At 46.4% G+C, this 143,545-nt stretch overlaps 6 protein-coding genes across 17 annotated transcripts in view; 4 read left to right on the plus strand and 2 right to left on the minus strand.

Moving 5' to 3' along the window:
• Nucleotides 1–1,845: 1,845 nt before the first annotated feature.
• Nucleotides 1,846–20,198, minus strand: kbtbd4 (kelch repeat and BTB (POZ) domain containing 4). Of its 3 annotated transcripts, XM_038808252.1 has the most exons (5): nucleotides 20,041–20,198; nucleotides 15,522–15,569; nucleotides 14,807–15,433; nucleotides 13,062–13,168; nucleotides 1,846–4,983 (listed from the first exon to the last, which is right to left on the minus strand). In XM_038808252.1, exons 3-5 carry the CDS (start codon nucleotides 15,408–15,410, stop codon nucleotides 4,126–4,128), a joined length of 1,569 nt encoding a protein of 522 aa, XP_038664180.1. In that variant the 5' UTR covers nucleotides 15,411–15,433; nucleotides 15,522–15,569; nucleotides 20,041–20,198; the 3' UTR covers nucleotides 1,846–4,125. The 3 variants fall into 3 exon arrangements, with proteins under 3 accessions (XP_038664180.1, XP_038664179.1, XP_038664181.1); XM_038808251.1 differs by lacking the exon at nucleotides 15,522–15,569; XM_038808253.1 differs by lacking the exons at nucleotides 15,522–15,569; nucleotides 20,041–20,198 and adding an exon at nucleotides 19,557–20,025.
• Nucleotides 20,199–20,489: 291 nt separating this feature from the next.
• On the plus strand, nucleotides 20,490–36,112 carry ndufs3 (NADH:ubiquinone oxidoreductase core subunit S3). The gene is made up of 7 exons (XM_038808255.1): nucleotides 20,490–20,624; nucleotides 25,488–25,550; nucleotides 33,112–33,209; nucleotides 33,745–33,894; nucleotides 34,375–34,500; nucleotides 35,287–35,406; nucleotides 35,818–36,112. Exons 1-7 carry the CDS (start codon nucleotides 20,564–20,566, stop codon nucleotides 35,983–35,985), a joined length of 786 nt encoding a protein of 261 aa, XP_038664183.1. The 5' UTR covers nucleotides 20,490–20,563; the 3' UTR covers nucleotides 35,986–36,112.
• Nucleotides 36,113–41,245: 5,133 nt separating this feature from the next.
• rag1 (recombination activating 1) lies at nucleotides 41,246–51,334 on the plus strand. Of its 2 annotated transcripts, XM_038808256.1 has the most exons (3): nucleotides 41,246–41,509; nucleotides 44,587–49,872; nucleotides 50,860–51,334. In XM_038808256.1, exon 2 carries the CDS (start codon nucleotides 44,600–44,602, stop codon nucleotides 47,810–47,812), a length of 3,213 nt encoding a protein of 1,070 aa, XP_038664184.1. In that variant the 5' UTR covers nucleotides 41,246–41,509; nucleotides 44,587–44,599; the 3' UTR covers nucleotides 47,813–49,872; nucleotides 50,860–51,334. The 2 variants fall into 2 exon arrangements, with proteins under 2 accessions (XP_038664184.1, XP_038664185.1); XM_038808257.1 differs by lacking the exon at nucleotides 41,246–41,509 and having other exon boundaries at nucleotides 44,477–49,872.
• A 21,666-nt stretch (nucleotides 51,335–73,000) lies between these two features.
• On the minus strand, nucleotides 73,001–95,275 carry rag2 (recombination activating gene 2). 4 transcript variants are annotated; one of them, XM_038808260.1, is made up of 2 exons: nucleotides 95,104–95,275; nucleotides 73,001–76,198 (listed from the first exon to the last, which is right to left on the minus strand). In XM_038808260.1, the coding sequence occupies exon 2, from the start codon at nucleotides 76,172–76,174 to the stop codon at nucleotides 74,612–74,614; it is 1,563 nt and encodes a 520-aa protein (XP_038664188.1). In that variant the 5' UTR covers nucleotides 76,175–76,198; nucleotides 95,104–95,275; the 3' UTR covers nucleotides 73,001–74,611. The 4 variants fall into 4 exon arrangements, with proteins under 4 accessions (XP_038664188.1, XP_038664187.1, XP_038664186.1 ...); XM_038808259.1 differs by lacking the exon at nucleotides 95,104–95,275 and adding an exon at nucleotides 94,693–94,785; XM_038808258.1 differs by lacking the exon at nucleotides 95,104–95,275 and adding an exon at nucleotides 94,604–94,778.
• LOC119971926 (intraflagellar transport associated protein) lies at nucleotides 80,785–117,269 on the plus strand. 6 transcript variants are annotated; one of them, XM_038808266.1, is made up of 7 exons: nucleotides 93,414–93,914; nucleotides 95,009–95,219; nucleotides 97,475–97,626; nucleotides 102,779–102,915; nucleotides 108,126–108,192; nucleotides 115,645–115,778; nucleotides 116,841–117,194. In XM_038808266.1, the coding sequence occupies exons 3-7, from the start codon at nucleotides 97,497–97,499 to the stop codon at nucleotides 117,015–117,017; spliced, it is 645 nt and encodes a 214-aa protein (XP_038664194.1). In that variant the 5' UTR covers nucleotides 93,414–93,914; nucleotides 95,009–95,219; nucleotides 97,475–97,496; the 3' UTR covers nucleotides 117,018–117,194. The 6 variants fall into 6 exon arrangements, with proteins under 6 accessions (XP_038664193.1, XP_038664196.1, XP_038664190.1 ...); XM_038808265.1 differs by lacking the exons at nucleotides 93,414–93,914; nucleotides 95,009–95,219 and adding an exon at nucleotides 80,785–80,846; XM_038808268.1 differs by lacking the exons at nucleotides 93,414–93,914; nucleotides 95,009–95,219 and adding an exon at nucleotides 92,230–92,253.
• A 25,239-nt stretch (nucleotides 117,270–142,508) lies between these two features.
• The window catches only part of LOC119971020 (endogenous retrovirus group PABLB member 1 Env polyprotein-like), a 2,299-nt gene continuing 1,262 nt past the window's right edge, over nucleotides 142,509–143,545 (plus strand). Inside the window, exon 1 of the mRNA XM_038806136.1 lies at nucleotides 142,509–143,545. This exon is cut by the window's right edge and continues 284 nt beyond it. Coding sequence (XP_038662064.1) covers nucleotides 142,906–143,545 — 640 coding nt within the window. The 5' untranslated portion in view covers nucleotides 142,509–142,905.

Raw genomic sequence — 143,545 nt, forward strand, 5'->3', positions numbered from 1 at the left:
CATTGGTGAGACCGCACAGGTTTGGTCCCCTTATTTGAGGAAAGATGTAGTGGCATGGGAGGCAGTTCAGAGGAGTTTCACTAGATTGATTGCAGAGATGAGGGGTTTGTCGTATGAGGAGGGATTGAATAGTTTCGGCCTGTACTCTCTAGAGTTTAGAAGAATGAGGGGAGATCAAATCGAGATTATACAAGATGATAAATGGTATGGATAAAGTAGACATAGAGCAGATGCTTCCTCTTGTGGGGCATTCTAAAACGAGAGGTCAGAATCTTAGAATACGAAGTAACAAATTTAATACAGATTTGAGGAGAAACTACTCCCAAAAGGTTGTGAATCTGTGAAATTCGCTACACTAGAATGCAGTGGATGCAGGGACAGTGAGTAAATTTAAAGAGGAGTTTAAAAGATTTTAATTGATTGAAGGGGTATGGAGAACAGGCAGGACAGTGGAGTTGAGGCCAGAATGGGATCAGCCATGATCACATTGAGGGTGTTGGTCTCGGGAGGCTAAATTGCCTACTCTTGCTCCTAGGTCATGTGTTGTAGGGAGGAGATGCTCTGGCTGATTTCGCAATCCAGCTCATGGTCTGTAGCATTGTAGCTAGCAGATGAGGAACATATCAGCCATGATAGAATGGCAGAGCAGATTCGCTGGGCCGAATGGCCTAATTTTGCTCCTATATGTGATGAACTTATGATCCCGGGTGGCCTACGATTGGACCTCTCTCCATAAATTATTTTGGTGATCTGCTCAATACGATGAAGGCTGACCTGGGAGATGGGAAAACCGCACGCTGACCTTGGCGCGGGAAGGGTTCAGTCAGTAAATATGAATATCCTCCCAAGGTTTTTATTTTTGTTTCAGTGCCTTCCAATTTATATGGGCGGCACGGTAGCACTGTGGTTAGCACTGTCGCTTCACAGGTTTGATTCCTGGCTTGGGTCACTGTCTGTGTGGAGTCTGCACATTTTCCCCGTGTCTGCATGAGTTTCCTCTGGGTGCTCCGGTTTCCTCCCACAAGTCCCGAAAGACGTGCTGTTAGGTAATTTGGACATTCTGAATTCTCCCTCCATGTACCCGAACAGGCACCGAAATGTGACGACTAGTGGCTTTTCGCAGTAACTTTATTTGCTGCCAATTTGCACAAAACAAGAGTAATGTAATGTGATAAAGTAAATAATTGTTTTTTTTTCCCCCTGATGGTCACTGAGGGATGAATATCGACCAGGACATAGGGAGAACTTATTGAAACTACCAAAATCACGAGTTGAGAATTTCTATCGCTGTAAATTTAGCAACATTTACATATCGCATCTCCCTTCGTCCAAATTCTTTAGCTACTTCTTGTTTTCTTTATCTTGCTGTGCGCTCCTAGTGGTCAGAGGGGAGGGAGGTTACTCGCTTCTGTTAATATCACTAAGTGAAGAGTCTTGGGATTTTCTCTTCCTTCTTGAGAAGTCCCTGGTAGAAACTGGAAACTCAAGTCTTGACTTTAATGTTCCCCCATTGATGGGTTTGAAGTTGGGGTTGTGGGTGGAATGATTAGATCCAATGGCCCACTCACCCCTTCCCCCACTGCAGTTTTACCAGTGACAGGGGTGATTTTTAGCAGCCTCCTCACCTTTTGGCTCGGTGAGTTCCTAAAGTGAATAATTAATGCCACCACCACCATTGGGATTCAACCAGTGTCATGTGCAGTTTTTTTTAATATGTATAGATTATTTCCATTTATCTTAACCCTTAATTCTGCAATTGTCTGACTCAACTTAAACTCAACAAAATCCAATAAATCATTTGCTTCGAACAAGACGTAGCCATAAGGCAAGATGGACTCCGAGTAGTAAATTAAAAGAGAAATTTTATTTTAAAAAGGAAAAAGTTTACTCAACATAAAATAGACTTTACAGCTTCAAACAAGTTATCAGATCTCTGAAAAGTAAGGTTATCATCCTGCTCCTTCACTGACAGCAATCCTTTCAAATTCTGCCTCGGGAGCATCCAGTACCTGACTAGCTGGCAAAGGTGTCTTCAAAGCTTTTCCTTTTAGGCCCTAAACTATTAATACCTCATCTCAGAGCATTTCTGTGAAGTTTCATAATTGGTTAATTTAAATTTTTGGTTTGTTTTAATTGGAGTTTGACAACTCACGTACCATAATCTCTTTAAAGGACAATATTTATTTTGCACTGTTTTATGTTATCTGATTTCACACAGTTGTCGATTGTGCATTTGGTCATGGCGTTTGCTGAGCTTAGCACAACAGATCTGATTGATACTCATCCAAAGCAGACATATCAAAATGGTATTTAAAATTATACGGTCTTAAATCCAGCTTTAATATAACTACTTGATGAATTACTATTTCTTCAATTACAACTTGGAAAAAAAAATTCAAGATGGTGCCGGAGTGAGCCGACTTTTTGCAAGCTGTGCCCATCATATCCTCTAATTCTATCTTTTACTCTCGTTCTATATTCTGCAGTCTCTCCTTCCTTCCCTATGTATGGTATGCATTGTTTGTACAGCATGCAAGAAACAATACTTTTCACTGTATACCAATACATGTGACAATAATAAATCAGATCAACTTAACTGAGCTACACTAGTCAATTAGCAGTTTCTGGCTGGTTCCTAATTATGTAATAACAATTAATACATGCGAGTGATTATAAAATACAGAATACAAAATGGCTTCTGATTTCAACTGTTAGCACTAAATGGCATTTTGACTTTGTTAGCTTATTACAATAAATATAACATGACATTTATTTTAAAATTGTTGAGTTACACTAAAAGCTGGTATCCAGGCATACTTACGCAGGACAGGCCAAGACAAGTGCCCAATCCGACTGTCTCTGCTTGTGGGCTAGTGGTGGGTGGACTGGTGGTGGGGTTCCTCCTTAACTGTTAAATTAGGTTTCCCTCCCCCCCCTGGATTTAACAGACATCACAATACCACCCCCCCCCCCACTGGCTTTTTAGTTGGGCGGGAACTGCATACCTGCACCACCTTGTTAAATCTAGCCGATTGACTGCGTGTCTTACAGATGTAAACTAGCAGACAATTAGTCAATACCATAATGTACTAATATACCACTGCAATGTTCCACAATGCAATATACCTCAATGAAACAATGTGGAATATTTCCTCTCTACTACATATAATAAAACTGGAAACCTATTTACTAAGAACGAGTTTATTATACATAGGCAGGGGCACAGAGGAAACCTTCCCTGATTACATTTAAAACAATAATACATTTGTTAAAGCATCTATTGTACAAGTAAATAATTTCTTTGTGGTTACTCTATTATTTTGTAAAAGGAACTGATGTCATAATTTTACAGGAAAAGTAATGTTGCCGCCTACTTTACTGAAAACATTTTTGGACATAACACCGGGTAGAATTATGTAAGCTTCTCTATTCTTTTTAATTCTTCCCCTTCTGTCTCAATTTCAATATCAAATAGGCTGACATGTTTATCAAATTGTGTTTCGCTCAATTCATGTCATGTTAAATCAAGACACAAGTGCAGGTACAGCGACTTAAAACAGGCAACCACATGACTGAGACCATGCCGAATATAAGATGTTGCCGGATTTCAGGTTGAAGAGTTTGGGCCACAGGCACCAAGCCAGGTCGGGTGGGGTCAGCAGCTGCTCAGAGTGCAGAATAGACCAGCGTGCAAGCGGCAAAGGGAATGGCTAGTCAGATGCCACACTGCACCAAGGCAGTGCCAATGCAGTGCCTGGACAGGTGATGTAGGAAATCTTTTTTTATTTTACGCAATTAAAACTGATGCATGGTACATTCTAAAAACGTCCACTTCTCAGACAACTCTGGGTTTTGAGCAGCCAGATTTGAGACACCATTAAACTTTAGTTTTCTTCTCAACTACAGTATTTTTTTTTTTTAAATTGCCATGGCCATTAACTAAATATATAGAACCTGGCATTAAATCTCACTGTTCTGATCTATGCAATATAACCACTGTTGACTTTTGACCAAATAGATGATACAACTAAGAATTGACAGTGAATTAAATTGTGACAATGAACCTTTACAAACGTTCACAGTGCAAAACTGTCCTCTGAGTTTAATTTCAGGATTGATTTAAAATCATGCCAAAACAAATTGCCAATTGGTCAGTAGGATTTCAATTCCACTTAATACTGAGACCACAGATGTGGCTGGGTTCAGTTTCAATGTATTAGCATCACCCTTTTTACATTTATCTCTGAAAACATAGATACACCCATTGCAACTAGCAATCTTCCAGAGAGATGGTACACGACTCCAAACCTCTGGGAAACGAAGTCTGGTGAAGCTGTCAAGCAATGGATTGTAACAGACCAAAGAATCGCCCTCAGCGACAATAAAAATCAGGTCCTTGTGAATAGCAGCGTGCATACGGCCTGCAAAGGGGAGGAGGTATGACTTTAACTGGCATGTTCTGGACTGTGTGTCATAACACTGGATGAGGCGCGATGGTTTGGTAAAGAAATCCAGGTCATTCTCCTCCCCACCCAGAAGGTAAATCGTTCCATTCAGGTTAACACCAGCAGCACAAGATACCGCAGTGTCCAGCTGATTGGTTTCAACCCACACATTATCACAGACCACATAATAAATGACAGCGCTGGAAAGTGTATCCTGCAGGGTTTTCCCACCCAGTGAATAAATGGCATCCTCACTTGGCACTGATACCAGCGTGTGCTGAAGGCGATCTCTTGGCAATGATGCACACTGTTCCCAGTCCATTGTCCCCATGTTGCACTTCCACATTCGCCGTGGGATGGGGCCACCCACCACATACAGGTCACTGCCATGTTTGCATGCTGCCGTGATCTGCTGACGCAATCGATTTTGTCCGCTGACACTGATGGCATCGTCATCACAATGCAAAGAAACTGCCAATGAGTGGGTCCGTGTATCTTCCTTTCCAATCAGATAAATATGAACAATCTCACCAATTTCCTGTTTGGGACACAAAATAAATGAAAAACCAGATGAACAACGATGGCAGTGTTCCTTTAGATGACAATCCTGAAATGAATACAATAAGCTACAGAGCTGTGACATTATCGGGAGCACTCAAACAGACTATCTTTAGACAAGATGACTGAAGTGCTCGCTACGACTTTCCTTTGCATCATTGGAAGCAGTTTCTATTGCGAGTTGAGTGTAAACCAAAAATGGCTCCCTCCTTTCCGGGCAACACGGTAGCACAAGTGGATAGCACTGTGGCTTCACAGCGCCAGGGTCTCGAGTTTTATTCCCCATTGGGTCACTGTCTGTGCGGAGTCTGCACGTTCACCTCATGTCTGCGTGGGTTTCCTCCGGGTGCTCTGGTTTCCTCCCACAGTCCAAAGACGTGCAGGTTAGGTGGATTGGACATGATAAATTGCCCTTAGTGACCAAAAAGGTTAGGAGGGGTTACGGGGATAGGGTGGGTCGGTGCAGACTCAATGGGCCGAATGGCCTCCTTCTGCACTGAATGTTCTATGTTCTTTTGATAATTTTCTGTACAAACCACTGTATCCGCAATTGAAGCAGCAAAACAACTTTACCGTCCCCTCTAAACAATACGTGAATGAGGTTTCCCCAAAATCCGTGAATTACCTACAATTTCTGTTTTGGTTAGTTAATAAAACAGCCCATCATTAAATCACTGCCGTCAATGTCCAGGTTGCATCTGATCATGATTAAACCTTTTAGGGGAGTAGTGTCTAACTTCTGGGATTGGCAGCTATGCTGGTCTCATCACTTATCCAGACGATACACTCCACTCAATGAAGCTCTATTGTCAGAGATGTTTTGTGCCTCCTCCTGCTTCAGCTTTGCTGTAATTATGGTCGTTCAAGCTTCGGTGCTCCATGATATACTCAGACCATGATCCTTAATTATTTTTCCATCAGTGAACTTGGTAAAAAAGAGATAAATGCGGAGGGGAAAAACAATGTTCTAGCCTGTAAATGTTAAAACTGTGGTTTAGATATTGAGCTTAGAGTTCCTTTTTTGTTTAGGGATAGGTTTGTTCAAAGTAGGTTTTAGTTTGTGAATGCCTTTCTTCTATTTGTATGCGTATTTGGGTGTGGTAGTGTCTGAGGGCGAGGACAAGGGGGTGAGGGTAGTTTGCTGACGGTGCCTTCAATTTTTCTTTCTGATTTGGTTTGGCAGCCATCTTTGGTGAGCCTGGTTGATGTACCTTTTGTGTTTCTGTTGGGAGAGAGCTCTTGGTGGAAATGGCTGATACCGGATTGAGGGGAGGTGGAAGACCCCAATTCATTTGGTCACCCAGAATGTCAGGATGTTCAATGGCCCAGTGAAAAGGTTGAAAGTATTTGCTCACTGTAAGAGTTTAAATTCTGAAGTGGAGTTTTTGCAATGGACTCATTTGTAGATCAGGGACCAGACAAGGCTGCGGATAGAGTGGATGGGATGGCAGGGCTTCGATGGCAGGGCCAGGGGTGCGGCAATATTAATAAAAGGGTTCATTTTTCTGCTGCTAAGGTCTTGGATGAGCTCAATGGCAGGCACGTCATTGTCTGTGGCTCTCTGGCGAGAACTCTGGTTAATATCTATTCCAAACTGGGATGATGCGAATTTTATTAATTATCTGATGGATTTGCATCAACTTATTTTGGGTGGGGACTTAAATTGTGTCCTGAATCCTAGTCTGTACCAAGTCCAAATCTCTGACTCCATCAGGGGTTGCCAGAATGGTTATTGTGGTGTTGTTTTTCATGGAATAGATGGGGGAGGGGGGGGGGGGGGGGGGGGGGGGAGAGCTTTTTGCACCCAGGTGCCAAAGATTTTTGACTTTTCTCACATGTGCAGATCAATTTTTTTGTGGTAGATTGGGTGTCTCCTCCCTTCTGTGGTGGCTGCTGAGTACTCAGAGAATGAGATTCAGACTATGCCCTGCAGTTTGTGGACTTGGCACTGGAATCAGGTCCCTCCCAGCGTCCACCATGGAGGCTGGACACATTAGCAGACAAGAAATTTTATGAAAGCGTTTCCACTGCCATTGGGAATATATAAAATTGAATAAAAGTGAGTTAATCTCACCTTCTATGCTATGGGTAGCCCTCAGGGAGCAGATTATCTCCTATAATGTACAAGTGGTGAAGACAGCGAAGGCAGAGCAGCAGAGGCTGGTGGACTCCATTATTGGGATGGACCACCAATACTTACTTGCCCCCACTCAGAGTTGTTGGCAAGTAGGAATAAACTCCAGACTCAATTTGAGCTATTGTCAATAGACAGAGCAGTGGGCCAGCTGCAACACTCGAGGGATATGTTTTATGAATACGAGGAGAAGGCCTGGCACCTCTTCGCTTACCAGCTGAAGCGACAGGCAGCTTCCCGGGAGATCGTACAGGTAGATAACTTGAGCAGCAGCCTGGTTTCCGCCCCACCTCAGGTTCATACGGCTTTTGAATCGTTCTATCGGGGTCTCTATAGATTAGAACCTCCGGCTGAGGGATCGGTCATAACTGACTTTTGTGGGCAGCACGGTGGCGCAGTGGGTTAGCCCTGCTGCCTCACAGCGCCGAGGTCCCAGGTTCGATCCTGGCTCTGGGTCACTGTCCGTGTGGAGTTTGCACATCTCCCCGTGTTTGCGTGGGTTTCACCCCACAACCCAAAAATGTGCAGGCTAGGTGGATTGGCCACACTAAATTGCCCCTTAATTGAAAAAAATGAATTGAGTACACTAAATTAAATTTAAAAAATAACTGACTTTTGGGCAGCTTATCCATCCCAGCTGTGGAAGGGCAGAGGAGCGATGACGGAATCCCCGTCGGAGCCGGAGGAAATCAAGAAATGCATTAGGTTGATGCAGATTGGTAAAGCCCTTGGCCCAGATGGCTCCCCATCGAATTTTATATGAGGTTTGCAGAGCCTTTAATTCTAGATATATTTAATGATTTCTTATCCCGGGGTTTGTTGCCCTCTACCCTCACACAGGCTTCTATCTCCTTGATTCTCAAGAAAAACAAAGACCCAACAGAGTGTGGGTCGTATCACCATATCTCATGCTTAAATGCGGGTGTTAAGTTACTCGCCAAAGTGCGGCAGGAGGTGATCTTGGAGGATCGGACAGGCTTTGTTAAGGGTGGGCAATTGTTGGCCAATATACGTTGCTTGCTAAACATTGTCCTTTTCCCGTCCTTGGTGCTTGTTTGCCCAGATGCCGAAAGGCATTTGATAGGAGTGCAACGGGAATATCTGTTTGAGATTCTTGGGCAGTTTGGATTTGGACACAAGTTATCTCCTGGATGAGACGACTGCTGAGGGCCCCCAATACTAGTGATTATATGAATGCTCTGAGCTCCGGCTACTTCCCGTTGAATAGGAGCACAAGGCAGAGGTATCCACTGTCTTCGCTCCTGTTTGCTTTGGCAATAGAACCGCTTGCTATAGTGCTGAGGTCCTCTATTAAGTGGAGGAGGATATATCGGAGAGGGGTGGAGCTTCGGGTGTCCCTTTACACGGAGGACATACGTCTCGCTATTACAGGCCCAGTACCCTCTATGGAGAGGTTAATGAAGCTGCTGAGGAGTTTTGACTCCTTCTCTGGGTGCATGTGAACTTGGACAAGAGTGAATGTTCCACGGTCAACCCCCGGGAAGGAGAGCCCACTGGAGGCGCTACCTTTTTGCCTTGCCAAGACTAACTTTCATTATCTGGGGATCCGTGTGGCCCCAGACTTAGATGTAGGGTAACCCCCCCCTGTCCTTGGCAGGCAGGGTTCAGACTATTAAAATGAACGTACTCCCAAGATTTTTTATTTGTTTTTCAATGTTTCTCCATTTTCTCACCAAGTCCTTTTTTGTCAAAGTCAATAAATTAATGTCCTCCTTTATTTGGGCGGTAAGATTCCAAGGATCCATGGGGGTTTGCTCCAAAGAGATAGGCAGTCAGGGGCTTGGCTCTGCCCAATTTGTTTTATTATTGGATAGCCAATATTCAGAAAATATTGATCTGGGTCCCACATGGGGACAAATTCAAGCAAGTTCCTGCACTGTTTCTAGCCTTGGTACAATAGTTACTGCATCATTGCCTTTCACTTCAGTAAAGTTTCCCCCGAATCCAGTTGTGGTGTCCACCCTGAGAATTTGGAAGCAGTTCAGACAGCATTTTCAGCTCTGTTCCCTGCCTTTGCTAGCCTCCATCTGCAACAACCACCTTTTCATGCCAGCGGGTTTGGACTCAACATTTAGGTCATGGGAGGGGAAGGGGTTGCTGAGGTCTGGAGTTGGCAGAGAAATTCCAATTCTCTGGTTCCAGTCTTTTCAGATACTTTCAGATTCACGATTTTCCACACAAAGCTTTTCCCTCCTTTCCCTTGCCACCCTCTTCCCTGTTGAAAAGAATTTTATCTTTGGCCGGGTCTGATGAGGTGTTTATTTCAGACATATATGGCCATATGCTCTCAGTGGAGTTAGCTCCGTTGAGTGAGGTGGGGATGAAATGGGAGGGTGAATTGGGTCCCATTCTGGATGGTGAGGGATGGAGTGAGGCCCTTCACAAGGTCGAATCCACTTCTTCATGTGCTTGGCTAAGTCTGATCCAATTCAAGGTGGTGCACAGGGCACATCTGACTAAAGCGAGGATGAGCGGAATTGTCTCTGGGGTCACTTTCAGCTGTTCGGGGCTTCGTTTAATTTTTGAGGGTTAAGTTAATAGCACTTTTGCTTTTTAGTCTTGTTCGTTTATTGTGTAACTTTGTGTTGTATGATTTTGTTTATTATGGAAAATTTTTAATAAACAGATTTTTTTTAAAAGTGTGATTTCAAAAAAGTATTCTCAAGAAATAAGCAACATGGGTGAGGTTGAATTTATTGCCCATCCCACTTGACTTGAAGTGGTGAGTCCTATCCTGATGGTGAGGGTCCTCCCAAAATGATATTGGATAAAGAATTTGAGGATGTTGCCTCAGAAACGATGTTGGATCAGCAAGATATTTTGGTTTCTGACATGGAGGAGGATTTGGAGGGAAGAGTGTTCTTGTTCTCAGTGGTAGAGAGGGAGGTGTTGTCAAAATAACTTCAGTGAATTACTTTTTCATGTATTCTTTCATGGGACTGTTGCCCATCTCCAATTGCCCCTGAACTGAATGACTTGAGAGGCTGTTTCAGAGGGGCAGTTAAGAATTAACCACATTGCTGTGCGTCTAGAGTCACCATTAGGCCAGACTAGGTAAGATCGGCAGATTTCCGTCCCTAAAAGAAAATTAGTGAACCAGAGGTTTTCTACAACAATCAGCGGTGATCCCCCTCAGAGGATATTGGCAATGGTTGTGATCTTGAAGGCCAAGGGTAAATGTTTGGGCATTCATAATAAGAATCTTATTAGTGTCACAAGTAGGCTTACATTTACACTGCAATGAAGTTACTGTGAAAATTCCCTAATCGCCACATTCCGACGCCTGTTCAGGTACACTTAGGGAGAATTCAGACTGTCCAATTCACCTAACAAGCACTTCTTTCAGGCCTTTTGGGAGGAAACCCACTCAGACGCAGGAAGAAGGTGCAAATTCCACAGACAGTGACGAAGCTGGGAATCGAACCCACGTCCCTGGTGCTGTGAAGCAACAGTGTTGATCACTGTTGTTCAAAATAGCCATTTCTTGCACTTATGTGACGTACATGTTACCTGCCATTTGCTGCCCTGGTATTATCCAGACCTTGCTATGATCATATGAATTTGGGGCAGGAGATGACCATGCAGCTAGCTCTTCCAACCTGCTCTGCCAATTCAGTAAGAACGTGGCTGATCTGACTGTAGCCCAATCACCACTTCCTGGCCTGTCCCCCATAAACCTTGTAAATAGGGATCTTTAAGAAATTGGAGTTTATTTTGAATTGTATAGAATGCTCATGGAACTATGAGGCACAATATTCAATTATCTCCCTCTCTCTTTCTCTGAATAAAACATGAACAATCCTTAGTCAGGGACCAAAACAAGATAGAGATAAAGGCCACACAGATTGTGCTCCCCGCATTGAAGTCACTAGACTCCACAAATATTTCTGAACCAATAACAGGAAGTATCCTGGTGCCATGTGCACTGCCTTTATCTAGCAAATAAAAACTGATCTCAAGCCAGGGTGAAGGTGGACGGGGGAAGTGACCACGCTGGCATCTTGGGTACTCGTTCTGTTGCCATTGGTCAGAATGGTTTGAACAGATGAATGGCACTGGGTGATTTACTAGCCCCCACAAATAGGGTATTTCCAGCGGGTGCTCATAAGGATAGGGTCCAGCCCGAGGTTGGAAGAAGATAAAGAGTTCCCCAATATCCCAGCCAGGTTGAGGGGGAAAAGAACAGAGATAGAGAAGAAGATTGCCTTTGGCAGACAGTGAAAGACTGAGAGAGTCTGAAACTCAAGGGCGGCACAGCAGCACAGTGGTTAGCACTGTTGCTTCACAGTGCCGGGGACCCGCGTTTGATTCCCGGCTTGGGTCACTGTCTGTGCGGAGCCTGCATGTTCTCCCCGTGTCTGCGTGGGTTTCCTCCCACAGGTCCCAAATTGGACATTCTGAATTCTCTCTCAGTGTACCCGAACAGACGGGGAGTGTGGCGACGAGGGGATTTTCACAGTAACTTCATTGTAGTATTAATATAAGCCTACTTATGACACTAATAAGTATTATTATTATTTTGGGTTTCAGAAATCAGCAGGATCCATTTGTTCATCTTCTGAGAGCAAAATGATGTTATCACAAGCTATGGAGAACAGACACCAACCATTCAGCCTCTCCACTGTCATGGGTTTATAATTTTCTTGTCTATTTAGTTAATGCATTACATCTAAACTGTTATCTCTTCAATAAACTACCTTATAATTACTTACAAATACTCGATTGCCTATCTTAGGAATCTGTGGATCCTGAACCTGAAATCTTAAACCTTGTCGATCAAATATCTGCCTAATTATCTTTTTACCTCTCTCCTTTAGGCATCACAGTTGTCTTTGCCTCAGTGAATTTCTATAATAATCTTTATTGGCACAAGTAGGCTTACATTAACACTGCAGTGAAGTTACCGTGCTCTACATTCTCCCAAAAATTTACATGGGAAGAGTATTTCTGTACTCCAGCTGGATTGGTTTGAATATTAAGATTATGTCCCCTCGTTCTGATTTCTTTACCAGAGGAATGCTTTATTCTCCTATCTTCTCCATTAGTTCTGGATAATATTACTCGTTTTAGATCTGTTCTGACTTTATAAAAGTTGAGGCCTAAAAATTGTGCTTTAAGTGCACAACCCACCAAGGAGTTAAAGCATAATACATGGCCCTGGACCTCTCCTAAGCAATGATTACATCCACTGTTTTTGAAGTCTGCACGGGTAATAGAAAGATGAAAGATTGGCATTTGTGTAGTGTCTTACACAACCTCACAATGTCAAAAAGCACATTGCAGCAAATTAAGTACTTTTGAAATCTAGTCACTGTAATGTAGGAAACACAGCAGCCAATTTATACACAGCAAGATCCCAAGATAAATGACAAAATTATCTGTTTTAGGAATGTTGTATGAGGAATATATTGCAGGCTACGTCTTGGCCACCACAGCTAGAAGACACAAGCTTAGTTCCTTTCCCCATCATATTCGAGAAGTTTTCTGGGCAGTTCTATTATTGGACAGGTTGCTGCAGAGACTGAACACTGTGGAATTGTTCGCAAACAGTCCTGATCATTATGATGGATGGAAGGATCACTTGATGAAGCAGTGGGAGATGGTTGGGCTGAGGACACTTCCCAGAGGAATTCCTGCCACGATGATCTGAAGCTCAAAATGTGATTTCTCCATGTGGGAATGTTGTAATATTTAGAATTCTGCAATTCTACTGACCCAACATTAAATCATCTGATTAACGATTCTCAATGTTTGGAACAATTTGGAATAAAATTTGAATTTTTGTTCGGGATAACAGCTAAAACTCTACAAAACTCTTCCATTTCACACCCACAGGGCACTTTAGTTTCAGAGGATGATGTATTGGTGGAACATGTACACTGGCTAATTTTGAGGTAACGTACCTTTAAACTGGATGTCAGGTTCTCAGAGTATTGTGCTCGCTCTTCCTTGTCATGGTCTATCCAAGTTTCTATGGCTTTGACGGGTTTCTGAGAGCTGGGAACACCATCTACAATATCATGAAAGAAAAGATTATTTTTAGTTCCCTAGCATCATTTTTCTACAATCCAGACTGTGCTGATTTTTGCTTATTTGGCGGCAGTATGTTACAGTTGACTTTGGGTCCTGTAGACACACTTTTACAGGCGTGTTGTCGTCTGGAGCTATGAACAGCGATGGTAGAGACTCCAATCTATTGGCTGGCAAGGAATCTCTCCCGCTGTTACCACCTGCCATTGGGGTGTGTTGGACGGATTTGCAGGTTGACAATCAATCCGTTTGATCACATTACAAATGCACAAATCTTTGACCACCAGGTCCTGGGTGGGACTCGAATCTGGAGCTTTTGGCTCAAAGGCAGGGACGCACCACATGCCTCCTCACTACCCCGTTTGTGTGTGTAAATAGTACAAACAACAAAGGAGGTTTGCTCGTTCCAACATTTGTGTCGGTATTGATTTAGGTTAAGACCTCAACATCATTTCATGTCAATCGGGGTATCACCGCGACCCCCTCAGTCTACAAACTTAACCATGGGCAGCATATCAGGCAGTGACCACTTTCAGTACTGCTCAAAGGGATCATTAGCTGCAGTAAGAGAATACTTGAAACAGGTCTCGTACTCATTTTTTTCTTCCTTACTTTCAGAGTTTTGAGCGTTAGGTACATCAATCCCACTGATGTTTGCAGCTCTCTATTTCAGAGTACTGCCACTAGCCCATAATCACTGCCACCTAGAAGCAGTGTGATTCTGGCTGGCAGCTTGTCTATTCAATGCGGATGAGGCCTGACTATTAAAATCCAGTGGGTCTACTTCCGGTTTTCCTGCCCATCACTTGTCATAATCTGATGGGAAAGTAAATCATCCTCATTGTCTCATTTATGCACCCCGTTGCTGGTCTAAGTCCAAGGAAAAAAGTCATGGCTCTTGTCTTTATGTAAAAGACCTGTGCTCTCTTTAACCAACATTTTGAACTGATTACTTCATTATATTAATGTTGATTAATCTCTTACCAAGTGGCGTATTCTCTTGTTGAGAAATTAATCTAAAACAGTGCAATAAAATAATCACCAATTCAAAATATTAGTTATGGGAAGGACTGGTTTAAATTTGGAGGTGGGGAAGCTTCTAGAAATAATTCGAACGGGCTACACATCCACTTCTGCTCACTGGCTCAGGGTTCACCCCGAACTCTAAAATTCAGGCCAACATTTCCTAATATAACAAAGATTGTTTCTTCTTTGAGAAAGTCTACACAATTATCTGTCAAGGCAAAGAATGTTCCCTCCAAAGCAAACGTTATCTTGGCTGAGAGCTTAGATACTACAAAGGGACCTTGTACAATTTACTGACAAGTAATAACAGAAAATGCAGTAAATACTCAGCAGGTCAGGCTGCGTCTGTGGAGAAAGAAATAGAGTTAATGTTTCAGGTCTATGACTTTTCATCTGAAACATTAACTCTGTTTCTCTCTCCACAGATGCTGCCTAACCTGCTATTTCCAGCATTTGCAGTTTTTATTTCACATTTCCAGTGTCCACAGTGTCTTGCTTTTCATTTGCAAGTAATGATCTTTCCAGAAGTTCCCCTGCTAGAAAGAATTAAAAAGGTTTCTCAAGTAAAATCAAGCAGAAAAAAACAGTATACCTTTAATGATGTCGGTGAACAATCTTACAGGTAGTTTCACAAAATCTTCTGTCTTGTGAAGCTGCGACAGGTGCGTTTTTGCACATTGTTTTGCTGCTGTGTAAAGTTTCTGGTCACTGTGCTGATCGGCTAACCACATGACCTGTAAACAGTTCCTGATGTCAACTGTCCGAGCCAGGAACCGAGAGCATTCTTCAAAAAGTGAGGTCAACTGGTACATGTCTGCCACCTCATACGTCTCCTGGAGATCTTCCACTCTCAATTTGACAGTGCCCCGGTAAATATAGTCCACGAGGAGCTGGAAAACACTTGCATTCACATCTTTCAGTTCTATAACATTATTATGAGCCTCCTTCAAATTCGAGGTGAACATGGAACGGAAGAAACAGCTCTGAGCAGAGAGCACAAGCCGATGGAGCTGAAATTCTTTCCCTTCCACAGAGATGGTAACGTCGGCAAACAGCCTGTCTTCAAGGCACAGATCCATAATACTCTGAGCAACCCGTGCAGAATGGAATCTGTCTGTGAAGGTATAGCTCATGAAGTAACTCTCGTCTGTTGTACCTGCAATGGTGGCACCTCCTGCTTCACCACTTGGCTCCATTTCACGATTGGTAAAACCAGGACCTAAGGGAACAATTTCATTTTAAAAGTTTATGTCACTTTCAATCTTCTTTGTATTTTTATTATATATTGAGAAACTTCACCATCTTACTGGATCAGTACACACGTAAAGTTAGTAATCCCTTTTCCCAATATGCACCTGTCAAGAGATAAAATAAAATCATGAATATTGCACGTCGCCAAAAATACAAAGTTGCAATGCCTTGCCTGGATGTAAATACTTACAACCGGGATTAAATCTGTGGACAAACATTTCAGCTAATCATAGTGGTATTAGGCGGCAGGAACACATGTAGCAATGGCACTCATACTATCCCTCAGTCTCTCTCTTCAGCAGCAGTGACTATCTCAATCTCAAAGCTGGATGTCTGCAGCACCATTTCAGCCAAGGTATCACTTAGTGCTTTAACAAAAAACATTTCTTCCTTTCAGGTGTCAGGGATCACAAGCTTCAACAACTCTTAGATTCCTGGGAATGCTCTGCTTTCCTCTGACTCCATCTCTTCACTCCGCAGTGTACTTCCTATTTTCAGAAGTCTCCCTCCACCTGGCCCCTTACTCTCTCTTGATCTTTACATGGGGAACTGCCGGTGTGACATCAGCTATCTCAATTTTTCTCCTTTGCTCACTCATCCTAACTCACCTTTATCTGAATTCACAGCACTCTGGTTTGCTCAGGCCCAAGCTGCTGCTACTGTTTGAGATATTACCCCAACCTTAGGAAGGAATTTCAACTCAGTAACACATCTTCCTGAACTATAACCTCACATTTAACATCAAGCCAATCTTTTGCATCCTGTCACTGACCTCATCTCCTCTCTAAACGTTCTCTCCAGTCTTCAACCTCCCAGTTCCCCAAACACACGCAACCCACTTCTAGCTTCTTCACAAGATCCACAAATAGGGCTGCCCCGGTACATCTAAAATGTCAGCCTGTTCCTGCATGACTGAACACATTTCCTCCTCCCTTGACTTCTCCCTTTGTCCAGTCTCTTCCCACCTACACTGTGACTCTTCTGATACCCCACGTCATACTTCAACATCTTCTAGTTTCCTCATCCGAACAGCCTCTTCTTTGGTTTGGACCTCCGATCCCTCCACACCTCCGTCCCTCACGAGGACAGTCAGAGAGCTTGCTGTTTGTTCCAAAGACAGAGTCTCAATCAATTCCCATCCACAATTATCCTCCTCCTTCCGGCTGAGCTTGTACTCAATCTGAACAACTTCTCCTTCAACTCCATGCCCATCCTCCAAATAAAAGATGTTGCTATGGGAACCTATATGGGTTCCGGTCCTCTTGTGGAAGATTCCTTGTTCCAGTCCTTCTCAGGTTCCCTCCCGTATCTCTTTTCCTGGTACATTGATGACTCTGCTCTTGGCCTGACTTGGAAACTTCCAATTTCCACCCTTCCCTCACATGGTTCCTCTCCGACAATTCCCTTTCACAATTTTTCTGTCTCCATTTCTGGGAATAGGCTATGTAAAATATTAATTATAATCCCACTGACTCCCATAGTTACCTTGACTAACCTTCCTCACACACTGCTTCCTGTAAGGACTCAATTCTATTCTCCTAGTTTCTCCATCCTTGTTGCATTTGTTCTCACAATACCAATATCCATACCAGTGCTTCCAAAGTCTTTCTTTTTCCTTGACCGAGGATTCCCTCCACACTGTGGCTGACAGGATTCTCAACCCTATCCACCCCATTTCACCGTTTTCTCTCCCTCTCAGAATGATAAGGTTCCCCTTCCATCCCACCAGCCTTCAAATTCGACAAATCAATCTCTGCTATTACTGCCACCTCCAATATGAAGCCACCATCAAACTCATTATTCCCTCTCTTTTCAACCTTTACAATGGACTGTTCCCTCTGTGCTACTCTCGTCCACTCCTCAGTCACCCTCACCCATCACACGTTGCACTTAGAATCAGAGAATCCCTACAGTGCAGAGGGAGGCCATTCGGCCCATCAAGTCTGCACCGGTCCTTCGAAAGACCACCCTACTGCGGCCCAATCCCCCACCCTATTCTTACAACCTCACTCAAAGGGGCAATTTATCATGGGCCTAACCTAACCTGCACATCTTTGGACTGTGGGAGGAAACGGGAGCACCCGGAGGAAACCCAGCAGGCACAGGGAGAATGTGCAAACTCCACAGTCACCCGAAGTCGGAATTGAACCCGGGTCTCAGGCGCTGTGAGTCAGCAGTGCTGACCACTGCGCCACTCCAAATTTGGCAAGCACAACAATTTCATAAGCTAGTCACTGCCCCTGCTTTTCAGACAGCTATTGATGATGATTCTGCTCTTGCTGTTTACTCTCTCATTTGTTTCTTTCCCATGACCATCGCCCTAGGTCTTGCAGCATCATCCCTTCTGCCATTTCATCACTCCTGTTTTCCATCCAATCACACACCTCTCTGTTCTTTCCTTCCTTTGCCTCCTTCTCTGCCTTTGCATTTTTAGATCTATGACTTTTTTCGAGTTCTGATGAAACGTTAACTTTGTATTTCTCTCCACAGATGCTGCCTGAGCTGCTGAATATCTGCAGCATTTTGTGTTTCTACTTCCGATTTCTAGGAGCAGCAGTATTTTGATTTTGGAATCAAATCATGATTTGTTCACCAAACACACTGAGGTTTTAAAAGGAAAGGATAATTTGATAAATAGGATGAACTTCAGGCAAATTTGACATTTGGCAAAAGGACATCAAATTGAACGGCAGATAACAGGTAATATTGTTATGCAGAATAGTGGGAAAATAGTAATTTAAAGAATCTTTATCACATGATCATTTCATGATGACAGTCAAAAAGAACAGAAACTTTGCATTTCAATCTTTTAGGAGTGACATGAAAACAATCAGCCCCTTCAACATGTAGTTTTGTTATAGAGTCATAGACGTCGACAGCAGCCTGGGTGTCACATAAATTATGGTGCCAAAGTTGAACAATTATTTATTTTATGCGGACTTCTAAATTTGTCAAGTTGGACAGACTGTCAATCCCCTGAAACCCATCATTACCCATGGCTCTGTAAATCTTTCATATTTTCCATTAGGTTAAGATATGAATTAATTATTTTGTGTTGAAAAATTAGTTTTAAAAATCAATAGTTGTTCTCAGTTGAGTCATATTACTGTGATTGCCTTTCCTCTCAGATCCATGATAGGGTCCCCCTTGTTCTCACCATCCACCCCAACAGCCTCCATATTCCTCTGCCATTTCTGACATGGTGTCACAACCAAATACACCTTCCCTGCTATGCCCTCAAAGGTACCATTCCTTCAATGACACGCTGGCCCACTCCTCAATCATCTTCCACCTACCTTCCCATGCAATCGTAGCTGTACTACATGTCCCTTTAACCCCTCCATGCCTCACTGTCCCAGGCCTCAAGACACTCCTTAAAGCAAAGCAGTGACGGACTTGTACTTCTTTCAATTTAGTTTACTGTATTCACGGCTCACAACGTGGTCTCCTCTATACTGGGGAGATTACTTTGCGTAACTCCTCCCCTCAATCTGTAAAGGTGACTCTGAGCTTTTGCTCGCTTCACATTTTAATTTTCCACCTTGCTGCCACCGAGGGGAGGGGTATCTTTGAACTCTCAAGCGGCTATTGGATAGGCATATGAAGTGCACTAGAATGATTTGGAGTAGGTTGATTTGATCTTAGTTTCAGACTAGTTCGACACAACATCATGGGCCGAAGAGCCTGTACTGTGCTGTATAGTTCTATATGTTTCTAATAGAGTTGAATTGAAACTTGAGGAAGAGCACCTCATCTTTCAGTTAGGAACTTCACCATCTTCTGGTCTCAACATTGACTGCATTCACTGTGAAAGTTCCCTAGTTGAAGATCATGGATGGAAATCTGACCTTGTACCAACATTGAATTTAATGATTTCAGATTAGGAACATAAGAAATAGAAACAGAAGGAGGCCATTCAGCCCCTTGTGTCTGCTCCCGCATTCAATTAGATCACAGCTGATCTTCTACCTCAATACCATTCCTCACCGACCCCCGCCATCGCCTTGATATCTTTAATATGTTGAAATCTAGCGATTTATGTCTCAATAATCCAGTCTTTCCCTCTGGGACAGAGAATTCCTAACATTCACCATCCTCTAAGTGGAGAAACTCCTCTTTGCCTCTGTTTTGTTCCTATTCGGTGTCGCCTGGTTTAAATTGTGATCTCTGCCCACATTCTCTTTCCTGGTTTTATTTTGTTTTCTCTGTGTTTTGACGGCAGATGTTCATGGTTCTGTTATTAATCTGTCCAATCTTGTTTTTCTGCCTGGGCCACAGATCTGGAACCTCGACTCTCTTTCTCTGACTGACCGACTGAGTGTTTCACTGTTTTGTGGAATACTTTCTGCTCTTTCCTCGGGTTTTCAACATTTGAACCTTCTCTTTCCGCCCTTATTAAAATGTCAGATTTTAACTTCAGCTCTTTTCGATCCAGGGGAGGGGCTGCAACAGTAAAGCGATTCGATCCCGGAGTTAAAACTAAAGGCGCGATGCTCCGGCTGAGGGAGGAAACCCCGCAACAACCGGGGGAGATTCTCATCGTCCAAACCTCCCCTCAAACCCGCCACAGCTCACCTTCAAATCGCAGCCCGACACCGGGGGAGGAGATAGGGGCGGACACGGGGGGGAAGGATTTGGGGGGGCGGACACCGGGAAGGGATGGGGATGGGGGCGAACACCGGACACAGGGAAGGGGATGGGGGCGAACATCGGACACAGGGAAGGAGCGGACACCGGGGGGGAAGGATTTGAGGGGCGGACCCGGAAGGAGGGGGGAAGGATTTGGGGGGCGGACCAAGGGGGAAGGATTTGGGGGCGGACCAAGGGTGGAAGGATTTGGGGGGCGGACCAAGGGGGGGGGGAAGGATTTGGGGGGCGGACCAAGGGGGGGAAGGATTTGGGGGGCGGACCAAGGGGGGGGAAGGATTTGGGGGGCGGACCAAGAGGGGGGGGGGAAGGATGTGGGGGGCGGACCAAGGGGGGGAAGGATGTGGGGGGCGGACCAAGGGGAAGAAGGATTTGGGGGGCGGACCAAGGGAGGGAAGGATTTGGGAGCGGACACCCTGGAGACGGGGCCGCTGTTTCCGGTTCCGTTACCATGGCGGCCAGACTTCTCGGTCTGGCTCGGGCCGGCTTCCAGAGAACTTTCCGGAGCGCGGGTGAGGAAGGGAGGCAAGGGGAAGGGTAGGCGGGCCTGATCGGACCGGACCCCCCCTGTCCCGCGGGTTGACCTTTCCGCCGTGTCCGGGCGGCGGGCGGCTCACCGCGACAAGGTCAGAGTTTGGGTTGAAGGAGCTGGGGAGAGAGTCTGTGTTGTCGTGTCCTTGTGCACGGACAATACACTGGATTGGGGGAAGATCCCTAATGAATTACTGCCGTGCATCTTGCCCACGGCTGTCACTGTTCCTCGGTGGTGGAGGGATTGAATATTTGTGGAATGGGTAGAAATCAAGCCGGCTTCTTTGTCCTGGATGGTGCTGAGCTGCACTCATCTAGGCAAGTGGAGAGTACTCCATCACACTCCTGACTTGCAGATGGTGGTCAGGCTTTGGGGGGTCAGGAGGTGAGTTACCCGCCCTATGATTCCTAGCCTTTGATCGGCCCTGGTAGCCGCACTATTAATATAACAATAATCTTTATTAGGGTCACAAATAGGCTTCTATCAACAAAAGACAAAGAAAAGTACAGCACAGGAACAGGCTTTTCGGCCCTCCAAGCCTGTGCCGACCATGCTGCCTGTCTAAACTAAAATCCTCTTCACTTCCTGGGTCCGTATCCCAATATTCCCATCCTATTCATGTATTTGCCAAGATGCCCCTTAAACGTCACCATCATCCCTGCTTCCACCACCTCCTCCGGCAGCGAGTTCCAGGCACCCACTACCGTCTGTGTAAAAAAAACTTGCCTCGTACATCTCCTCTAAACCTTGCCCCTCGCACATTAAACCTATGCCCCCTAGTAATTGACCCCTCTACCCTGGGAAAAAGCCTCTGACTATCCACTCTGTCTATGCCCCTCACAATTTTGTACATCTCTGTCAGGTCGTCCCTCAACCTCCGTCGTTCCAGTGAGAACAAACCAAGTTTATTTAACCGCTCCTCATAGCTAATGCCCTCCATGCCAGGCAACATCCTGGTAAATCTCTTCTGCACCCTCTCTAAAGCCTCCACATCCTTCTGGTAGTGTGGCGACCAGAATTGAACACAATACTCCAAGTGTGGCCTAACTAAGGTTCTATACAGATGCAACATGACTTGCCAATTCTTATACTCAATGTCCCGGCCACTGCAATGAAGTTACTGTGAAAAGCCCTAAGTCGCTACACTCCGATGGCTGGTTTGGGTACACAGAGGGATAATTCAGAATGCCCAATTCACCCAACATGCACATCTTTTGGGACTTGGGGGAGGAAACCGGGGCGCCCGGAGGAAACCCACGCAGACACGGTGAGAAGGAGCGGACCCCGTACAGACAATGACCCAAGCCAGGAAGCAAACCCGGGTCAAGCGACAGTGCTAACCAGGATGGAGTATGTGGTAATCAGGAGGTTTCCTTTTAGATTTTGTGAGTGTGACTATGTCAGGCTGTTGTTTGTCTAGTCTGTGAGACAATTCTCCCAATTTTGGCACAAGCCCACTGTTGATAGTGTAAAGGACTTTGCAGGGTCATAGAATCATAGAATTTACAGTGCAAAAGGAGGCCATTCGGCCCATCGAGTCTGCACCGGCTCTTGGAAAGAGCACCCTACCCAAATCCACCCTATCCCCATAACCCAGTAACCCCACCCAACACTAAAGGCAATGTTGGATACTAAGGGCAATTTAGCATGGCCAATCCACCTAACATGCACATCTTTGGACTGTGGGAGGAAACCGGAGCACCCGGAGAAAGCCCATGCACACACGGGGAGAACATGCAGACTCTGCACAGACAGTTACCCAAGCCGGGATTCGAACCTGGGACCCTGGAACTGTGAAGCAATTGTGCTAACCACTATGCTACCGGGTCAACTGGGCTGGGTGTGTTGTCATTTCCAGTGGCTGTCCAGACTTGGCAGATTTCCTTTGGGATTTTACAACTAGCTTTTAATTCCAAATATTTTTTATGATTTTTGCTCCATTTGAAAAAATGCCAGTGATTAACTTAAAGACATCTAGGAATAACATTGGGAAAGATGTGATATTGGACGGCACAATGGTTAGCGCTAGGGACCTGCATTCAATTCCATCCTTAGGTGGCTGTGTGGAGTTTGCATGCTGAAGCAGGGATTCGAACCTGGGACCCTGGAACTGTGAAGCAATTGTGCTAACCACTATGCTACCGGGGCAACAGGGCTGGGTGTGTTGTCATTTCCAGTGGCTGTCCAGACCGGAGAAGCATAGCAGTTTCCTTTGGGATTTTACAACTAGCTTTTAATTCCAAATATTTTTTATGATTTTTGCTCCATTTGAAAAAATGCCAGTGATTAACTTAAAGACATCTAGGAATAACATTGGGAAAGATGGCACAGTGGTTAGCGCTAGGGACCTGCATTCAATTCCATCCTTAGGTGGCTGTGTGGAGTTTTAATGCTCTCCCCATGCCCGCGTGGGTTTCTTGCGAGTGCTCCGGTTTCCTCACATAGTAAAAAGATGTGCAGGTTAGGTGGATTGACCATGCTAAAATTGCCCTTTCATATCCAATGATTCAAATCACTAGCAAATGGAGGTCTGTAACTAGTGGTGTTCCGCAGGGATCAGTACTGGGACCTCTGCTCTTTGTAATATATAGATAGGCTGCAAAATTGGCAGAGAATGGCAGATGGAATTTAACACGGACAAATGCAAGGTGATGCATTTTGGTAGATCCAATTCAGGTGGGAGCTATAAAATAAATGGCAGAACCATTAGGAGCATAGAGACACAGAGATCTGGGCGTGCAGGTCCACAGATCCTTAAAAGTGGCAGTACAGGTACAAATGGTGGGAAAGAAAGCATATGGCATGCTTGCCTACATAGGACGGAGTATCGAGTATAAAAGCTCGAAGTTGATGTTACAGTTATGTAGAACGTTGATTAGACCACATTTGGAATACTGTGTTCAATTCTCACCGCACTACCAGAAGGACGTGGAGGCTTCGGAGAGAGTGCAGAAAAGGTTTACCAGGATATTGTCTGGTATGGAGGGTATTAGCTATGAGGAGAGATTGAATAAACTGGGATTGCTCTCCCTAGAGAGACGGAGGCTGAAGGGTGACCTAATAGAAGTTTATAAAATTATTAGGGGTATAGATAGGGTCAACAGTTGGAGGCTTTTTCCCAGAGTGGAAATGACAATTACAAGGGGGCATAAGTTCAAGGTGAGGGGGGGAAAGGTTCAGTGAAGATGTGCGGGGAAGTTTTTTCACAGAGGGTGGTGATGGCCTGGAATGCACGGCCAAGTGAGGTAGTTGAGGCAGATACGTTAGTGACCTTTAAGAGTTATCTAGATAGACACATGATCAGATGGGGTATAGAAGGATACAGGCGATTGGTCTAGATAGGACACATGATCGGCGCAGGCTTGGAGGGCCGAAGGGCCTGTTCCTGTGCTGTAATGTTCTTTGCTCTTTGATAAAGATTATTGTTAAGATGACTATTATATACAGGATTGGGTAAGGAAAACTAGAGACTCATGGCAGATCCTGGGGGCTCAAAATAGAGAATGCACTAGAGGAGTATAGAGTGTGCAAGGGGGTACTTAAAAAAGAAATTAGGAGAGTGAAGAAGGGGCATGAAAAAACACTGGTGGGAAAAATAGAGGAAAATCCCAAGGTGTTTTATATTATATTCCCGTACCAGCCTCCCCGAACAGGCGCCGGAATGTGGCGACTAGGGGCTTTTCACAGTAACTTCATTGAAGCCTACTCGTGACAATAAGCGATTTTCATTTCATTTCATATTAAGGGCAAGAGGGTAACCAGGGATAGAAATCAGGGAGGGGCTGGTTTAGCACACTGGGCTAAATCGCTAGCTTTTAAAGCAGGCCAGCAGCATGGTTCAATTCCCGTACCAGCCTCCCCGAACAGGCGCCGGAATGTGGCGACTAGGGGCTTTTCACAGTAACTTCATTTGAAGCCTACTTGCGACAATAAGCGATTTTCATTTTTTATTCATTGATGTAATTGAACAGATTAGCATTAGGAGGGAGGATGCATTAGTTTTAATGTGCTTAAAAATGGATAAATCCCCAGGCCCAGACGAGATGTATCCCAGGCTGCTGTGGGAGGCATGGGAGATCATCTCAGGAGTTCTGACGCAAATTTACGAATCCTCTTGCTACACGAGGGGTAATAGAGGACTGGAGGACAGCTAATAAACCATTATTCAAGAAGGGAAGTAGGGATAAACCAGCTCATTACAGGCCAATGAGTTTAACATCAGTGGCAGGGACATTATTTTTAAAATTCCTGAGAAACTGAATTGACCTCAACTTGGAGAGGCATGGATTAATCAGGGATAGTCAGCATGGCTTTGACAAAGAGGAGATCGTGTCTAACAAATTTGATTGAATTTTACAAGGAGGTGACGAGGTTGCAAGGTGACGACGATGAGGGCAATGCAGTTGTTGTAGTCTACATGGACCTCATTAAGGCTTTTCACAAGACTCTGCATGGGAGACGGATCAAGAAGAGAAGAGTCCTTGGGATCCAGGGCAATATTGCAAATTATGATCCAAATTGATTTAGTGGCAGGAGGCAGAGTGTGATCCTCAAACGTGCATCCTCAAAACATTAATATGCCTCTTAGATGATGGACTTACTTTTTTTTAGGTTTTCAGATTATAATTCAGATTCCATGAACTAGAATTTTAACCTTTCCGAATTACCATAGTTTTTCTTTATCAAACCATTATTAATTTAAGTCATGATATCTCCATAATATCTTGAAATTTAATCTATAATATATCAGGTTATAGACAAAAATAGTTCACTGTTCTGAATAGTTTTTGCTGTATTTGTACATTAAGTTGTAAAACATAATGCTCTTGTGATTTCATTATAGCTCCTGGCCGCAGTGTTTTAGCATCACAGACTAGGTTTGAGGGAACTGTTTCTGAGACTCGACGTAAGTAATGTCAAGCTTTATTTTAGTTTGATGTTGATTTAAAAATATGCATTTATGATGCTTTTTTCCATCTCCCTACATTAATACTTTGAAAATGAAGCTATTGATTATTTTTCTGTAATTGAAAGAGACAAAGACAGAAATTAGTAATGAACAGTGTGTCCGACAGGGAAGCGTGATGTGCTTAGTGTGTGGGTGAACAGCCTCAGCATGCTTCTCGCTTTTATGTGCAACTTAAAAGCTTCTCGCTTTTAGCTTTTATGAAGCTAATGCGCTTCAGTGTCACCCCAACCGCTCACTGGCAGCAATGCAAGAAGAGAGCCAAATGTGCAAGTATCTCCCTGTAAGTGCACAACCTCTCCATCAGCAAGTCCTCAGCTGTGCTTCTTCGTGGTGACACATGCAAACTCAGTCCCTCCTGGCCCCAGGCTGAAGCTTCTGAGGAGCTCTTGGGAGGTTTGGCCTCAGAAATATGGTGTTCAGGCCCACAGACACGTGGATACACCCTGGTGCTTACGAACCAAACTCCTAGCTGTGGGCAAACAACCCCAATGTGTGAATACCTCAGGAGAGTTGAAGCCAAGAGAGAAAACTTTGATGAAAAAAATATTGTTTGGAGCCCAATGGCAGACTAATGCCTAACTCTTGCTCCAATCTGGCAACTCTCTTTTTAAAAAATATTTTTATTAGGGTATTTGCAAGTTTTAATAATAATAACAATAATGACATAAACATGGTACAATAAACATTTTCACCCCCATCACAATCTTCACACACCCCAACCATAAAACAACAATCCGGCCCCCTCTCCACCCCCCCGCTTTGGAATTCTGCATTTGCTGACATTTTAATTTTCCTCGAGGAAGTTGACGAATGGCTGTCACCTCCAGTTGAACCCTACCATTGACCCTCTTACGGCGAACTTTATTTTCTCAAGATTGAGAAACCCAGCCATGTCACTAATCCAGGTCTCTACCCTCGGGGGCTTCGAGTCCCTCCACATTAATAAGATCCGTCTCCGGGCTACTAGGGAGGCAAAGGCCAAGACGTCGGCCTCTTTCGCCCCCTGCACTCCCGGCTCTTCCGACACGCCAAAGATCGTCACCTGTGGACTCGGCACCACCCATGTTTTGAGTACCATGGACATTGCCTTAGCGAAACCCTGCCAGAATCCCCTCAGCTTCGGGCATGCCCAAAACATGTGGACGTGATTTGCCGGGCTTCCCGCGCACCTCGCACACCTGTCCTCTACCCCAGAAAACTTGCTCATCCGGGCCACTGCCATGTGTGCCCGGTGAACTACCTTGAATTGTATCAGGCTAAGCCTGGCACATGATGAGGATGAATTAACCCGGCTAAGGGCGTCCGCCCACAGACCCGCCTCTATCTCTCCTCCGAGCCCGTCCTCCCACTTGCCCTTAAGCTCCTCCACCGGAGTTTCCTCCGCCTCCGAAAGCTCTTGGTAAATATCTGATACCTTCCCCTCTCCCACTCAGGTACTGGAGACTACTCTGTCCTGTATCGCCCGTGGCGGCAGCAGCAGGAAGGCAGGCACCTGCTTTCTCAAGAGGTCTTGTACCTGCAAATACCTAAACCCATTCCCTGCTGGCAATTCAAATTTATCCTCCAAGGCTTTCCAGCTGGGGAAGCTCCCATCTATAAATAGATCACCCATCCTCGCAATTCCTGCCCTTTGCCATCTCCGAAACCCACCATCCAGTCTACCTGGTACAAACCGATGATTATTATAAATCGGGGACCAAACCGATGCTCCCTCCACTCTCTTATATCTTAGAACATAGAACAGTACATAGAACGGTACAGCACAGAACAGGCCCTTCGGCCCTCAATGTTGTGCCGAGCCATGATCACCCTACTCAAACCCACGTATCCACCCTATACCCGTAACCCAACAACCCCCCCCCCTTAACCTTACTTTTTATTAGGACACTACGGGCAATTTAGCATGGCCAATCCACCTAACCCGCACATCTTTGGACTGTGGGAGGAAACCGGAGCACCCGGAGGAAACCCACATCTCCTCCACTGCCCCCAGATTCTTAGAGCCGCCACCACCACTGGACTTATGGAGTATCAGGGCCGGCGAGAACGGAAGAGGTGCCGATATCAGTGCTCCCAAACTTGTGTCTTTACATGACGCTGCCTCCATCCGCTCCAACACCGACCCTTCCCCCACTACTCACTTCCTAATCATGGCTATATTAGCCGCCCAGTAGTAATTGCAAAAGTTCGGCAGCGCCAACCCACCCTCCCCCTGACTGCGCTCCTGCAACCCTTTCTTCACTCGTGGGGTTTTACCCGCCCACACAAAGCCTGCAATAACCTTATTCATCCGCTTGAAAAAGGCCCTTGGGATGAAGATGGGGAGGCACCGAAAGACGAACAGAAATCTAGTGAGGACCGTCGTTTTCATAGTCTGTACCCTCCCCACCAGTGATAGTGGGAGCGTGTCCCATCTCTTAAAGTCCTCTTTCATTTGATCTATGAGACGGGATAGGTTTAACTTGTGCAATGCCTCCTATTCCCGGGCCACCTGGATTCCCAGATACCAAAAGCTCCTTCCTACCATTCTAAACGGCAGCTCTCCGAGTCTCTTCTGCTGCCCTCTTACCTGGATCACGAATATCTCACTTTTCCTCATGACCAATTTACACCTCAAAAAATTACCAAATTCCCCGAGGATCCTCATAATTTGCCCGATCCAAGGGCAGCACGGTGGCGCAGTGGGTTAGCACTGTGGCCTCACGGCGCTGAGATCCCAGGTTCGATCCCGCCTCTGGGTCACTGTCCGTGTGGAGTTTGCACGTTCTCCCCGTGTTTGCGTGGGTTTTGCCCCCACAACCCAAAAATGTGCAAGTAGGTGGATTGGCCACGCTAAATTGCTCCTTAAATTGAAAAAATGAATTGGGTACTCTAAATTTAAAAAAAAACTTTCCCGACCCCCTCCAGCGGGTCTGAAATATACAAGAGTGGGTCATCTGCGTAAAGCGCGAAACCCGGTGCTCTCCCCCTCTCACCCCCAAAGCCGGTTCGTACGCACCCTAGCAACTGGTGCCTGATAGAGCAACTGCACCCAGTCAATGAAGCCCTCGCCAAACTCAAACCTTCCCAGCGCCTCCCACAGGTAATCCCACTCCACCCGATCAAAAGCCTTCTCTGCATCCATCGCTACCACAACCTCTGTCTCCCATCCTTTTGAGGGCATCATAATAACATTTAAAAGCCTTCGAACATTGACCTTGAGTTGCCTACCCGTTACAAATCCCATCTGGTCTTCCCCTCCCATCCCCAGGACACGGTCCTCTATCCTTGTGGCCAGTGTCTTAGCCAGCAGTTTGGCGTCCACATTCAGTAGCGAAATTAGCCTGTATCACCCGCATTGCTCCGGATCCTTTTCCCGTTTCAGGATCAATGAAATCGAGGCCTGCGACATTGTTGGTGGGGGAGGACTCCCTTCTCTCTTGCTTCATTAAATGTCCTCACCAGCAGTGAGCTCAATATCTCTGAAAACTTCTTATAGAATTCCACCGGGTAGCAACTGGCCCCGGGGCCTTGCCCGACTGCATGCCATCCAGCCCCTCAATTCTTTCCTTAATTTCAATTGGGGCTCCCAGCCCTTCCACCATATCCTCATCCACCCTTGGGAACCTCAACTGACCCAAAAACCGTCTCATCCCTCCACCCCTGCCAGGGGTTCCGACTCATATAATTTGCTGTAAAAGTCCTCAAACACCTCATTCACCCCCACTGGGTCCAGGACCATATTACTACTTCTACTCTTTACTCTCCCTATCTCCCTGGCCGCCTCCCTTTTTCTGAGCTGATGCGCTAACATTCTGCTTACCCTTTCCCCATACTCATAGATCATCCCCCTTGTCTTCCTCAGCTGTTCCACCGCTTTCCCTGTAGTCAACAGCCCAAACTCCGCCTGTAACCTACGCCGCTCGCTCAGCAGCCCCATGTTCGGGGCCTCCGAGTATCTCCTGTCCACCTGGAGTATCTCCTCAACTACCTATCCCTCTCAGCTCGATCCGCCTTTTCCCTGTGGGCCCGTATCAAGATTAATTCCCCTCTGACCACTGCCTGCAAAGCTTCCCAAACCGTTGCTGCAGAAACCTCCCCTCTATCATTTATTACCAGGTAGTTCTGGATGGACTTGTTCATTCGCCCACAAATCGCTTCGTCCGCTAACAACCCCACACCCAGTCTCCATAGCGGGCATTGTCGTCTCTCCAAACTAACCCGTAGATCCACCCAATGTGGAGCATGATCCGACACTGCAATTGCCGAATACTCAGTACTAACAGCACTAGAAACCCAACCCCCCATATCAAGCTCCAGCTTAACACCTGCTCGCCCCCCACTGTACTTCCGTGAGTCAGCTAACTAGGCTGACTTGATAGCTCCCACTCATGGTACCAAACAGTCTGTCTCCCCATTGTTCTCTCACCTCTTCCCCCCCACCCCCAACTTGGACAAACATATTTAAAGCATCACATTCCCCAGTAAACAAACATCAGAAAAAACAGTGAAAAAACAGCCACAGAACAAAACAACCCCAGGAACCCCCCCCCACCTTCAACCAGCTCCCAGTAAGACAAAGTTAACTTTAGCCATCGACACAGCCCCTTATTGCACATAACACTACTTATTCAAACCAGCACAAAAGTGATTTTCAACAAATCACCACTACAGTACTCTCCAAGGATTCAATGTCTTTTAGTTCATTTCTTTCCTTTTTTTCTTAGTCTTTTTTCCTTGATGAAAGTCCATACATCGTCTGGTGTTTCAAAGTAAAAATCCGGTTCTTCATGTGTGACCCACAGACGGGCTGGGTACAACATCCCGAACTTCACCCCCTTCTTAAAGAGGGCCGTTTTTGCCCGATTAAACCCAGCCCGCCTCTTGGCCAAATCAGCTCCCAGGTCCTGATAAATGCGCAGCTCACAATTCTCCCACTTGCTGCTCCGTCCTTTCTTGGCCCACCGCAGAACATGTTCCTTGTCCATGAATCGGTGTAAACGTACCACCATCGCCCTCAGCGGCTCGTTTGCTCGTGGCTCCTTCGCGAGGGCTCTGTGCGCTCCATCCACTTCCAGGGGCCGAGGGAGCCACCATCAGCTTCTCCAGCATGTTCAGCACATAGGCCCTCGCATGCGATCCCTCACTGCCTTCAGGGAGGCCGACGATTCTCAGGTTCTGCCTCCTGGACCTGTTCTCCAGGTCCTCCAGCTTTCTTGCATTCTTTTCTGGCGGTCATTCATCATCTTACCTTGGTCTCCAGCCCGGTTATGTATTCCTCGTGCTCAGGCACCTTTTTCTCCACCTCCTGGATTGCATGTCCGTGGGTTTCTTAATTCTGCACCACCTGATCAATCGAAGCCTTGATGGGGACCAGCGTGTCCTGCTTAACCTTGACCAAGCAATCTTCAAAAAACTTCACCAGCTGCTCCGTTGACCACTGTGCCGTCTCCCCGCGGCCCTGTTGCTCCGCCATGCTTTCCCGCGTTGCCAACTCTGCTCATGTCTTCCTTGTTGAGCTTTGTCTTCTCACACGGCCACTTCTGGTCCAATTCTCCATACACTGGAGGGGGATTTCTCCTCACTGTCATTCTTCACCGATTTATCCAATAAAATCCGGGGAAAAAATGGGGGGAAAAGGTCCAAAAGTCCGTCACAGGCGGGAGCTATCAAATGTGCGACCTACTCCTCCATGACCGCCACCGGAAGCCCAATCTGGCAACTCTTGTACCAAGCTTTTGCCACATTTGGTGTTGGGGATTGTTTTGGACCCAAGTATGTGTTGATGGGATAGAAGCTGGGTGGTGAAGCAGAAACTAAAGCACAGAGCTTTTGTTAATTGAAAGAGTTCATTGACTTGTTCAGTTTCACAGCTCTCCACCCACTCAACCCACTGTCCCACCTGTCCCCTATTTATCTTCTCCTTTAATAAAAATCTAAAAACAGTCAATTGAACTAATAAGAGGGGTGACAGCCCATGATTGAGCACTGTAACAAAAATCAAAACCTCAAAAAAACTTAACTCCGTCAAGATATCATTCCAGGGTGTGACGATGCACTCATCCCCGGCGACACCCACCTGTTATGGAAGGCCTTGGGCATCCCGGTTGACAACGCATGCTTCACCTCCTGAGCCACCCAGACGCGAACGTAGCTGCGAAAGAGGGGCAGACAGCCGGTCAGATGTCTCGCTTGATTGCCTGCTGCCTGGACCTATTAATGGCCACCTTGACCAGGTCCAGGAGTTTAATCTCCCACACACCCAGTACCTCAGCTATTCTGTATTTATGCTCTTTCAATAATAAAACAAAAATCGATAAACATAGATGACAGACAGTGACCGTGTCTCGTGGGGCATTGTAACTAAAAGCAAGACATGAAAAGAAATGTCTCTAATCAAGCCAAGATGTTGTTCCTGGGATTTTTATGTACCCCAGACTCTGCAAGCCCCATTGGTCATTGAAGGTCTGCAGCATGCCGGAGGGCACCGCATGCTCCCTCACCAAGGTCACTTGGCTGTGAACATAGCTGTGGTAGAGAGGCACTGTGGGTTGGATGACCTCCTCAACCACCTGCTACCTGGAACTGTCAATGACCAATTTGGCCAGGCCCAGGTGGTGGCCTATAATGAGTTCCAATCCATTTGCACCAAAAAGCAATAAATAAAACCAAAACGAGAAGGGATTATAGCCCCTGGTGAGGCGCTGTAACAAAAATCAAAATGTTAAAGGAAACGTTTATCAAACCAAAATGTTGTTCTCCGCGGTATGATGCATTCCAGCATCCCCCGAGTCCCCTATTTTTGCTCTTTTAATAAAACAGTACTCAATAAATTAAACAAAAATTGCAAGGGTGACAGCCCCTAATAGGGCACTGCAGCTAAAATGGGACGCCAAAAGGCAACTTAACCAATTAAATGTGGTGCTCATTGGTAACGCAAGGCCTGAAGCGTGCCTGGTTCCCTCTCCAAGGCCACCCAGCCGCAAATGTGGATGAGGGGGGGGGGAAGAAGAAGAAGAAGAACCCTTGGGAGGTGAGGACCAGCCCTGCTTGCAGTTCCAGTCCTGTCCACTGCAGAGTCTAAAGAGGTGCTGGTCAATCAGACTGACCTGAATGTCTTCCTAACAGAGGGGCTAAAACCCTCCCTCCAGCCAATTTACACTTGGTGGAGGTTAAATGGCTGCCGGCCAGGCAGGCAGTATTGGTGTGGATGTGTTCCCCACTTACTCTTCAGATGTTGGGAAGGGAAACCCTGCCATCCTCGTCCTGATCATTGTCTTGTAGATGATGGACAGGATTTGGGGAGCCAGGAGGTGAATGAAGCACTGCAGAATACTCTCCCCCTGACTTTTTCAAGTAGTTACACCATTTATTAATGCGTAGATCATTTATAAAACTTTCAAATCTGTTTATATTAACATTCTCTGCAAAATGCACCATAAGCTTTCTGAACAGGGGATAATATGGTCGAAAATGGATAAATGAAATTTGCTTTGAAATGCTGCATTTTACCTTGCAGCTACTGTCCCACCAAGGAATGAACTACAGCACAACCAGCTATCTGCATTTGGTGAATATGTTGCTGAGATTCTTCCCAAATACATCCAGCAGGTGCAGGTAAGGATGTCAGCAATTTGGCTGATACTTTGACTTAAGTTGGGTTGCTGAGTTTGATACATTAGTCAAATATCTATATTTGGGTGGCCAGGTATTGGGTTGGTGAATCTGAAATTAGGCTTTTCATTGGCTATCTCTTCCCTTGTCACTTGGCCTAATAAATGGTTTTCTGGAACCTGCATTAGGATTTAGTACTGTGCCATTCATAAAATGATTATTAAATAGGGGGAAACCATCACCTAAAATAACAGGCGGGGTGCTTCATCCAAGCAACTTTTTTTAAGATATCAAATGTGGAAATCCGCACAATAGTTTGTTTTTAATTCCTTTTTAGTTTCCTGCGATGTCAGCATAAATAATGGTAAAAGTAACAGTGGTAAAATGAAACAGAAACAGAAAAAGAATTTTGACCATAAAATTGTTCTGCTTCCATTAGTATATTCTAAACTGCTGTGATTATTTTGATCAACATCTGTGTCAATACATCAATACATCACGTGTGTTTGATCATCTTTGCCTTATTTCTGTTAAACAGGTGACATGTTTCAATGAGTTGGAAATTTTTATCCACCCAGATGGCATAATCCCAGTACTGACATTTCTGCGGGATCACACCAACGCCCAATTCAAATCCCTTGCAGATGAGACTGCAGTAGATATCCCTTCCCGTCAGTTTCGATTTGAGGTAATAGAGGAAGTGGCCAGGAAGAGTGAAATAGTGCAATTTTATAATTGTTATAAAGTATTACATTTATCGCAGCTTTAAAATCTACGAATCTTTAGTAACAATTTCAAATTTGTTGCAAATACTAAATGTTATGTTATGGGGAAGAGTTATTTCCTGGTTTGGAGCACAATTTTGATGCAGCAAAATATATTTGTTAAAAGATAATGATGGCAAAGGAATCAAGCTTCTAAGTCTTAAAATCTCTCACCCCCATTTCAGATAAGAGGGTGAAAGCTCAATTTGGCACAATGATTTTTCCATGTACATGTACAGTCTCTTCCTGTTTGTGCTGGAAGACAAAGTGGAAGATTATTGGATCGCTAACCAGAATGATGATAGAATGCTTGGTGGTACAGAACTTGATAATTCATCAGGACAGATGCAAGAATGTCAAGCAGATTTAATTTTATGATCTTTTTTTCTTACCTTTCCAAACAGATTGTATATAACTTGCTTTCACTGCAGTTTAACTCTCGTATTCGCGTGAAGACTTACACTGATGAGTTGACACCACTGGATTCCTTGGTACCTGTATTTAAGGCTGCAAACTGGTATGAGAGAGAGGTGAGTTGAAGCAATTGGGTGGAATGTTACGACAAGTCTATTATTACCAGTTAGTCTCCAAGGAATCCAAGACCAAATGTGGTCTTCAGGGTTGGAGAGCTGAACATCATTAAACTAAGGGCCACGGAGTATTCAGTGAGGTAGGCCAGAGATTGTAGATAGAATGGGATGGACAGGGAATTACAAAGTACACTTGTGCATATACAACTAAATGTTAGCAAAAGCAGTTTATGTTCGATAAATTTAACTCTATTTTAAAAGCAGACATTGAGTCTGCTTATGAGCCGGATTCAAGGTGGAAGGGAAAATTGCAATGAACGAGATAGCTGGGGTGAGTCCAAGATTGAGTTGACGTATGTTGTCTGTAGAGGGGGGAGGCTTGATGAGGCAAGTCACCTCATTCGTCTTTCCTGAGCTTTCCCTATTGAAATCAAGAATGTGGGACTTCCACAAATAGTCACACTCTGATTATTGAACAGTAATGTGATTTGAAACTATTGTACTTTGCCTTATAATCACATGAAATCTAGGATGTTATGTATCATTTCACAAACAGTTCCATTTATTTCTGTCTCGGCACTTATAAGACTAGATTTTTCTTACCCCTCTTACAATTGATCGTTCAATAATTTATTTAAAATTTAAAACAAAAATGATAAAATCTTACACAATCACCCGTTGTCACCATTTTGGTGATTTTTACTTAAACCTTAGAGATGTCAACCTTTTCAATTTTGAGTTCTCGAGGAAGGCTGGGATGTTACTTTGTATTTCTGTTTCTTCCAGATTTGGGATATGTTTGGTGTATTTTTTTCTGACCATCCAGATCTAAGACGAATCCTCACAGACTATGGGTTTGAAGGCCATCCTTTTCGCAAAGACTTTCCACTCTCTGGCTATGTAGAGGTAAAAAAAAAAAAATCTTCTCAATGCTGTGTATCAATTTATTTTCCTAATTAGAGCACCCAATTCATTTTTTCCAATTAAGGGGCAATTTAGCGTGGCCAATCCACCTACTCTGCACATCTTTGGATTGTGGGGTGAAACCCACGTAAACACGGGGAGAATGTGCAAACTCCACACGGATAGTGACCCAGAGCCGGATTGAACCTGGGACCTTGGCGCTGTGAGGCAGCCCGCTGCCAAGCCTCCCAAACATACAGTCAATTTTGGAGTGGCAGCCCCTTCTAACGAAAGGGCATCAGCTATTGGCACATTTGCTTGAAATAATTGTAAATATAATCCTGGAGTTGAATGTCTCACACCATGAGGTATTATATCCATGGCCACATCTTTGACTATTTCTTATCCTTCCAGGTACGTTATGATGATGAGGTCAAACGTGTTGTAGCTGAGCCTGTCGAACTCGCCCAAGAATTCCGCAAATTTGACCTCAACAGTCCATGGGAAACTTTCCCAGCACACCGTGAGCCAACTGAACTGCCCAAACTTCAGGAAGGAGAGAAAAAGCCCGAGACTAAATGAAGAGGCAGCTGAATCTTTTGGGAAAATCTGACTAATGTCAATTTTGATGCGGACCTAAAGTAGCTGTTTCATTGTAATCAAATGTCTTGTGTGAAACGTATGTAAATAAATTACAGTTATAAGATTATTTTTTGCAATTTTAATTGTGTTGACTGCCTCGCCCGAGGTTAAATTACCACCAGCCAGCAACCTACGGTCATCTGGGACTTTATCTTTAATTGTTGGCGAGGTATTGAGAGAACCCTCCTGCCTCTCTGCATGCTGCCATGGAGTTGCGTTTTTCCATATCTTTACTCTAGATATTCTTGAGTACAGCATCTCAGGCTACTGTCATCAAGCAAGCTCTCGTTCCCTATAAGCTGATGTGTATTGAACTGTCGATAGGGGAATTGGATAAATATTTGGAAGGCAAAAATTAAAACATAGGGAGAAATGGCTAGATAAATGGAACTAGATGGCCAACTGTTTGTTTTGGAGAGTCAGCACTGACATAATGAGCAAAATGGCTTCCCATGAATGCAGTGAAACAAGTTGCCAGTTGGCGATTGCCCGTTCTATGTTACTGCCCAATTTTACCACCAGATCTTGCTCGCTCACAGATGGCTTCAGATGTACTGCCCAATATATATGAAACAAACCAACCAATGAAATCCAACTTTGTATGTCTCACACAAAGAATATTGACAAAACAAACATAAAACCACCAAGATACTTGTATTTAATTGAATTATTTAGCCTCTGCTTTGGGCATTTGGACAGACGCAAGCCCTTCACCCTAATTGTTGTTGTTTTGACAAGCCATGCTACCTTTGACTTTTCAGGTCACATATTCAACTTGTAGTCTTTAGTGTAAAACTGAGCTGTGGACTGAAGCCTGCAGACCGTACCATCTAATACTTATTTTCATGTGTCCGATGGAACTGAAAATGGATTGGTTTTTATAACTAGCAGCCAGTTTCAGCTCTGACTGCCAAATAGAAAATTAACCCCTTAACTTCCTCACAAAACAGGCTAATGTAATGTTGCATAATGCATAAAAATGCTTTATTTTTGTTAACGGTTGCTGTGGGTCTGAAGTCTCTGCACAAAGTTGCACAGGAACGTAGGTTGGCATGGGAGGTTAGCACTGCTGCCTCACATTACCAGGGACCCGGGTTCAATTCAGGCCTTGGGTGATTGTGTGGAGTTTGAATGTTCTCCCCGTGTCTGTGTGGGTTTCCTCCAGGTGTTCCGGTTTCCTCCCACAGTCCAAAAATGTGCAGGTGAGGTGGATTAACCATGCTAAATTGCCCCTAACTATCCAGTTTTGGTGGGGAGAGGGAATGCAGAAGGAAGCTATGTAGCTCATGGAGTGCACCAACCCTCTGAAAGAGCACTCTACAAAAGCCCTATCCCCATAACCCCTCCTAGGGGCAATTTAGCATAGCCAATCTAACTAACCTGCACATCTTTGTTCTGTGGGAGAAAACTGGTGCACCCCGACGAAACCCATGCAGACATGGGAAGAATGTGCAAACTGCGTGTGTTTGTTTCCTCCCACAGTCCAAAGATGTGCAGGTTAGGTGGATTGGCCATGATAAATTGCCCTTAGTGACCAAGAAGGTTAGGAGGGTTACAGGGATAGGGTGGACGTGAGGGCTTAAGTGGGTCGGTGCAGACTCGATGGGCTGAATGGCCTCCTTCTGCACTGTCAGTTCTATCTATGTTCCACACAAACAGTCACAAGAGATTGGAATCTAACCCGGGTCATTGGCATTATGAGGTAGCAGAGCTAACCATTGTGTCACCATGCTGCCCCGATGATTCATTTGGTAATTACACATGAGAATAGAAAAATTAATTCTTCTGACTACATTGTTCAGATGGCCGCAGCATACATACCCTTGAACTACTCTGACTCCTGGAAAATGCACTGCTGTAGACACACAACAATGTTTTTAAATACAAGTTCTAAGCACCAGAGGGCAGCCTTGGGTTAATTTAGCTATGCGGTGATGATCAGGTGGCTCTGATGAAGGTTCAAAGTTGCAGTTTTTATTCAGCAATGTTCTTATAGTGAGGTTTACTAGTGCTGTTGGGGAGAGTTCAGCTGAATTAGGTATGGGGTGGAAATTAGCATCGATGAACAGAAATTGGGTAAGATTTGAAATATCCTAGAAATTGTAGGAATCAGACCCACGCAGACATGGGGAGAATGTGCAAACTCCTCCACACAGACAGTGACCCGGGGCCAGGATTGAACCCCGGTCCGTGGTGCTGTGAGGCAGCAGTGCTAACCACTACACCGATGCGTCCTGCCTTCTCTCGGAGTGCCATCCACCGAGCCAGTTGTGCTGGTAAAGCTCGCTCTGCACACTCCTGGTCACATCAGGAGCCCCTAGACCTGAGACCCCTGCCGGGAACAGGTGCCCTCCCCTGATGCACACACTTAATCTTTGGTCACGAGAAGATCCACAGTGCTGGAGACCAGCTCTTTAGTGTTTGACAGTTGTCAGCTGCCTCTATGTTTCTGACCCTTCTAGATTACAGGAAAAGTGTTCCAGCTTCAAACATAAATAGAAATGCGATGCAATAATTATCATCTGAGAAATAGTATTTGCACCCATGAGAAGACACTTGAGTAATATTTTATTAGCAATAACGGTCAACATTATCAAAGATTTGAGTGGTGGCATGGTGGTTAGCACTGCTGCTTCACGCGCTGAGGACCCAGGTTCGATCCCAACCCCAGGTCACTGTCCGTGTGGAGTTTGCACATTCTCCCTGTGTGCATTGGTCTCCTCCCAACAGCCCAAAGATGTGCAGCACAGGTGGATTGGTCACGCTAAATTGCCTCTTAATTGGAAAAAAAATGGAATTGGGTACTTAACAAAGATTTAAAAAACATACATAACATTCCACATATCACACTAACCATAAATCAACAAGGAACAGGCATGTTGCCATGCACACACAAGTAGCTTTCCGCGAAAGAATATTGGTACAAACAGTTCATTTCCATAAAGAGAACCAAACACCTGATTGTATCCACACACACACACACACAGGTTGTCAACAGAATGGAGGATCCTTTCTGTGCGGTCATTTTACGTATCAGTCTCTGCCCATGAGCTTCCATTGTACCGGCCTTCTTATACGGCCTAACTACATTGGAACCAAAGCTCGGTGCCCGCATGTTCCACTGACGTTCAAGGTGCAGTAAAACAGCCCCGACGTCCAGCATGTTTGACTCATGACAAAGTGTTAGTCGACATGTAGTACTAACTACACTCACAATACAATTATCAGCAATCTGCAAAAAGTAACACCTTCATCAAGTTGCTCATTCGGATCAATTCGCCCCTATCTCTTCCTCCAGCAGCTCCCAGCAGTGGAAACTCGCACCGAACCAGAGCACACCAGAAGAGAGAAACACCTCCCCGTTCCCATTCTCCAGCCCAGCAGGAGGTCATCTTACCATCCTTCCTTTCCTTACTCCAGGCCACAAAAGCAAAGAGGCGGCAGCAAATAAACACACAGCCTCCAGGCACCTGCAGCTGCAAGCAGCAAACACCACTCATTCGGATCAGTCTGCCCCTCTCTCCCCCTCGTGCAGCTCCCAGCAGGAGCCTTATCAGCAATGTAAAGTCGCAGCAACCCAGAGCACGCCAGAAGAAAGAAAGAGCTCCTATTCTCCTTCTCCAACCCAAGCAATAGGTCAGCTTCAATCTTTGGCATGCCCAGATCAGTGCCGGGCATAACGGTGTGGTTAAATCACACCCATTGTCTAAGTTGCAAAGTGGAATGTGCCAACAAAGATTTGTTAAAAATATTTAACGGCCAAGTTATTCAGTTAAATCTTTGCAAATTTAAATACCCAGAGGATTATCTGCAGGTCCTTTTTCATGGACTCCCTACACTTCACAAGCAGGCCATTCGGCTCAGTGAGTCTGCAACCCACCTGGGCCCAATCCCCTATCCCCATAACCCCACCCATGGGCAATTTATCATGGCCAACCCACCTAACCTGCACATCTTTGGACTGTGGGAGGAAACCTGAGCACCCGGAGGAAACCCACGCGGACACGGAGGGAAAGTGCAAATTCCACACACAGTCACCTAAGGTCGGAATTGAACGCGGGTCCCTGGAGTTATGAGGCAGCAGTGCTAATCACTGTGCCACCGTGTTGCCCGTACTGCTGTGATGTGTGAGTTTTGGACTGCAGTCTTTGCCAATAATATTAAAAATAAGACTAATATAAAAGGCACTTTTTTTTAACAAATGCACAACTAGAACAAGTCAGGAATTGGTTTAAAAATCTTCATCCTTATCTGTTCAATCGAAATGGGCATTCATCGTTTAAATGGGATTTATTGTAAATACACCTCTCCGTATTGAGAAACACTGCGAAGCTAAAGCAACCCACAAGATGGCAGTATCTTACATGTCTACAACCAAAGGACAGTAAGAGGTATGACAACACCAGGTTAAAGTCCAACAGGTTTATTTGGAATCACTAGCTTTCGGAGCGAGTGAGGTGAGTGATGAAGGAGCTACGCTCTGAAAGCTCATGATTCCCAATAAACCTGTTGGACTTTAACCTGGTGTTGTAAGACTTCTTACTGAGCCCACCCAGTCCAACGCCGGCATCTCCACATCATTACAACCAAAGGAGATAGAGAACCCTGGTAAATGAAAAGAAGGTTTACTGGTGGTGGAGGGTAATTCATTCAAAAGTTAGCACTGCTGCCTCACAGTGCCAGGGACCTGGATTCAATTCCAGCCTCGGGTGACTGTCTGTGTGGAGTTTGGACTTTTTCCCTGTGTCTGCATGGATTTCCTCCAGCTGCTCCGGTTTCCTCCCACAGTCCAGAGAAGCGGTTGATTGGCCATGGTAAATTGTCCCTTAGTGTCCAAAAGATTTGGTGAGGTTTACTGAGTTATGGAGATAGGGTTGGGGCGTGGGCCTAGGTAGGGTACTCTTTCCAAGGATCAGTGCAGACTCGATGGACCGAATGGCCTCCTTCTGCACTATGGAGATTCTATTAAAGCAATGGGTGATAAATATCAATGATAAAATCTAACAGTCAAGATATATTCATCAATTAGATTAGACACATAATAGAAGAAAGTAATGAAAAAGAAAAAAATGAAGAACTTAAATAAGATTAAATTGTAAAATGACAATCAAGATTGCGAAAGCTACATGAAGCATCGCTAATTGAATAACGGAGAGAATGCCGCACAGAGTAACATTCCTGTCGAGGAGTTGTGGTTCAGTGTGATTCTTGATTTCGGGGTGATCTGTGACAGCGGCAGGCCACCGCACCAGCTGCTGCAGGGGTAGCAACAGAAGAGGTAGAGAGAGTTCCTGTTATTTTGCAGTCAACCTCATGGTTTGGAACAGATGGGAGCCTCTCTGAAAAAACACATTCTGTGAGAGAGGGGGGTCAAACATAGAGACTGCCACTGCTGTCAATGCTTGTTGTACAATGACTGGTTTAAAGTGTGGAGCTACTTTCGGAGCTTTGTAACATTGGTCCTGTAAGTTTATCAATCCTGTATAGTCGAATGCGCCTGTAGATCTTGCGTTTGTTATATGAGATAAGCATAATGTATGCGATTAAATGGAGAAATAATAAGTTGAGCAAGAAACATCGCGTTGTTTTAATTGATTTTATATTTTAAAGTTTTTTTAATTTAAATGTTTTGAGGTAAGTGATGGTAGATAAATATGCATCATAAAGGTTATTTTCAAGTCCTTTAATTGGCAGCAGCTTTTTTACCTGTTGTGCTGGACATAAAGTGATATTGTGGTTTTATTAGATTTTACATTTGAAGGAGCACTAAGTTAGATTATGGAGAGATGGTGTGAAACACCTCATAGAAGCTGCAAAATTGATCATTTTTATGGAACAGTGGGGATTAATTTGCTTAGAATTTACCTCAGATTATTATTTTGTGGAGAAAACAATCAGTTTGTTCTCCACTCAATTTGTTTTTTAAATTTTTTTCATGAGATGTGGGCACCACCAGTGTTTATTGCCCATCCCTAAATACCCGTGCACTCGATACCTTGATGGGCCATTTTAAAAGGCATTTAATAGTCAGTCACATTGCCGCGGGTCTGGAGTCACGTGTTGGTCAGACCGGGTATGGATGGCAGATTTCCTTCCCCAAAGGACATTAGTGAACCAGATGGGATTTTGTTTTCATTTTATAACAGTCAGTGATAGTTTGAGACTGGCTTTATATTCCAGATTTCTGAATTGAATTTAAATTCCATCAGCTGCCGTGGTGGGATTTGAACCCATGTCCTCAGAGCTTAGTTTGGACTGCTGGATTTTGGGTCCAAGCAACATTGCGGCTACATCCCCGCCTTCCCCAACACTCACTTCTACTGAGATTTCTTATGCGATAGTATGAATGTACTTTAGTATTAACATTAGTGAGATATGTTTGTTTTTGGTGTATTAAGTTTTTAACAAGCCCATCCCCATTAACCTCTAAACAAGTGATTGGATTTGGTTGTGAAAGTTTTGAATGTGAGTAATTTTAAAAAAACAGGAAAAATTGTAATAACCGACATTATCTGTTACCGGGCCTGGAAAATGCCAAATATGTGTTCAAAAATGATCACTGCAGGACCTTTGTTCTTTGGTTTCATTAGGTCAAGTGTTATGAAGAGCATTAAAAAAATTAAGCTGTGCTCTACTGGTTCTGTCAGCCCAGGTTGTTCAACTGTATCATCTGAAAGCTTTTAGAACATAGAACATACAGTGCAGGAGGAGGCCATTTGGCCCATCGAGTCTGCACCGACCCACTTAAGCCCTCACTTCCACCCTATCCCCGCAACCCAATAACCCCTCCTAATAACCTTTCTCGTTCAGTAAGCTGGTTAATATCTGAGCAGAATCTGCTGTTTTATCAATGACTCTTATTAATCTCAAGCAACGTTTCCTTGAGTGTGAGACCATAAGACCATAGGAGCGTGAAAGTAGACCATTCGGCCCATCGAGTCTACTCTGCCATTCAATCATGGTGGCATCATTTGTCTACTTTCACAAGATATAAATTCACATGAAAAAATTGACACATTGCAGACAACATAAGACTCGTATAGGCACGGAATAGGAATCAAAATATACATAAATGAAGTGTATTAGTTAGAATCCTAGAGTGCAGAAGAAGGCCATTGGGCCCATTGAGTCTGCACCAACCCTTTGAAAGACTCCCTTACCTAGGCCCAATCTCCCCCCCCATATTCCTGCAACCCCACCCTAATGGGCAATTTAGCATGGCCAATCCACCTAACCTGCACATCTTTAGATTGTGGGAGGAAATCTGAGCACCTGGAGGAACCCCACACAGACACGGGGAGAACGTACGAACTCCACATAGACAGTCACCCGAGGTTCCCTGGCACTGCGAGGCAGCAGTGCTAACCGCTGTGCCTTGGTGCCGCCCACATTATTATTACTAAAGAATAAGATTCTGTGTCTTTAATCATGAAAAGATCTCAGGGATAATGGGAGAGACTTCAAATTGATATTGTTCTTCCAAATTTGAAGTCACCCTAACCTGAGGGGAAATATTTTACCTCAGTCTGACAACTGACATTTTGTGTCAATTTAAGATTAATTTCCACAAACCTTTGGTTTTCGTACTTTTGTTGAACATTCAAGTCAGCAGGAGCCTCTTTTGTGTAACATATCATTTATATTGTCCGCATATACCACTGATAAAAGATCATTGATTAAAATAGGCGGTAGTGATGTCTGTTCCGTTTGCGCTAAGTGATTGCAGCCAGTTCTGCTTTGTATTCTCAGATACTGAAATTGGTTGAAACTATTTGGTCATGTGAAAATAAATACAGATTGGTTAGGTCTGTTGTCGTGTTGTAACTTTTATCTATTTCTATGTATTTATAAATAAGTGGTGTGGCGCAGTGGTGCAGTGGTTAGCACTGCTCCCTTGTGAGCCAAGGACCCGGGTTCGATCCCAGCCCCGGGTCGCAGTCCGTGTGGAGTTTGCATAGTCTCCCCGCCCCCACAACCCAAAAAGATGTGCAGGGTAGGTGGATTGGCCCCGCTAAATTGCCCCTTAATTGAAAAAAATATTTTAATAAACAAATAAAAAGTATTTCTGAATAAGAAAACGTGAACTGTGGAATCATGAGAATCTTAAATAATAACCTGATATTAATTGGCAATATTCTTCTATTTTTTTCTGCCTTGGTTAAAATATATGCTTTTCATCATCAAAGATGGTCGGCTTAACTTTAATCTAACCCACCCAGTGGGTAAAGGGGTTGGTTGTCTGTCTTATTCCCTGCCCAAATTCATTCTTTATTTAGTGTGAAGTAAGTAGCTTACTCGACCCTGCCAGATTCCCACCAGACAGGTCAGTTTAACTTTAGCCCATTGATATTGGATGTAATGGACTTTTATTGAACGGAATCAAAATCTCAACATTTGTGTTGCAAAATGGAGCTCTCTGAATAATGAATGATTAGAATTTGGCAGTTGTACATTGACATTGAATATAAAGCTATGTCACTCACGGAGGTACTGAATTGTAATCATGTTTTAATCAATAATCACTTTTTATATCTCTGCTAGGTGCCAACCTTCAATGGAAATGGAGATGCCTCTGCAAATGATACCTGGCAGTTTTCGCCATGCAGAAATCACGTCTTTCAGAAATTTCAAAAAGGAAACCATACTTTCAATGGAAAAACTTTATGAGGCAGAGACTGTTGCACCAGCCAATGGCCACTTGCGGCAGTCCTCAATCTCTCAAACCAAACCAGTGGGAGCTGTGTCTTTGGAAACACTGCCTCTGGATAAGAAGACTTTGGAAGAAAAGTTCCTGGAACACATGCCTTTAGAGGCCAACCCACCAAAAAACAAGTTCTGTGAATTTACCCAAACGGAGGCAAAATCTTTGGAGGAACATATATTACGGTTACAAAACCTTTGTCGTATATGTGGCGCTTCTTTCAACACCACCAGCTATGACATGAAATACCCAGTTAGTGGCCCTGTGGATGGTGTCACACAAGAGGTGCTGAGGAAAATGGGACATGGTGACTGTTTTTGGCCGGAGCTCATTCGTAACGCTTTTAGAATTGACGTCAAGACAGATACAGAAGCCAGACAGCCCACCCACTTTTGCTACAACTGCTGGCGGGTTGTCATTCAGACTATCAACAACACGACAAATGAAGATGCCTTCTTTCCCATCACCACAATCGTGGAGTGGAAGCCACATTCCAATCTTTGCAGCATTTGCAATTTTTCAAGGAGGACTTGCAAACGAAAAGGCTTCAGGCGAAATCCACCAGTCACAAAGAAGCCCAAAGTAGCAATTGACCCTCCAATCAGACCAAGGGTCATTAAAAGGAAAGATCAAATAAATAGCACAAGTATTTTGTTGGCTAAAAAGATTGTCAACTGCAAGAAGATCCACCTAAATTCCAAACTCCTCGTACTTGATTATCCCAACAATTTCATCCAGTCAGTGTCCTGTCAGGTTTGTGAGCACTTACTTGCTGACCCTGTACAAACACCCTGCAGGCACCTTTTCTGTCGAACATGTATCCTCAAATGTACCGCCGTCCTGGGCAAGTATTGCCCGGTTTGTAGGTTTCCTTGTGGCCCTGCAGATTTCCGAAGCCCAATTAAATCCTTTATAAATGTCCTGAATTCCCTGGTTTTAAGATGTCCAGTGACAGACTGCGAAGTAGAGGTGAGGCTCGGTGAATATTCTACCCATGCCCTGGACCACAAAGAAAGAAGAGTGAAGCACGCTTACTCGCCGGTGAACAAGGGTGGTCGACCAAGACAGCATTTGCTCTCTTTAACCCGACGAGCGCAAAAACACCGTCTGCGAGATCTCAAACTTCAGGTGAAGTCCTTTGCAGACCAAGAGGAAGGCGGCGATGTGAAGTCGGTATGCCTCACTCTATTGTTGCTGGCACTTAGAGCTGGGAACGAGCACAGGCAAGCAGATGAGCTTGAAGCTGTCATGCAGGGTCGGGGATCAGAACTGAAGCCAGCAGTCTGCCTTGCCATTAGAATTAATACATTTCTCAGTTGCAGTCAGTATCATAAAATGTATAAGACAGTCAAAGCTATCACTGGGAAGCAAATCTTCCAGCCATTGCACGCACTCCGAAATGCAGAGAAGATGTTATTGCCGGGTTATTATTCATTTGAATGGCAACCTCCTCTAACAAATGTCTCCACGAACACAGAAGTGGGAATAATAGATGGCCTGAGTGGCTGGGCCCCGTGCGTTGATGATTACCCAATGGACGTCATTTCGAGACGGTTTAGGTATGATGTGGCGCTGGCTTCAGCTGTGAAGGAGATGGAGGACGATATTTTGGAAGGTTTAAAATGCCAAAATGTCGATGAGTTTGTGAGTGGACCATTTACTGTTGTCATCAAGGAATCTTGCGACGGAATGGGGGATGTCAGTGAAAAACACGGATGCGGTCCAGCAGTTCCGGAGAAGGCCGTGAGGTATTCCTTTACCATCATGAGTATAAGTGTGATGAATGAAAACGATGAAAAAGTGAAGGTCTTTGAAGAGCTAAAGCCAAATTCGGAGTTGTGCTGCAAACCACTTTGCCTGATGTTGGCGGATGAATCTGACCATGAAACGCTGACAGCCATACTGGGCCCAGTAATTGCGGAAAGAGAAGCAATGAAGACCAGCGATTTAATACTGGAAATTGGAGATTTGCACCGATCTTTCCAGTTTATCTTTCGAGGCACGGGATACGATGAGAAGCTTGTACGGGAGGTGGAGGGCCTTGAAGCCTCAGGTTCCATCTATGTCTGCACGCTTTGTGATTCCACGCGAAGTGCGGCCTCAGAGAACATGGTTCTTCATTCCGTAACAAGGAACCATGAAGAGAACTTGGAACGCTATGAAATCTGGCGTTCAAATCCATATAACGAGACAGCCGATGAGTTACGTGATAGGGTGAAAGGGATTTCAGCAAAACCCTTCATAGAAACTCAGCCCTCCATAGATGCCTTGCATTGTGACATTGGAAATGCGACAGAATTCTACAAACTTTTCCAAGGTGAGATTGGGGAGCTATACAAAAATCCCAAATTGCCTAAAGAGGAAAGAAAAAGGTGGCAAGTAATGCTCGATAAACAGTTAAGACAAAAGATGAACTTGAAACCCATCATGAGATTAAATGGAAACTTTGCAAGAAAACTAATGACAAAAGAGACGGTAGAAGCCGTGTGTGAATTGATTCCATCTGAAGAAAGGAGAGAGATTCTCAGAGAGTTAATGCACCTTTATCTACTCATGAAACCAGTGTGGCGCTGCACATTTCCAGCAAGGGAATGCCCAGATCTTCTTTGTCAGTACAGCTTTAATTCCCAGCGATTTGCAGAACTGCTTCGTACAGAGTTCAAGTACAGGTATGAACGGAAGATCACCAACTACCTGCACAAGACTTTGGCTCACGTCCCTGAGCTCATTGAGAGAGATGGTTCCATAGGCGCATGGGCGAGTGAAGGCAATGAATCAGGCAACAAACTTTTTCGGCGTTTTAGGAAGATGAACGCAAGGCAGTCCAAAAGTTATGAACTGGAAGATATCCTGAAGCATCATTGGCTGTACACGTCAAAATATTTACAGAGATTCATGGATGTGAGCAATATGTTAAAGTTTAGAAATGCACCTGTTCCAGATGCAATGATCAGCCAGGGTAATACAATAGCACAAAGTAATACAATACCTGATGGTCCAATACCTGAAGATGATACAATAGCTGAAGATGATACAATAGCTCAAGATGATTCCTTTAATTTTTAAGCTGAATTTATTGGATCTGAAATTGGGTTCTAAGTATCTTTGACCTACTGGAGACTGTGAACAGTCTGTACAATGTGGGTAGTTGAGCTAATCATCGTCAAACTTGGTATGCAAAGTTGATGTTGGTGAAAAGGTTCCAACACTGTTGTTGAAAGACTATGGTCAGTGCGGTGTTGGGCGGCTCAGTGACAAATATATGTGTTGACAATAGCCCGAATAAAAAGTGTTCACAAGTAAGTGAACCTTTCTATAATATTAGGAACATGTTAGATATTCACAAAAATCAGAAATGTTGGTTAGATTTGGCACTTAAACACGAAAGAAACGTGGGTAAGATAGTAATATTAACATTTTACCAAATGAAGGAGTGGTTAATATTTTCTGAGTTCAAACTTTTTAAAAGCGGGTTTAATATGGAAAGGGGAATGTTGATGATGCTCAGTTCCAATTGATGCACATCACTCAATCTTTGCACTGATTTTCTATATTCCCATCCAGCTATCTATTGATTTATTTTGGCAAATACTGCAGTAATGCCGAAGATTAAATATAAAATTATTTTTAAAATTAGACTGGTAGGTAAACAGAAGCAAGTGATTCCAATGCTACTTCACAGAAGTCTTTTTTTTTTACAGTGAGGTTTGGAATAAGTTACTCCGCTCCTATATGGTATCAATTAATTTGATTTGATTCATTGATAATTACGACTGGGTTGTCTATGTCGCTCGTTTAGCCAGGCCAGAAGATTGACTGTTTTGTGAGGATAGGAGCATCGTTAATCCTGCTCCACACCACATCCAGCTGTAAGAAGGCAGCTTTGCACAGTCATTAAGCTGAAGAGGCATAGTTGCTGCGCTTTCCTTAACTAGAAGTTAATTGTTCTTAGAGAGATCCTCAGCTCAAATGCTGGTTTTTTTTGGATTTTATATTTTTAGAAACTTATTTGTGAAATCAGTTGGAAGATATTTTCTGTTTTGGCAGGAAACATTTTTTGTACATTGGGAATTATTAGCTTGCCTTCGTTTTATATGATTTATCCTCTTACTGTACATACAGTAGCCTCCCAATGGTTAGGCATTTTTACTTGGTAGCAATAAATACATCAAGAAATTGTGCAAATGCTTCTTAAAGCAAATTAACATTTATTGGAAGAATAAACTATATGTAAAACATTTCAAATTGGTATGTGTTGCATTAGTTATTTGGGCATTAAACAGGCATAAAGTTTGCATTTGTACAGGCACTGATCTGACTGCTAACTTCATGGAGACCATTTTCTTTTAGGAATCCTGCTCGATTGTGCAAGTTAGGGACCTAATGCCTCTAAAGGACCCCTTTGAAAAATGAATGGTTAATGTCTGCCTTATTCAAGACTTTTCAGCCACCACTACATCCTCCAAAGGTATTTAAAATGTTGTTTTTAAAAAGACATCCTGGGGATCCAGCTGGAGCAGTAATATTCCTACAACTCCACTGGAGACCTTTTCCCTGTAGTTTAACCTTTCTCCCGGGACTTAGCTTTGCAATTGATCCCTCTAATTGTGCGAGATGTGGAAGCATGAACAACACTGACAGCTTCCCATCGTGAATCAGATGAGACCTGGGAGCTAATTTCATTTCCTTGCTTTCCTTGAAATGGGCTTAAACATATTAATTCCCATTTGTTTCGATAAATTACTTTTTTTTACAATTTATCATTTATTTCTTGTATGAATCACACTTCATTCTGATCATAGTTCCCGTATCCAAGTCAGATGTCACAATTTAAAGGTCAGATGGTAATGTAAAAGCAACCTTATGGGAGAGCTGCGAGGATTATTGATATACAGGGTATATATATCGCTGGTGGAACCCATGTATTAAATGTGAACATTTTGTCACATTTTACGTGTCTATTACATTGTAACCATGGGGCCATTGTCATTTAAAAAAAAACAATTAATACTTTTCTTTTGGTGACAAAGTTTCTAGTTATTGAAGCTTGAGATGACCTTTTATCGGTTTTCTGCAGAGACACAATGAAAGCTTGGCGATATATATAATAATCTTTATTGTCACAAGTAGGCTTACATTAATACTGCAATGAAGTTACTGTGAAAAGTCCCTATTCGCCACATTCCGGCGCCTGTGCGGGTATACGGAGGGAGAATTCAGAATGTCCAAATTACCTAACAGCACGTCTTTCGGGACTTGTGGGAGGAAACCGGAGCACCCGGAGGACACCCACGCAGTCACAGGGAGAACGTGCAGACTCCGCACAGACAGTGATCCAAGCCTGGAATCGAACCTGGACCCTGGAGCAGTGACGAAATAGTGCTAATTGCTTCATGGATGAAGGAGTAAGGAGCTTTTAAAACTTTGGCTGTTATTTATTTTCCAACTTTGAAATATAAAGTAATAAAATTGAAAAGTCGCAGTGTCACTGGACTGGCGTTATTCCAAGATCTGATTATTCATCAGAATACTGGGGAAACACACTCTAATGCATCATATTCATTTTTCCGCATGAGGTTAATGTTGTACTTGGTTTTGTTCTGTCCAGAGCTAAGTGTTAATACACAAGGTTCCAATGAATGGGCAGCACCTTGTCCATTACCAAGTCGGTTGGAAACCACTTTTGCAAGGTAGCTTTCTCTTTAACAAGAAACAACTCTAACTCCTGCTGCCATTGTGCGTTTACCAGTAGTGGCAAAACCAAATAGGGATGGATGTTTAGAAGCAATATGATACACGCTGTTGGCAAACAAATGAAAGTATAATTAATGGTGTGTCAAATTTCTATTCATCCAGCTTTGAATTGTGATTGAGGATTATCTAGTATAGGATGGTCAAATGCTTGATTTTTCTTCACCGGATATGGGTGTCACTGGCAAGGGCAGCATTTATTGTCCATCCCTAATTGTCCTTGAACCGAGTGGCCGACTGGACCTGTTCAGAGGGAGGGTTAAGAATCAACCACATTGGTCTGGGTGTTGTGGGTATGGAGTCACATCTAGCCGACTTACCCGAACAGTTGCCAGAATGTGACGATTAGGGGCTTTTCACAGTAACTTCATTCATGTGACAATAAAAGATTATTATTAGATAATAGATCGATAGGAGAATGGTTTGCATTTTATAGCAGACTTAATCTTTAGTTTTGTTCAAGTAAATGATTCTTATGCTTCAGTGATTTTTTTTTTTATTGATCACATGTGGAACTCAAATCAGGGTTGCAGAATTGTCTATTTGCAAGCTAGTTGCTTATCGTATTGTAATATCAAATTTTTACTGTAATCTGATGCATTTTCAAGGGGTTTTCTGCACATGAAGTAAATTTTGATGTTGAAAAAAATTGTGCTTTCAGTGAACCAGGACTAAACCAGTTTGCAATATTGATTGATTCAATTGGTATTTAATGAATTCTGTTCATTTAAAAGCTGTCCCTTAATGTTAAGCATCAGGATATACTCTGACAATACTGATTGTTTCATTGTCTACTTTTGTGTAGTTTAAAAAAAATAAAGATCTATAACTTCAAAACATTTTGTTGCACATAATTTGTAATTTACAGAGTTTTCTACTTATGTTCATTCCGTTCAATTATAGTTTACCCTGGTGAGGTAATGCTCTACATTTGTTTTAATTTTGGCTGAGAAATTTGACTTTCACCAAAAACTGGTGTGAAGCCTGTGGACAATCATTCTGCAGGATGGTTCCAAATGCAGTTCAAACCATTTCATCTCTGCTCCTCACTTGGTGCCATTGCTGAGTTGCAAACACTGCACAGGCGCCTTGGGGCAATTCGCGGGATCTGGGAGGCAAGGAAAACATTCGGGCCCTAAGCTGAGGCAGCAACGGCTTGGGAAAGGAGGAAGAGGATCAGGAAATTGTGAATGGATCACTGTTTTCCTGTGGCTCTACAAAAAGCAATCCTACTCCCAAAACACAAAAACTCAAAATTGCCTTGCCCAGTTTTTGAGGAACTGATTTAAGAACCTTGGGCTATTCTGCACAATAACTATATAGGGTGTACATGACCCATGCTCCACCCAATTGGTGCTGAATTGTACATTTAGTGTCCTGGCACCAGTAGAGGACCCTTATTTACACATTTAAGTGGCCCACAATTATCTCACTTATTGCTGCTCTTATCTCACCTCCTAGTGCTTCTGGTCCAGTGAAATGAATGTCAACATCTCTCTCCTCTTCCAGCTCAATCATTTGAGCCTTTACATTTTTATGCACAAAGCTCTTCAATATTCTCCTTCCATCTTTTCCTTATTTCATCCAGGGTTTATTAATGAAACACCTCCTTCATTCTCTATTGCGGTTGTTTTCAGTCCTTTATGCTGAGCATCACTAACCTCTCTTGTTTGTGCGCACATTGGGTGAGGTTTTCCATGCCCGCCCGCCCGCAGTGTGATTTGTGGCAGCAGAGGTGGCTTGCCATTGACTGGCGGTGGGATCTGCCAGTCCCGCCGCTGTCAATGGGATTTCCCGTTGTTTGCACTCTCTGCAAATTGCCCCAAGGTGCCTGTGTGGTGTTTGCAGCGGGGGTTGGGTGGATGGGGGGATAACTATAGGCGGGGCCGGAAGATCCGGCCAGTCCAATTCTTCCAACATATCACACTGCTCTTATAACCATTGTTTTTGTGTCTTCCTTGACTGTCTTCTTTACTCATTATTCTAGTGTCTGCATTTCAGTATTGATTTTCTTCCATTTTCTCCTTTTTTTCATCTTTTCCTATGCTGCCCTTGGAAATTGAACGCGGAGAAGTGTGGAGTGACTCATTTTGGTAGGAAGAATTGACAGAGAAATAATATAAAACAAAAGGTACAATTCAAAAGTGGGTGCAGGAACAGGAGGACCTCTGTGTGTATAGTGCATAAGTGATTGAAGGTGGTCGGTTAGGTTGAGAGTGTGGTTAAATAAAGTATGCATTGTCCTGGGCTTTATTAATAGAGGCAGAGAGTACAAGGGCAAGGACGTTATGTTGTATAAAACAGTGGTTCAAGCTCAACTGGAGAATTGTGTTCAGCTCTGGTCGCCATACTTTAGGAAAGATGTGAAGGTATTGGAGAGGGGTCAGAAAAGATTCATGAGAATGTTTCCTGGGATGAGGAACTTCAATTATGAAGACAGATTGGAGAAGCTCGGGCTGTTATCCTTGGAGAAATGAAGTGCAAGATTATTTCGTTACAAACAAGAATACTAATTATTAAAATCTAACTACATTATTAGAAACTAAAATCTAACCTTGTAATTTACTTAGAATTGTCTTTATTAGACCTGATGTGGAAAAACACAGGGTGAGGGCAGAGGGGTCAAGGTAGAAGGGTCAAGGTAGAGGAGTCAAGGTAGAGGGGTCAAGGTAGAAGGGTCAAGGTAGAGGAGTCAAGGTAGAGGGGTCAAGTTAGAGGGGTCAAGGTGGAAGAGTCACAGTAAAGGGGTCAATGTGGCGGGTCACAGTAAATGGATCACAATAAAGAGGTCAAGGTAGCGGGGCCAGGGAAGATAGATTCCGGAAGTTCATGTGAAGTACGTGTCAAGACCTTACTCACAATAAAAATCTACAAGACTCAAAACTATCTTTTGTGTGAGAATGGAATGTGATATATTTCTCTACCAGATAAGGAACCACAGGGTATGAACACATTGAGATACAAAGGCCATTACAAATTAAAAGTGGTTAGCAACAGACACATTAACTATACTTGATTGGCCAAAGAAAGAGTCCTCACATACGAGGTTGAAGATGATTGAGGTGAGGAAGGGATTAACTGGATACCAGCCAGGATAAATGATGCCCTGAGTTCGGTGTCGTCACAGTGGAGTGATGGACCATCCAGAGACAAGAACAAAACAAGACAAGAGACAAGGAGAGAGAAACAGGCAGAAACCATTAGTGTGCTCTACCACCCAGATCTTGACATGGACGTATAACACATTAAACTGTAAATCACCGCCCAAGATTGTTGACATGGTTCATCTGAGAACTTTTTAAAAAAAAATAATTTTTATTGGAATTTTTTACAGAAAATATAAAAATATAACAACAAGTATAGCAAAAAGCAGTAATATGCAACCAACAGCCCCATAACACCCACAATTCCCCCCATACCGTAACATCACATGTATCACACTCCCCCCACCACCCCCCCCCCAACAAGAGAACTTAACCATAAATTAAAATTAAATAAATCAAATTTAAATAAAATAAGCCAACATAATCAACGCCCCCCCCCCCCCCCCCCCCCCCCGGGTTGCTGCTGCTACTGTCCCAGTACCTTATCGTTGAGCCAGAAAGTCGAGGAAAGGTTGCCACCGTTTAAAGAACCCTTGCACCGATCCTCTCAGGGCGAATTTAACCTTCTCAAGCTTAATGAAGCCCGCCATGTCATTGATCCAGGTCTCCACGCTTGGGGGCCTCGCGTCCTTCCACTGTAGCAAAATCCTTCGCCGGGCTACTAGGGACGCAAAGGCCAGCACACCGGCCTCTTTCGCCTCCTGCACTCCCGGCTCTACCCCAACCCCAAAGATCGCGAGTCCCCATCCTGGCTTGACCCTGGATCCCACCACCCTTGACACCGTCCTCGCCACCCCCTATTGATCTGAGAACTTAATAAACTTGTCCTGACTTTGTCTCAATGAAGCCGATTCACAACAAAGCTTTGCTGCTGATTCTGTTCCTGTCTTAAAGAGGTACAAAGGTCCCCAAATCTGTACTTAAGACTGAGAGGAGATTTGATAGAATGTCAAAATCATGAGGGGTCTGGATAGGGTGGACAGGGAGAAACATCCCAATGGTGGAAGGATCGAAAACCAGAAGGTACAGATTTAAGGTAATTGGTAAAAGAAACAATGACAATGTGAGGAAAGTAAGAAGTCTTACAACACCAGGTTAAAATCCAACAGGTTTGTTTCAAACACTAGCTTTCAGAGCACTGCTCCTTCCTCAGGTAAATGAAGAGGTATGTTACAGAAACATATATATAGACAAAGTCAAAGATGCCAGACAATGCTTTGAATGCGAGCATTTGCAGGTAATTAAGTCTTTACAGATCCAGAAATAGGGGTAACCCCAGGTTAAAGAGGTGTGAATTGTCTCAAGCCAGGATAGTTGGTAGGATTTTGCAAGCCCAGGCCAGATGCTGGGGGATGAATGTAATACGACATGAATCCAAGGTCCCAGTTGAGGCCGTACTCATGTGTGCAGAACTTGGCTATAAGTTTCTGCTCAGCGATTCTGCGTTGTCGCGTGTCCTGAAGGCCGTCTTGGAGAACGCTTACCTGGAGATCAGAGGCTGAATGCCCTTGACTGCTGAAGTGTTCCCCAACTGGAAGGGAACATTCCTGCCTGGTGATTGTCACGCAATGTCCGTTCATTCGTTGTCGCAGCGTCTGCATGGTCTCGCCAATGTACCACGTTTCGGGACATCCTTTCCTGCAGTGCATGACGTAGACAAAGTTGGCCAATGTGAGGAAAATCCTTTTTATACAGCGAGTGGTTAGGATCTGGAATGCACTGCCTGTGAACGCGGTGGAGGAAGATTCAATCAAGGCGTTCAAAAGGAAATTGATTCAAGAGAGAATCTGAAAAGGAAGAATGTGCAGGGCTGCAGGGAGAAGGCAGGAGAGTGACACTGGGTAAATTGCTCTTCAGAGAGCTTGCACAGATATGATGGGCTGAATAGCCTCTTTCTGTGCTGTAACCATTTTATGATTAATTCTGAGAACATTTTTCTGAAATGCGTGATTAGGATTTGGAATGCACTGAGCGTGGCAGATGCAGATTTAATAGCATCATCCATTACTGGTTAAGGAGAATATTATAGCCATACTGAGGGAGGGCTCATACAATGAGGCAATCTGGGTGGAGCTCAGGAGCAGGAAGGGGGCAATCATAATGTTGGACGTTTATTACAGGTCCCCCAACTGCCAACAAAAGATAGAGGAGCAGATAGGTAGAGAGATTTTGGATAGATACAAAAGTAACAGTGTTGTTGTGGTAGATAATTTTTATTTCCCCTATATTGACTGGGACTCGCTTAGTGCTAGGGGCTTGGATGGGGCAGAGTTTGTAAGGTCTATCCAGGAAGGCTTCTTGATGCAATATGTAGATAGTCCAACTAGGGAAGGGGCAGTACTGGTTCAGGTATTGGGGAAAGAGTCTGGACAGGTGGTTGAGGTTTCAGCAGGGGAACATTTTGGGAGTAGTGACCACAATTCCGTAAGTTTTAGGATACTTTTGGATAGGGATGAGGGAAACCCTCATGTTAACAAAGAACAATGAATAATACAGCATAGGAACAGGCCCTTCAGCCCTCCAAGACTGCGCCGATCACGTGTCCTATCTAGACCAACCGCCTGCATCCTTCTAAACCCCGTCTGTTCATGTGCCTATCCAGATGAGTCTTAAAGGTCGCTGACGTTAAGGTCCTAAACTGGGGAAAGGCAAATTACGATAACATTAGATAGGATTTGAAGAATTTTGATTGGGTGCAGTTGTTGGAGGGTAAATCAATATCGGACATGTGGGAGTCTTTCAAGCGACAGTTGATTAGGATTCAGGAAAGCCATGAACCTGAGAGAACAAAGGATAAGTGTGGGAAATTTAGGGAGCCTTGGATAACGAGGGATATTGCGAACCTCGTCAAAATAAAAAGGAAAACTTTGTGCGGTCTAGAAGGGTGGGGACAGTCAAAGGCCTTCTGGAGTATAAAGAGAGTAGGAAGATACTTAAGCGGGAAATTAGGAGGGCTAGGAGGAGCCATGAAAAGTCCTTGGCAAGTAGGATCAAGGTTAATCCCAAAGCTTTTTATTCATATGTAAAAAGCAATAGGGTGGCCAGGGAAAGGATTGGATGACTTAAGGACAGTGGGTCTATGTGTTGAACAAGAGGAAATGGACGAGGTACTAAATGAGTACTTTGTATCAGTGTTCACCAAAGAAAGGGACTCTGTGGAAGATGATTCCTGGGCATGGTGTGTGGACAGTCTGAATCATGCTAACATCGAAAGGAGGAGGTATTGGGTCTTTTAAAAGATATTAAGGTAGATAAGTCTCCTGGGCCAGATGGGATTTACCCCAGAATACTGAGGGAAGCAAGGGAGGAAGTTGATGGGGCCTTGACTGACATCTTTGTATCCTCATTGGCTACAGGTGAGATCCCAGAGGACTGGAGAATAGCTAATGTGGTACCACTGTTTAAAAAAGGTAGCAGAGATAATCCTGGATATTAGGCCAGTGAGCCTCACGACGATAGCAGGTAAATTATTGGAGAGAATTCTCAGGGACACGATTTATACCCAGGACTCATTAGCAATAGACAGCATGGTTTTGTGAGGGGGAGGTCGTGCCTCATTAACTTGATCGAGGTTTTTGAGGAGGTGACAAAGATGATTGATGAGGGAAGGGTGGTAGATGTTGTTTAAATGGACTTCAGTAAAACCTTTGACAAGGTGTCTTATGGCAGAGTGGTACAAAAGGTGAAGTCACACGGGGTCAGAGGTGAGGTGGTAAGATGTATATAGAACTTGCTTAGTCACAAAAGGCAAAGGGTAGCAGTAGAAGGGAGTTTTTCTGGTAAACCAGCAATATGGGGTGGCTTCAGTGGGGGGCTCGATTCTCCGGTCCCCAGCCGCATGTTTCTCGGTGGCAGGATGCAGGGCACCGTTCGCTGGCGGAGGGATTCTCTGCTCCCGCCAATGACAATGGAAATTCCCATTCAAGCCACCCCATGCCGCCGGGAAACCCACGGGCGGGGGGGTGCATTGCGGGCGGGACCAGAGAAACCTGGCGCCAGCGAATGGCCGGAGATTTCCGGCCGGGAAATCCCATTGACAGCGGCATGAACGGAGAATCCCGTCGGCAGCAAACAACGCCCTCCTTCCAGCGCCAAGAAACACGCGGCTGGGAGGCCAGAGAATCCCAGCCCACGGGCTTTTCGTGTTGACGCTCAGAGTGAATTCCATTCGTAATAGTTTTGATGTGGCTCATTCCCAATTTTAGTCAGAGCATCAGAGGGAGACACCAAGAGGAAACTGGAACATTTTCAACACTGCGCGTGGTGGGGGCAGGGGTTTGGGTGGGTGGATGCGGAGCTGTCATTCTCAGTTCCTGATTGAGTCGCATTGTCCCAGGTAAAGGCCACCTGTGTCCCATTCTCCAGAAGTGGTGCCAGTGATTTGAAAAAGGGAAGGAAACAATCTCTAAAATGGAGCTAAAATAAATTTTATGAAGTAAAGCAGGTCTTAGAATGAAGCAAAATAAATTAAGCGAAAGCAATAAGGGGTGGAATTCTCCGTCCGTTCATGCCGATGGAATTCTCTGGTCCCGCTGCAGTGAATGGAGATTTGGCTGAGCGCCGAATTCCCGCTGGCAGCAGTGGTGAGGCGGATCGAAACAGAGAATCCGACTGAAGAGGGATCAGCGTTCATTTGTGTCAAACCAGATGAATCCATAAATTAAAAGCACTTTGAAAAACAACCACTTTAATTCTCAGGGTTGTTGATCTCGCATTTACATCTCAGCAGTCTAAACTAACACTTAACCTAAACTACAGGTGGCAGTTTGTCGTTATTCTGATGTTCTTCTCTGTGGTATTCGTTCCATATTGTTCGAACCACAAGCACAATGTATTTGTGCAGAGGGCTCCGCACATGTCTCAGGTAGAGTTTTTGGTGTCGATGAGATTCCTAAAGTAGCTTTTTGGACCTGTTGGTGAAGATAACCGTCTTACCCATCAGAATTCCTTCCTTGGCTCGGACATTCGAAAGTCACGGACAGTGTTATGAAAAGTTGGGTTTCTTCGTGCCTGTAGTTTTTGCTGCAATTAATGCCTTTTTGGAATCGAAATGGCATCTGCACCGGCAATGTCTGTCATCTTCATATCTCACTTGCAGGTGTCTTATACCAGAGGTAAGGAAGATGAGGAGTCACCAGTTCACTGCACAGAGAGCTTTTGAGCATACGCACCTTTCCCCGCACCATCCCCTCACCTATTTCCTGTCTCCCTGAAGAATGTTCCCTTTTCAGATCAGGGTCCATTTAGCCTCTTGAAAGTCTCGATTGACAGTGCATTCCAGATCCTAACCATTTGCTGTGCGAAAGGAAACCCTCATGTCTCCATTGCTTTTTTTTTTTGCTAATTAACTGAAATTTCTGCCCTCTGGTTTCTTGATCCTTCCATTAGTGGGAACGGTTTCTCCCTCTCTACTCTGTTCGGAAAGCCGATGATCTTGAATACTTCTATCAAATCTCCTCTCAATCTTCTCTTCTCCAGGGAGAACAGTCCCAACCTCTCCAATCTATCTTCATGATTCAAGTTCATTGTCCCTGGACCCGTTCTCGTGAATCTTTTCTGACTCTCCCCAATGCTTTCACATTCTTCCTAAAGTGCAGCGCTCGGAACATAGAACATAGAACAGTACAGCACAGAACAGGCCCTTCGGCCCTCGATGTTGTGCCGAGCAATGATCACCCTACTCAACCCCACGTATCCACCCTATACCCGTAACCCAACAACCCCCCCCAACCTTACTTTTAAGGACACTACGGGCAATTTAGCATGGCCAATCCACCTAACCCGCACATCTTTGGACTGTGGGAGGAAACCGGAGCACCCGGAGGAAACCGACGCACACACGGGGTGTGTGCAGACTCCGCACAGACAGTGACCCAGCCGGGAACCGAACCTGGGACCCTGGAGCTGTGAAGCATTTATGCTAACCACCATGCTACCGTGCTCCATATTCCATTTGAAGCCCATTTAGTTTGTAATACAAATTCAGCATAACCTCCTGCCTCCTGTACTCTGGGCCCCAATGGATAAAGCCCAGGATTTGATTTGATTTATTGTCACATGTACCGAATTATAGTGAAAAGTATTTTTCTGCGGCCAAGGGAATGTACACAGAACGTACATAGTAGATTAAAAAAAAATAATCGACAGAGAACGTTGAACGGTGATAAGAAACAAAAGAAAAGGGTCTGGGTGAGAGAGCTCGCAGAGAGTCGCCATGCATCGGCGCCATCTTGGATACTGCAGGCTTCAATTCCTGCTCTCTCAACCCATCCTGCCACCTTCAGTGATTTTTGCACATACACACTGATGCGCGATCAATAACTACTGAAACAAAGGAGTAGTCCCAATTGAACGCTTTTATCTACAAGATGTTTCCCCAGCAGCTCGAGTACAGAAAGAAGGATGGCTGCTGGGAAACACGGGTTCTTATACCCCGCCCCAATGGGCGGAGCTACCTTACGTCTCGACCAATGAAAAGGCAAACACTTGGGCCAATGAGCAGCGAGCCTTCTCCACCAATGGTAGCTCACATTCCCAGGTACCGTAGTACCTCTAGTCATACTACCACACACACCCAGGTCTCTCTTCTCCTCCACCTCATTGAGAATGATACGCCTTATTTTATATTGTCTCTTCATTGTTTTCCTACCAAAATCAATCACTTCACACGTCTCTGCATTAAATTACATCTGCCACATGTTCTCCCATTCCAGCAGGGTTAATAGGATGCACTGCGCTACACTGTCCTCTTCACAGTTTGCAATTCTTCCAAGTTTTAAAATTATCTGCAAACTTCCAAATTCTGCCCTGTACACATTCTTCTTTCTTAGTCAGTTCCTCGGAGTTGAGGGTGACTTGCTTCCACACTAAAACTGAGTTCTCAGGTGACCGAGGAGTCCGATGACTGACCTGCAGTCTCTGTAGCAGTGGGGCAGATGGCGGTGGGAGGAGCGGGTGGGTGAGGTTCCCCGGTTGCCACGTGCTCCGTTTCCTGTTGATGCTTGGCTCCAGCTTTCTCTCACGGATGGAACCTGAGGTCTTCAGCTCCTTCCCACATACTGTTCCTTCAATTCGGGTGGTCTTGGGGCAGGGATTCCCAGGTGTCAGTGGGGACGGTGCACGTTTCCCATGAGACTTTGAGAGTGACCTCGAAGCCTTTCCTCTACCCTCCTGGGGCTCGCTTGTCGTGTCGAATCTCCAAGTAGAGGGCATGTTGTAGTAGTCTCGGGTCGGTGGACATTACGGCCCGCCCAGTGGAGCTGAATGTTGCTTGGTCAATGCTCGATGCTGGGAATGTTGGCCTGAGTGTAAACACTGATATTGGATTTCCAGGACCTTGTACACCAAGCTCTAGGTCATTAACATAGTCCATGAAAAGTTCAGCCCAACACCGACTCCTCATGAACTACATCACAAACCTTCCTGCAGCGCAAGAACTCTTTGTTTCCTGCCACTCAGCCAATTTCATATCCATGCTGCTCCAAAGCTTGAAAAGTCTTGTGAAGCCTTGTCCCATGATGACTGGCATGTTGGGTGACCGATAGCAATATTCTGGGGGAGGATCAGGTAAAGATAGGAAGTCATAGAGTTATAGAGGTCTATCGTGTCACCCATCGTGTCTGTGCCGGGCAAAAACAACCACCTAAATATTCGATTCCCAGTTTCCAGCACTGGCCCATATCCTTGTATGCCTTGGCATCGCAAGTGCATATCTAGATAGTTCTAAAATGTTATGAGGGTCTCTGCCTCCACCATCTTTTAAGACAGTGAGTCCCAGACTCCCACTCCCTCTCTGGCTGAAAAGGCTTTTTTCCTTACATCCCCTCTAAACCTCCCGCCCCTTACCTTAAATCTATGCCCCCGGTCATTGATCGCAATACCAAGGGGAAAAGTTTCTACCAGTCTACTCTATCTATGCCCCGCATAATTTTATACATCTCAAGCATGTTCCCCCTCAGTCTCCTCTGCTCCAAGGAACACAATCCCAGTATACCCAATCTCTCTTCATAGCTAAATCTCGTAGCCCAGACAACATCTCCTGATAAATCTCCTCTGCTCCCTTCCCCATCCTATCACATCCCTCCTATAACATGGATTCCAGAACTGCACACAATACTCTCTCTCTGGCATACCCATCATTTTATCCAGTTCCAGCTTAACCTCCCTGCTCTGAAACTCGATGGTTGCGGTTTACATAGAATTACATAGAATTTACAGTGCAGAAGGAGGCCATTCGGCCCATCGAGTCTGCATCAGCTCCTGGAAAGAGCACCCTACCCAAGGTTAACACCTCCACCCTATCCCCATAACCCAGTAACCCCACCCAACACCAAGGGCAATTTTGGACACCAAGGGCAATTTAGCATGGCCAATCCGCCTAACCTGCACGTCTTTGGACTGTGGGAGGAAACCGGAGCACCCGGAGGAAACCCACGGCACACACGGGGAGGATGTGCAGACTCCGCACAGACAGTGACCCAAGCCGGGTATCGAACCTGGGACCCTGGAGCTGTGAAGCGATTGCGCTATCCACAATGCTACCGTGCTGCCCAAGTTTAATGGGGAAAAAAGAATCCTGTTCTGGGCGAGTAGGGAAGCGTGATTCCTGGCACTTACAGCTGAAAACCTTCCCGTTATTAAACGGAACTCTGCTTCTTTTTCAGGCCCCTGTGAGGAATGCCACACCGAGGTCGCACTCAGACCCATTTCCTGCACCGATATCTTGAGTCCCCCCAACCCGTGGCTTCCGGACCTCTCCAATTACAACCTACCAATTAGGGAGTCCTCGCTCGACACCACCACATCCCACCTCATAGGAGCACAGCACCCCCTGGCCCAATCCCCAGCATGGGCAAGATGCCATTTGGGGTCTTTGGCATTGCCAGGGTGGCACCTGGGTGGCAGTGCCACGATGCCCGGGTGGCCACGGGGGTGCCAGTGTATCACTCCGCTCAGAGCCCGACCACCCAGGGCCCCACAAATTGCCGTTATGCTTGGTACACGTTTGTAGGGACCAGTGCTAAACAGCGGCAGGTGTCGGTCTCTGAGGTGAGGCCATTCGATTCCGCACTTTGGGTAAATCCAGCACCAACATTTTTAATGGATCACATCAATACATTCATGCCCGGTTCATCGTGCATTCCCTTGCCTTCTTTGTCCTGCCCAAATGCATCACCTCACACTTATCCAAGATTGAATTCCATTTGTCACTGAGTAGCCCATCTGACCAGCTATATCCTTCTGCAATCTCAGGCTGTCCTCACTATATACCACCCACCAATTTTCATATCGTCCACGAACTTACTGATTAACCCTCCGACCTCCATGTCAAATAATTTATATAAACCACAAACAGCAAGGGTCCCAACACTGATCCCTGCTCGACTCCATTCGACACAGGCTTCCAGTCAGAAAAATACCCCATTACCATCATCCTCTGCTTCCTGCCACTCAACCAATTTTAGATCCAATTTGCCAAATTTCCTTGGATCCCCTGGGGCTTTACCTTCGCTATGAGTCTCCCATGTGGGACCTTATCAAAAGCCTTGCTGAAGTCCAAGTATCAAATGCACTGCCCTCATCTACACACCAGGGGTGGGATTCTCTGACCCTCCGCCGGGTCGGAGAATCGCCGGGGGGGGGGGGGGGGGGGGGGCAGCGGGAGTCCCGCCCCCGCCGGCTGCCGAATTCTCCAGCGCCGGAGAATTGGCTGGGGCGGGAATCGCGCTGCGCCGGTCGGTGGCCGCTCGCAGCCCCCCCCCCCCCCCCCCCGGCGGTTCTCCGACCCCGCGATGGGCCAAAGTCCTGCCCGCTCTATGCAGGTCCCGCCAGTGTAAATTAGAGTTGGTCCCTTACCGGCGGGACCTGGCGGCGTGGGCAGGCTCCGGGGTCCTGGGGGGGCACAGGGCGATCTGGCCCCGGGGGGTGCCCCCACGGTGGCCTGGCCTGCGATCGGGGCCACCGATCCGCGGGCGGGCCTGTGCCGTGGGGGCACTCTTCCTATGCGCCGGCCGTGTAAGCCTCCGCGATGGCTGACGCAAAGGTGAACACCCCCTGCGCATGCCGCTGACTCTCCTGCACATGCGCGGACCTGTGCTGGCCGGCGGATTCCCTTGGGCCCCGGGCTGGCGCAGCACCAAAGGCCTTCCACGCCGGCTGGCGCGGCGCAAATCACTCTGGTGCCGGCGTAGCCCCTGACGGTGCGGAGGATTCCGCACCTTTGGGGCGGCCCGACGCCGGAGTGGTCCAGGCCACTCCGTCCCGGCGGGACCCCCCGCCTCGCCGGGTACGGGAGAATCCCGCCCGTGGTCACCTCTTCATAAAATTCAATCAAGTTGGTCAGACACGACTTCCCCTCAATAAAACCAAGCTGTCTGTTCTTGATTAATCCCTGCCTCTCCAAATACACATGAATTCTGTCTCTCAGAATTGCTTCCAATAGTTCCTCCGCTGCTGAGGTTAGACTGACTGGCCAGTAGTTTCCTGATTTATGCCTTCCCCCTTCAGGCCATGTGATGACACTTCAAATTGCATAAACAGTTATGTAATAATCAAGAGAATGAAAGTATTGTGACCAATTAACTGCTGCTTGGACTCCTCTTTGCTGATTTTGGGTAATGTCATTTTAGGTGTTGCTGTATTGTGAGATTGGATTTAATGTATTGTGTAGGTAGCAGAGGGAAATGAGGGAATGGCAGTGTAAAGAGGGTATGAGGAAAGCGAGTGTGAAGTAGGGTCGAGGCGTATGAGGGAAATTTAAGGTATACAAAACCAGTTTGGACCAGTATTCTTATTTCACTATTTTTTACCTTCTGTGTCCTGAGTAGAGGTATCCTGTTCACCTGCTCCCACAGCGAGAACTTTCTCCGTGTATCAGTGCGTGTTTTTGCCCAATTGTCTGCCAGTGTTTGTGTGTCTGTTTGGAGTCAGTGGTTTTGTCTCTGTCTACAGCCAGCGTCTCTGTCTACCTGTCTACAGCCAGTGCACATGTCTCTGTCTGCAGCCAGTGTGTGCCTTTGTCTGCAACCAATGTGAATGGCTTTGTTTGCAGCCAGTGTGTGTCTTTGACTACAACCAATGTGTGCTTCTCTGTCGACAGCCAGTGTATGTGTTTACACGTGTCTGCAGCCAGTACCTCTGTCTATCTGTCTGCACGCAGTATGTGTGTCTCTGCAGCAAATGAGTAAGTCTCTGTCTGCAGTCAGTGCGTGTGTGTCTCTGTCTATCTGTCTCCAGTCATTGTGTGTGCGTCTCTGTCTATGATGCGCTATCAATTGTACTAAAGACTCGAATGGGTACCAAAGAGGCTTTATTACAGTTAGATGTTTGTCCTCCGACTGCAGCTGGTAGAATGGCTGCTCAGGAGAACTCATGCATATTTATACGGCTCCTTGTGGGCGGAGCTAGACGGCAGGGGCTACCGGCGAACCTGTAGTATAGGTACTACTGTACATCCCCTAATACAGGCACACGCACAATTACACAGTGGATCACCACATTCACCCCCTGTTAAAAATGAGTCCGGCAGGGGTGGCATGGAACAATATACATGATTGTGAATTATTTACAGAGGGGAGGGAAAAAAATATGTGTCCATCTTGTAACCCGGTGCCCGTCAGAGGTTAAGTCTGTTCGGTGGTCTGACGGTTCGCTGGGAGCGACGTAACAGTGGTGGCGATGTCTGTACAGGCGGCGGCGGCGTCGTCGGCGTCGGTGCTGGCGGTGTTGGTGCTGGCGGTGTTGGTGCTGGCGGTGTTGGTGCTGGCCAGTAGCTGGATGACTCTGGGAGCGTGCCAAAATCTTCCTCGTCCTCTAGCGTGGGCAGGGGAAGGAGGGATGGACCTGGTGGGGCTAATGCTGGGAGCGCTGGGGGAGGGGAGGGTGGCGCGTGGGTGGGGAAGTGTATGGGAGTGGAACCTGAGGGACCAAGGTCCCTGAGCGAGACCGTATCCTGGCGGCCGTCGGGGAACTCCACGTAGGCATACTGGGGGTTAGCGTGGAGCAGGCATACCCTGTCCACCAAGGGGTCCGCCTTGTTGAGGCGGACATGCCTACGCAGTAGAACCGGTCCTGGAGCTGCGAGCCAAGTCGGGAGCGACACCCCGGATGTGGACTTCCTAGGGAAGGTAAAAACACGTTCATGGGGTGTGTTTTTCGTGGCAGTGCACAGTAGCGACTGGATGGAGTGCAGTGCATCCGGGAGGACCTGCTGCCAGCGAGCAACTGGGAGGTTCCTGGACTGTAGGGCCAGCTGGACGGCCCTCCATTGCCCGTTTCCCCAGGGGTTGTATCTGGTCGTCCTGCTGGAGGCGATACCCTGCTGAGCAGGAACTGACGCTGCTCATCGCTCATGAATGAGGATTCCCTGTCGCTGTGGATGTAGTCGGGGAAACCGAACAGAGCGAATATGGAGTCGAGGGCCTTGATGACGGTGGCAGACATCATATCGGGGCATGGGGTGGCGAATGGGAACCTGGAGAATTCATCGACCACACTAAGGTGTTGCGGTCGGTGGAGGGGAGGGGCCCTTTGAAATCCACACTGAGGCGTTCAAAGGGGCGGGATGCTTTTACCAGGCGCGCGCAGTCTGGCCGGTAGAAGTGTGGCTTGCACTCCGCACAGACCTGGCAGTCTCTGGTGACTGTCCGTACTTCCTCGACAGAGGTTGCTGAAGGAAGGGGTCATCGAGGGCAGCAACAGTCCCTGGCGAGCCCAAGTGCTGGTGGTCCGGACTGGGGAGAAAAACCGGATGGTCATCGACTATAGCCAGACCATCAACCGGTTTACGCAACTGGACGCGTATCCTCTCCCCCGTATTTCCGCCATGGTAAACGATATCACGAAATACAAAGTCTTCTCCACTGTGGACCTCAAGTCCGCCTATCACCAGCTCCCCATCCGCGCGAGTGACCGCAAGTACACCGCTTTCGAGGCTGATGGGCGCCTCTACCACTTCCTCAGGGTTCCATTTGGTGTCACAAATGGGGTCTCGGTCTTCCAACGGGAGATGGACCGAATGGTCGATAAGTACGGATTACGAGCTACCTTCCCATACCTCGATAATGTCACCATCTGCGGCCACGACCAGCAGGACCAAGACACCAACCTCCGAAAATTTCTCCAAACCGCAAAACTCCCTAACCTCGCTTACAATAAGGATAAGTGCATGTTTAGCACCGACCGTCTAGCCATCCTCGGCTACGTAGTGCGTAACGGAGTGATAGGCCCCAACCCTGAACGCATGCGCCCCCTGATGGAACTCCCTCTCCCCAATACCCTCAAATCCCTCAAACGCTGCCTGCGGTTCTTCGCTTACTACGCCCAATGGGTTCCCGATTACGCCGACAAGGCCCGTCCCCTCATTCAAACCACGACCTTCCCGCCGTCGTCGGAGGCCTGCCAGGCCTTTAGCCGCATCAAAGCGGACATCGCAAAGGCCACGATGCACGCCATCGACGAGTCCCTCCCCTTCCAGGTCGAGAGCGACGCATCAGAAGTAGCTCTGGCAGACACCCTGAACCAAGGGGGCAGACCCGTGGCCTTCTTCTCCAGAACCCTCCAGGCCTCCGAACTCCGCCAATCCTCAGTGGAAAAGGAAGCCCAGGCCATAGTCGAAGCTGTGCAACATTGGAGGCCCTATTTGGCCGGCAGGACGTTTACCCTCCTCACAGACCAACGGTCAGTAGCCTTCAGGTTCGATAATGCAGAGAGGGGCAAGATTAAGAATGATCTTACGGTGGTGGACCGAGTTGTCCACGTACAACTATGAGATCTGTATCGTCCTGGGAAGCTCAATGAGCCTCCTGATGTCCTGTCCCGCGGTACCTGCGCCAGCGTGCAGATAGACCGCCTCCGCTTCCTCCACGCGGACCTCTGCCATCCAGGGGTGACCCGTTTCTACCATTTCATAAAGGCCCGCAACCTGTCTTTCTCCATCGAGGAACTCAGGACAGTAACCCGTGACTGCCACATCTGCGCAGAGTGCAAACCGCACTTCTACCGCCCCGAGCGCGCGCATCTGATCAAAGCATCGCGCCCCTTCGATCGTCTCAGCATTGACTTCAAGGGGCCCCTTCCCTCTAGCAACCGCAACATTTACTTCCTGACGGTAATCGATGAATACTCCCGCTTCCCCTTCGCCATTCCCTGCCCCAACATGACCACATCGACCGTTAAGGCCCTCCTCTCCATCGTCTCCCTGTTCGGCTACCCCGCATACATACATAGCGATCGGGGGTCCTCATTTATGAGCGATGAGCTGCGTCAATTCCTGCTCAACAGGGGCATTGCCTCTAGCAGGACGACCAGCTATAACCCTCGGGGTAACGGACAGGTCGAGCGGGAGAATGGCACCATCTGGAAGACCATACTACTGGCCCTCCGGTCCAGAGATCTCCCTATTTCCCGATGGCAAGAAGTTATCCCCAATGCCTTACATTCTATCCGCTCACTCCTCTGTACCACAACAAATCAGACACCTCATGAACGTCTTCTTGTTTTCCCCAGGAAGTCGTCCTCCGGCTGGATCCCCTCTCCCGACGTGGCTGGCCGCCCCCGGACCCATCTTGCTCCGGAAGCATGTGTGGGTGCACAAGTCCGACCCGTTGGTGGAACAAGTCCAGTTACTCCACGCTAACCCGCTGTATGCGTACGTGGAGTACCCCGATGGTCGGCAGGACACGGTCTCCCTCCGGGACCTGGCACCTGCCGACGTGCGGCCTTCCCCCCCTTCACCACAGACCCCCCACCTGTTTTTGTTCCCCCAGTGCCCCACCCAGGCCACCCCTCCCCCATCTATGGCGTCTCCGCCACCAGCCCGGGTGACGGAGACAGTTCAAGGACCATCGCTCCCGGAGTCCAGGACATCAGCGGAACCACCACCATTGGCTGAACCAGCATCACGAACTCCACTGCGGCGGTCTGCCAGGACGTCAAGGGCAACGAAAAGGCTGATCGAGTCTATTTAACTTTCAACAACACCATGGGCCTTGTGTGGACAATATGTACTATTGTTAAATGTCTGGGCCAGTGGGAAGCCAAACTTTTTTGTTTCCTTCACTGGCTACTACTCATACCACCAGTCCCCCCCCCCCCCCCAGCTCTCGTTGATAACCCCCCCTCCCCCCCGGCTTCTTTCTCCGCAAGGGGTGAATGTGGTGGTATGATTTTAAAAAATAAATAAATTTAGATTCTCCAATTATTTTTTCCAATTAAGGGGCAATTTAGCGTGGCCAATCCACCTACTCTGCACATTTTTGGGTTGTGGGGGCGAAACCCACGCAGACACGGGGAGAATGTGCAAACTCCACACAGTGACCCAGAGCCGGGATCGAACCTGGCACCTCAGCGCCGTGAGGCGGTTGTGCTAACCACTAGGCCACCGTGCTGCCCTAATGTGGTGGTATGATTAACATAGCTGCCTGCCATTGGTGCAGAACACCGGCTTATCATTGGCCCTGGTCGGTCATGTGCCTCTCGACCGATTGGTTGAGACCAGTCATGTGACGGCGCCCCGATTGGTCGAGAGGCTGAGTTAACCCCGCCTCCAGTGCGGGGTATAAATAACCAGTACGCCCGGCGGTCGTCCATTTACTATAGTCGACCGCAGGGCTAACATCTAGCTTATTAAAGCCTTACTTTTGTACAGCGACTCATCTCGCGTTCAATTGATGGTTCATCAGCCCACAAACGCTGCCTGGGGTTCTTTTCATACAACGCCCAGTGGGACAAGGCACGCCCACTCATTTTCCACCTATTTTCCCCTGACGGCCGAGGCTCAACAGGCCTTCGCCCGTATTAGAGCCGATATCGCCAAGGCCGGTATGCAAGCAGTAGACGAGACGCTGCCCTTTCAAGTGTAAAGTGACGCATCAGACGTCGTCCTACCCGCCACCCTCAATCAGGCAGGCAGACCCGTGGCATTCTTTTCCCGCACCCTTCATGCCTCAGAAATGCAGGACTCATCTGTTGAAAAAGAGGCCCAAGCTATTGTTGAAGCTGTGCGGCATTGGAGGCATTACCTGGCTGGCAGGAGATTCACTCTCCTCACTGACCATCGAGCCGCCGACTACCCGCAACTCAACGCAGTCACGTTGGACCAGTTGCGTCCGAGGCACCTCCAGAGCTCGATGATGTCCGTTAAAATCAATGGATACAGGACACCGTGCCTCTTCTGGGAGCACCGAGAGCTTCGTACATCCTGACCTGGTAAGACGCTGTTCGCTCCCTATCTTCCCTGCACGGCAAACTATCTCCCTCGCCTGGGGATTGCACTCGGTCCACATACAAGGGCGCACCGTCACGACCCTAACGATTCAGGGTGCCAGCTACTCTAATTTCCAGCTGTACGTACTCCCCGACCTCTGCGCCCCACTCTTACTTGGGCTCGATTTCCAATGTAATCTCAAGAGCCTCAAACTCAGCTTCGGTGTACCCCTACCTCCACTTACTATCTGCAGCTTAGCGACTCTCAAAATCGACCCCCCTCCACTCTTCACTAATCTAACGGCTAACTGCAAACCAGTAGCCACTCGCAGCAGGCGGTACAGCCTGCTGGATAGAGTATTCATCAGAGCCGAAGTCCAGCGGCTCCCACGTGAGGGAGTCATAACGGCCAGTAACAGCCCCTGGAGAGCTCAGGTGGTGGTCGTCAAGACCGGGGAAAAGTTCCGGATGGTGGTTGATTATAGCGAAACCATTAACCGGTTCACGCACCTCGATGCGTACCCCCTCCCCAGAATTGCAGACATGGTCAACCAGATCGGCCAGTACCGCATATTCCCCACGGTGGATCTGAAGTCTGCTTATCGCCAGCTCCCAATCCGCCCGGAGGACCGCCACCACACGGCGTTCGAGGCAGATGGCCGCCTCTTCCATGTCCTCCGGGTCCCCTTTGGCGTCACGAATTGGGTCTTGGTGTTCCAATGAACAATGGACCAAATGGTGGACCAGTACGGGCTGCGGGCCACGTTTCCGTACTTGGACAATGTCACCATCTGCGTGCGGCCATGATCAGCAGGACCACGACGCCAACTTCCATCGATTTCTCCAAACCGCCCAGAAACTCAACCTCACCTACAATACGGAGAAATACGTTTTCCGCACTACCAGACTAGCCACCCTCAGCTATGTTGTGGAAAACGGAGTCCTGGGCCCCGACCCGGACCGTTTGCGCCCCGTCTTACAACTCCCTCTCCCTCATTGTCCCAGGGCCCTCAAGAGGTGCCTGGGATTCTTCTCTTATTACGCCCAGTGGGTCCCCCAGTATGCGGACAAAGCCCGCCCACTATTTAAGACCACACTCTTCCCACTGTCAGCTGAGGCCCGCCAGGCCTTCAACTGCATCAAGGAGGACATCACCAAAGCTGCCATGCGGGCGGTGGATGAATCCGTCCCCTTCCAGGTGGAGAGCGACGCCTCAGAAATATTTGCCACTCTGAATCAGGCAGGGAGACCAGTAGCCTTCTTCTCCTGGACCCTCTCCGCTTCGGAACTTCGACACTCCTCAGTCGAGAAAGAAGCTCAAGCCATTGTGGAAGCCGTACGGCACTGGAGGCACTACCTCGCAGGTAGGAGGTTTACCCTCATCACCGACCAAAGATCGGTTGCCTTCATGTTTGACAACTCGCAAAGGGGCAAAATAAAAAACGATAAAATCTTGCGGTGGAGGATCGAACTCTCCACCTATAATTATGATATCATATATCGACCGGGGAAGCTCAACGAGCCCCCAGATGCCCTGTCCCGCGACACATGCGCCAGCGTGCAAGACGACCGCCTGAAGGCTATCCACAACGACCTCTGCCACCCAGGGGTCACCTGGCTTGCCCACTATGTCAAAGCCCAAAATCTGCCTTTCTCCACCGAGGAGGTAAAAGCCATCACCAGGGATTGCCCGATCTGCGCGGAGTGCAAACCGCACTTCTATAGACCAGACAAGGCCCACCTGGTAAAGGCTTCCCGGCTCTTTGAGCGCCTGAGCATCGATTTCAAAGGACCACTCCCCTCGACCAATCGAAATGTGTACTTTCTCAATGTCATTGATGAATTCTCTCACTTCCCTTTTGCCATCCCGTGCCCCGATATGACCTCCCACACAGTCATCAGAGCCCTGCACAGTCTCTTCACCCTGTTCGGTTTCCCCAGCTACGTACACAGTGACAGGGGTTCGTCCTTCATGAGCGACGAGCTGCGTCAGTACCTCCTCGACAAGGGCATTGCCTCGAGCAGGACTACCAGCTAAAACCCCAGGGGGAACGGGCAGGTGGAGAGGGAGAATGCGACGGTCTGGAAGACCGTCCTACTGACCCTCCGGTCCAGGAATCTCCCAACCTCCCACTGGCAGGAGGTCCTCCCCGACGCGCTCCATGCAATTAGGTTCCTCCTATGCACCGCCACCAACCAGACCCCCACGAACGATTAATTTATTTACCTAGGGGCACTATCACGGGGGCTTCGCTCCCATCCTGGTTGAGGACACCGGGCCCGGTTCTCCTCCGGAAGCACGTCCGGGCACACAAAACTGACCCACTAGTAGAGAGGGTGCTACTGCTACACTCGAACCCCCACTACGCCTTTATTGAATACCCCAACGTCCGTCAGGACACCATTTCCCTCCGGGACCTGGCACCTGTAGGATCCACCACCACCACCACCGGCCCCTCACACTACACCCCACCCAACTCCCCACGCCCTGCGCCCCCGCGCCTATAGGTTTCCTGCACCCCTCTTCGACCGTCGCACCGATCAGGAACGAAGCTCGGACGGAAACACCCCCGGAGTCCACCCTCATACCCACACCGACCGTCACTGCCCAACCACCCGAAGAGGCTGCAACCCCGGTGCTCCGCCGATCCCAAAGGATGACTCGGCCACCGGACCGGCTCAACCTGTAGACCTGTCACCCCCGCCGGACTTGATTTTTTACAGGGGGTGAATGTGGTGAATGTAATTCACACTGTATTGTATTGCATTGTATTATGTCCTTGTGGGCTCTGTATGTGAGCCGTTGTGCGGCTCTGCCCATAGGGGGAGATGAGGGGCTTGTACAGGGCTCCACCCTTGGCTCCGCCCATGGCCCCTCCCACTACCAGAAGTATAAAGTGCTGCAGCCGTGTGAGCCTGCCCTCAGTTCTTCTGGTCGCAGGCAGGCTCTGTTGTAAGACTATTAAAACCACATGGGTAAACAAGTGGAAACTTGTTAAAGAATCCACCATTTTGAGGATCTGCAGGATGTATTGAGGGCTAAACAGAGTGCAGCATGGATCCAACTTTTTGGCAATAAGCTCAATCTCTGCAGTTCACATCTCTTCTGCTTGTTTCATGTCCATATGAGGATCATAGTGTGTGTCAGCGTTTGTGTTGATGTTTGCTGCACCAAAGTCAAAGAAAACCCTCAAGATTGTGATTATTATTTTTTATTTCAGTAAATTTATTAGCACCACTGTAAAGTTAGTAACAGATGTTTTAAAAAGCATAGCACCAAAAGTAAACCAGTATTCAAATTCTTCAAAACTTGTTTTGTGCTCCAGATAGTAGGCTCTGGGCAGGAACACCAAAGAAATGTTGCAGCTAAATTTACAAAATAGCAAATGTTCATTGAACAAATCTCTTGCGTTTCTTCACAGCATCATTTAGAAATTAGTCCCTGTCTATAAAATATTGATTATTATTTTATAAACGGTCCCGCTCTGGGACACTATACACTGAGAATTTTGTGCAATTTATAGCAAAGTAGAACTAAAATCAGCGAATAGCGAGGAAAACTGAGTTAATGTTCCAGGTTAATGACAGAATATTTTGATTCTACCTTTCTGAATTTTTGTTCTGATGAAAGATCATCAGCCTCTCCCCGCAGACACTGCCTGACCTGCTGAGTATTTCAGACTTGCAGATGAGTATAGAATAACAGAGCATTTACAGCACAGAAGATCATTCGGCCCATCGTGTCTTTGGTGGATTTCTGAAGGAGCAAAACATCTCCTGTCGCTCTCCTGCTATCACCCCGTAGCCCTGTGCATGCTCCCATTTCAGATCATAATCAAGTTCCCTCTGAAAGCCTCGATTGAATCTGCTTCTACCACAATCTCAGACAGTACATTCCAGATGCAAGCCACTCGTTGAGCAAAAAGGTCTCTCTTCATGTCGTCATTTCTACTTCTGCCAGTTATCACAAATCTGTGCCCTTTGCTTCTTGATCCTCCTGCCAGTCATAGAGCCATAGAATCACGACAGTGCGGAGGGAGGCCATTCGGCCCATTGAGTCTGCACCCACCCTCCAAAACAGCACCCTTCCTAGGCCCATGCCCCAACCTATCCCTGTAACCCCACCTAACCTTTTGGACACTAAGGGACAATTTAGCATGGCCAATCCACCTAACCTGCACATCTTTGGACTGTGGGAGGAAACCGGAGCACCCGGAGGAAACCCACGCAGACACGGGGAGAACGTGCAAACTCCACACAGTCACCCCAAGGCCAGAATTGAACCTGGGTCCCTGGCGCTGTGAAGCAGCAGTGCTAACCACTGTGTCACTGTGCTGCCCCAATAGGTACACTTTCTCCAGATCTGACCCCTCATGATTTTCTAATGCCGCTATCAAATTTCCTCTGAGCCTCATCTTCCCCAAGGAAAACAGACCGAGATTCTCCAATTGACCTACACCCCTGAGACCATTCTCGTCAATCTTTTCTGCATCCTCTCTAACGCCAGCAGTATTTTGCTTTTGTAGAGTATAAAGGTATCAGGTGCCAATTCTATTACATCCTTTGTTAAATAGGAAAATGGACATCGTTTGTGTCTTGGTACATGTCGACTATGCAATGCTCAGACACACTGAGATCATTTTTAGCTCAATATGTGTCTTGTACTGCGTATATAAAGCACACACAGTTATGTTGGGTGTTTGTATATAGGAATAAGTTTAAAATCAGAGTGCACACGTATTGCCATGACCCCAAATGTTAAATTCTATGTTTGCTGCAAATTGTCAATCATTACTAAGCCCAGATTTCAATCAAACAGCCTCTTGAGGAAACTCTTCGTCATGGGTGTCCTCTTCATTGTTGCCGGCGATTTCTTACGCGGCAATTTGATTGGGGTTCGCTTGATCTGTCTTTTCTTTTGTGGGGTTTGAATTCCTCGGTCAATGCGCAGGTGCTCCTTGCAAAAATACTTTGTGTTTTCCTGCGAAAACTGAATGAGCTGGGACTCTGCCAGGTCCATGCACTGGGCGTGTACCCAGTGACCGTCCTCCCTTGCACTGGAACAGAAAATCATGGCAGGTTTGTGGAGCTCTGTGGAGTAATGAGGTGCCCAGATGTTAACGTTCATGTTGCAGTTGGGGCTGCATTTAATCCAGTAGCCTTCCTCGTCGCCGTTATCCAGGTTCTCCGCATCGTCAGAGCCATCAGCCCCCACTTCAAAGTGAAATTCTTCCGAGTCTTCAAATGTGCTGCATTCTTCTGGGTCGGTGAATGATTCCTGGCTGCAAGAAACTTGGCTTTCTTCCTCTAACTGGCCGAAATTGGCGATGTAGAAGAAGTTGGCCTCGGCTGTATCACGTTTGCTATCTCCCGGGATGCCGATTAACACAGCACCATTCCCCATATTGTTCCCAAACCAGGTTTTGCTGGCTTTGATGTCACTGGTCCAATCTGGGGGCTCCCTTTCTAGGATCTGAATGTTGTTACTGTCCAAAATGATGGTGTTACAAAGCATTCTCTTCTGACTCTCGGATTCATAGCCACCCACAATGATGAATTCATCTTTGCTGGCTTGGGCCACTATTGCACTTGACACAGCGATGCCACAGTTGAGTATTGTGCACGTTACACTTGGAGAGGTCGCTAACAGGTCAACTTTCAGACTGAGCAACCTTGCAGGGCGGTGGTTGCTTCCGATGGAGTGACCCCCCAATATGTAGACGGTGTCCATTCTCGCCATGGAGACGTGGAATGAAAAGCCATCTTCTATTTCTGGCGTCAGGTGAGAGGTGCAATGGCCAGTGTTGATATCAATCAGAAAAACCCGGGGGGCGCAGTCGACCACACTGTTCCAGTTTTCTGTGGTTCTTTGCCCCGGAGGCCGATATGATCTTCCCCCAAACAAGACACCCAGGGTCAGCCCGTTGTTCTGAATCACATTGATGGTGTGGCCATATCTCCCCTGAGGGACATCCCCTCCAAGTTTTCTCTCAATGCAGCGGAGCGATGTCCTCTTGTTGCCCGTGCTGCTGTGAACCATCATGCAATAAAGCACACTGGACAAGTCATTATTTGGATCCCTTCCTCCATGAATGAAGTACAAGAGGCTGCTTGAATCTGAGGGGTCTGAGTGATGGGTGATTGCGGGGCATCGCAGTGGAGGGAGGTAGCAGGAATCAGGAGAAAACGACACCGCTTTCAGTTTGAGAACATGCCCCTTGAGCTGCAGGAGGAAAACTCCTGTGCTGCAGGATCTCCTTGGCCAACCTTTCTGACCAAAAAGGAAGATTTCCCCGTGAAAATTGAACAGCGAGAATCCGGTGGCGATGAGCGCAGTGTTGCTGTTATCTGAAACCATTTGCAGGGACATGTTTGCAATGGGAAGCTGACAAACCTTGCAAAGAAAAAGAAACATAAAAGAATATTAGAGCTGAAAGATTTATCGCAACATTGAGTGTGCTGGGTTTTGAGGAAGCTGAACTTCTAATAATGATCTTTATTGTCACAAGTAGGCTCACATTAACACTACAATGAAGTTACTGTGAAAAGCCCCTAGTCGCCACATTCTGGCGCCTGTTCGGGTACACAGAGGGAGAATTCAGAAAGCCCAATTCACCTAACAAGCACATCTTTCGGGACTTGTGGGGGAAAACCGGAGCACCCGGAGGAAACCCACGCAGACACAGGGAGAACGTGGAGATTTCCCACAGACAGTGACCCAGCCGGAAATCAAACCTGGGACCCTGGCGCTGTGAAGCATCAGTGCTAACCACTGTGCTACCGTGCCACGTAACCCCTCTGGAAACTCTTTGGCAGCTGCAATGCAGTTTTCCCCTATAATTTGTCTGATAAATCAACATTTAAAAACAAACTTCACTTTATATTTCAGCATTCAATTACTTTAAGTGGTGAAATTATTTTGTTATGAAACGAAAACATTGTGCATTGATTTTTTTTTTGGTTTTCAAAAAAATCAATTATTTGGAACGCACAAGCTGCAATTTCTTTCACTTTCCTCCAGCTCACTGTTTATTTCAATCCCAGCTCAGGATATGCTTCGTATTTTAGTTATTGTTCCATCGGTAGAGGGGTGGGGAAATTGTCCTGAGCGGGTTAATTGTACATCAGCCAGAGACAATGACCTGGAAACTGGTTAGCAGCGGTGGGGTCAGATTAGGAAATAATTCACGTGGTGGGAGAGGTTGGGAGGCTGCAAGTCTTGCCGGGCATTGGCCACTCATGTACTGAACGCCAGAGACCTCCACGGTATGCACCCTGCAATCTCAAACAGCCTCTCACTACAACACTGGATAAAAGCAAATTACTGCGGATGCTGGAATCTGAAACAAAAGAGAAAATTCTGGAAAATCTCAGCAGGTCTGGCAGCATCTGTAGGGAGAGAAAAGAGCTAATGTTTCGAGTCCGATGACTCTTTGTCAAAGCTAACAGACAGAGAAAGTGGGAAATATTTATACTGTGGAGTGAGAATGAAAGATGGGTCATAGCCACAGAAACCCAGGGAAACCGGGTGCTAATGGCCACAGAAACCAAGGGGAAAGAGTGTTAATGGCAGTCCCCAGAGAGAGCAAAAGATGTGAAAAGCCAAACAGCAGAGAAACTAACATCAGAGGATGAACTGTAGATGTGGCGGGAGGGGAAGGGGAAGCAAAGAGGAGAAAGGTGCAGGAAAGGTGGATAAGACTGGGGGGGATTAAATATATATTAAGAAAGAAAGAAATGGTAAAAGACAGTTAAAATGAAATGAGATGAAAACAAATGGGTCGAGGTGGGGCTGATCATCTGAAGTTGTTAACTTCGATGTTGAGACCGGAAGGCTGTAGCGTGCCTAACTGGAAGATGAGATGTTGTTCCTCCAGTTTGCGTTGAGCTTCACTGGAACATTGCAGCAGGCCAAGAACAGACACGTGGGTATGGGAGCAGGGTCTTTTGTCAAAATAGCAAGCAACAGGAAGGTCAGGGTCCTGAATGCGCACAGACCAAAGATGCTCAGCAAAGCGATCACCCAGTCTGTGTTTGGTCTCTCCGATATGGAAGAGACCACATTGGGAGCAGCGAATGCAGGAGTAGACCAAATTGGAAGAGATGCAAGTGAAACATTGCTTAACCTGGAATGAGTGTTTTGGGCCTGGGGTGTTAAGCATGGAAGAGGTAAACCTTAACCTTAACCTTTCTCCTCTTTGCTTCCACCGGCCGCCCACTATTGGTGATAATTAATCTCACAAATATCGCAGTGGATAGTTGTGGTGAATGTATTATACTAATAATCCACCAGTGTATTTGTATCTGTGCTGTCGCACTTGTATTTGTATATTTGTATCTGTGCCATACTGTTGCCCTTGTAGGCTTTTCCTATGGGCCATTGTATGGCATTAACCATAGGGGAACATGTTGGGCATGTATGGGCGCTGCCCATGGCTTCTCCCCCTTGAAGGGAGGTATAAAGAGCAGTCAACCTGCCGGCAGTTATCAGAATTGGTTCAGTCGCAGGCAGGCACTGTTCTAAGTTGATTAAAGCCACGGTTTACTTCTACTCAAGTCTCGAGTGAATTGATGGTCGCATCAATAGTAAACAAGACAGTTTTGAATGAGAGGTAGACACTGGAAGCATACATAAGATCAAGGCGACTGAAACTGATGAAACTTTGGAGGAATATCGTGAAAGTAGGACAAATCTCAAACGCGCAATAAAGAGGGCTAAAAGGGGTCATGAAATATCTTTGGCTAACAGGGTTAAGGAAAATCCCAAAACCTTTTATTCGTATATAAGGCGCAAGAGGGTAACTAGAGAAAGGATTGGCCCACTCAAAGACAAAAGAGGGAATTTATGCGTGGAGTCAGAGGAAATGGGTGAGATTCTTAATGAGTACTTTGCATCGGTATTCACCAAGGAGAGGGACATGACGGATGTTGAGGCTAGGGATTGATGTTTAAATACTCTAGGTCAAGTCGCCATAAGGAAGGGGGAAGTTTTGGGTATTCTAAAAGGCATTAAGGTGGACAAGTCCCCAGGACCGGATGGGATCTATCCCAGGTTACTGATGGAAGCGAGGGACGAAATAGCTGGGGCCTTAACAGATGTCTTTGCAGCATCCTTGAGCACGGGTGAGGTCCCGGAGAACTGGAGAATTGCTAATGTTGTCCCTTTGTTTAAGAAGGGTAGTAGGGATAATCCAGGGAATTCTAGACCTGTGAGCTTGACGTCAGTGGTAGGCAAACTGTTGGAGAAGATACTGAGGGATAGGATCTATTCACATTTGGAAGAAAATAGACTTATCAGTGATAGGCAGCATGGTTTTGTGCAGGGAAGGTCATGTCTCACAAACCTAATAGAATTCTTTGAGGAAGTGACAAAGTTAATTGATGAGGGAAGGGCTGTAGATGTCATATACATGGACTTCAGTAAGGTGTTTGATAAAGTTTCCCATGGCAGGTTGATGGAAAAAGTGAAGTTGTATGGGGTTCAGGATGTACTAGCTAGATGGATAAAGAACCGGCTGGGCAACAGGAGACAGAGAGTAGTGGTGGAAGGGAGTGTCTCAAAATGGAGAAAGGTGACTAGTGGTGTTCCACAGGGATCCGTGCTCGGACCACTGTTGTTTGTGATATACACAAATGATCTGGACGAAGGTATAGGTGGTCTGATTAGCAAGTTTGCAAATGATACTAAGATTGGTGGAGTTGCAGATAGCGAGGAGAACTGTCAGAGAATACAGCAAAATATAGATAGATTGGAGAGTTGGGCAGAGAAATGGCAGATGGAGTTCAATCCAGGCAAATGCGAGGTGATGCATTTTGGAAGATCTAATTCAAGAGCGGACTATATGGTCAATGGAAGAGTCCTGGGGAAAATTGATGTACAGAGAGATCTGGGAGTTCAGGTCCATTGTACCTTGAAGGTGGCAACGCAGGTCGATAGAGTGGTCAAGAAGGCATACAGCATGCTTGCCTTCATCGGACGGGGTATTGAGTACAAGAGTCAGCAGGTCATGTTACAGTTGTATAGGACTTTGGTTTGGCCACATTTGGAATACTGCGTGCAGTTCTGGTCGCCACATTACCAGAAGGATGTGGATGCTTTAGAGAGGGTGCAGAGGAGGTTCACCAGGATGTTGCCTGGTATGGAGGGTGCTAGCTATGAAGAAAGGTTGAGTAGATTAGGATTGTTTTCGTTGGAAAGACGGAGGTTGAGGGGGGACCTGGTTGAGGTCTACAAAATTATGAGAGATATGGACAGGGTGGACAGCAATAAGCTTTTTCCAAGAGTGGGGTGTCAATTACAAGGGGTCATGATTTCAAGGTGAAAGGGGGAAAGTTTAAGGGAGATGTGTGTGGAAAGTATTTTACGCAGAGGGTGGTGGGTGCCTGGAACGCTTTGCCAGCGGAGGTGCTAGAGGCGGGCACGATAGCATTATTTAAGATGCTATATGAACGTGCGGGGAACAGAGGGAAGTAGATCCTTGGAAAATAGGTGACAGGTTTAGATAAAGGATCTGGATCGGTGCAGGCTGGTAGGGCCGAAGGGCCTGTTCCTGTGTTGTAATTTTCTTTGTTCTTTTTGTTCTAATTCAGTCACTCCTGTCACATCACCTTCCCTTAGTTCTTGTTTACTATCCACTGTGATATTTGTGGGATTCATTATTTGGGAGCACTGGTAATAATATATTCAACATATTTCTAGGATACATCATCTTCTTATGGAATACTATAAGAGACATAACAAGATGGGACATCTGTTCCCCCCTACTTGCTCCCCCCCGGATTCCGGAACTAACATTGAGTGGATGAATTTACTCGGAAGGCTCATTTCCAGGGGGAAAATGCCGCTTGGATTTGTGGGTTTTGTAGTTTCCAGTGGGAAAATGCCGCTTGCGATTGTGGGGGTTGTAGTTTCCAGTGGGAAAATGCCGCTGCGGTTGTGGGGGTTGTAGTTTCCAGTCTCGCCCACCCAGACTACAGCTCCCAGAAAACCCCGCACCGGCTCTGCCCCGCCCCCTCAGCGTTGCTAAGCGACAGGAAGGAAGGTAAGAGCGCTGGAAACTGCACCAAAAATCTTTAAAATATTCATAACAAAATCCAAGTTTTTACTTATTACAGAATAAACTTATAGCAACGGCTGCTTAATAATACCCAGATGCATCTGAATCCTCAAACCCCAATCTGTAATAAATAATTAAATAACTCCCACAGCGGGATCAGGATCTGGAACAGGATTTGTATCAGGAGCTGGAACAGGATTTGTAACAGGAGCTGGAGCAGGATTTGGATCAAGAGCTGGCTAAGGTTCAGGAACTGTATCTGGATCTGGAGCAGGAGCTGGACCAGGATCTGGAATAGGATTTGTATCAGGATCTGGAGCAGGATTTGGATCAGGAGCTGGCTAAGGTTCAGGAACTGCATCTGGATCAGGATCTGGAATAGGATTTGGATCAGGATCTGGAGCAGGATTTGTATCAGGATCTGGAGCAGGATTTGGATCACGAGCTGGCTAAGGTTCAGGAACTGTATCTGGATCTGGAGCAGGAGCTGGACCAGGATCTGGAATAGGATTTGTATCAGGATCTGGAGCAGGATTTGGATCAGGAGCTGGCTAAGGTTCAGGAACTGCATCTGGATCAGGATCTGGAATAGGATTAGTATCAGGATCTGGAGCAGGATTTGTATCAGGATCTGGAGCAGGATTTAGATCAGGAGCTGCCTAAGGTTCAGGAGCCGGATCAGGAGCAGGAGCTAGATCAGGAGCCAGAGCAGGAGCTAGATCTTGATCAGGAGCAGGAAGGATCAGAATCAGGAACAAGATAAAGAAAAGCAGTTGTAGCTGGAGCAGGAGCTGGATCTAGATAAGGAGCTGGTTCTAGATCGGGAGCAGGAGCTGCACAGGATTGGGAATGAGATCAGAATTAAGAGCAGTAGCTTTATCGGGAGTAGGATCAGGAGTGGGAACACAATCTGGTTTAGGAGCCACAATGAATTACAGGAATAGGAGCAGGAGAATCAGGGTTAGGAGCAGCAGAAGGCCTTGGATACCCTCCTCACCAGTGCCTTCACCCCAATCACTTCCCCACATTCCTAGAATATCCAAATTACCTAACAAGCACGTTGTTCGGGACTTGTGGAAGGAAACCGGAGCACCCGGAGGAAACCCACCCACATACAGAGTATCACCAAAACCTAATAATCTATGTGCCTTTAGGAGAGCGGTCAATCTTAATTGTTTCATGGGATGTCACTGGCTAGGCCTTGAACCGCGGCAGTCCATGTGGTGTAGGTACACCCACAGTCCTGTTCGGGAGGGAGTTCCAGAATTTTGACCCAGCGACAGTGAACAAACATGATATATTTCTAAGTTAGGATGGTGAGTGGCTTGGAGGGGAACCTCCAGGTTGTGGTGTTGCCATGTATCTGCTACCCTTGTCCTTCTGGGTGGTAGTGGTCGTGGGTTTGGAAGTGCTGTCGAAGGACCCTTGGTGAGTTCCTGCAGTGAATCTTGTAGATGGTACAGATGGTCGGTGCAGACTCGATGGGTCGAATGGCCACCTTCTGCAATGTAGGGATTCTATGGATTCTATGCATGTTTGGCAGACTGTGTTCAGAGCTTCTGCTGTTTCATCTCTGACTTCATTCCATGTTCAAGGATGCTTCCCCTTGGGGCGCAGTGTTTTTAACTTTTGAGTTGCACGACTTTCTATTACTCTAGCCTATGGTAGAGGTATAATTTTGCAATATTGCAATAACATTTTGCAATATCAGTTTTGTTACGGACATTTCATTTTCTCTTCTGAATTCTAACATTCCTTCTCTTGCCTTTCGGCTTGGTACATGTGTAGGCCTCAGAAAGCAATACCTTAAGTTTCAGTGAACCAATGTTTTCTCCTGAAATGCAGTTAATTGAAACGAGGCCCTGGTGGCACTCGTTGCAATAAAAGATAGTGTTAATCACTGAGCAACCTGCATTGCCGAGCAATTCACTTTTCATCTTGTGGCAACTAGGGGATTTTCACAGTAACTTCACTGCAGTGTTAATGTAAGCCTACTGGTGATACTAATAAAGATTATTATTATTAAACCATTTTTTTTCAAAGAATCTGGCTTTCCTTAAGAAACCAAAACCAATTTCTTACAGAAATCTGACAAAATCATGTCATTTTCATTTCTAGAATTGTTCCTTGAATTTTTTTTTAATATGGAATTTCGATTGAAATTCTTCAATTTCCAATCAAATATTTAAACTGGACCTAATCAGCGTCTTAAAAATGTGAATTCTTCAACCATGGAATCAGTTGAAAATGAGCCTTGTGCTACTTCTTAATGTTCGGAAGGTATTTGCGAAAATGGAAAATCTTCATTAATAAGTAATGTAAATTAAGAGGGTGGATTATGGTTGCTTTTTGAAGTAATTAGTCGTATCCCAGAAATACAGGGCGGGATTCTCCGTAGCCTGACGCCGAAATTGGGATCGGCGATCGGATGGAGAATGGCTTCCGAAGCCGGAATCGGGGCAGGCGCTGGTTTGACGCCGGTTTGCGATGCTCCGCCCCCTCCAAATCGGCATCATCGGGACGTGCATTGAGTGCAGTCGCAACACCGTTGGCACGTCATCAGCCTGGTCACCCATGCTGCTCCGCTCCCGATGGGCCAAGTTCCCGACAGCACGGGCCATGTGTGGTCCCAGCGGTCAGGAACCTGGCGTGCCGGCTGTAGACAGTGTTCAGCGGTGATAACTCGGCCGGGATCTGTGTCGCTGGCTAAAGAACTTTTGCTAAGGCTGGGGGGAGTGGTGAGGGGTGGCCAGGGGGTGGGTTGTGGGGTCGGGGTGGGCGGGTACGTGGTCCACACAACCGACGCCATGTTTCCCAGCGCGACTGGTGGGGGCTTAGACGTGCGCAGCGATTCTCCGGCTGTTCTCAACGCAACCTGCGGGTGTTCCATGCGGCGCCGGTGCTAGCCCCTCACCGGTACCAGAATTGGGGAGGGATTTAATTTCCCTGTTGTAGAGCACTATGGCAAACAGTAAGTGCTCCTGCTGAGAGGATGGGAGATTATGTTTGAATTTCACTGGTTGATATTCTATCCAGTGATGCTGTCTGGGACATTCAGTGATAATTATTGCCAGTTTTGAATATGCATAACTGCAGAAACTGCAACATGGAGACTATTGCGTTTTTAGTTTTCATGGTTAATGATAATCACGGCAGACCAGGTATTAAATAATATTTCCCTTTCATTAAGTATTCACTAAAATTCAACATTTACACAAAATTTACATTTACAGTAATCTTTGTCCAAATTTATAATTCATTTGACTTTTGTATGTAGAGTGGTTACTCTGTGGAAACCTTTCAGATTTTTGCACTTTTTAAAAAGGCAACTAACCAATATCCAGTTTGTTAATTGTATTCTTGATAGATTAGAAACTGGAGGGAGTTTGTGGACTGTCCTTCCCTGATCCTCCAGTTTTCTTAATTTTCCTTTACTCGGAGATTGGGGTGGGAGACAGTTTCACATTCACCAACTGCCCTCTGGTATCTCACCATCTGACCATACTTGATGTCTGAGACTCGTTTGATTATGGATAGACCTGACATCTCTCCCAAATATCGAAATCGGGTGAGGCCGGCACGGTGGTGCAGTAGTTAGCGCTGATGCCTCAGGGCACCGAGGACCAGGGTACGATCCAGGCCCCGGGTCACTGTCCGTGTGGAGTTTGCACATTCTCCCCATGTCTGCGTGGACCTCACCCCCACACATCCCAGAGATGTGCAGGGTGGTAGATTGGCCACGCTAAATTGACCCTGAATTGGAAAAACTTTCAAAAAAGAAATTGCCAGGGTGCAAATCACCATAAGTATCATTTTAATTGGGTTTTGGATTTAAATTCTGAGGCAGTCACAATTGGAAACGAACTGAACTATTTCAAGAGTTTAAATTCAACATGTTTGTTCTCAGATTATGCACGTTACAGGGTCACATTATAGTGTATCGGAGGTTGGAGCAGCATCAAGTTTAAATGGAAAAAAAACAAATCTCACAATCTGGGCAAAATAAATGGTTGCTTGTCACTGTTTATAGTTAATGATAAATCTATTTTAGTTTATCTTTTATCTCTATCTCTGTACTAAATGTATTTCAAGTCACCTTAACTTTCTTCCAATACAAAGGCAGTTGCAAAATATTATAGGTTTTTAATCACTGTCTTTTCTGGCTTCAGGTTTCCTTTCAATAGAACTTGAGTAGATTAGCTACCAGCCTATTCTGTCTCTGATCCATTTTGCTGACTGCATTATTATTCTTTGAATACAAAAATTAAACTTAATCAGGATTGATAAGATTTTTATCTGTAAATACAGTATGGAGATCTTCACTGTTAGAGAATAAATAGAGCACAAATATGATAATCAGCTTTAATCACCTGTATAAGGACATGATTTCTCCCCCACTCAATTATCTGTACCATTTACTCTCTTGAGTTACAAATGGTAATTTTAAATAATATTCTAACTTTATTTTCAGTTTGTTCCTTATTAACTATAATCTTTATTATTGTCACAAGTAGGCTTACATTAACACAGCAATGACGTTACTGTGAAAATCCCCTGCTCGCCACACTCCCTCAGTGTACCTGTTGGTGTACACTGAGCGAGAATTCAGAATGTTCAATTCACCTAATAAGCACGTCGTTTGGGACGTGTGGGAGGAAACCGGAGAACCCGGAGGAAACCCACGCAGACACGGGGAGAACGTGCAGACTCCGCACAGACAGTGACTCAAGCCGGGAATCAAATCTGGGTCTCTGGCGTTGTGAAGCAACAGTGCTAACACTGTGCTGCGGCACCACCCGATATAACCATAGCATTAATGGATACAATTTTGTAACAAATTGTATTTAATATTTTTCTGCACTAAGTTATTTATGCAAAGCTTGGCTCTGATTATAAGAACTCCTGGCCAACAGTCAACAACTTTTTTATACTTTAGAGTCTGCGATAAATCAGTCAATGATAAGAACCTTTCAAAACAGTTCCACTATTTTAAACCTGTAAATAATCTATTGAAACACATGATTGCTCTGGGCTGGATCAGCCAATGTGGTAGGACTGTAATCCTTACCTCTAATCGATTTTTTCAGACAATTTTAACTGGACAATACCAGGCACTTTAGAAGACTGAACTTGCTTGTAGAATTAGAAGGTGCAGAACACTTGGTAAATACGTAGCATAGGTCCGTGTTGGAGATTTTTGAGAGTTTACAGCTGGGTGCAGATGGTACCAAGCACTACCCTGATGACAGTAACTGTCTGATTACTGCCGTACAACAGATGCAATAATGACGTGGCATGTTCCAAATGTACAAGATAACCAATACATCAATGCACACAAGTTACTATCTGCAAAGTTTAATCTTAAGTCCTTTCTGAACACTCACATCCTCCCAAAACTTGGTAAAACCCTTAAAAGTAAGTTTCCTTAGTTAGTTAGCTTATTATTAATCTCATTTTAAATTGAAACCGGAGCTTGAGTATGAAGGAGAGACTTTCTGCTGGCTTAGGCCAGTGATAGCAGCACAATCTGGATGGAATTGGACAAACCAGCACAACATAATTGAGGCATTTTAAATGTGCATGACGCCCAAAACCACTTTGAGAGTTCTGTGATCTGTTACACTAGGTTCAATATTCAACCTGACCCCATGCACCAAGTTGAGAGATTCCACCAATTGTGCATTTCGGGAAAACATATTCTTTAGATGTTACAGGTGTAGACTCATTTTACGTTTATCATGTCAAAAATATATGCAAAGGAACTGACTTGTGTACATCAAGAAATTAGCAAATAGTTCGGGATAGTTTAAAAAAAATTATTTTTAGTGATTTGAAATAAAGTTACATTCAGATGGAGGACTGCGTACCTTTATAACAAATGCTTATTTTTGGTGATAAACCCATTTTGAACACTTTTGCTCAGCCCATAAGCATAAGCCTGACCCCGACCTTCCTGACGCTTGCGATTGCAACTTAGCATCCTGCTCTCATGCCCACATGTACACCTTTGGCCTGCTGCAATGTTCCAGTGAAGCCCAACGCAAGCTGGAGGAGCTACACCTCATCTTCTTACTCGGCACGTTACTCAGGACTCAACATTGAGTTCAACAACTTTAGGCTGAGACCTTTCTCCTCCATCTTGACCGTTTTGAAAAATATCCCAATGCAACACCCCGGTCCCCCCCCTCATCACCGGGCCATCTGTCACTTGTTCTTAAGTTTCTCTTTCACTGAACACTAATTGTTATCCTCCCATTAATTTATTGTGATATTTGACCTTTATGCAACTACTAGCACCTTCTCCTGTCATTAACATTTTCTCTGTCTCGTGATCTACGCACCGGAATGTGGCGACTAAGGGCCTTTCACAGTAACTTTATAACTTAATTGAAGCCTACTTGTGACAATAAGCGATTATTACTTATCTTGTTGCAATCTCTCCGAGCTCCCACCAATCACTGACCTTTTTTCTCCTCTGCTCCAGCTGTTCCACCCGCTCTTATACACTCTATCACCCAACACATTCCCTCTCTCTATAGCTCTGAAGAAGAGTCAGATGGATTTGAAACGTTCTTTCTATTTTTTCTCTCTCCACAGATTGTTGCCAGACCTGCTAAGTTTTTCCAGCATTTTGTTTTTGTTTCAGATTCCAGCATCCATAATATTTTGCTTTGATGTTGTTAATAAAGGTTAATAAAGGCACCAGGTTTCCACTCTTAAATACACCAGGTGGGATTCTCCACCCCGCGCCGGGTTGGAGAATCGCTGGGGGCGGTGGGGGGGCGCGAATTGGCCGGTCCGCCATCGGCACCGGCGCGGTTGCCATGGCGCCAGTTGGGGGCCGCTCAACACCCCTCCCCACCCCCCTGCCGGCGATTCTCCGCACGCGATGGGCCGAGTGCCCGCCGAGTTAGGCCGAGTCCCGCTGCGTCGTTCTCGTATGGTCCTACTCGGCGGGACCTCGGCGTTCATGCTGCGGGGGGTGGCCTGGTTGGGGGGGGGGGGGGGGGGGGGAGGGGGTACCGACCCCGGAGCGGGGTGGGGGGGGGGGGGGCATCCACAGTGGCCTGGCCCGCGATCGGGACTTATCCCAGCGCCGGGCCCCTGTAGGTCTCCGCCATGTTGCATCGGGGCCGTCGCGGAGACGGCAACCCACACGCATGCACAAACGCGCGCCTGCTAACGCAGGGTGAGGCTCTCCAGTGCCGGGCTGGCCCCTGTGCGGCACAGGATCGCTGATCCTAGGGGCCAGATGACGCCGTCGTAAAACGCTCCGGCGTTTACAACAGCGTCAACACTTAGCCCCAGGATTGGCAAATCCCACCCAGCACCTTCAGTAGAAAAGACAGAATTATGTTTCATTATTCAGCCTCATTGTGCTGGCTCATTGACGCTTTTACATTTGTGATGAAGCAAATTAGTTTCAGCAGAAACTTGAACTGTGACCTAACCTGTGCAATTATGAGCATATTTTGTGACCGTAATTTCCTGATCCTGCCCAAAGTGGAAACTGTGCTCTAATTTAGCAAAACATTTTCGAAAAGAATTACCTAGTTTTGGTGCATGATTTGGAAGACAGGTTATGTTTACGTGAAGTTGTTTGTGTTATAATACAAATGCACACTAATGTTAATTCAGTAACCAAGCACCTTTTGATTACAAGGTGATCTTGTGGTGTAGTGGGTACTGTCCCCGTCTCTGAGCCAGGCACTCCAGGTTCAAGTCCCACCCCTGGATTTGATGGCCAATGAAGGTATGTTCATCAAGCGGCCAATCAGGTTAAATATCAACCTGTAAATCCTCCATCACGATCCAATGGCAGATGGTAAGAGCGGGAGAGGTTCCATCGGAGCTTCTCCCATCACTATCCACACCTTCAGACGCCAACTTGCAGGAAAAAGTGCATGACTGTAACACATGATTGTATAGAATTCATAAGATAATTTTTGGCATAATTTGAGACTTCTAATGGAAACATTCCTGATTTATTTCCCATAGATATAGTCACGATATACTACTAGAAATAGGAAAATAATGGGCAGGATCCTCCAGAATCGGGAAACGCGATTGGGCGGAGGATCGGTTTTGCTGCCGAAATTGTGGCGGCTGCCGGTTTCACGCTAAATTACAATTCTCCATTGTCTCTATAGCGGCATTAATGCGTTCCAGAATGCACATACAGCACATTCCAGAATGCACATACAGTAAACGGCATTGGCATATCATTAGCAGGCCTGACCCGGTGTTCCCAGGTCCTCCGTGATTCTCCGCATCCACTGTGGTGAATTCCCCACGCCGAGGTTCACTTGTGCTTTTAAAAATCGTGAAACATACGCCGTGGCTGCTGAGGGAGAGAGAGGAGGTACGGAAAGTGTCCAATATCGCCATAGTTTGCTGACAGTTGTACCACTGGCTGGGGGGGCTTCTGTGTAGTGGAGAGTTGGCCTGGAGGATAGTGTGGGAAGGTGAAATTGAGCTGGAAGATCAGTCTTTATCTTGTTGAATGGCAGAATGGGCTTGAGGGGTCGAATGGCCTCCTCCAGTTCCTGTTCCTTATGTAATCTTGATGAAGTTCTGCTCTTATGATACAACCCCAAACTTTGCATTCCCTCTCATGCTAACGGCCCATTGTGCTTAGTTAACTGACATCATGAACTCAACCAAGGTGATTTTAACACTGCCTTTATCACCTGCCACTGGCGATTCACCACCACCAACAGACAGCTGCTCTGGCACCCTAACACCCCGTCAATCTCCATTCAACTGAACAAATGAGTCTCAGCCAGGCTGATCCACCCCCAGTCCAGACCATCTCTTCAGCGTTCTTCACCTCTTGGTCTACATCAGCAACATGAATTTATGTTAGCCTAATATATAGTGTATGCAACAATATTTCTCTTTACCGCAGCACTTACATGAGCAGCTTACACATACATGCCTCAGTGTTGAAGCATGTGCCAGATCTCACACTCTTAACTGCAGCATGCAGATGTGACCTTTTCCTTAGACCTCTCTGTGGATGAGCCAAGCTACTCACCTTGCTGAATACAGCAGGTCATTGAACCTTTTCTTGCACTGAACGAGGGAATGCCTGTGCTCTCTATTGCGCTTATCCCAGTTGTAAATTGTGTTCAGACCTTCTTGGTTGTGGCAGATGGATATCGAGGGCCACCTGGGTAGAGGGTAGATTTCCTGCTCTGGACTCCTTCCTGATCAGAGAAGCGGGGGCAGCTGGTTCCATCCCTTACCCCACAGCTCCCCAGTGTGACATTCAATCAATGAAAATGTAAGGATAAAAGAGTCCTGGGCCAGTCCGATTACAATGCTCTCATTCACTTTTACAGCCACTCAACAGTTTCACCACATCGTCAATGATTACTGTTAACAGCGTGGTGGAGACGTGCAATTTATGTTGCGGCTCTGTGACCCCAAGGCAGCGAGCTGTGTTCCGTGACCACTGATGCCCTACTGGTTTACTCCCTTTAAGTCAGGCTGCTATGCCATGACAGTACGCAGCTGTGAAGGAGCTGGTGAAGGGACAACAGTGTGGGCACATCTTGATAGATGGGTGACAAGAGGGCAAGTGGCTGGGATTATGAGCATGGTACTGTTCATCGTTCATCCACTGAGTCGCGGTAACTAACTACGTGACTGCAGCATATCTGAATGAGGTAAGGGTGGTAAGACAGTACCATCTCCCTGACTGTGCTGTGAACCCACACCATGCTTTCAATGGTTCACTTTGATTAGGCAGCAATGATGACAATTCTCCCATAGGGAAAGCCCATGATGGGCCATCTGTTTCAGAGTCAGCCATCAGTTGAACAACGTATAGATTGCTCACACTCGCCTGACAAGTCAATGATATCCCCTCTGAGGCACAGGGACTTCACCATGGATGAACAAACCCCTCAAATATGCCTTTCCGAAGGTCCACTTTTCATGTGCACCCAAGTTCCCTGACCCAAGCCGGGCAAGCCTCCGACCTGTCAATACTCCAATGTTGCCTACCCTGACTCATAATATAGCCCGCCACCGCAGAACACAAATCTAATGCGCATTTCTAAAGGCACATCTTAGGCATCTAATGCGCATTTCTAAAGTCAGGTTGCTTCCAAAAATCCAGACCATGGTCTTTGTTGCCAGAAATATCCAAGAAAAATGTCAAGAACAACGCCACAAACCTCATTGCATTCATCGACGTGACCAAAGCATTTAAATAAAAGCAAAATACTGAAGATGCTGTAAACCTGAAATGAAAACTGAAAGTGCAAGAAAAACTCAGCAGGACTGGCAGTATCTGTGGAAAAACAAACAGCTAACTTTTTGAGTCGAAAAAGACTTTTTCCAGAACTGCCGGAGTTGCACTTTGACTGTACTATCTTGAGTGGTAGATCAGAAACTGATGTCTTTGAAATCTGGACTGGATTGGGGTACCAGGGATGGGACCGTAGATCAGGAAATGCACTCGGTTTTAATTGGTTAAGGTATCATCAGCTGTTAAGTGGAAGGCTGAATTTTAAATGTTGCAAAGTGAACATTCTAGATTCTAGAAATCTTGCTCTAATTTTACTGTTAACTGAAAATCACTATTCTGCAACGTGTAGTTTTTCAATGCCCAGGGATTATCACCTCCACAACTGAAGGTGGGTGGAGTTAATGATGCAATTCTCCGGAAAAATGTGGCAGCAGCTGTCAGCTCGGGGAGTATGACTAGGAAGACTGACCTTTAGAACAGGAAGAAGGTCAATGACCTACACCGGGCAACACGAGTGAGTAGATACCCAATGGTGCCGCCCCCCCGGTGAAGGGAGCATCTGGTCCCAACACCCCATGCGAGCCCCAGCCCTCTCTCCACCCCCTCCCCCCTCAGCATCTCCCCCCTCCTTACACCCCCTCTCCCCCCACTGTAAACCGCACATGTGGTTAACGATGCCTTCTCTGTGTCTCCTCGGGAAAAGCTCTCCCATAATTGTCGGGAGTGGGCCCAGTCTGGTGAAGGGGTGCTGGACTTGATAACCCTCACCTCCTTTAAGGGGTGGGCCCTGGAGTTGGCCAGTGTGGCCGAGGACAGATGGGTCAGCCACGCGGAGGCTGGCGGACGCCGCAGAGGTGAGGACCCACCGGATTCCACCCGGAGGACCTGTCAAACACGAGTTGTTATTGCCTTACTGACTGACCCATCCCTCCCATTGACCACATGTCCATTCTCCCACAGGTCCAGCAGCCGACGGCGCCAGCCCATCGCGGGGGCCCCCTCTCCTGACTCCGAGGAGATCGCCTCAGAGGAGAGCTCCAAGGATGCATGCGTGGTCGCGGCACAGCTGTCATCCCCATCCCCACCAGTGCAGATGTGGACATGCCAGTGGACAGGCTTCTGGGGCACAATCTGGTGAGCACCACCGCTAATGATGTACATCAGGTGGAGGCAGGAACCCCCAGGCGTGACAACAGTTGGAGAGCTGCTGGATCCCAAGACCCAACTGGGTCCCAGCCGGATGCTGAGCCTGTGGAACCCTTTGTCCTCGGTCCCCGATACCCCGTTTTGCTGGGGGCTAGCAGGGAGGCAGCATAGAGCTCGCAGCTCCAGCTGCCGATATGGCCCGCGGCACTTCCAGTTCAGAGGCCGCACACGGTCTGCAGCAGCCGCGCCGTGCTCCATGGTGGACTCACCCGCGTACCTGGACCGCCAAAGCAGTACCCCCCATTTGGCCGCTTGCGCGCCTCGGACCGCCCGCCCACAGTGCCCCCAGCCCCAACTGAAGCCCCCCCTGCCCGCCGATCGGCCCTCCCCCGACTGTGGCGGCCCCGGACCGCGTCCGCAGCCGACATGCCGAGTTCACGAATGGTGTGAGCAGACATAACCCACACTGTCGGGAACTCGGCCGGTTGGGGTTGGAGCATCGCAGGGCTGTCCTCAGGCAATGGCCTGAGTCGGTGGATACTCGGCGCGGCGTACTCTAAAGTACACCGCTTTTCAGGAGACGGAGAATTCAAAAACCAGCGGCGCTCCCGATTTTGGAGGCAAAACGGATTCTCCGCCCCGTCGCCAAACGCGATTTTGGCGTCGGGGAGCGAAGAATCCAGCCCTTAGTCTCCAAGACGGAGAATCCGGCCCCAAATGTCTCTCTAATTCATATATAAGAATGGACATGCCTTAATTATTACCCAAAGCAATTTTGAAATGATTTGATGGGGTAATCCAGTCCTTGATGCCCACTCTGGTTCTGAATGAAGTATGTTTGGAGCATCAGTCTGCTGCAGTGCTAACGTGTGACTTGACACTTTCGTGAGGAAACCGAAAAAGTGAAAAAATGCACCATTTTGAATCTGATGTTTCAAATGTATGATATACCGTAAACTGATCACTGGAATAGAATTCTCTAGTCTTTAATATTATGATTATAGAGGGTGCACACTGCCTCTCTCTGACTGTTTACATTCTTTATAATGTACCTTGCCAAATGTTACATTTTTTTGTGGTTGTTACTGTATGAAGAACTCTTCGAAGAATGGGAGCTGACAGATGCTACATCTCATTAGTCAAAACCACAGAAAAACAGTTCTTTGCCTTGTTTAATTCATCACAAACGAACTCTTCTCCAAGATTTAGAGACTTAGATTAGTAAGCTTACAGCTTGGCTTATTTAAAAAAATTAATATTTAGATGCCATTCTCATTATGGACAGAAAATGAAGTCCTGGATTTTTAATGTTCAGGTGCAAGGTGAAGTCAGCTCATTATAATATATATTTGATCCTCTTAGTATTGTTGGGACAGGATAAAGATAAGGGGCAGATTATCTACGACAAGAGCTCCAAAGAGGCTGATGGTCACTTTAAAGCAACTGAGGGCATAAATGGCAATGGATGAGTTTGAGTAATGCCCCTTTCAGTAACATAGCTTTAGAGTTCTTGCAGGAAAGGCTGGCTTAAACAGCAATGTCAAAGTAACATGGATGATGGAGATAGAACATGTGGATTTTACGTTGCCCAAGGTCAAAACCTAGCAGCAGGAGGGAAGACATTTGCTGGGCTTTGCAATGTTTCTCAGGTAAGTGTACGAATGTATGAATGTATGTCGTTTTCAGCAAGCATAAGTTAGCCACATTACCAGCTTGACTGATTATCTTAAATCGGTTGTTAGTGTAGCTATTAGGCCACTCAGCAATGTTAGCCATAGGCTGTACGTCCAAGGGATTGACTGATTGAAACAAGCAGCATGTTCCTTCAGTTACTCATATTAGGCAGCGTATAGACTATGCTCATCCAGCCCATTCTTGCAAAAGTCACTTAGATGTGATGCCACGATAGGGCGGCACTGTCACTCAATTTGTTCTATGCTATGTAATGTTGACCATATGTCTCTTAGAAGCACTAAATACGCTGTCAGAACAAGGAGCCTCAAATCTCATGTTCATATGCACAGAAGGTGACTGAAGACTTGAATGATTGGATGGCACATGTCTACTGTTTTACTCTCTTCCTGACATATATATCCCTTTTATCTTTGAAGATGTGACACCTTCCTAGCGCTAGAGAGAAAAGGAATAAAATAAAACATACCAACCATGTGAGTTTGGGGAGGACCTTCCATCTGCCCGATCCCACTGCCTCTTTGCCACCACCCCAGAATCTCTATGACTCTTTCCTCATAAAGACTGAAGGGTTACAGCTTCCCCAATTGCATTTTCTGTCTCCAGTTACCTCTGAAGACAGGTGACTATGTACATGTTCACTTACGGGAGCCTGACCCTGTGTTTATGGGTGGCACGGAGCACGTTCGGACGAGTGGTTGCTTGTCAGGCCTCGATGAACGCGAAGATTATTACCGCTTTCTTAACTTTGTTTCCATGAGCTATGACCTCCGATGTTGGGAACTGAAAGGAGTCACGTGTTGGCTGAGGTCCTGTCTGCTGGCTCAGGTAGATCTAAAAATAATCCCATGACAGTTTTTGCAGAGGAGCAGTGAGCTCTCCCAGTGTTCAGAATTATTTCCTTAACCGGCAGCACTGAAACAGATTAACTAGACATGCATCCCGATTGCTGTTTGTGGAATCTGCAAATTGTTGGCGGTGGCACATTTTGGGACATCTTAAGAATGTAAAATGTGCTTTATAAATTACAAGTTACTCATTCTTTCGACAGGAAAATTATTCTGCTACTTGTCTGAAGATAAACAATGCAATGAGCACGATTATTTGCACACAATGGTGCTATAAGAAAGTTGTCTGATCACTTACTTGATAACAGTTGCCTTCTCCAGGATATCATTTGCCTCTCCAGGGTGTCAGTTGTCACCTCACCAAATATATACGTAATATCATTGATTAAAAGATATTCCAAACAGACTTTCCAGGTAAATTCTTTTAAATTCTGCAGCAGTTTGTATGTTTCCTAACTCAGTTGTCAGTGATAGAAGTCAAAACAATCGATAGCAAGAATGTTTCCTGTTACAAAACCACTGGGTTTTGCATAAACCATTCAGAATGCCTTGTGTAAACATTTTGTGCAGGTTCATTCGAGATTCCCCAGAGAACAGATTTGCAGAAGTTTGAGTTTTGTTCTATTACAGACTTTAACTGTTATTTTTTAAAATGCTAGACAGCATGCTTCATGATGCGGCATCCTTCTTTCATTGTCAAAAAGCATTTTACATTTCAGAAACGTGTCAGAGTATTTTATGTTCCATTTTGCTTTGGAAGCTTCTCAGTAAAAATGCCAGAAATGTGTTTCTTAAGCAGTTCAATTTTATCACCTTTAATGATAAATCACAATTACGCCAGTAAAAAGCAAGCAATGGCAAGTCTGCCATTCCCAATAAAAATCTTGCTGGAATTAATTTCAGCAAGACACATAGCCCTGTTTGGTGCTTTTTTGTCCTTGGGTTTCCTCTTAGTTTTGTGAGCTGCATATATACAGCAGTTTTTGCTGTAGAATTTTAAAAAAAAGTCACATATGTCCTTGCTATTCACCATATTGTAAACTGATGAAAATGGCCAAGAAGTTCGGTGACACCATGCCTGTAATTCAGACACCAAGTGGGTGTTACAGAATCCGATATGGTGAACGCGCATTATAGATTGCTCTATTGGGTTAGACAGCCCTGTCCACGGTACCAGCCAGGACTATTGGAGATAATGACAAAAATATTCAAATTAGGGTCTTACACCTGCTGCTTTAGGGGCACTCTTGTGAGACATTATTTTTTAAAAGTTGCTTTTCATGGTTGAATAAAGCCACCATTGTCCCAGATGACCATAAGCTGCTCTCCTCTTTGAGGGGGAGAGCTGATTGGTGGCGATTTAACCTCAGGGTCACCACACCTCAGGCAAGGGGCAAAGTTGAGAAGTCAGGGCCTTCATGAATAACCTCAGCTGGTATAGGACTTGAACCCGCACTGTTGGCCTTGCTTTGCATCACGAACCAGTTATCCAGCCAACCGAGCTAAACTGGCCCTCATGATTGAATAGTTGGTATGCAGTGTCTAAGATGTTGGGTGTGGGAAAACACGGGTTGCAATAGTGGTGAGTGTGTGAACATGAAGAGGAGATGGTGGAGTGATTATGGGAGTGTGAAGAGAAACAGGGTAGGATGTATTGTGCATAGTGAGGTTAGAGGTGTGAGCAGATAATTAGAGAGCAGTATTCTTCCCTTAACAACCTGGTCAATTCATTGATTTTTTTTCCCCCCAGCATTGTAGTCATGACCTGGAAGATAAGTTCCTGGCATTGGCCTCATCAGCACCCTCTTTTCATTGGTAGCAAAGGTGTAATCTGGAGGACTTCCTGCCCCAAACAGAGACTAGGATTTCCATTCTTCTGTCCACTGTCTGCATCAGGGGTACTCTGCCTAAACCCCTTGCAGTCAAATTATCCCTTTGAAGATGACTCTTCATGTCTGCAGCCAAAGTGCACCTATCCTTTATAGGTGCTCAATCCCTTTAAGTGATGTTGAAGATGTCCAGTTTCCTGAGAGAATCTTCTGGCAACCTCACATTTGTAATTTTACATGGAAGTTCTGAAGTTCCGGTCAATGATTCCATGCTCCTCCAGAGATTGTGTTGAAGTCTCTACAGATGGAATTCATTATTATAAAAATTCCAACGATTTAAAAAAAATGTTTTAAAGTTTGTTTATGGTTTTTTGCTTTCTTTCAAAGTCCTACTTACATCCTAACCTTTATTTTGCTGTGAAGTGATTAAAAAATGAAGGATAATCACTAGATTTTGTTTCCTGGTTTAAAAACAAAAACATGGCTGGAAATACGCAGCAGGTGAGGCAGCACCTATTGGAGAGAAACCGAGAATGAGCTCGATGACCTTTCATCAGAACTGGCTACTTCCTAGTTGACTGTTGGTGAGAATCCTTCAATGTGATTGGTTCCTTAACCTTTCTGATGACAGCAATATTGCTGGACACTGACAGAATTCAGACTCCCCGATAGTTGTCGGCAGGAAGGTGAAATACCTGCCACAGAGGTTGCTGGATCTTTGTGGGCAATGTTCTTTGACACTAGTGTTGAGTGCCCTCGCTTCACCACTAACCAAAATATATACAGGTACATATTTTATATCTTTCATTTAACTATTCCCACCCTCCTTATGTATTCTAGATTAAATATCTCTGCATTCGATATGCCTGCTGTGTTTGGATCCCAAACTATGGAGGAAGGATTAATAGTCTTTGATGTTTTGGATAGATTTTGTAGCAGCCATGAGCAAACGTATGCTGAATTCCTGAAATCGTTTATGCACTTAAAAAAAGGTAAGCATTTTCGTCAGAAGATGAATATTAAATGATGGATGAAGATGAGGAAAGCATAGAGAGATGCTTTCCCTTTTTGGGCATAATTGGTAATTCCAGTGCAAATAATGTCTGCACTGCATTTGTTTTAAAAGGTGTTCCTCCTCACCAGCTATAGGATCCGGCCAATCCTATTTGCATGTCGCCAATGTAAAATCTGCAATGAAATTGTGTAATTAGTCAGCATATTAAAAAATAATTTAAATTAGAAGTCAATCCCTGACATATTTTAAAGATGGTAACATGGTAAAGTTTAATTAATTTAACTGAAAAAGGGTTTCTCATAAGAAAATAATCATTTTAAATCCGTGTCAATTCACCACTTGCGACTACCCTGATTTTAAACGATGAAAGTCCAAAGATGTGCAGGGTAGGTGGGTTAGCTATGCTAAATTGTCCCGTAGTGTCCAAGGATGTATGGGGTCAAGGGAATAGGGTGGCGTGGGTGGACCTGGGTGGAGCGCTCTTTCGAAGGGTCAGTGCAGATGCAATGGGCTGAATGGCCTCCTTCTGCACTGTAGGGATTGGGATTCTTTGAAACATGACAAAATATATAGAAAATTATTTTCTAGTTAAATTGGCATGTTCGGTTCCTTTGCAAATGGAAAATAATCCAGGTGAAACCTTTTAAAATGAACCTATTTAAGTCATTGTGCCTATAAATGAACACAATTAGTGGAAACTCCCAATGGAGATTAATTCACTCTGGGGAGCATGGAGAGTTTTGTGAGCGGGGCCTGCTTGGAGGATAAATTTTTCGCTCCCACTAGCAGCCGGATTTCTGGTGGGCTGAAAAACAAAATTAGGCATGAGGCCAAAAATCGGATGGTGGAAAAACAAGTTGGAATTTCCCCTCAGGGCTTTTATGGTGGTCTCATGGCAGATCGACTTTCCTGCTGATCCCTGTCGGGAATGCAATTTACATATAATAGCATGTCATGAATACTCATTAAAATCACAACTCGCCAGATGCACGTTCTCTCTTCTAACTTAGTGCCGTGTCAGTGGCTAATTAGACCAGTCTGATTTACAACTGGATAAAAGTGTTTGCACCTACCCACCATTTTTCACTCATGATTTTGAGGTGTGTATACGTAGGGCGCGATCCAAAGGCCGTGCTAACCCTAAAAAGTAGCTCGCCATGACGCACCATGGCCGATGAAAACCGGGAGTCCCCGCTCCCGGGACTTACCTGATTCGCAACGCTTCGCAAGATTCAATGCGGTCTTGCGAGATGTTGCGATGTAAATGCCGCTCATTGTGGGCGGAAACACTTTTTGGCAAACCTGATTATTAGAGCGAGACAGTTAGTCTGACTCTAATGTGCAAATTCCCAAGGTACCTCTGGCTTTGGAATTCATTCCTTCGCTTCGGACACCTCGGGTAAGCGCCATTCAGCATTGGTGCCCACAAATGGGGACCAGACGGAATGGCACTCGTGGGCACCTTCCCCCTGGCTGCTTGCGGCAGATTGTCTAACACTGTCGTTTTCTGTTTGCCCAACCCCCCCCCAGGAGAAGTCCGCCCATTACCGCGGGGAGCAGGAGAAGACTGGAGGGCGACCGCTGAATCTGGGGCCCCTCGCGATGGCAGAGCAGAGAGCCCTGGATGTGGCCTGCGGCTCGGAGGAGAGGGAGGTTGCTGGGTTGGAATTTAGTCGCGGGCGAGGAAGTGAGACTCTGCTGAGTTTCGGTTCCCCGTGACATGTATGTCAATCCCTACCCCCCCAACACCACCCTCACCACCACACTACCTGTCTCGACTTTGGCGTCGGAACCTATTCTCCCAATTGCATTTCAGGATTTCAGCCCCTGCTGGGCGGCATTCTTCGAGCCTCCGTGCTGAAATTGCAATTGGTGGGGGGGGCGGAGAATGGGCATTGACGCCGAAATCCGGCGTGACGCCACTCCCGCGATTCTCCAGTCCCCGGAGAATCTCCACGAATCGCGCGTGCGCAGTCTACGTGGCGCGGGTAGGGTCCATTGACGGAGGCCCCTGCGCTGATTCTGCGAGGACAACTGGCCGAGTTCCCGACGGTGTGGTTCTAACCATGTTTTGCCTGTTAGGAACGGCCGGCGGCGGCTGAGGACTCAGTCCGTGGGGGGTGTGCGGGGGGACCTTTCACTGGATGGGGCCTCACACACACAGCCAGGTGATGGGGGGTGGCACCGATCCGCGGGCGTGCGCGATCTCAGGGGGATCTAATTCCTGGTGCCTTTCTGCGGGCTGAGTCTGCCCTGTTGCACGGGGCGGCCGCCACAGGCTGCTGCCATGCGCATGTGTGGACTTCCGATCGGAAGTGCAGGGCCCCATATCCACAGCCAGAGCTGCAACAAGACTCCCCGGCCCTGCTAGCCCCCTGCAAATTGGAGAACCTTAAGGAAAGTCCCAGAGTGAAACGCCCGTGTTTTGACGCTGGCGTGGGGACATAGCCCCATTATTGGAGAATCCTGTCCCATGTTTTTAGATCTGATTTAACTCCAGATCAAAAAGCGGATACAATTGTAAAGTATCTTCTTCAATATCTCAAGAAATCTGATGACCCCTACCTGAAGCAGCATCTTTTTACGTTTACCAATGATGGAGTGAGTGTTATGCTGGCAACCAAATCCGGTGTTCCAGACCTATGGAGCACTACCCAGTTTTATTATTTGATTTTGCATGAACCATAGATTAGAAGTTGCAGTGGGCGTTTCAGTGACAGAAGTTAGTGGAGTGAGCTATTTCTATGCATTTATGGACAAATTCTACTCTGTGTATAATAGATCTGCACCCAGTCAGAGGCAACTCGCAGAATGCGCTCTTAATTAGAAAACAAATTTCCAAAATAGGTCATATTTTAAGCACCAGAAGAGTAGCAAGTGCATTTCGAACAGTGTCGGCTCTACTGGTACAGCTCTAAAGCATTATGTGCTCATTTTGAACTGGCAATGAAAGATGAAACAGGGTCTGCATCTGGCAGGAAAACAATGAGTGTCTGTTAAAGCGAATTTCCTTGAAACGCTCAAGAATTCTCATAAGCATCATGTTTATCCTGCCGTACGGAAACTCCTCTCCTGACGTATTGGGATCCAAATATCACAATCTGGCTGAGATGTCACCAATCAGCAGAGAGCTCAAGGACAAGGTCAGCCTCTTCATTCAGTTGAAATGTGGAACTGGACCCGTTGTGCAAATTATTGTGAAGCATTGGTTTGCAGAAATTCAAGAAGTGTCACGGTATTAAATTTTTGAACGTTTGTGGTGATAAAGCCTCTGCAGACCATGACACCGCTGGAAAACCCATTGATGAGTTGCTTTGCTAATTTCAGACGAAAGCCATTCGCCCGAACAGTTTTACAATGCTAACGAATCAAGGCTGTTCTGGTGAAATGCTAACAACAGCTGAAGAGAGTCTATCAACGGGTGTTAAGGATGCTGAGGATAGGTTGACTGTCTTTGATTGTGCCAATGCACCTGGAGGAAACCCACACACACACGGTGAGAATATACAAACTCCACACAGTTACCCAAGGTCAAAATCTAACTTGAATCCCTGGCACTGTGAGGCAGCAGTGATAATCACTGTGCCACCGTGCCGCCCTTAATATAAGAGAGCCTGGGTAAACAGTAACATGTTTCACAATTGGTTTTATAACCATTTTGTATCAGAGGCACGTGTGCATTGTCAGGCAGCTGGACTTGAAGAAAACTGTAAAACTATGTGGTTCCTGGACAACTGTTACATGCACACCCACGCTGAACACTTGGTGAAGAATAAGTTTTTGCTGTTAACTTCCCTCCTAAAGTAACATCATTAATTTAGCTGATGAACCAATGCAATTTTTGGTCCATAAATGTAAATATAAAGACTCCTTCTTGAATAATCTGCTTGATGCTGTGATGCCTGGGAGATGGATGGAATGCTTCCATGGGGTTCCCGAAAGGGTCTTCCCCTAGCTCTGACACCCTGATATTGCCACATTAATGCCATGTCCCTCACCACCCGGGAACTAACTTACCTGTGCGCCCTTGATGTGGTCATCATAACTGATTTTCATTTTGGAAACGAGTAGTGATTCGCTCATCTTGGCTGGAAGAGAAGATACGCCGTGCCCAGTAAATGTATGCAAACATGTCGCAATTTATGGAAATCAAGTTCATGCCCTTTTTGGGCATGACATTGCCGGTGGAGGGGATGAGGAAGATCTCAAACTGAATCCTCGCTAGCGCAAATCTCATTTTTTCTGCTTGCGAGACTTAGCGGCCATTATGGGATTTGTGACCGCGATCAACACGGCTGCGAAATTGCGGCCTTATTATTTGGATCACATCAAAGACAACAAAATCATGTAGAACATAGAACATACAGTGCAGAAGGAGGCCATTCGGCCCATCGAGTCTGCACCGACCCAACTAAGCCCTCACTGCCACCCCATCTTCATAACCCAATAACCCCTCCTAACCTTTTTGGTCACTAAGGGCAATTTATCATGGCCAATCCACCTAACCTGCACGTCTTTGGACTGTGGGAGGGAACCGGAGCACCCGGAGGAAACCCACGCAGACATGGGGAGAACGTGCAGGCTCCGCACAAACAGTGACGCAGCGGGGAATTGAACCTGGGACTCTGTCGCTGTGAAGCCACAGTGCTATCCACTTGTGCTTCCCAAATGTATTCAAAGTAAGATTGTTGTTTGTTCGTCTGTTATAAAGCGAAAGTTCTGGAAGTGGTTATTTGACTTCATTTTGTACTGCTGTGACTAGCAGGAGAGAGCCTCCGGCTAAAATCAAAGGGCATTCTATTTGTGATTATCTTTTGGGTCTAATTCTAAAACATTTCAGTACTTGCCCTATATTGCACTACAACTTTCACCATTTTTCATGTATTTTCTATAAGTTACCGTTTGAATTTGGAAATAATCGCTGTTTGAAAAACACGTCCTTCATATTGATTCAGATTGCAGAATCAACGGTCTGCCCACTTCCTCTTCAAATGTACAATTCAGTGAAAGATACTTCGCACTTTCTGGGTGCAAATTAGTACCCAGTTTTATGGAATTAACTTGGAAATAAGAATAATACTCATGGTTACCTATGTAAATTTAGTGATGAGCTTGCACTTTTCTCCCAGAGGACCTGAAGAAACAGAAGGCATTGCCTCCTGAACATGGCACCAAAACAGAAGATGATGAATGCAAACTAGTTCAGAGGGAATGGTCAGAATACTCAGTACAGAAAGAAGGAACACCATCCAAGGACAACCAAGAGGCAAGTTTTGAATAAGAAGCAGATGACATTTATAAGTTACGATTTGATATAGTTGCAATATGATAAATTTAGTTTTTTTAATGCAGCAAGGCAATTCTTTGGTATTCATGAGGAAGCTCATGGAGGCACCTGAAAGGGTAGTTGCAGTTTTACATTGAAGTTTATAGTTGATTTGAACTCATGTAACGGTATTTGCATGTGTCAAAGAACAAAGAACAATACAGCACAGGAACAGGCCCTACGGCCCTCCAAGCCTGTACTGGTTATGATACCAAACCCCAGCATCTTCCAAAGATTTTTAAAAAATCGTAGTTTTGTTTTTGCTGAAGAATCGATTGTTGATTGAAGAATTGATGTGCTCGATGATGGGTGGAAGAGTTAAAGTAACCATTCCTTTTTTAAATTTTTGTTACAATTGAGGAGCAATTTACCACCTAAACAGCACATCTTTGGGTTGTGGGGGTGAGACCCATGCAGACACGGGGAGAATGTGCAAATTCCACACGGACAGTGACCCAGGGTCGAGATCGAACCCGGGTCCTCAGCGCCGTGACGCAGCACTGCTAACTTCTGCGCCACCGTGCTCGCCCCAAAAGTGGCCATTCAACTGTCCTTTTTGCTTTTACTATTATTGTAATTATTGTCCTTTTTTGCTTTAAGCAGTTTGATGTTTCAATGTAAAAGGGAGGAACCAGAGTGGTTATTTCTATAATATCTAAACATTGAGACAATAAAAATCATGCTAACTAGGTGATTGCTACTATATTCTAACCTTTTTGCATTATTTTGGTAGGGGGCTTCTGGGTGGGGGAGGGATTCCACATCAGTGGGGTGGGGTTTCCTGGGGGGTGGGGGGGCTTGTGTCTATTGGGGGGAGGCTTCTTGCGGGGGATTCCGTGTCCATTGGGTGGGGGTGGGATTGCCTGGGACGCGTAGGGGTGTCCTTGGAATTGGGGGTGGTGGTGGCAGGGAGGAAGGTTTCTGTGTCCGTGGGTGAGTTCCTTTTCTTTTCTGGTTCTGCATTTGTGAATAATAATAATATTTATTATTGTCACAAGTAGGCTTACATTAATACCACAATGACGTTACTGTGAAAATCCCCTAGTTGCCACACTCAGACGCCTGTTTAGGTACACAGAGGGAGAATTCAGAATGTCTAGTTCACCTAACAGCACGTCTTTGGGGACTTGTGGGAGGAAACCTGAGCACCCGGTGGAAACCCCCACAGAGACGAGGAGAACGTGCAGACTTCGCATGGACAGTGATCCAAGCGGGAATTGAACCTGGGACCCTGGCGCTGTGAAGCAACAGTGCTAACCACTGTAGGGCATATTTGGGCAATTTTCCACTTTTCTATGTAGAGTTAGCATTTCAAATTTAAGTGTAATCTTGAGCTCCCTTTTAGAATGGCCTATCACTTTTCCAATTTTTACAAGCTTTAACAGGCACATGCAATTCATACCTTAGTTATGATAAGGTTTTTTTTAGTAAAACATAATTGATGCAGGAATACCAACTCCCTATGATCTTGAGATTGCTTGTTAAAAATTGAAGATGCATTGTGACTTTTCTTGCCAAGTACAAATGCAAGCTGAAGTGTAATGTGTTTGAGAATGTCGAAGCATTCACAAAGTATGCACTCTGTACATTGATTTCCTTTAAATAAACCTGGGCCATGGTGGATGACAGAACAGTCCTGGCTGTTTAAGTTGACAGTAATAGCTGCTATGTAAACTCTTTAAATGAAGCTAAAATTTGTTTAGGACTGAAATGTCAAAGAATACTATTTTTTCTCACAACAAATTATGTTTTGATCATTGATTTCGTTCCTAACTAACCATGGAATACTGTTACTTCTATGTTCAGACTTTGTGACATTTTTTTCTGTTACATACTAGACTGTGCTACTTGTCACAAATGTTTCCTGTTTGCGCGAACCATATAGAACAGTTGTCACCATGTTTATGGTAGAGTGCACAGAATGCATTTCTCTTGTATTGTTTCACACAAGAATATATTTGTTATTATATTTTATCTTCGCAGTATAATGAATGTATTGTAGTTATAAAATGGAATAACATTTCGAGCAATTTATGGGGACTCTAAAAAAATGTAAAGTTTTGCTTCTCTCGTCACTTTATAATTGTATTTTTCTTATAATGTAGTGACTAACATTGTAAACCTGAAACGAAAAAATGCAGTAAAGTGCTAACATCTTTCTACTGTGAGTCACAAAGCATGTCCAGTGCCAGAATTCCAACCTCTTTGCCTGTTTCATTGGTTTCTTGCTGACTAAAGATTTTCCACTCCCATGTCCCAGGACAAGCTGCCACTGAGGTTGCTTGTTCAGGGTTAATGTTGAAAGACTACTTATAGATTCTTTAACGTAGGCATGCCTCCTACAGGCAGAATCTAGTACCTGCTAACTGTCTGTACAACACACAGTAGGCTGCTTTGGCAAATTAAGCGATACAGTATAATTAGGATGGACTAGTCAGAATGGTTACAGCACAGGAGGAGGGCATTTTGTCTGTGGGGTCTTGCTGGCTTTCTGCAAAGGCAATTTAACTGGATTCACTTGCTGGCCCTTTCCTCAGAACCTGCATTTTTTTTTCCAGATGCTTTAAAAGTGATGATTTGAATCTGCCTCCCCCACCCTTTCAGGTAGTTTTAAGTTTGAAATTCAAACAGCCTTGGCTTGAGGGCCGATCTTGCAGCAAGGTGTAAATGAGCATCTTCCTGTAATGTATTGGACTTCTTCAAGATTATAAGTAATGGTTTTAAAGAAGATAATGAGAAAGTGGACCGGAAGTCATAATTCAGTATATATTACTTGCGCTAATTCTCTGAAATATTTTGAAAAATGTAATTTTTAAAAATTAGAAAGCATTTCCTTTATGTGTAGACCTCGGGGCTGAGCCCAAGACTGATTGATAATGTCAGCTGGTAGCTGAAAAGTGTTTACTTTATGCGACACTCTTGTCCACTATTCAATGCCTACATCACACGCAGCAAAGTGGCACCAGCATGCTAAACAGGTATATTTGACCAATATTAATTGGCAAGTTAGGATTGTTTGAATAACCCAGCCAGGAGAAACATAGAAACTAGAAGCAGGAGTAGGCCATTCGGCCCTTCGAGCCTGCTCTGCCATTCAGTATGATCATGGGCAATCCTCGATCTCACTGCCATATTCCCGCTTTTTACCCATTCCCTCTGATGCCATTAAAATCTAAGAAATTATCTGTCTCTTTTGTAATATTACGGAGAGAATCACAGAATAATACAGTGCAGGAGAGGCCCTTTGAGTGCTGAGGCGTTTAAGTCAGGCGACCCTGACCTATACAAGAAAGCCAGATATGATCGAAGGAAATCCATCAAAGATGACAAAAGACAGTACCGGACCAGGCTTGAGCCCCAGGCTAGCCACACGGACCCCCGCTGACTACGGCAAGGTCTGCAAGACATAACGGACTACAAGATGAAGGCATGTAAAATCACTGGCTCCAACGCACCCTTCCCTGATGAGCTCAACGCATTCTATGCCGGCTTTGAGCAAGATGTCAGCAAGAGCACACCCTCCACCCTGGAAGCTTCGGATGAACTTGTATCTGAGGTCACCATTGCTGATGTCAGAGCAGCCTTCTCGAAGGTCAACCCACGGAAAGCCACTGGCCCAGATGGGGTACGCGGACGAGCACTCAGGTCTTGCGCGGATCAGCTGGCGGGGGTATTCGCAGACATCTTCAACCTCTCTTTTCAACAATCTGAGGTCCCTATCTGCTTCGATCATCATCCCGTACCAAAGAAAAGCCAAACAACGTGCCTTAATGACTATCATCCAGTGGCTCTGACATCCATCATTATGAAGTGCTTTGAAAGGTTAGCCATGGCACGAATCAACTCCAGCCTCCCGAATTGCCTTGATCCACTACAGTTCGCCTACCGCTGCAACAGGTCCACAGCAGACGACATCTCCCTGGCCCTGCACCCAGCACTGGAACACCTAGATAACAAAGGCACCAATGTCAGACTACAGCTCAGCCTTCAACACTATTACTCCGACACAACTCATCTCTAAACTCCGTGGCCTGGGCCTCGGCTCCTCCCTGTGCGACTGGATCCTGAACTTCCTAACCTACAGATCACAATCAGTAAGGAGAGGCAACAACACCTCCTCCACGATCATCATCTACACCGGTGCCCCACAGGGCTGTGTCCTCAGCCCCCTACTATACTCCTATTACACCTTGACTGTGTGGCTAAATTCCCCTCCAACTCGATTCAAATTTGCTGATGACACCACAGTAGTGGGTCGGATTTCAAACAATGACGAGACGGAGATTTGTCTATATATATGTTTCTGGAACATACGTCTTCATTCACCTGAGGAAGGAGCAGTGCTCCGAAAGCTAGTGTTTGAAACAAACATGTTGGACTTTAACCTGGTGTTGTAAGACTTCTTACTGTGCTCACCCCAGTCCAACGCCGGCATCTTCACATTTAGCCACAGTGTACTTCATGTGCTATGTGTTTACCCACTCATTCTACTTGTTTAAATGACCTGGAAACCTCCTTGTATCTTCTTCATAACTCAAAATTATCCCCAGTTTTGTGTCATCAGCAAACTTGAAAATGTTATTTTTGGTTTCCTCATCCAGGTCATTTATAGATATCGTGAACAGCTGGGTCTAAGTAGTACCCCACCAGCCACAGACTGCCACACGGAAAAAGACCAATTTATTCCTACTTCTTGTATCCGTACTGTCAACCAATTCTCGATCCATACCAGAACATTACCCAGAGAGGTGCATCGGTGATTAGAGTATTTAAATGAGACTTTGCCCCCAGATGTTTGGAATTATTTAAGTTTAATGGCTGTAGACTGTGGGTTTTCAGACTGTGGTCTGGAAAACACTGCAGCTGATAGGAGATGAAGTCAGCACAACCTCTATTCCAGGCTAAGACATACGCCTCTGCTTTTTCCCCATCATTACTTTATCAGACAATGTAGTAATGCTTCCTTGTTGGACTTTCTCTCAATATTTGAAGTGTTCCACTGTGAGCTCGAATACAAATGTGGTACTGGGCAGCCAGAATAGATATCTATGGAAAATAAACACATTTTGCAAGTTTACTGTTTGGTTTTGATGATGATAAACATTGAACAATTTCTATTCACATTTTGCTTGTCTTTTAATTTATTTAAGGTAGACAATTACCTTGACTTTGGGGAAATGGACAGTGAGATAGTTACTGCAAATTTAAGCAATGCTGGTAGGTATCAGTATGTTATATTGCTGTTTTTGCAATGCTGTAATCATTTAAACTGGGCAAGTGGATTTACCAAATTATGTCGTCAGCACTTGTCCAGAAGCATTAATTTCAAAAATGAAGACCTCTCTGTCAGACAAATGCATTGGCATTTCTATCCTACTTGATTCTCGATGTATTCTCAGGGAAAAGTGTTTAGCATACCTTCCCAGTCTCACATTTGCTGAAATAATGTCCAGTCACTGTGGAACAATTCGCCAAGAATAAACCCATTCAATTCCAAATCCAATAAAAAATAGCGACTGTCCAGTAGTTTAATACTTACATTTCAATATTATAAACTATAATCAGTTTTTACTGATTAATGATAATTTTAAATAAATTGAAGCACTCTGTTGACATGCTAAAACCATTGAATCGTGGAATATTACTGCACACCATTTGGCTCACTATGCCTGTGCTTTTGAAATTGTTATCCAATGTATCTCGCTCGCCTGCTCTTTTTTTATAGCCTTATGTTATAACACGATCGATCTCCCCACAGGACACGTGGAATATGTGCTTGTTAAATCCTTGAGATAAAAGCTGGCCCAGAAGGGAGCCGACATTTTTTTGGATGGTCCTGGCTGCGTCTAGAGGTGCTCTTTGCCTTCCTCATTTCCTCACTATGAATAGGAAATAAACTTCATTTTAATTACCTTTTTGGGGCTCCTCTTTGACTGCACTATTGGCGACGAGGATGGGATTCGAACCTTTGCGTGCAAAGCACAATGGATCACCTCCGGAACAGGGAGCGAACTTCAGCACCGACCCCACCGGATGAGCCACTTTTTAGTTCCACCTGCCCGACACAATGAGGTTGGAGGCAACACCCCTAGGGGCCCTGACACTGAGATGCACGAGGTGAAGGGCTCAGGATCTGACAGGAATGCTCAGATATCCACGGTTTTGAATGATAGCCTCGCCACGGTTTTGATCAATAGCCTTGCCGGGGAACGGGGTGGAATATTATAACCCCGTTGAAACCCATTGGGACAACCTGATCGATCTCCCTGTGGGGGGTCGTGGAATACGAGCTCCCCCGCTGAGGGGTGGAGCCCCTTGTGGAGTAGGGCATGTTAAATCACCGAGATAAAAGCTGGCCCAGAAGGGAGCTGGCATCTTCGGTGGTCCTGGCTGGGACTAGAGGTGCTCTTTTCCTGCTATATTTCCTCACTACGAGTAGGAAATACATTTAATTTTACTTACCTTTTCAATACTTCCCTTTGAATACAATACCCAGTTAATCTTTTCCTTCAAGTGTTCAACCAGTAGTACTCTTTTGAAAATTGTTGTGAGCCTCCTTCCACCATTCTTCCAGGCAGTGCATTCAGGTTACAATAATTTAATAAGGTCACCGGGGCGGGGGGGGGGATTCTCCCAAATGGAGCCCAAGTGTTCGCGCTGTCGTGAACCCTGGCACGTTTCACGATGGCATGAAACGGGCACGGGGATGACTGATTCTGTCCCCCACAGGGGGCCAGCACGGCGCTGGAGCGGCCCACGGCGTTCCAGACTCCCTCCCCAGCGCAAAATGGGCACCGCTCCAACCCGCGCATGCGCAGTTGGGCCGCGCCAGCCTGCACATGCGCGGGGGACTTCTTCCGCGCGCTGGCCCCAACTCAACATGGCGTCATTGGGGGGCAGCACGGTGGCACAGTGGTTAGCATTGCTGCCTACGGCGCTGAGGACCTGGGTTCGAATCCCGGCCCTGGGTCACTGTCGGTATGGAGTTTGCACATTCTCCCCGTGTCTGCGTGGGTTTCACCCCCACAACCAAAAAGATGTGCAGGCTAGGTGGATTGGCCATGTTAAATTGCCACTTAATTGGATAAAATAATTGGGTACTCTAAATTTATTTTAAAAAAATGGCGTCATTGTTCAGGGGCCAGCCGCGCCGGAAAGTAGGCCCGGGGGGGAGAGGCCGGCCTGCCGATCGGTGGGCCCCGTCATGGGCAAGACCCCATCGGAGGCCACCCCCGCTGAAGGATCGCTTTTCCCAGCCCCACAGGCCACCCCCCCGGCCCTTCACGCAGAGTTCCTGCCGGCAGCGACCAGGGGGTGAACGGTGCCGGCGGGACTCTGTCATACCCGCGCGGCCGCTGGACCCATTCGGGCCGGAGAATTGGCGGCCCCGCCGATTCAAGCAGCCCGTGGCCGGCGCCGCGCCAACCCCGCCGACGCAAATAGCGTTGATTCTCTGCACCTCGGAGAATCGCGCACCGGCGTCGTGGCGCGGTTGCGGCGGCTCTCCAGCCCGGCGCGGGGCTCGGAGAATCACCCCCGGGGTGTCCATACTGAGTAAAAATAAAGAATATCCATGCAGGTGATTATAAATTACATCCTGTGTGAAAAGATCTTTGGCTGAATTTTATGGGACAATGTTGCCTCTGCTAAAAAGTCACGGGGAGCCCGCCCAGGCAAAAAATGGCTGGCCCTGGTCGTTAATAGACTGGAGATGGGACTTCTGCCCCTTAGTGACGGGAAGTTCCGCCTCAGTGAGCTGCCGGCCAGTCCGAAATCAGCTGCTCTCCAGTATCAGCAGCACCGCTGGGAGCAGTGGCCACTTCTGAGACTGCACTTGAGGCTTGAAGAGACAAACTGCAGTGAATCACGTAAGTGTTTGCAGGTCTTACCGGATGCCAGGCCAGCAGGCCCTGGCCAGGGCAGAGGTGGGGATCATGGTTTGAGAGACCATGGTGGGAGGGGATCACTGGGCAGTTAGTAACAAATGGGGGCTTCTGATGAGCCAAGGGAGCCTGTTAAGGATGAACCTCCCCCACCTCCAACCCAAAAAGGAAAACCTGCCGGACTGAGTACTTGGTGTGGGTTTCTGTCGTACCACTAACTCCTGGTGGTGACAGTAGCCTGAGGCCCTGGATGAATGAAAGCTTCCCCAAGACAGATGTTAGGCTGGCTGACTTGCTGTTGCAGGGTTTATCCCTCCTACCTCTTTTAAACAGAGAAACATTTGCAACCCTCCGTTCTCTGGCATTACAAGAACACCCTGCATATTATCCAGTATTTTCAGTTTAACCTTGAATTATGGCTAACATGATTGGTAAGAACATTTGGAACTCGTTTAAAATAATTGGTTACTAATCATTTAATGAACTGAAATACACATTCTACCCCTGATAGGAGGCTTCACAGTTGTAATTATGAATATTCACATAGTTAATGTATTGATTTTAATATTTCTTGACAAACCCTTTATGGTTACTGAGCTCAAGATGTGTTTTTTTTGTAAATCGAATTGCTGATAGTATTTAGCGCCCTCTACATTTGAATTTGACTTATTAGTAATGAGACTAATTCTGATTCTAGCAACTGCTGCCCAGGGACTGTCCCTGCTGTTGCACAGTTGCCTCTGTCTGGGCTGTTCTGCATCATTGCAGCCCATCAAAACACAGCTGGGCAAACAAGCAAGAAAACAGCAACCATCACTAATGAGGACAATTACTGGCTAAGCAATTGGTCCAGTACTGTTGTTGGGACATCATGATAAAACCATTGTTTGATGTACTGATGCTGTATCTTCTCAGATAGAAACAGGAAGCAAAGTCAGTTTGCATTGGATTTGTGCAGCATAGCGAGCCATCGAGAGTTATGCTCGTCAGTCCTTACATAACTACAATCTATTCATATTAAAGCATTAGGTAATTTATTGATATTAGGTAATTTATTGAATTCAGTTGGATTTTAAAAAGCTTCTTAGGGCTTGGCATTAGTGACAAAACCAAAGTTTATTACATCTGAACAAGGAGCAGGAGTTTATTGCCATTTCCTAGTTGCTGAGAAGGACCCTCTTGAACTGCTGCAATCCGTTGTGCGATGTTGCTGATCGGTATACTTTTCCAGGATTTTGACCCAGCGGTGATGAAGGATGGATGGTATATGCTCTTTTCAGGATGCTCTGATTTTGGAAGGAAACCAGAAAGTGGTGGTCCTTGCTGACCTTGACCTTCTATTTGGTGGATGTTGTGGATTTGCGAGATGCTCCCAAAGGAGCCTGGGTGAGTTGTTGCAGAGAATTCTGTCGATAATACCTACTGCAGTCCAGATAAACTTGGGATGGAAAAGGTGGTTGTTTAGGCTCGTGCTGGTCAAGTGAACTGCATTGTGCGAGATCATAATGAAATTCTTCACTGTAAAATTCTGGTTTAGCTCACTCGGCTAAATCGCTGACTTTTAAAGCAGCCCAAGCAGGCCAGCAGCACGGTTCGATTCCCGTAACAGCCTCCCCGAACAGGCGCCGGAATGTGGCGACTAGGGCCTTTTCACAGTAACTTCATTGAAGCCTACTCGTGACAATAAGCGATTTTCATTTTCATTTTTCATTTCATTTCACATTGCAGATTTGTGCTGTTTAGATGTGGAGAGGCTTTGAGGATTCTGCAAATGCTAGACAATTGGGAATCACATCTAACAGTAGAGATTTCGGGTTTTGCAAGCGTGGGCTGATTGATTATGGTCTATACTCTTGACTATTGTGAACTGCCTACTAACATTGACTTTAAGATGTGATTGGGCAGCACTTTCTGAGAAATCCTGAGTGTGCGAATAGTTACACTAAGAACCAATTAAGATTTAATAAATTCATAACGTGGCTCACTTACGCTTGCTTTAAATAACATATCTGCACACAGCGGGACTCGGTTTCTGAAAACAAAAGGAATATGTTGAACCATGCGCCTTTTTTGAATTACCTGGGAGCTGGCGGAGCATATAGCCTCTGTTGCTTTCCCCATGGCAGAGTTGACTTGTGATTGTTTGAAATTTGGCATTCTTGCATTTGTACTAATGAACTTCAGGAACATTTGTTTATTTGTTCATGGGATAATTATGGATGGGCCAGCATTTATGTCCCATCCCAGAGGGTATTTAAGAGTCAACCACATTGCTGTGGGTCTGATGTCATATGTCGGCCAGACCAGGTAAAACTCAGCAGGTCTGACAGCATCCTGGCGAGAGAAACTATGAATTAATGCTGTGAGTCCATATGATTCCTCTTCAGAGCTAAAGAGAGGGAGAAGTGTGTTGGATTAAATACTGGTGTGGATCAGCTAGAAAAGAGTAGAAGGTCAGTGATTGGTGGGAGCTAGGAGACTTTGTTAATGGCAGGAGAAGGTGCTAGGTGTTGCATAAAGATAAAATATCAGAATGTGTTAATGAGAGAATAAATATCAGTGCTCAGTGAAAGAGAAACAAGTGGTAGATGGTCTATTGGGGGCGGGGTTATGCATTGGGACAAAAAATGATTTTAAAAATGGTCAAGATGGAGGAGAAAGGTCCCAGTTGAAAGTTGCTGAACTCAATGTTGAGTCCTGAGGGCTGTAATGTGCCTTATCGGAAGAAGAGGTGCTGTTCCTCCAGTTTGTGTTGAGCTTCACTGGAACATTGCAGCAGGTCAAGGATGGACATGTGGGCATGAGAGCGAGATGCTAAGTTAAAATGGCAAGCGACAGGAAGGATGAGGCTATACTTGCGGGCTGAGTGAAGGTGTCCCGCAAAGCGGTCAACCTGTCCAAAATAATTGGCCGTTTGCGCTTTGGGATATTCTAGTGCCATGAAAGACTCAATATGCACGATTACTCTTCCTTTTCAGTATTGTTCTGTGGCTGGCTCTGAATGTGATTTAAGGTAACTATTTCCCCTCAGTCCTTCTGGGAACATGCCTCTTGCTAGCTTACAGCATGATCATATTGAGAACTTGCTTTGTGGGAAATTAAGTGGTGAGCAGTGTCCTGTTATTCCGGTGCACACTGTGTTGAAGCTTAACGGCATGCTATGACAACACAGCTTGCCACCCTGAAAGAGCTTTCAACAAATTTCAATTACTGAATACAATAAAGTAGGACTGAAGGAATATAATAATAAGGAAAATCTTTATTAGTGTCACAAGTAGGCTTACATTAACACCGCAATGAAGTTACTGTGAAAATCCCCTAATCACCACACTCTGGCGCCTGTTTGGGTACACTGAGGGAGAATTCAGAATGTCCAATTCACCTAATAAGCACGTCTTTCAGGACTTGTAGAACGAAACCGAAGTGATGTTGAGGGGTTCAAAGACTAAGGGCGCGATTCTCCGCTGCCCACGACGGGTCGGAGAATAGCGGGAGGGCCTTCCCGACAATTTTCACGGCCTCCCGCTATTCTCCCCCCCTCTGGCCGCCCCCCGACATGAAGCGCTGCTCGCCGTTTTTTACTGCGAACAGCCATTCTCCGCAGGCCGATGGGCCGAATACCGCGGAGTTTACGGCCGTTTTCACGGCCGCGATCACACCTGCTTCCAGCGTTTGTGAAAACGGCCGCAAAGTGCCTGTCCTGGACAACCATGGCACCGATTGGCACGGCCGCACCACGGCTGTGCCAAGGGTGGCATGGGCCTGCGATCGGTTGGCACCGATCGCGGGCAGCGGGTCCGATACCCGCGCACTATTTGTTCTGCCGCTCCGCAGGATTAGTCCGTGGGGCGGCTGAGGGGCATGACGGCCCGCGCATGCGTGGGTTTGACGCGTCTGCGTGATAATGTCATCCGCGCATGCGCGGGTTGGAGCCGTCCAACCCGCGTATGCGGGCTGACGTCATCGTGTGCGTCAGCCTCCGGGACTCTTGGTGGGCGGAGTTAGCGACGTTCGCTAACTCCGTGTCGCCGTGATTCCCCCGGCCCCGATATTAGCCCCGCCCGGGGGGGGGGGGGGGGAGAATCGGTTCCCGGGACGGAGCTCCGAGGCTGGCGTGAAACACGGCCAGTTTCACGCCAGCCTTCACGGCACGCCGGATTTGCGGAGAATCGCGCCCTAAATTTAAAACAGAAATGCTGATTATTTTTGTGTTGTGTCAATTCTAGTTAATAAGTTTTCTGATGTGGGTTATGCTAGTAAGATCACGGGAGAGTTTCTCCGGTCCCCCAGCCCTATGTTTCCCGGCAGCGTGCTATTCGCTGACGGCGGGATTCTCTGCTTCCGCTGCGGACAATGGGAATTCCCATTGAAGCCACCCCATGCCGCTGAGAAACCCGCGGATGGGGGAGCGCTGCCGGCAGGACCAGAGAATCCAGCAAACGGCCGGAAAATGCAGGCCCACATTTATTACCCTACGAAGCTGATGGTGGGCTTTTTCCTTGAACTCCCCTTGCCCCTTTGTAGTGGCATTCCCACATTGTACGGAATGCAAATTTATTGGCTCTTTAATGAAGCTAATCGTTTATGTTGCTATTATTTTGTCATTCATAAGGGAAAGTAGTTTTCAAAAATGTATGAAGAAAATTCATCTGCTATAGTGTAGTGATTCTTTAATTGGATTTGCTCAGATGTTCTCATTTCTGTGTTATTTATTTGCCAAATTTTGTCCCTGCTATAATACTTATAAAAATTTCTAGCTTATGTTATTCTTTGCCACTGAATCTAGGATGCGAGATACTCCCGGGTGAAATAAAAGAGGAGAATGCTACAGATTATTCTCATTATGAATACAAACACACATCACTTAACTTCAAAATGAATCTGAAGGTTGAAGAGTGTAATAATAAAACACTCGATCAGGTATGTCAATTATTTAAGACCTCAATGTATTATACTGTTGCAGAGTAGCTTTATCTTGGCATTGGTCTGGATTTTGCAGTGGCAATGAAGGTGAATACATCAGCATTTGCTTTTATTATTCCATTGAAGCTGCATCTTTAGGATTCTGCACATACATAGAATAACTTGGAAATCCAGAAGTCTCTGGTGGTGATTCTACCCTTCTCCAGAGGGTGTACTGTTCAGGTTTCCCCAGAATTCAGTGAATTGATGAAAACTTTGACTTTTATACTTTTACATTTAAAATCACCTGTAAAAGTTACATCGTGTTGAATTATGTGTAACTATGTTTTTAATAGCGTACTAGATTCATAATTACTGCTAAGCAAGCTCACTGACCCTGAGAAGCTAATTTCATATTTGTGAAATGTCAAATTTCTCCATTATGAGAAAAAAAAATCTTTATATTTTACAATACTTTTCAGAGGTTTGTTTATGTTTTAGCTTATATCTAAATTCAATCATAATTATCTATTTTATTACCAAAAAATCCAAATTAAAAGTGATAATCAGTGCTTTTAATTACCTGCTTTGCCGTCTGTGAAAATACTTCAATGCGATTGGCTGATTACCTTGCTTGCTGACATCATTGTTGCTGAATGCCTGGAGATGCCCTTGACTTGCCACCAGACTTAAACTCACATCGGAAAGGTGAAATCCACACCTCACAGTTCGTTAGATCTTTGTGGGCTGCATGCTTTGAGTTTGGAGGTAAATGGTGATGCTTCATCACTAATTGTGGAATCTGGCCCATTAATTTTAATGCTAGAAGGTTCCGGTGATCAGTGTAAACATGGGATTGCAAAGAGGTTTTATACATCCTGCAATATTTATCTTTTTCTCCATTTAAACGGTCAGCATTATTTTATGTTGATTCAGGGCAGGGCAGGCGGTAGTACTCACATCATATTCCGACATCTTGTCATATAGCACAAAATCCTGTGACATGTCGCATTAAAAGAAGATTGTGTCCCCATCAGAATCTGCCAGCAGTAAAATGCGCTTCTCCATATTTTTCATCAGGTATTGACAGATGAAGTCCAACCTTTCACATTGGATGAAGATTTTGACTATGACTGTGTCCGTCTCAAGCCCAAATACACTGAGGCTGAACTTAAAACTATCTCTGCCTTGTCAAAACAGAAGACAGATAGTGGAGAGTTTAATGCAGAAAAGCTAAAGGATATTGCTGATTCCTGATGCAGTCAATCAAGCAGCTAGTCTTGGAGCAGAACTTGAAAGTGAGACATTTTCAATCGCAAGAAAAAACATTATGGGTTGAAATCATGCTGTTCAATATTAACAAATTTCATGTTTTATTAATGGCATTGACTCTGACTGCAAATCATTAAAATAGACAGACAGGTTTCATATGAACTTGTGATGCATTTGTTATTAGCGTTTGTAATACGGAGCACATGATTATCTGATTACACAAGTATTAGTATTGACAACACAAGCGTGCTCATGCATTTTTTTCCTCCCCACGTTTACTCAGAAACTGATTTCATTTTTATTCAAAATACAAAAAAGGAATAAGTTGTGAAGAGAAATAACAATACTTTCTCATTGTTGGATAAACTAGATCAGCTTTTTGAGATATATGCAAATTTCATAGAAATATTCATTTCAGCCTTCAATGTGACAGGTGATATATACCTAGATGGTCAAAAATAATTGTCAGTTATTTGGGAAAAAGGATTTGTATCTAGGCTTGCTGTTTCTCTTTGTGTTAATTTCAACTTGGGCTCCGAACGCGGTTGCTGGTTTCTGATTCTCTATTTTCTTGACGCTTCACCGATGTTGACGAAATAATATGAATGCCTTGTGATCCCGTTACAGATGGAGAAATAATCACCCAATTATTGAGAAATTCTCTGCTTTATATATCCAACAGAGGGAGTGAAATTCCTCATGCAGCCATTTTAATTAATGCAAGGTAACTGCTATCCTGGAGGTATTCTCACCTTGAAGTTCAAATAATGATACTAACCACAAACTCAATATAAACTCGCTCTATGAGCTTAAAAAAAGCCTTTCAAATCACCTTCATATATTCCATATTATTTTAAGTACTATTGTTTTCATGATTCATAGGTTTTTGGATTTTAACTTTTTGTTTGAAACTTTAAGTTTCTAAATGCAAGGTAAGTGGAAAGTTCCCGGTTTGAGAAGTTGGTCAATATGCCTAAAGTAATTGTAATTCAAAGGATATTTATTTTATAAGATCATAGTCAGAAGTATTGGAGACTAAAGGATGGGTCACCACTCTGAGCTTCTTGGTGGAGATCATAGAATTTACAGTGCAGGAGGACATTCATCCCATCGAGTCTGCACTGGCTCTTGGAAAGAGCACCCCACTTAAGCCGACACCTCCACCCTATCCCCGTAACCCAGTAACCCCACCTAACCTAAGGGAAATTTAGCATGGCCAATCCATATCTTTGGACTGTGGGAGGAAACCGGAGCACCCGGAGGAAACCCACGCAGACACGGGGAGAACGTGCAGATTCCGCACAGACAGTGACCCAAGCCGGGAATCGAACCTGGGACCCTGGAGCTGTGAAGCAACTGTGCTATCCACTATGCTGCCGTGCTGAAGATGGGGTGTCTTCAGCTGTCTAATTAAGGGTTTGAATTATTCATGTTCTCAGGATAAAGGGAAAAATTGGGAATTGGGGATAATCAGTTTAATCTCTCTTTCTGGGACATTGTGCCACATTGCTGTAGGGATAGATTGCAGGGAGGTTTTATTTGGTTTAGGGTTTTATCTGGGTAAATAGAACATAGAACATTACAGCGCAGTACAGGCCCTTCGGCCCTCGATGTTGCGCCGTCCTGTGAAACCCCTCTAAAGTCCCTCTACACTATTCCCTTCTCGTCCATATGCCTATCCAATGACCATTTGAATATGTTTAGTGTTGGCGAGTCCACTACTGTTGCAGGCAGGGCATTCCACACCCTTACTACTCTCTGAGTAAAGAACCTACCTCTGACATCTGTCCTATATCTATCTCCCCACAATTTAAAGCTATGTCCCCTCGTGCTGGACATCACCATCCGAGGAAAAAGGCTCTCAATGTCCACCCTATCTTGTACTCTGATCATCTTGTATGCCTCAATTAAGTCACCTCTTAACCTCTCTCTAACGAAAACAGCCTCAAGTCCTTCAGCCTTTCCTCATAAGATCTTTCCTCCATACCAGGCAACATCCTTGTAAATCTCCTCTGTACCCTTTCCAATGCTTCCAAATCCTTTCTATAATGTGGCGACCAGAACTGCATGCAATACTCCAAATGCGGCCGCACCAGAGTTTTGTACAAATGCAACATGACCTCATGGATCCGAAACTCAATTCCTCTACCAATAAAAGCTAATACACCGTACGCCTTCTTAACAACCCTCTTAACCTGGGTGGCAACTTTTAGGGATCTATGGACATGGACACCAGTATCTCTCTGCTTGTCCACACTACCAAGAATCTTACCATTAGCCCAGTACTCTGTCTTCCTGTTATTCCTTCCAAAATGAATCACCTCGCACTTTTCTGCATTAAACTCCATTTGCCACCTGTCAGCCCAGCTCTGCAGCTTATCTATGTCCCTCTGTAACTTGTAACATCCTTCTGCACTGTCCACAACTCCACCGACTTTAGTGTCATCTGCAAATTTACTCACCCATCCTTCTAAGCCCTCCTCCAGGTCATTTATAAAAATGACAAACAGCAGCGGCCCCAAAACAGATCCTTGTGGTACGCCACTAGTAACTGGACATCAGTCAGAACATTTCCATCAACCACCACCCTTTGTCTTCTATCAGCTAACCAATTTCTGATCCAAACTGCTAAATCACCCTGAATCCCATGCCTCTGTATTTTCTGCAATAGTCTACCATGGGGAACTTTATCAAACGCTTTACTGAAATCCATATACACCAAATCAACTGCTTTACCCTCATCCACCTGTTTGGTCACCTTCTCAAAGAACTCAATGAGGTTTGTGAGGCACAATCTATCCTTCACAAAACCATGTTGACTATCTCTAATCAAATTATTCCTTTCCAGATGATTATACATCCTATCTCTTAAAGTCTTTCCAAGACTTTTCCCACAACAGAAGTAAAGCTCACTGGTCTATAATTACCGGGGTTATCTCTACTCCCCTTCTTGAACAAGGGGACAACATTTGCTATCCTCCAGTCTTCTGGCACTATTCCTGTAGACAAAGATGACTTAAAGATCAACAGTAAGAAGTCTTACAACACCAGGTTAAAGTCCAACAGGTTTGTTTCAAACACGAGCTTTCGGAGCACGGCTCCTTCTTCAGGTGAAGAGCCAAAGGCTCAGCAATCTCCTCCCTGGCTTTCCAGAGAACCCTAGGATGAATCCCATCCGGCCCAGGGGACTTATCTATTTTCACACTTTCCAGAATCGCTAACACCTCCTCCTTATGAACCTCAAACACTTCTAGTCTAGTAGCCTGAAATTGGCAGTCAACCTGGGAGCAGGTTTAAGACCGAGAAAGAGAAAGAATTTACTAAGAATTTTTTGAAGAATAAAGGGATTAAGGATTAAGGATTGTGTTCGGGCCGGAAAGTGGAGCTGAGTCCACAAAAGTTCAGCCATGATCTCATTGAATGGCGGAGCAGGCTCGAGGGGCCAGATGGCCTACTCCTGCAACTCGTTCTTATGTAAGAGCTGCAGACCTGTAGCAGTTTCTGATTTGGAGTCACTAAGCAGGAATGCCGGGAGGCCCAGGCTTGAACTGAGCTGCCCACAACCGTGAGATGTTGAAGGAGATTCGGAAGATTCGCTAAACCAGATGCTAATGGAAAAAGCTGAAGAAATCTCGGGCGCGATTCTCCGCAAATGCGGCGAATCGTAAAGGCTGCCGTGAAACTGGCCGTGTTTCACGGCAGCCTCCGCGCCCCCTCCCGGGACCCGATTCTCCCCCCCGGACGGAGCTAGCAGCAGGGCCCCGTGAAGCACGGCATCGTGGTCTTAGCAACCGCCTCTAAGTCCGCGCGCCAAGCGTCACGCCGGCTGACACGCACGATGATGTCAGCCGCGCATGCGCGGGTTGGACGGCTCCAGCCCGCGCATGCGCGGGGCCGTCATCTCCCTCGGCCGCCCCACGGACTGATCCTGCGGGGCGGCGGAAGGGAGAAAGAGTGTGTCCGTTACGGACGCACTGCCCGCGATCGGTGCCCACTGATCGCGGGCCCATGCCCCCCTTGGCACGGCCGTGCCAATCGGGGCCCTGGATGCCCAGAACGGGCATGTTGCGGCCATTTTTACGACGGCAGCAAGCAGGTGTGTTTGCTGCCGTAAAAAAGGCCGTAAAGGCCTGGGAACTTGGCCCATCGGCCTGGGGAGAATCGCTGTTCGCCGTAAAAAACGGCGAGCAGCGATTCGTGTCGTGGGGCGGCCGTGGGGGGGGGGGAGAATAGCGGGAGGGCGTGAAAAATGTCAGGGACGCCCTCCCGCTATTCTCCGAACCGGCGTGGGCAGCGGAGAATCGCGCCCCTCATACCTCGGAGACTAGCGGGAGCACTGAGGAGAATCAAAGTGAATTCTTGAGCGATGGTTTGATCCCATGGTTCATTGATGCTTCACTGATATTGACTAAATAATATGAATGCCTTGATGGTTTGAAGAAATTAAGCCTCAAGATCCTTATTAGTATTGGGGTTTTTCCACTTTGTGGGTGGAAATAAAAGGAGAATGGGGAATGTTCCGTTGAGATTTTTGGGTATAAAGTGTAAGTGATTACAGAATGTGGGCCAGAACAAACCATTCCTTCCCGCGGTAGGTTTCCCTGAGGTGGAGATGGCTCTTCATTGGCTGCCGTCTGGACCTTCTGGTCCTGCTGAAGTCGATGGCATGTTGCTTACCTCACCTGCCCCACAGCGGGCTCGAATTTGGCAGGATTGGGAAGACCGGAAGGGCCAGAAAATTTCCGATACTTTTTCAAAGTGTCGATCCCGGAGCGAATTCCTTCCAAATCACTCGCCATCCTGACTTGGAATTATATCGCCGTTCCTTCACTGTCCCTGGGTCAAATTCCTGGAGCTACTTCCCTAACAGCACTGTGGGTATACTTAAACCACAGAGACTGCAGCAGGTTCAAGAAGGCATCTCACCACTACCTTCTCAAGGGCAATTAGGGATGGGCAATAAATGCTGGTCCAGCCAGCAATGCCCACATCCCATAATTTAATTTTTAAAAGTCCTGTCGCCGCCGGCAGCGGGAAAAGTCTCAAATTTAGCGTGGCCAATCCACCAACCTGCACATCTCAAGGGATGTGGGGGTAGACCCACGCAGAAACGGGGAGAATGTGCAAACTCCACACGGACAGTGACGAGGCCAGGATCAAACCCGGGTCTTCAGTGCCATAAGGCAGCAGTGCTAACCACTGCACCACTGTGCCGCCCGATGGGGCTACAGTTCCTAAAGAAGATGAATGATCATCTTCATACAGCCAGGGTAAGTCTGCCTCCTCATCTCTCCCTCTGCACCCCATCACACCCACACGGTGATCTCTCTGCCAGCCACATCAAGGTCCCAGCACTTTTCATGCTGCCTGCTTTCCTGCTTTCCTCCATCCCACTCCCTATGGTTCCCCTCAGTAGGTAGTCTGCTCCATACATTCCCGATCCCACTCATCTCCCACGCACGCCTGATTTCACCACCATCTGACCTGGCAGGATTCCTGTCTACACTCTCCCCATCTGTCTCATAGCAGGACACAATCGAGCACAATCAGCATGAGCGGCACTGCCTGCTGGTCATGACCGAGCTGAAAACTCTAACCCCCTTTGAGGAAAGAACTCTTGAGTTGGCCAGCGAGGAGCAGGATCACACCTGTACAGGGGGTGAAGTGGGGGCAACAGACAAAAGTGAGGACCCTCAGCACATCCAGCTCTGATGAAAGCCTCATATGAGTCAACTTTCTCTCAATGGTTTGCCCCTGTGATGCGCTAATGCCATCTCACTTCCCTTACAGGTCAATCAGTCACACCCTCTGGAGACCACAGACCCGAGCAGCTCTGAGGGAGACATCTCAGAGACCAGCATCGAAGAGGTGTCACAGCTGTCACCGTCACCCTCTCCAGTGCTGATACCCACACCTCGGTGGGGCAGCACGGTGGCACAGTGGTTCAATTCCGGCATTGGGTGACATTCTGTGTGCACTTTGCATGTTCTCCATGAGCCCATGGTTTTTTTCCGGGAGCTCTGGTTTCCTCCCACGGTCCAAAGAGGTGCAGATTAGCTGGATTCGTCATGCAGAATTGCCCCTTAGTGTCCAAAGATTTGGGTTTACAAGGATAGGACGGAGCAGTGAGCCTAAGTAGGGTGCTCTTTCAGAGGGTCGATACAGATTCGATGGGCTGAATGGCCTCCTTCTGCACTGTAGGAATTCTATGGATTCTATGAACTAGGCAAGCCTCTGGGTCACTGAATGGTGAGCACCTCACAGCTGAAGATCCAGAGTAGGCAGAGGCAGGGACTCACCAGATCGGGCAGTCAGAGGGATGCTGGTGACCAGGATTGTGCTGAACTCCAGGCCGATGATGTGCCTCTGGTTACGATCGGACCAGAGCTGCTGGAGCTACAAAGGCAGAGTCACAATCATCAGAAAGGGATGTGAGCTTCCCTCCTTGGACTGCAAAGCCGACTGGAGGGGACGTGTTGCTGTCACTCTCGCGTAACGAGGTGAACATTGTGAGGGTGGCATAGGTAGTCGAAACCTTGGTGAAGAATGTGCACTCCATGGCAGGAGATGTCCACTCTATGGTTCAGCTCATGATCTCCATGGCAGAGGGCATGAGCTCCATAGTGCAGGGCGTCAACTGCATGGAGTAGGCACGAGTAGGCGAGGCTTCTGGATCTCATTCCAACTGCCCTTCTATCCCATAGTGTAGCCCGGGGCCTTCCACCCAGAGGACCCTGGGGTAGTCCAGCCCATTTGACACCCTCCTCCCTGTGAGTGACACATCTCCAGCACCGCACACTGAGAAAGCTAGCACTGCAACACCCGTGCAGACCCCCCCCATCTGTGGAAGGTTCAGCCACCCCTGCTCACAGCAACGCTCAGTTCTCTCATGCCTGCCAGTAATCTCCAGTACTGATGGTGCCATCTGCATCCTCATTATCTCTCCACTTCATCAGTAGGTTGAGAAACAGAAAGTTTAGCCTGAGGGTGGTAGTTCATTCTGACTGTACTCATCCCCCACTACCCCCCCCTTTTGAAAGTCTCCAGCCCTCATGAGGCTGGAAATCACCCTTTGCCAGAGTCCCCCACTCTGCCCATATATATAAACTGGCATCTCACGGGACCCCATCCGTGAATCTCACAGTCGCCCCCAGTGCTGACTCTCTGGCTTTGCCTGCTCTCACCAATTTCGAGCTGCCACTCTGAAGGGCAATCCCTCAGCGGTGATTTCACCACAAAGCCAGCAGGAGGACACGGGAAACGGTGCCTGCAAACCAGCCACCCGACCTCTTTAAACCCAGTGGCTCACAGACACGAAGGGCCGCGAAGGGCTGCGAGTGACCCACCCCTAAAGATGCTGGACGCAATTCTCTGAAATGGAGACAGAGTGTTTGTGCCGCCGTGAACGCCGTCGCGTTTCAAGATGGCGCGAAACGGGCGCGGGGACTACCGATTCTGGCCCCAACGGAGCCAGCACGGCGCTGGAGCAGTTCACGCCGCTCCAGCCTCCCTTCCCCGTGCCAACCTGCGCATGCGCAGTTGGGCTGCGCCAACCCGCGCATGCGCGGGGGGACTTCCTCAGCGCGCCAACCCCAACGCAAAATGGCGTAGGGGTTCAGGGGCTTGCCACAAAATAAAGTAGGGCAGGGGCTGGAGAGGCCGGCCCGCCGATTGGTGGGTCCCGATCGCAGGCCAGACCCCATCGGAGGCCACCCCCGGTGAAGGAGCTCTTTTCCCCGCCCCAGAGGCCGCCCCCCGACCCTTCGCGCAGAGTTCCTGCCGGCAGCTACCATGTGTGAACGGCGCCTGCGGGACTCTGCTGTTTCCGCACGGCCGCTCGGCCCATCGAGCCCTGAGAATCAGCGTCCCGGCCACGGACAGTGGCCCACGACCGGTGGCGCAACAAACATGCCGGCGCTAATGGCGCCGATTCTCCGCTCCTCGGGGAATCGCCTGCCGGCGTCGGACTGGCGCTGCGGGAAAAAATGGCTCGGACGGCGATTCTCCCATATGACGCGGCATGGGAGAATCACGCTCGCTGAGACTGAACCCCGTCCTGAGTTGATTTTATCTGGGTCCCCCGCGTGTTCTCAGGTGCTCCTCTGTGACAGGCACCCTGGTGGGTGATGCTCCGATATCCCCTTCGGAGGTGCGGTTGCCATGTTCCCGTTTTTAAACAACTGTTGTAAATGGTCAGCGCCCAATGAATGTTCCGGATGGGGGATGGGGAGCCCTGCAGGAGGGCTCGCTAATGATACGTCGATGTATTTAAATGAGGTTCCTGATATTCCGTATCAGGATTTTCCTTATGTCAACGGCGAGGGGCGTGGAAAATCAGGAAATGTGCTTTTGCACCCACGTCGTCCTTCTCGCTGTCAGATAATCCGGGCTCAAAATTGTCCGCGTAGTGTTAAATTAGTTGCACTTGCTTTGTTTAATTCTTTCTCAGTGAACATTTTTTGTTTAAAACCGTAAAATCTTGTGGCATTTTTCTTTCAGTTAAATAACTGAGAGTTCAGATTTCTTTTCCAAGGTACTGGTTTCGACCAAGATTGTAACAATATTCAGTGGAGCTGAATGAGGTGACTTTATTTCTTTCTCTTGTATTTGCTTTTTTGTTGTGGATAGAAGATATCATACTAATCACCAGCTAATGTGCTTTGCTTCCATTGAAATGTGAATTCATCGCTGCAGTCGTACTCGCGACAGGGATGCAGTTCACTCTATCAATTGATAAGCCACATTTCATTTCTTGGAAATGACGCATATATATTTTAACCTGTAAAAGGCAATTCATGGAACTTTGCCTGGAAGGCAATTAGTATCAGTATAGTTTATTTTACATTATATTTCAAAATATTGGTGCTGCCTGAGTGTTTTTTTTCTGGTTTATGTGCTACATGAAGTGAGCCTGTTTTAGTTGTGTTACGACACCCTGGGCTAATGCGCAGTCGATTCCAGCCCCACTGACTCCGGAGTCCCAACGCAAGTGAATTAACCAATAATTCATATAAAATTTGAAGAATCTTTGGCCCCTTGACTGCTCAATAAGTTATAGCCAACAGGTTTGTAAGTCGAACATCATAACTGATTATTTATAACAGAAACAAAGTTGAAATATGCAGTAATTATTATTATTTTTTTAATAAACAATTTTATTGAGGTAGTTTTTGGCTTTGAAAACAGTTACAGACATCAACATCAACAGAAAGAAAGCAAAAAAGGCAACAATGTGCAAACATTCACTTACATTCAATGCTTCAATCGTAACATACTGCACAAGCCCGCTCCTCTCCCACCGGTACGACCTGCATTTTATCCCTCCTACTCTACCCCCCCCCTCCCTGCAAAGAAGTCAATAAATGGTTGCCACCTCCGGGCGAACCCCTGTACAGATCCCCTCAAGGCGAACTTTTTCCATACCCAGGAAACTCGCCATGTCCGCAAGCCACAACTCAGTCTTCGGGGGCTTTGAGTCCCTCCACGCCAATAGTATTCGTCGCCGTGCTATTAGGGAACCAAAGGCCAAAGCATCGGCCTCTTTCTCCCCCTGGACTCCCGGGTCTTCCGAAACCCCAAAAATTGCCACCCCTGGACCCATCGCCACCCTTGTTTTTAGCACCCGGGACATGACGCCCGCAAATCCCTCCCAGTACCCCCTAAGCTTAGGGCATGCCTAAAACATGTGAACGTGGTTCGCTGGTCCTCCCGCGACCTAGCACATGTATCCTCTATCCCAAATTTGCTCATCCGAGCCACCGTCATGTGGTCTCGGTGAACGACCTTAAATTGAATCAGCCCGAGCCTGGCACATGTCGCGGTCGAATTTACCCTACTCAGGGCCTCTGCCCACAGCCCGTCCTCCATTTCCCCGCCTAGCTCCTCCTCCCATTTAAGTTTCAGTTCCTCTGTCTGGGACCCTTCCTCCCTCATGAGCATCTTATAAATATCAGAGACTCTACCCTCCCCTTCTTCCCCACTAGAGACTATTCTGTCTTGGATCCCCATTGGCGGGAGGCGGGGGAAAGATGGGACCTGTCTACGAACAAAGTCCCGCAACTGTAGGTACCTAAAATCATTTCCCCTTACCAGCCCAAATTTCTCCTCCAAGCTCCTCAAACTCGCAAAGCTCCCTTCCAGGAACATATCACCCACCCGTCCCATCCCCGCCCGCCGCCATGCTCGAAGCCCCCCATCCATACTCCCGGGGGCAAACCGAAGGTTGTCGCAGATTGGCGCCCAAACCGACGCCCCCGTCTCCCCTACATGCCTCCTCCACTGGCCCCATATCCACAGGGTCGCCACCACTACCGGGCTGGTGGAGTACCTGGCAGTGGTAGAGGAGCCGTGACCAGGGCTGCCAAGCTGGAGCCCCTGCACGAGGCCGCCTCCACCCGCTCCCTGATAGACCCCGTACCCACCATCCACGTCCTTATCATAGCGATGTTGGCTGCCCAGTAATAATTAATCATACTCGGCAAAGCCAGCCCTCCCTCGCTGCGGTTCCTCTCCAGCATCGCCTTCTTCACCTGCGGGGATTTTCTCGCTCAGACAAAGCTCATGATCATCCTGTTAACTCTTTTGAAGAAGGACTGTGGGAAAAAGATTGGGAGGCACTGAAAAACAAACAGAAATCTAGGGAGGATTGTCATCTTTACAGTCTGCACCCTCTCTGCCAGCGACAGCGGGAGTGCATCCCATCTCCGAAACTCTCCCTTCATTTGCTCCACCACCCTGGCCAAATTTAACTTGTGCAGCCTGCCCCAGTCTCGTGCCACCTGGATTAATATGCAGTAATTATAACTAGTCTAGTCTACTACTTCCCCCTTTTACCATCCCACCTAAACACACACAAGGCAGACACACACAGAGGGAGGGAAAAGGCTAAAAACAATAAGGGGATTAATATGAAATGAAAGATCAGTGTCCTTGTGTCTGATGTTGAAGTCGTTGCAACAGGCTGTCCTTCCAAGGTGCGTAGGGATCGAAGCCACAGGTGTAGTGTTAGGGATGATCTTCTGGCAGGAGCATTCAGTCAGTATTATGAGATCATAAGACATGGGAGCAGACTCAGGCCATTCGGCCCATCGGGTCTGCTCTGCCATTCAATCATGGATGTTCTGTTTCTCATCCCCATTCTCCTGCCTTCTCTCCATGACCCCTGATCCACTTTTTATTCAAGAACCTATCTATCTCTGTCTTAAAGACACTCAATGACTTGGCTTCCACAGACCTCTGCACAATGCGTTCCACAGATTCACCATCCTCTGGCTGAAGAAATTCCTCCTCATCTCAGCTTTAAAGGATTGTCCCTTCAGTCTGAGGCTGTGCCCTCGGGTTCTCGTTTTTCCTACAAGTGGAAACATCCTCTCTACGTTCACTCTATCTAGGCCTCTCAGTATTCTGCAGGTTTCAATGAGATCCCCCCTCATCCTTCTGAACTCCGTCGAGTACTGACCCAGATTTCCCAAACGCTCCTCATCTGTCAAATCCTTCATTGCGGGGATCATTCTTGTGAACCTCCTCTGAGCTCTCTCCAAGGCAAGCACATCCTTACTTAGGTACGGATCCAAAACTGCTCACAGTATTCCATGCGGGGTCTGACTAGAGCCTTATACAGCCTCAACAGAACATCCCGGCTCTTGTATTTCAGCCCTCTCGACATGACTGGCAACATTGCATTTGCCTTCCTAACTGCCAACTGAACCTGTATGTTAATCTCAACTATGGGGACGGGTTTGAGCACAGATTAGCTGTCAGTGTGAAGGGCGACGTGGGTGCCTAATCCAGTGAGAATCGGAAATGCGATTGTCACCGGCGAGATCGCATTTCCCGATTTTCCACGCCCCTTGCCTTTGACGTAAGGAAAATCCTGATACGGAATGTCAGGAACCTCATTTAAATTCCTCGACATATCATTAGTGAGCCCTCCTGCCAGAACTCTTCCCCCTCCCCCCTCCCTCTCCCAGCCAATAGAATTTCCTCTGGAGAGTCACTTCAACATTTATTAACCTGGGCCCTCACTCCAAGGAACAGCCTCTGGCCTGTTTAATTCTTGAGTCTCCTTTGTCCCGCCTCAGCCAAGCTCCAGTACGAGTTTTAAACTTAATTGGTTTCCTGCATCACCAGAATGACCTCCAGCCTTACTGAGGAGAGAACAGAGCTCCCAACCGGGTGCTTCAGAGAGGTTTTAACATCTCAGGGAAAGGAACTCCTAGACATTTCTCCAGCTTTGAGTTCAAAACTAAAAGCGAAAACACAGTCACACAGAGGAAGGAACATTCCATAGAAACACCCAAGCAATCAGCAGGGGCCATTGACAAGGCCCAGCAATTTGGGTCAGTCCATTGGCCGACTGCCAAGTCCATCATGGTGTGTCAGCACTGATCTCCCTGGATTCTGCTGATCTAAAACGTAAACAGCTTCTTGCAACCTGCCTGGCCTTGGGGGTCATAGGTCAAATCTCAATTTACGAACCCTCGAATTAAAGGTGAAGTCCCATCTTAAGGGCATAGGTACATTAACTGTCCATGTACAAAAATTGAAATAGCCGAACGAATAAAGGAAATGAAAAGGAGAAAAAGGGACAGGAGGATCCTTACAGTTGCTCAACTTACTTTGGCTCAAAATATTTGTTTATTTGTAATTTCCGCCAAGTTTCATTGCAATGACCCCTAGGTGCTCATTTACTGCATTTATTACCCAAGCGGCATGGTGGCACAGTGGTTAGCACTGTAGCCTCACAGCGCCAGGGACCCCGGTTCAATTCCGGCCTTGGGTGACTGGGTGGAGTTTGCATGCTCGCTGCGCATCTGCGTGGGTTTCCTCCGGGTGCTCCGTTTCCTCCCACTGTCCAAAGATCTGCAGGTTAAGTGGATTGGCCATGATAAATTGTACCTTCGTGTCCAAGGATGTGGGGTTACAGGGATAAGGCAGGGGAATGAGCCTGGGTAGGGTGCTCTTTCAGAGGGTTGGTGCCGACTCGATGGGCCAAATGGCCCCCTCCTGCCCTGTAGGAATTCTATGGTTCTAACCTTAACAGCAAAAGAGGAGACAATGCTCTGTGCTCATACTCGCGGCTAACAGGGGAACTGAAAACAAATAAGGCTTTACTTTCTGCTATTTGTCAGTATTTCAACCATGAAAAGTATTCCAGATTGACAGCATTTACAACTATTTTAAAATGTAACAGGTAGTAAATTCTGCTTCAGCAAGCCAGATAACATTTGGCAAGGTTTAACTTGGCGCAAGCAACATTTCTCGAGGATATGAGTAGCAGGATAAGAATGTATTTGAGTAGTTGCTCAAATTGAAAAGGCAGTATTTTTTTTCTAGAGCTTTAGGTAAGCTAAATAACATAGCCAACATCTTAAATTGTTGTATTTATATGCTTATGGTTGGACAGCAAAGGAAGGAATCCTTATGCTGATGCAGATAATGGTTTTTGTAGTTATTTTTCAAGCATTGAAGGCATTTCTGGTAACTCAGAATATTTCTTCATGCAGGTGTAAATGCTCTCACAAAACAGGAAGGCTCAAGCTTGTCATTATTTTACCCCTCAGCAGGCATTTTGCAGCATTTTTGTGCTCCCCTCTAGTGCAGTTTGTGAATCAGAGAAGTTATGTATGGACTCATCTTTCTGATCCTGTATGCTTTTTGACCTTTTTATTTGGAAAGGACATTACAGACCCAATTGGCCGTGTATGGTAAAAGGTACCAACAACTGCATACTGGCATGATTGGTTCAGTAAAAGTTGAGTGTTATTCAGGGAAATGCTTCTTTGTTTCAGGAGAGACCTATCAGTAATCGCCAAGCAGAGTCGAGTCAGATTCTCATTTTGCAACATTTCTGGGATTGATTTGAGAAAATTCTTTTTACCGATCTGCAGGTTTCCGATGCTGCTGCCAGTCATTGATTCTCTCATTGCTCCATTGCTGGCTGGCTCAAATCTCAAGGGCCATACAAAGATCAAAGGATGAACATTTTGGAGCTGTAAGTCAGGGAGGGTGCTGAGAATGTACAAGTGAACAACGTTTTAAATCATGTGGATTCATTCACTTCCAAGAATAAAACCCTTTTCAATAAATGTACCAGCTAAGTTAGTTGCCCTTCCCTTTGTGTCGCTGAGTTTTCAGCAATGAAAATGATAAAAGTGGAGAACACGGTAAAGTAGAGCAGTGATCATGTTGCTGAACTAATAAGCCAAAGATCTGGATTAATGATCCAGAGACATGAGTTCAAATCCCTCCATGGCAGCGAGGGTAATTAAATTAAATAGATCTGGATTAAAAAAAAACTAGTTTCAGTGATCATGAACCTACTCTATTGTTGTGAAGGCTCATCTGATTGACTCATGTTAGGGAACAAAATCTGCTGCCCTTCTCCAGTCTGGTTTACATACCACTCCAGACTCTCACTAATGTGATTGAGGGTGGGAATGAACGTCCTCGTCGCTCCGACTCGGTGACGCGATGAGGCCAGTAACCGAGATGCAAGAAGCGAAAAAATGAAAATCGCTTATTGTCACGAGTAGGCTTCAATGAAGTTACTGTGAAAAGCCCCTAGTCGCTACATTCCGGCGCCTGTCTGGGGAGGCTGGTACGGGAATCGAACCGTGCTGCTGGCCTGCTTGGTCTGCTTTAAAAGCCAGCGAGGCCTCTCGCAAGATTTAAGATGCTCAGAACGCCTCACGAGATCTCATTAGATTTTGCGATTGCGGGGGAGATCCAGATTTACCTATTTAAGTGAGCCATTACTTAATGACCCGGGAACGAAGCCCCGCAACTGGGATACCTCGCCATGGCATTGTTTAGCACTGGTCCACACAGACATGGACCAGGCAAAGCAGCACTTGTGTGGGGAGGAGTGTCTCCCAGGTCATCAGAGGCCCCCGGGTGGTCGGGCTCTGGACAGGATGGTACCCTCCCACTCGTGCTGCCATCTGAGTACCCTAGCACTGCCACCCTGACACTGCCAGGATGCCCAGTTGACAGCACCAGGCTGGCAGGGGCAGGGTGTTTGGGTGTCAGATTGCCCATGTCGGGTATCGGGCCCGGTGTGCACTAACCTTAAGAGGGGAGTGCTCGAGGACTCCCTAAGAAGTAAGCTGGGTGGTCCAGAGGCTCCGGTGAGGAGTCTGAGGGGGTTCAAGAGATCGGGTTGGCATTTAAAAATGGCGCCCGATCTCTTCCTGCACTGATGAGCTCAGCTCTGATCGTCTAGACAGGAGTGAGGTAAACAAAAGCAGAGTCCCATTTTATAGCGACAGCGTTGAGAAACACGCCACTATGCGCGCCCAAAATGGGACTCTGTTGTTTTGGGCCCGAAGTCTTAACTGCCCTCGGAAATGACCTAGCAACCCACTCTACATTGCATTGAAGAGGGAGGAACAGCAGCACTTCATCAAGTATAATTAGGTATAGGAAATAAATGCTGGCCGTGTTTCAAATGCCAAGGGTTCAATTATATTTCATGAATGAGGTGGACATTTCTAACTTGGCTGTTTACCATTCATGTGCTGTGATTGCCAAAGTTCTGGGGCTGGATTCTCCGACCCCCCGCCGGCGGGAATCAAAACACCTACCTGACCGGTGGGACTGGCGGCGCGGGCGGCCTCCGGGATCCTGGGGGGGCGCGGGGCGATCTGGCCCCGGGGGGTGCCCCCACGGTGGCCTGGCCCGTGATCGGGGCCCACCGATCTGCGGGCGGGCCTGTGCTGTGGGGGCACTCTTTTCCTTCTGCCTTCGCCATGGTCTTCACCATGGCAGAGGCGGAAGTGACCCCCTCCCCTGCGCATGCGTGGGGATGACATCAGCAGCAGCTGACGCTCCGGCGCATGCGCGGACTTACGCCGGCCGGCGAAGTCCTTTCGGCCCCGGCTAGCGTGGCACCAAAGGCCGTTCCCGCCAGCCGGCGGAGTGCCAACCACTCCGCCCTAAAGGTGCGGAGACATCCGCACCTTTGGGGCGGCTGATGCCAGAGTTGTTCACACCACTCCATCACGCCGGGACCCCCCGCCCCGCCGGGTAGGGGAGAATCCCGGCCCTGATCATCAAATGTTCACAGAAGTGAACAGAAATTCTCAGGTATTAAAGGCTTCAATTCCGCTTCTGTAAAAGTGCAAGAGCCATTTTAGATTTGTTGGGATTGTTTTCGAACTGTCAGCATCTTCCCTTTGTCTTCAGATATATTGATAATTTGCGAACATTTACAGGAAATGGAATCTCTTGGTAATTATTTGCAAATTACAAATGAATGTGATGTTATGAGGGAACAGTGGTTGTCCTGCAGTATTGCTGTCATCATGTCAAATGACACTGAATAGCGTGACCATTTCTGCGGACATAAAAATGGACAAACTCAGGAGAGTGGGGAAGGCAGCATAGCAGGTATGATACACCTGAATCAGAATGGTGGACTGGTACAGGATGACCCTGATCGAATATACGAGGAAAGGAATAGGAAATAAATGTTAGCCAGTGATGCATATATCTCATGAATGAATAAATAAAAAATATACAGTTACAGATTTCACAGTTCAATTCAATTTGACCTCGTCACAATTTCTGAGAAATATCATAATATGAATTTGTCGTACATCATTTTTTCAGCCTTGGTGACCAGATAGTTTAGCAGGGGCTGGTTTAGCACAGGGCTAAGTCGCTGGCTTTTAAAGCAGACCAAGGCAGGCCAGCAGCACGGTTCAATTCCCATACCAGCCTCCCCGAACAGGCGCCGGAATGTGGCGACTTTTCACAGTAACTTCATTTGAAGCCTACTTGTGACAATAAGCGATTTTCATTTCATTTCACTTTCATTTCAGATGTAGAAACTCCGCCGTCGGCATGCTCCGTTTTGCCGGCAGCGTCGGGGGTTTGTCGACGGCGTGGGGCTGCCCCACAATGGGAAACCCCATTGGCCAGCCGGCGAAATGAAGCATCCCGCCGGAGTGCTGAACCAGAAAACTGGCGCAGCGGGTCGGAGAATCCAACCCAATCATGAACTATTATTCAGTTACCCTTATTTTATCCTCCTCACTTTCATCCGCAACTGCAGATACTTTTGTGGCATGGCACAATATTGCATTGATTGCAAGCAGACTATCAGGTAGGAATGAATTTACAGTAAAAAGGATTAGGACCAGATCATTTAACAGTGAGAATGTGTATCATTAAAGTGGGTCTTTAAACCAGTGCCCAATGCGTAAGGCAATTGCAGATAGTTCAGACTTGCATTTGCAACGAAGAAGCCTCAAGCCTCAACAGAGAAGACCACATGAGTTTCAGTTGCGTGCACCACAAAGATGTGTGTATGTGATTGTGGGCTTTCCCACTCCAAACGGTTCAGATGTGGATTAAAATGACAGTTGCCACAGGTGGGCGAGGGTATAGCACATGTGGTAAAGATTACCTCAAGTTGAGGGAACTCTAACGTGATTGGATCTTTTCTAGGTCATTTGAAGAAGCTGCATTGCACAACCTGTCAGGTGCTTAATGCCTTGAGTGCAGTATTGTTACCTTTGCACAAATGTTTTTGTTGAATCAAACAAGACTATCCAATATATTAATACGGACCCATGTCATCAGTAAAATATGGTTATGCCTGGATCTAACAGTGTTATAAGCTGAACTGATCACACTGGGTGAGAGGTAACTGAATCATTTATTACATAAAGTACAATGACTGGTTTAATTTTATTTGGCCCAGAAGTAATATTCAAATCCCATTTAGTTTTATAATGTAAGTTTGACTCTTCAGTAATTAGTAATTTGATTCATTGTTAAAAAGCGTTAAGAACTCAAGTAACGGAGGCATGGTGGCACAGTGGTTAGCACTGCTGCCTCACAACGCCAGGGACCCGGATTCAATTCACTGACTGTGTGGAGTTTGCACGTTCTAATGTGTCTGCTTGGGTGGTCTGGTTTCCTCCCACATTCCAAAGATTTGCAGGACAGGTGGATTGGCCATACTAAATTGCCCCTTAGTGTCCAAAGAGATTTAGTTTAGGTGGATTGGCCATGCTAAGTTGCCCCTTGATGAGCAAGTTAGGTGACAGGGATAGGGCGGGGTGGATGGGGGAGTGGATCTGGGTGGGGTGCTCTATCGGAAGGTCAGTGCAGGCTTGATGGGCTGAATGGCCTCCTTATGCCCTGTTGGGATTCTATGAAATATTTTTATAGCCAGGTGAAAATAATGTGGCATATTGAAGAAAATATTACTTGATTCCATAGCTGAAGCATTAAAGAGGCATGGTTTATATTCTCCCTGTGATACCAACCCAGTTGGAATGTATCATTGTAAAGGCGCGATTCTCTGTCCTCCGAGTGTTTATCTACGGTGGGATCTTCTGGACTGGCCTCTGACAATGGGATTTCCCATTGACTTCAACCCACGCTGTTGGGAATCCTGTAGCAGGGGTGCGCCGTCAGGGGGGACCGGAGGATCCTGACATTTGTCTTTACAAATATATAACTTCAGGCCTTTTGTAGGCTCTCAATGGAAGCCACACTTACTCTCTGCAGAAATGGGACTTGCTGAATGGAAGAGAGCTACAATGGGTATAATTCCTGGGGTATCATAATAGAAACATAGAAAATAGGAGCAGAAGGAGGCCATTCGGCCCTTCGAGCCTGCTCCACCATTCATTATGATTGAGGATGTGAAGCAAAGCTTAAGAGCCAGAATGAATGGGATACATTAGTGGAAAATCACAAGTGGAGGAGCTTGTTATTGAAGGATAATGAACTTGCTGAGTTAAGGGAGTTGATATTTGAAGTCGTGAGCCGACTCATGACTGTAAGCCGAATAGCCTTGAGAAACAATGAAGATGGCCAGATGACAGGATATGAAATGTGGGAGCCGCTTGCAACTATAGCTAACACCTGCTAATTAAGCTAAGACTGCTACATACTCATGTGCTAATAGATAACCCCAAAGTCTGTAAAATTATGTACTGGAACTATTGCAATAACAAATTTACGCTTTGTAATGGGGGCGAGCTCAAGTGAATGTAAGGGACAGCCCCCTAACAATACATATAAAAGAAAGATGTTTTGAGCAAAACTTTGGCACTCTCCAAGGTGGTTCCCCGGAATACCTAGAGGGCGGCCCCGATCGTAATAAAAGATATTCCAAACTACGAACGTGTTCGAGAGTACTTTCTTCCGGACTGAGAGACGAGTGGGATCTCAAAGAGTCTCCGCTGAGACTGGCGGCATAAGCGACTGATCGAGTTCGGGAGCGAAGGAGGAATTGGGCCCCCACTGTGAGTAAAATTTTTGCCACTTTGGTATTCCCCTCCGCTGTACCGTCCGCGATTTGGCCCTGCTGTCAGTACTCAGTGATGCTCCTACGAGATCCAGGTCAGTCCGGCGAACCCGTTTCTAGGAGGGAGAGTGGCCCCTACAGTTATAGCCACGGGCACGGTCAGGGACTGATGCGTTAAAATATTAAAGGAGGGAGAGTAGCCCCTACAGTTATAGCTACAGAAGAGGTTTTGGTATTATCATGATCCTTGCTCTTATTTGAAGAGCCTCCGCGATAAGAGGCCCTCAGGGGGCAGTATTATAGCCCCAGTTAAAACCATAACGAGAGTGCGATAACCTCGAAGCTAGCAGACTTCAGCAGGTGCGGATGACCCTGCTTGATTGGCGAACGGGGTAGGATAACCCTGTTTAAATTGAAGATTGGATTAATGGTTTAGGACCATTACTAAACAATAATCGCAAGGATCATTAACTACTAAGGGTGACAAGATGGGTAACACGTTAGATACGACCTCTGATAATGGAAGCGCACTCCAGACTCTGTGTGAGCAATATCCGGAACATTCAAAACAGTTGAGACAATTGTCAGGAGCATTGCATAAGAATCTGGGACAGGGAAAATGGCCTTTAGGAGGACCAAAAGACTTGCCAACTGTGGTTGAGGCACAACAGGTTATTTGGCGTAATAATCGGGGATCGGTAGCCAAGAAATTAATTGCTCTCTGGCGCGAATATTGCCAGAAGCTAAAAGATGCCTTCTTATTGGCAAGCTGGCAGGCAAATGCCTTGAAATTGGGAACCGAACTAATAGAGGGGGGAATTGTTAAAATGGCGGAGGTATTGAGAAATGAATGCCAAAACCATAAACCTCCGCCTTCAAAGCCGAAACCACCGGTTGTCAGTAATGTGAAGCAGGGTTGGGACGACGGAGACGATGGGGATGAGGAGCACCTATTTCATTGGCCAGGGCACCGTGGTGGGCCTTTCCCACCGGCACCACCACTCCCGCCACCCCCACAGCCTAACCCCCCACCTTATGCACCCCCATCTCCTGCTCCCCCTCTGGGACCAGTGTTCAGTACCAGATCCAAACAACCAACAGGACGACAGGGGGGATTCCGACAGTTGGTCCAGCATTGTGATGACGAGGCTCCGCCACCTCCATCACCTTCCCAGTTGCCAGGGCAGTTCCCCGTGGGAGAAGTCCCCAACGTTGCCTATAACCCGACCGCTAATCCGCCCGTCGCTCCTACCATGCAAGTGTTTGTTCCCTGGAAACCGAATGAAATAATGGCAATTTTAGCGGGAATTCCAGATCGAAAGCAGTCTCCCGCCGCCTTTGTAGATTTTCTCAGGACCACTATCCAGGTTTATAACGCAGAGTCCAGAGATCTTTGGGCGTTGGTCCAGCAGATACTGAGACCTGAGGAACACTCTCGGTTCCTCAATAATTTGGCTCGCCACAACCCCAACCTCCCTGTGCCGGTTATGTTAGGTGGCCTTCAAGGCTTGCACAATAATCAGCAGCAACAAGATGTAATTTATCAGGCGCTCAACACCATGCTACAGAAGCCCGTCGACATAACTAAGGTCCTAGAGACAAAGCCCAAAAAAGGTGAGGGGGCTGAGGAATTCCTAGAGAGATTCGAGGAAAACTATAAGAACCAGGCAGGTGACGCCAATTACCGCAATGGTGCTAACAGCCCCCAGTACTGCAGTATGCTCCTTAGTTGCCTCCCGACGCAGGTTTCCGATGCTATCAAAACTAACAACATGGATTGGTCGGATAATAGCCCAACCCAGATGGCCCGAGCAGTAAAATACTATTGGAAAGATAAGGACGGACAGTCCTCGGATGGACCTTCCTGACCACAGGTTAAGGTCAAGACCGAGTATGTCCTTCGGAGGGAGGAACCTACTCCGCCTGACAATACGGCTTACCAAATGGAGCCCCAGTTATGTGTTCCTGGTTGGGTCGCAGATCGCGGTGAGGGCTACCTTACTCACCCTAATGGCCCTCGTGAACCATCCTATGGACCCCCTTATACCCTGTACAGTATGCCCGCTGGTCATTCCAGCACCCACCCCAGTATGGACCCCAGACAGTTCCCCAGCATTACCCTCAGCAGCCCCCACCTCAGACAGCCCTTTGCTATAGTTGCGGTAAGCCAGGGCACTATGCTCGTAACTGCTTTTCCGCCCAAAACAGAAGAGGTGGACGAGGCGCTCGCGGCCGTGGGCGAGGGTCTGGAGGAGGTGGGATTGCAAATTTCTCCCAGAATAATCCCTTCCAGCAGTACTGAGCTCGGATGTTGCCTTGCCGCATCCGGAACTCAGAGACCGAGCCCCTGATTCCCCTTACCGTTCAAGGGCGTACACATTCCTTTCTTGTTGACACTGGAGCTACCATGTCCTCTGTTCAGTCCTCTCTCCAACTTCCCCTATCTGGTAGTACGCAGCTACTTTTAGGATTCCAGGGGCAGGCGGCCGAATACCCGATCTCTATCCCCGTTCCTGTTAGTCTCCATGGCGCGACCCTCCAGCATAGTTTCATGGTGACAACGGGCTTAGACTGCAATCTCCTTGCCTGTGACCTCCTCTGTGCCTTCGGTATCAAGATCGAGTGTGGGGAAGAGGGCGTTACTGTACATTCTCCACAACTCCCACGGCAGTTTTTCTCCTACTGTCCCCCTCAGTGGTGGGCTCTCCAGTTAAACCCCGGGCGAAGGGCTCACATTACTCTTGCCTATGACCCTACAGGCCAGGACCACCAGCTTGAGGATTTTTACAAGCCGCTCCTGGGACAGGTCTTTACGGTCGACCTTATTGCTTCTGTTACGGGCCCCCAGGGTATGGCCGATGCTGCACAGATTCCGCCTTGGCTTTGGAAGCAGACCGGCTATACCACCCCGCATGTCACTCGCCATGTTAACCACCCATACCATGCTAAAGATTTGGGCCCAATGGTTCGACAGAGTTGGGTCGACAACTCTGACCCAACTGTTTATAGTGAACAGTGCCTTGCAGGTAGCATATGTATTTCCTATTTTCGTGTTCCCCGTCTCCACCCCTCTGTCCTCCACCACCACTACTCTAGCCATTCATCTGAGATCCACCCTAGTATTTGGGCGGCCAGTCAATATGATGTGGGTCTGGTCTCCACCTCTCCCATTACCATCCCCCTCCTCCCCGGAGCTCAGTATCCTTCCATTCGCCAGTACCCCTTCAAGCCCCAGGCTTTGCCCTCTCTGAGTCTCTTGATCAAAAACCTTATCAGACAGGGTATCCTGGTTACTTGTCAATCGCCTTGCCATACCCCTATTTTAGCTGTCCCTAAGCCAGGTAAGCCGGACCAGTATCGGCTGGTCCAGGATTTATGTGCCATTAATGCTATTGTGCAGCCTTTGCACGCCCTGGTCCCTAACCCGGCCCACATTTTGCCGCAGATACCGGCCAGCGCCAGATTTTTCTCCTTAGTTGACCTCCAGCACGCATTTTCCGCCCTGCCCCTCGACAAGACTTGCCAATACCTTTTTGCCTTTACGTATAATGGCCAGCAATATACATGGACCCGTTTACCCTAAGGATTTGTCCATTCTCCTACCCTATTTTCTCGGTGTCTCCAGAACCAACTCCAAACATTGCAGTTACAGGGAGGGTCTACCTTAGTCCAGTATGTTGATGACTTACTTGTCGCTAGCCCCTCTGAACAGAGTTGCAAGGATGACACTAACCAACTTTTGAACCGCCTTTCTTTCCTCGGATATGTAGTCTCCCCTGCGAAAGTTTTCATTGCCCAGCCTACTGTTAAATTCCTTGGTGCTCGAATATCTGCGAGTGCCCGCTCTCTTGAACCGGCCCGTGTTCGACCTATCTGCGACTTTGCCTCTCCCAAAACGGCGAAGCAAGTCCGACAGTGGTTGGGCATGATTAATTATTGTCGCCAATGGATTCCTAATGTAACCCTCGACACCCGTCATCTGACCCCCTACACTAATCAGATGGACACTTTTTCTTTATCCTCCGAGGCTCAATCAGCCTTTGAGCGGCTTAAGTCTGCCCTACTCCAGGCTCCTGCTCTCGGGCGTCCCCTTTACGATTGCCCGTTTCAGCTCTATTGTACTGTACTCTCCGGCTGTGCCACGGCAGTTCTCACTCAGAAACACGGCGACCGACACCGCCCTGTTGCCTACTATTCTTCCAAGCTGGATCCCGTAGCCCTCGGTTACCCCGCGTGCACCCAGATTTTAGCAGCCATATATAATAGCCTCCAGTCAGCTGCCAATTTAACCCTTCAGCAGGATATCACTGTTTACAGTTCCCACTCTGTTATGGCCGTATTGGGCCATTGACAGACCCAACACCTTACCATGGCACGGCAGAATAAGTATGAAATCTATCTTTTAAATAACCCTAAACTCCAGTTTTGTCACTGCACCACTATAAACCCGGCAAATTGTCTTTCTGATCCACCCTTGGACGAAAGCACTCCCTCCCATGACTGCTTACAGCTCTTGAGGGAGGTCTCCGTTGTCCGAGAGGACCTTACCGACGTTTCTTTGGACGGAGCTGATTGTACTTTTTTCACCGATGGAAGTGCATCCATCGGCGAAAGGGGGGGAGCGATTATCAGGATATGCTATAGTCAACCAGGGTGGGGAGACAGTAGAATCAGCAGCATTTGAAACTCCATTCTCGGCCCAGCAAGCAGAATTGTTTGCGCTAATACGTGCATGTGCATTAGGAGCAGGAAAGAAGGTAAATATATATACAGACTCCCGATATGCCTTTGGAGTTGTGCATGTCTTTGGACAATTATGGAAGAATAGAGGATTCTTATCATCAGCTGGAACTCCGATTTCCCACCAGCAGCTGGTGACCCAGTTACTCCAAACCCTTATGCTCCCAGAAAAGGTAGCAGTGATAAAGTGTACTGCCCATATGAAAGGAAAAACTCCAGTAGATGCAGGGAATAGGCAGGCAGACCACCAAGCAAAAGAAGCCTCCCATTCAAAGGAAATGGTGGTGCCTAAAATGATGAGCCAGACTAAAAGCTCAAAAGGTAAGTCTCCCTCTGAAAAGCCTATGCCGACCATTACTGACGTAATCCAGCTACAGGAGGACGCTCCTGCTACCGATAAAAAGTTATGGGAAGAATTAGGATGTACATATGATAAATAAAATAAGCTGTGGGTCACCCTGGCAGGACAAACCTGTATCCCCGATGCATTAGCAGCCTGGGTGACTGAATGTGTACACTTTGCAGCTCATCGTGGTGCTCGCGCTAGAGGTGATATATTGTTAAAAACCTGGTGGCATCCCAGACTGCAGGAGATAGCCCATGAATTAGCAGTCGCTGCTTGATATGCCAGCAGTATAACCCTGGTAAGGCAGTGCCCTGTGAGCTGGGAAAGACACCATTGCCTGAAGGTCCCTTTGAGACCCTGCAACTGGACTACATTGAGTTGGAAAGATGTCAGTGTTACAAGCATGTATTAGTAATTGTTGATGTATTTAGTAAATGGATAGAAGCCTATCCCACTGTAGATAAGAAAGCCTCGACTGTGATAAAGGTTCTCATGCGAGAGATTGAACCAAGATTTGGAATTCCATATCGTTTAAGCTCTGATAATGGACCTCACTTTGTGGGACAGATCAATAAAGAATTCTGCACTCAACTGGGAATTAAACAGCAGTTACACTGCGCCTACCGGCCCCAAGCGGCTGGGATGGTGGAAAGAGCTAACCAGACTTTAAAGACTAAGCTTTCTAAATTACAAGCTGAGACTGGAGCCACTTGGCTCAAACTATTACCTATTGCACTCTTTCAAATAAGAGCCACCCCAGCAGGAAAGACTTGGTTAAGCCCTGCGTAAATCCTGTATGGAAGACCTCTCCGCACTCCATGGGATTGTGAGATTCCCCAAGAGGTCCAGTTCCACCACATGACTACAGAAATGGCTAATTACATAATAGCCTTGACTAAAGTATTAAAGAGCCTCCACTTGCGAGTACGTGCCATGCAAGAGGAAGTGCCACACTTAGCTAGCTCCGATATTGTGCAACCAGAAGATCATGTGATGATCCGCAATTGGACGCGGAAGGGGTTGGAACCACGTTGGGAGGGATCGTTCCAAGTTCTCCTAACCACCCCCACGGCAGTCAAAGTTGAAGGACGCAACGCGTGGGTCAACATCCACCACTGTAAGCTAATGAAGTTTTCATGATTATTAACTCTTGTTTTAAGTTTTAGGTACACACGACCTTACTCGGACTAGGAGCAGGATCCCAAGATGAAGCTGCTCTTTTTACTAGTGATCCTCGCCAGCGCCATCCAGTTTACATTCACTAGGGACCGACTGTGCAGACCCGGAGGACGAATAATGCGCCTCTGCTGCGAGGACACTTTCAGTTGTATCAACAGCACCACCGGCAAGACCTTGTGGACGCCGACTCCCGTGGATACTTGTACCACCATTGTTCATCAGGGTGAGCAAAAACCTTGCTTCCTGACTACCAGTGGATCACTGACCTGCGATCGCTACTGATGCCTGTGGAACTACCGATGCAAAGGACATAAGCCGCGAGTATCTGGCTTTGACTGTGGATGTGGACCCACGCGTTGCGACCTTCAACTTTGACTGTCACTGTAAACCCGTTGACTAGAGAAAAACGGGCAATGCACCATGCGACTGCTAACTCGTTTTTGTTCATGTCTTACACGTATGCGAAGAAATTGAATGTCTCCTCTTGTTGGGTGTGTACGCATGTCCCCACCCATGCTCATGGAGGTGTCCCCTTAGTGCCTATTCCCTTTTCATTGGAACAGACAGCTGAGTGGGTTATATTCCAGAACGGGACGGTGTCTGATCACTCTGATATTCCTACCAAAGTGAGTGGATTTGACCCAACACGGTATGCCCAGCAATGGCAAAGCGCAGGCTACCAGTTACGTAATTTTACTGGTTGGAGACAGCCACCTTATTCACCTGATCATAAGCCCCCGTTCTTTATTTTTAAGAACCTCCTCAAGGGATCGGTCTGTTTAACTCGAAGGGCCAATAGTTTTCGAGACCACGTGTTGGGATCCAGTCAGTGTAAATACATTTATAACTTTACTACCACCATGCTGGGAGGGACCCGAGCCTGCATTATCCGACATATCACTAATCGCACTGGGAGTGATGATTGGGATCAAATGTGGGCCCCGGCGTTGGTGTCCAATTTTAAACCTTATAATGGCACCT

This window comes from Scyliorhinus canicula, chromosome 9, assembly GCF_902713615.1.
Source record: "Scyliorhinus canicula chromosome 9, sScyCan1.1, whole genome shotgun sequence".
In the NCBI taxonomy this organism is placed as follows: Eukaryota; Metazoa; Chordata; class Chondrichthyes; order Carcharhiniformes; family Scyliorhinidae; genus Scyliorhinus; species Scyliorhinus canicula.

Excerpts from the sequence above, each read along its gene's own strand:
- rag1 (XM_038808256.1), top strand. The coding sequence starts at position 44,600 with ATGGAAATGGAGATGCCTCTGCAAATGATACCTGGCAGTTTTCGCCAT.
- ndufs3 (XM_038808255.1), top strand. The coding sequence starts at position 20,564 with ATGGCGGCCAGACTTCTCGGTCTGGCTCGGGCCGGCTTCCAGAGAACT. Across the intron at positions 20,625-25,487 it reads GAGAACTTTCCGGAGCGCGG|CTCCTGGCCGCAGTGTTTTA; the intron begins GTGAGGAAGGGA and ends ATTTCATTATAG. Across the intron at positions 33,895-34,374 it reads CCCGTCAGTTTCGATTTGAG|ATTGTATATAACTTGCTTTC; the intron begins GTAATAGAGGAA and ends CTTTCCAAACAG.
- LOC119971926 (XM_038808262.1), top strand. Across the intron at positions 108,193-115,644 it reads TGCAAATTTAAGCAATGCTG|GATGCGAGATACTCCCGGGT; the intron begins GTAGGTATCAGT and ends CACTGAATCTAG. Across the intron at positions 115,779-116,840 it reads ATAATAAAACACTCGATCAG|GTATTGACAGATGAAGTCCA; the intron begins GTATGTCAATTA and ends ATTTTTCATCAG.
- rag2 (XM_038808260.1), bottom strand. The coding sequence starts at position 76,174 with ATGTCCCTGCAAATGGTTTCAGATAACAGCAACACTGCGCTCATCGCC.
- kbtbd4 (XM_038808251.1), bottom strand. The coding sequence starts at position 15,410 with ATGGAGCCAAGTGGTGAAGCAGGAGGTGCCACCATTGCAGGTACAACA. Across the intron at positions 13,169-14,806 it reads GTTCACCGACATCATTAAAG|ATGGTGTTCCCAGCTCTCAG; the intron begins GTATACTGTTTT and ends ATGATATTGTAG. Across the intron at positions 4,984-13,061 it reads ACCTGACATCCAGTTTAAAG|GAAATTGGTGAGATTGTTCA; the intron begins GTACGTTACCTC and ends TGTCCCAAACAG.